Here is a 144,179-nt window from a genome sequence, read left to right as displayed (position 1 = left end):
TAGCATATTGCAGTTAAATAGAAACCATTAAATAAAACAAATTTAATTAATCTTTAATTTTTTTTTCCACAACACTCATAAGAGAATTCTATGACAGCAAGGGTTGAAAGGAGAATCACTTTTTTTACTTAGGCCCATTGTTAAGAACAGCACCTGGCATGTCCAAGGCATTCAAAAGTATTTGTTGAATGAAAAACAAAGTTCTATGATTCTATCTTTGCTGGTTATCAGGTCCTGGCACTTTCTTTTTGGTCAAATACTTAGGACAAATTCTAGTAATCTATATTAATAAAAGAGTAATATGCAAATTAGACCAGGAGACCTTCCAGACAAAGCCATGACGTCCTTCCAGACAAAGCCATGTGGTGGCAGGGCTGAGGCAGAGGCAGTTAGGGGAGATCAGCCCAGGATGGGAGGGCAGCTGGGGGTGATCAGGCCGGCAGTGGGGGGCAATTGGGGCAATTAGACTGACAGTGGGGGGCAGTTGGGGGTGAGCAGGCTAGCAGTGGGGGGCAGTTGGGGGCAATCAGGCCGGCAAGGGGGGGCAGTTGGAGTGAGAAGGCCAGCAGGCAGAGTGGTTAGGGGTGATTGGGCAGGCAGGCAGGTGAGTGGTTAGGAGCCAGTGGTCCCAGATTGGGAGTGGGATGTCCGATTGCTGGTTTAGGCCCGATCCCTAAACCGGCAGTCAGACATTCCCCAAAGGGTCCCAGATTGGAGAGGGTGCAGGGCAGGCTGAGGGACACCCCCTCTCCCCTGTGCACGAATTTCATGCACCAGGCCACTAGTTTAAATATAATAATGAACACATAATGCAATATACAGATGATGTATTAGGTAATTGTATATTTGAAAGCTATATAATTTTATTAACAAATGTAACCCTAATAAATTCAATTAAAAATAAAATAGAAAAGAAAAGCAAACAAACAAAAACTCATAGACACAGACAACAATATGATGGTTACCAGAGGAAAAGGGGGGGTGGGGTTGTAGTAAAGGGTAAAGGGTAAACATATAGTGATTTAAGGAAATTTGACTTTGGATGGTAAACACACAATGCAATATACAAATTATGTATCATAGTATTGTATATTTGAAACCTATGTAATTGTATTAACCAATGTCACCCCAATAAATTTAATAAAATAGTAATAACAGCAGCTAATACTTTCATAGTGCTTATTGTGTGTCAGACATGTAGAAAACTTATTTAATACAATATTGTGAGAGAGTTACTAATGTAAGTTCCTTGTACACATATATCTATCTTCTCAACCAATGCTGGCCTTTAGAGAGCCTTTGTGCAACTTAGAAAAGGCACCACAGGCTGAACCACTTTTTTAATCTATATTATCAAAGAGCATCCAGAACAGAGCCTTGCTCATAAATGTTGAATGAATGGATAGATGATGGATGAACAGATGGATAGAAGGATGGAAAAACCATACCATTTGAGTGGGTTTGAGTGATAATAATTCAATTTACTTCCTTTTATTGCCTGATTTGTTCTATAATGTCACTCAATGTACATACTTATTTCAAAGAGAAAAAATAAATCTATAAATAATAAGTGAGAACAAAACACATCAATCTAGATGAACATATTTTAATTAAGAAAGAAAATTAATATAATGCTCATACCTTATGTTTTTTTAATTTTCTAGATATATTCTTTATTTGATGGAATTTATAAACAGTTCCAAATGTTCATTAGATACTAAACCTTTTAATACTTCATTGTTGCCCTTGAATTTCGTAAAAGTTGAGCTAAATGATATTCATAATTAACTTTTTATTTTTAAACAATTATGAATTCACAGGAAGATAGGTAAAAAGAGTGCAGAGAAGTCCTATGTACCCTCACCCAGTATCTCCCAATGGTGACAGCTTACATAAGTATAACACAACATTAAACCTAGGAATTGACATTGGTACAGCACAGACTTTATTGAGATCTTACATGTTTCAAATATTCATATTTCACCAGTTTTACGCATGTGTATATGTGTAGTTCTATGCAATTTCATCACATGTGTAACCACCACCAAATCAAGATACAACTAAAGGATGCAGTCAAAGAATATCTTAAGATTGAAATATCCCTAAAATAAAATTGTTAAATCTCTTTCTTAATGTTGTCATTATATATTTATGGAATTATAACTATTAATAATCAAAGTAATTTGGATAATTAAATAAATGAATACTCTTACCATTTTTCTATTTAAAAATTTATCAGGGTTTGTAGGGAAAAAAATCATTTTAGTGGCTCTCATGGATTTCTCTATTTAGAAAGGAATGTGATGGAGAATACACTTACACAATGAATAATTATATCATTTTTATAATATTCTTATTTGTTATTTATAAAGATTTGCAGTTTTAAACTTTAGAATGTTTGTCTTTCTTTTTTTAAAAAATATATTTTATTGATTTTTTTACAGAGAGGAAGGGAGAGGGATAGAGAGTTAGAAACATCGATGAGAGAGAAACATCGATCAGCTGCCTCCTGCACACCTGCCACCGGGGATGTGCCCGCAACCAAGGTACATGCCCTTGACTGGAATCAAACCCAGGACCCTTCAGTCCGCAGGCTGACGCTCTATCCACTGAGCCAAACCTGTCAGGGCTAGAATGTTTGTCTTTCAATAACAGATGATGCAATGTAAGTATTCTGCCACCAGGTGGTGGTCCCTCTAAAATGTGCTTTGAAATTCAAATTAAAACAAAGAATGACTTTCCTCTTAACTCACTGGAATATAATATTTTATGCTCTTCATATTTAGATATTTCAAGAATCAGAGATTTAGTCTGGCATCAGTCCCCAATTTTCTTCTCAAGGTCATCTCCTACACTTACCCTGTATAGGAAACATTTGCTATATCAAATCAGATCTGTTTACTATTTCTCACATATGTTTTTTTCTCATTATGCTTCTGTATTATAGTCATCTTTTTTTTTTAACTAGTGTCAGTGTATAGTGCCTAGTACATAATGGGGACTAAATAAATGCTTATTATAAGCCTTTGCTCTTTCATTCCTTTTATCTAAAATGCTATACCACCTCCTCTACCCAGCCACAAAAATCCTTCACTGAAAGCTCAACTTCAATGTCACCTCTTCCATCACCATCCCAGGAGGAAGTGATCTCCCCCTTCCATACCCAGGTAGTGCTCTATTTTTACTGGTAGCACAAGTGTAGCTCCTATACAATACTTTAAGTTGTAGCTTTTGAAGATTAATTCTCTATCTTCATCTCCCACAGCCCTAACTAAGCACAGTATTTGGGTATTCAATAATTACTAGTTCTTTTAATGCATTGCAATATCACATTTTAGGAAAAAATTTAAAGAAATCCCATAACTACTACCTTTTTTATTGATTCTTAACTTTATCATTTATTCTGATTTCTAACTTGAAGTCCAATTTCCCACATTGAGTTTAAAAGTCATTGAAGTTTCAAGTCTTCAAACTTTGGTTGTGCTGGAATCAATATTTCTTAAGGTATCAATATTTCTTTGAGATACTCAGCCCTACTGTTGGGGCACATCTCTAGCCTCTTTCCAGGTTAATTGAAGGGTGAGTTTTCTTCTGTCCCACTTACTTACTTGAATCAATTAAAGAGAGTCTTCTTTTCCAATCCTAGCCCCCTCTTTGCCCATGAGTCTTGCTGCTTACTTTTAACATCTAACACTAGAACTTTAAAGAAAAATATTACTCTTTTTTCTTATTAAAAGGAAACATTACAAGCACTAGCTATGTTTTTTTTTATTAGAATTAGTAAATAGATGACCTTGAATTGTATGTCCAATAGATCTTCTTTCAGAAACACTCTAGTAATCACTTGAGTTCCCAACCTGTCCTAGTACAGAGCTCCCAGAGCTGTTTCCTGAAAGAGTTTATGTTCTTCCTAAAGAGAACATTTTAAAATAAGACTATTTTAAAATGAGGTTTGGGATGGAAATTTAAGACAGTTTCATGACAGTAACATTGATCTCTTTTGGCGGTTCTGATATTTATGTATTGGGTTTTCTCAAAGCTAGGTCACCTTTCTCTGCAACCATTTGGTCTGTTTTAAAAAGTGATTTCCTAAAGACTAAAGACTACCTTTTTCTATTTCGAGTCCAACTTTACATTCTCAGAACTTAAAATTCTTCAGACTCCCATGGCAGAGCTGCTTTAGGTCAAAGTACAGCCAAATATAAATGCTCAAATCTACCCTCACAAAGTCTCAGTCTTCAGAGGGTTAATGGTACCACTTCTGAAAGACTCCATAATTGTTCCACTTAACTGTTGTGATTACAGACCCCCCACATGTAGATCTCAAGCTTTGCTTTTATTAGTTCTGCAAATACTCAATTGGACAAATATTTATTCAACATCTATTATGTGCCACATACAGCACGAGGTTTTCAAAATGCAGAGTTAAATATGACATGATTCCTGTCCTTAAGAATTTTACCGTATTTTGGTGATTTCTTTACTCTGTCAGATATTCTACCCTTACTTGTGTTATTTTCAGATTTATAACTCCTAGCCTAACATCATCTAAATAATTGATTTCCCAGATATCCTGAATTTTAAAATGTCCCAAAGCTCACTGTAACTATATGACAAATGACAAAAAAAGTTTTCATAGTCTTAATCCATTAAGATGTGATACCTCCCCAATAGAAGGCATAATAATGCATAGCAAATATTAGATAATATAACTGTGCTCACTCTAAGGTTTACAGTTTTTCCAAAATAAAAAGGGCCATCCTAGCTGTTTGGTTCAGTGGATAGAGCACTGACCTGCAGACTGAAGGTTCCTGGGTTTGATTCCGGTCAAGGGCACATTCATGGGTTGCAGGCTTGATCCCCAGTAGGGGGTGTACAGGAGGCAGGCCATCAGTGATTCTCTCTCACCATTGATCTCCCTCTCCCTTCTTCTCTGAAAGTAATAAAAATATATTTTAAAATAAAAAAAGGGCCATCCAAATTGGGGTTTGGATCAAGGTGGTGGGGTAGGTAAATTCAATTTTTTGAAACTCCCACAATCAAATCAAAATTACAACTATGCCTGGCCAGTGTGGTTCAGTGGTTGAGCATGAACCAAGAAGTCACTGGTTTGATTCCTGGTGAGGGCACATGTTTGGGTTATGGCACAGTAGAGGGCATGCAGGAGGCAGCTGATCAATGATGTTTCTCTCTTATCAGTGTTTCCATCTCTTTATTCTTCTCCCTTTCCCTCTCTCTACAAATTAATAAAAACATACTTTTTAAAAAATTACAACTAAACTACATAACAAACAACATTCAGAACCACCTGAAATCTAGCTGAACAGAAGTCCTACTACTAAGGGTATAAAGAAGCCACAGTGAGAATGGTAGGAGGGGTGGAGAAGCAAAATAGGCTAGTCCCACACCCATGTGTGGCAGATAAAAATTAGGAGGGTTATCTTAGCTGCAGAGGTCCCCCCTGGGGAGTGAGGAGTCCCAACCCCAAACTGGGAACCCCAGCTCATGGTTCCAGTGCCAGCGACATTAAGTTACCATAACTTCTACCTGTAAAAACCAGTGGCAATTGGGACAGAATGAGACAGAGGGGTGCTGGAGTACAAGGCAGTTTCTCTTAAAGGTCTTGTACATGGACTTCCTTGTATTCATTCCCTCTGAGCTCCAGCATAGGGGCAGCAGCTTGAAAAGCACCAAGGACATAAGGAGAGGAACTGTATTGTCTGGCATCAGAGTGAGAGCTGGAAGAGTAGCTTTTTCCCACAGAGAAGTATTGACAGAGGCCATTGTTCCTTTGCTGGGGTTTCTTCCACAGAGCTATTCAGGCAGGCACTATACCTGAGTCTCCATCAGCCTGGCTAACACTGTTTGTTCCACCCTTTTGATTCCCTAAGGACCCCTTTGCCCAACTTGTGGGCCCACCTAATTCATTTCCAGTGACTTTTCCATACAAATGGCCTGTCCTGGCTCATGCTTCAGACTTACCTAAAATTTCTCAAACAAGCAGCATCTATCCTCAGTGTGCTCGTACCTCTCACTGGCACTAGTGGCAGCCAGTCTTGATTCATAGCTTGGCCTCGCCTGGGCACCACAAAGCCCAGCACAAGTAGCAGCCATCTGCAGATCACATTGTAGCTCATTCTTATGGCCCTCAGGAGGGGATAAGTTGGCATCTCACTTTGGCCTGTACCTCCCAGAAGATACAAGAGCCAGTACACCTTAGGGACAGCTTCAGACCACATCAATTACAACTAACCACCTCCATGATCAATACACTCAAGAGGTGGACTCAACGGGCACCAGAGCCCTGTTGAAGTAAGTCCTGCTCTGTAGAGAGTGCCTGGGAAGGCACAATGAGCATTTCTTTAATTATTGTCAGCTGAGTCCAGTGGTGTTGGCAGAGCCACGTCCTGGAGACGTGCCATGCCAGAGGCAGGTATGTTGTCAGCCTGACCCTTAGCTCAGGTGCCAGGGGATGGGTTTCATTATCTAAGTTCAGCCAGGCACAAGGAACGGACGTAATTATCTGTGTTTAGCCAGGAGTGACGATTACAAAGAGGCCACAAAGAATGAAAAATTACAGCTTGACCTTTAACCATGACTATAGCTTGATCTTTAACCATGATTTCACATAATTTCCTTTGTTTTAAACTCTAGTAAAACTTCCTGGAATTATACTGTATATAATAAATGTGCTGCACTGGCTCTGGGTCACCATCTCTCCATCAGAGGGCCAGATGTCCCACCTGGTCCCAGCTTTTCCCCTCTGTCTCTGTGTCTGTCTCTTTCTTTCATTTTCTCAATCCCCAGCCACCCCTACTCAGGACTCATGGACCACTCTCTAGCCACACTGGTCACAGTCTGAGAGAGAAATACTTAATACTGCTCCATGGTGGTCACTGCCAGTCTTTGTAGCTGATTGGCCTAGGGGTAAATCACCCCTGTTGATGTGCCAAAAACAATCAAGGCTCAACTAGATAAAGGGGGGTATACATAACCCACACAAGGGCAGGGGAAGGGCAGAACTAGAGTGTCCAGCTAGGATGATGGGGCGACTGTGCCACCTACTACATAATGAATGCCACTCTACCAAGCCAGGGAGACACAGCATCTCTACATAATAGATAGAAACCAGTACAGGGAGGCTAACAAAATGAGGAGTCAAAGAAACATACCCCACATGAAAGAACAGAACAAAACTCCAGAAAAAGAACTACACAAAATGGAGACAAGCAATCTACTAGATGCAGAGTTCAAAACTGTTGGTGTCCCTCATTAGAGCATCATAATTATTGGTGTCCCTCGTTCAGGCACCATAATGCTGGGGTTCTTTTCCCAGCCTTACAAAGGGTTCAGCATTCTGGAGAAAGGGGCTGAGCATAGATTCAAGAAGGAGTTCAAGGATGAAAGATAGTTTTGAAAGACATTGGGGGTCAGAGGAGCTTCAGCTGAAGGAGCTGCAAGATTCTTACCTTGACCAAGGACCCTGATTTTATTAGTACAATTTGTCCCAAGGCAAGGTGGAAATATACACTTCAAAGAGTAAGGTATCAAAGGGTACAGAAGCATTATCAGTTTGGGGAATAGCCTACAGCTATTCAGGTGTTTGGCCAACAGGAGGCAATAAAATGCCCTGAGCTGTCTGGCAGTTAACAATCCTATTCAGGTTTGGGGGAAGTTCCTTTTAGCCATTTCCAACAGGTAAACTACATATGTGGCTCACCCTTGTTGAGCCCCCCAAGTCCCATCAACCTTTTGGTAAAACTCTTGTAATTATCGCCGAAACCGGTTTGGCTCAGTGGCTAGAGCGTCGGCCTGAGGACTGGAGGGTCCCGGGTTCGATTCCGGTCAAGGGCATGTACCTTGGTTGCGGGCACATCCCCAGTGGGGAGTGTGCAGGAGGCAGCTGATCGATGTTTCTGGCTCTCTATCCCTCTTCCTTCCTCTCTGTAAAATATCAATAAAATATATTTTAAAAAAAAAAAAAAACTCTTGTAATTATTAATGCTGAAATTGGTTCTCGGCACAAAACACTGGTTATAAGAATGCTCAATAAACTTTGGGTAAGAGTAGATGAACTTAGTGAGAATTTCAACAAAAAGACAGGAAACATAAAAATAAAGATAGTAAACATAAAAAAGAACCAGTCAGAAATTAATAATACATTAATTGATATGAAGAATACATTACATGGAATCAACAATGGAATAGATGAAGCAGAGGATCAAATCAGAGATTTGGAAGATAAGGAAGCAGAAAACACCCAATTAGAACAGCAGAAACAGAAAAGAATCCATAAACATGAGGATAGTATAAGGAGCCTCTGAGACAACTTCAAGTGTACCAACATTTGCATCATGGGGGTGCCAGAAGGAGATTAGAGAGAACAAGGCATTAAAAATCTATGTGGGAAAAATAATGACAAAAAGCTTTCTTAACTTGGTGATGGAAATAGACATACAAATCCAGGAAGTGCAGAGAGTCCCAAACAAGATGAACCAAAAAAGGCCTACACCAAGACACATCATAATTTAAATGTAAAAGGTTAAAGAAAAAGAGAGACTCTTAAAGCATCAAGAGGAAAGCAGTTAGTCACCTACAAGGGAGCTCCCAGAAGACTGTCAGCTGATTTCTCAACAGAAACTTTGCAGACCAGAACATACAATAAATTCACAATAAATACTTATCTATCAACAATTGAATCTAAAACACAAAATAAATTAACAAGCAGAACAGAAGTAGACTCATAGAGCCAAAACCGGTTTGGCTCAGTGGAAGAGCGTCAGCCTGCGGACTGAAGGGTCCCAGGTTCGATTCCGGTCAAGGGCATGTAACTTGGTTGCGGGCACATCCCCAGTAGGAGGTGTGCAAGAGGCAGCTGATCGATGTTTCTCTCCTCTCTCATCGATGTTTCTGACTATCTATCACTCTTCCTTCCTCTCTGTAAAAAATCAATAAAGTATATTTAAAAAAAAAAAAAAAAAAAAGAAGTAGACTCATAGATACGGAGAACAGACAGAGGGCTGCCAGAGGGGAGGAGGGTTGGGAGATGCGTGAAAAAAGTGAAGGGATTAAGAAGTACAAACCGTTTGCTACAGAATAGTGGTGGGAATATAAAGTACAGCATAGGGAATACAATCAATAATCTACACTAATAAAAGAGAAAGATGCAAATTGACCGTACCTTCGCAACACCCACCAGCCAATCAGGAGTGAGTATGCAAATTAACCCAACAAAGATGGTGGGTTAATTTGCATACACAGGCGCCCAGCGGCCAGGGGCGGGATGCTTGCATCGTCACCATGGTGATGACGCAGGCGTTTCACACTGCCCCAGCTGCTCTGGGCTCTGGGCAGCGTGGGAAGGTGGAAAGGCGGCTCTGGGCCGGAGAAAAGGCTGTGCCGGCAGCCAGGGTAAGGAAGGCCCATTCTGCACAAATCTTCATCCATTGGGTGTCCAGTATTTTTATAACAATGTATGGTGTCAGATGAGTATTAGATTTATTGGAATGATCACTTAGTAAATCATATAATGTCTAATCATTGTAGTGTACACCTAAAACTAATATAATATTATATGTCAACTGTAATTGAAAAATAAAAAATGATTTAAATAAACATATTTTTTAAAAAGCATCCTAAATTCTTCATTCCCCAGATGACTAAATCTAAGCCACCCACCAAACATGTGCTTATATAATGGCTATTACAGAAAACTTTCATATCTACAGACCCCAAAATCAAGTTGACAGTTTCTTGCTTTGAACACCTAGATTCACCAGCCTCTCATTTTTTATACTTATAGTCTATAAATATAAAATTGTTAGTGCTTACAGGATAAAAACCTTGTTTTGTTGATTTCACACTTTCCAAGTGCTTGGGCAGTGTCTGGCTCAAACTCTGGGTTTGAGAAAGGTTTATTATTCTAATTAACTTCTCTGCCTGGCAGAAATAAGTTTCCATTAGTGTTTGGCCCAATCCTAGCATGAAGCTGAGGCGCTGGGAAAATATGACTCTGTGATACATAAAATTTCTTTTCCCAATATTCAGAGCATCAGATTCGCTGACAACATATGGGCCAAAGATAAGAGAGCACCCATCAGGGTTTTGGTGTTTTGGTTTTATAAAAACCTTGAGAAATTTTGTTTTGAAGCTGATATTTTCAAAAAAGTTCTTTGAATTTTTCAGAACATATCAATCACTGCTTTTCAAGGGAAATTTTTATAATTTTTTTCCAACTGAATGGAAATCTATGCTATTCAAACAACAAAGATTTTTTTCTTTTGAAGGTTATTCATATCCTGCTTCTAGGATTGTGAAGGGAATTGAATTACAAAAAAAATTTAACCAAGCAGCCATCAATTATACCTGCTAAAGACAACTTAAACTCTGAAGTTCAGATGATTTACCTTTTCTTCAAAACTTGAATCCCATGGTTTTCAGATGGGTTCTTATGTTAACCAAATAAGTTTGCTAGACCTAAAGCCAAGTTTATTTTATTTTTTAATTTATTTTTACTAGTTTTTCTTTTCTTTCTTTGATCTCATGTGGGTAACACACAAGGGTTTGAATGTGCATGTGTCCCTCAGCAATGGGGGAATCCACTTTTGGAATAAAGCTACACTCACCATTTTTCAGAAATCATTTTTTTTTTACCACAATTCTTATACATTAAGGAAATTTTTTTCATAGTTGCATGTGTTATTATCCACATTTTTATTATTTTTCATTTTTTGAAGATTTTTAAAATTGATTTTCAGAGAGAGAAGAGAGAGGGAAAGAAAGAAACATTGATGTGAGAGTGAAACGTCGATCACCTACTCCTGCATGACCCCTAAGGGGGATCAAGCCTGCAACCCTGGCATGTGCTCTGACCAGAAATTGAACTGACAACCTTTTGGTGCAAGGAAAATGTGCCCAACCAGCTGAGGCGCCCAGGCCCGGGCTGCTACTCACATTTTAAACACAAGAACACTGCAGCTCAGTGTCAAACAGCTCAGTAGAACATCTGGGACTCAAATCTAGAACTGGCAAACTGCAAGGCTTAATTGTAGTCTTCACTCCAGTGGCTCTCCACCTTAGGTCTGCATGACATTACCCAGGATAGTTTCTACAGGCACAGATTCTCAGGCGCCACTTCTGGGGACTGTGACTCAGTAGATCTTCCTTGGGCTCAGACATCTGAACTTTGAACAACAGTCCCAGATGGTTGTGAGGCAAATCATTCACATTCCAATGAATTGGATTATATTCCAACTAGAGGCCGGTGTGCAAAATTCGTGCATGGGTGGGGTCCCTAGGCCTGGCCAGTGATCAGGGCCTATCAGAGCCGTCTCACCTAGTCCCAATCGGGGCTGGGCTGGCCGGGGCCTGCCAGCCAGGGCCTGGGGGCCTGCCAGCTGCTGGATGGGGCCTGCCGGACAGGGGGAAGGACCGTGGGAGGTTTGCCAGCCATGGGGAGGGACTGGGAATGGTTGGTTGGCTGTGGGAGGTTGGCTGTGGGAGTACACTGACCACCAGGGGGCAGCTCCTGCATCGAGTGTCTGCCCCCTGGTGGTCAGTACGCATCATAGCAAGTGGACAACTGGCTGTTCCAGTTGTTCAGTCATAACGTTCACTTAGTTTTTTATATATAGAGATTAAGACTTGATACACCTGCTTCTTCTTAACTGCCTCTAGAGCTGAAGCAAGATCCTATATATCCACAGTCTCGGCTCCACCACCAATTACCACATGATGTAAACCAGAGTAAGCCACTTTTCCTGTTTGGATCCTGGTCTCATTAGCCTGTTAAATGGGAACATGCACATACACACATACACATGGTTGCCACTGTTAAATAAGTGGCAGATTTTTCACGGTCTCCAATCTGAACATCACCAAAAAACAAAGGATAACATCTCTATTTAAAACAATGCAAATGAGCCTGGCTGGCATGGCTCACTGGTCGACCTATGAAGCAGGAGGTCACAGTTTGATTCCCGGCCAGGGCAAATGCCCAGGTTGCAGGTGCCATCCCCAGTAGAGGGTGTGCAGGAGGCCGCTGGTCAATGATTCTCTCTCATCATTGATGTTTCTATCTCCCTCTCCCTCTCCCTTCCTCTCTGAAATCAATAAAATATTTTTTTAAAATGCAGATGGGTTAATATCCAAGTACCTGTGACACTCCCATCAACCTACCTGGCCATCTCCAGACCCCAAGGTGCCTCCTTCCTTAGGTATATGTACTTCATTCCCCTCTTTGGTGGGAGAAAGGTTTTAAAACAATTGGTATGACAAAAGACACTGACACCAAACAGTCACAACTTGATTTCATGGCACACCACATGGAATTTTTCTAAAATTAAAGAAACTTTAGCATTTTCTTGTTATTTAGGGCTACAAAGCCATAAGCCTCCCACCTTGCCTATGTCGACTTTGAAATAAGCAGACTGGCTGGAAAACAAGAGACAATTTGCATGTGAAAAATAAACAAACAGAAGTCTTGCTGCATACCATATAAAAAAAAGTGTTGATGTCCTTGTTTAGAAATGGGAAGCAGAGAAGTTTAGCAGGTTAAGTAATATAGCACCTTTTCCTTTCTGTCTCCTAATACATACAAGGTAGGCAAAAGTAGGTTTACAATTGCATTGTGACATTCTTTACAGTGAATAAAGCTATTATAATAATCATAACCTGCATGTCTTTTTTCCATATGAACAACTGTAAACCTACTTTTGCCCATCTCTGTTTTTTAAATGAACCTGACTTGGCCTCAATACATCATCATTAGTCTTCTCCCAGGACTCACTGATTCAAAGTTTTTCTTCACTCCAATACTTATCTCAGGCACACAGCATCAATTTTCTCAAATAATGGTCTCACCATCTCACATGCACTTTAGTCATTAAATCACTTTATATTCTATCACATCAAGTGTCTATTCCTCTGTCTGGTATGCATTGCCTTCCATAAACTTTTTTCCTCTGTCAAAATTTTCAATTATTTTTCAATTTACACTTCACGCCCTCACTTTCTCCCCCAACCCCTGCCATTTACTAACCTAAACACGTTCATACACATTCACACATTCTAGTAAGGTCAGTCTCTTTAGTACCTTTCAATTCTGATACACTCAACTCTGCCTCCTTGTTTTCACTGATATTCAAATCAATCAGAAAGCGTTTAGTCAGACTCTGTACTTAAGCGACTGTGCAAGCCTCAGTAAGGAAGGATTCCAATATGTTAAGATTTAACATTAAGACATTAGAGAAGTAACATAAGTCTCTCACATGAGTAGCAATATATTTATTCACACACAGAGAGACACAAATACATGCAGAAAAGACAGCTTATGTGGTCACTAAAATCTATTTTCTATTTCTCCTGAGCACTTCCTTTTTTTCACGTCCCAGGCTTCTTTTAGAATAGTGAGGCCATATGTCTGCATTCTGTCCAAGAGATTCAAACAGAAATGATATACGTCTCTTTTAGGCTTAACCCATAAAAGCTTACAATCATTTGCACTCTTCTCCCTCCTTAATCTTCCACCAACTACAAAAGAGCCAAGAGAACTCTGGAGCAATGCAATCTAATAGAAATATAATATGGTCATATGTAAAATTTAAACTTTTCTAGTAGGTACAAAATATTTATTTAATGTGAAATTAATTTTAATAATGTATTTTACTTAACCTAGTATATACAAAATATTGTCATTTCCCCATGTAATCAATTAGAAATTATTCAATATTTTACAGTCTTTTATCACACTAAGTTTTCAAAATCCATGTGTGTTTCACACTTGCAGTACATCTCAGTTTATCAGTACATCACATTTCAAATGCTCAACAGCCACATGCAGGCTAATGATGACAATGTTGGACAGCATAGCTGTAGGGGATGGTGGAATTTCAAGATGGAAGGATCTGGGGCTCTGAGCTACTTCATGAAAGGCACTTCCAAAATACTCTCTATGAATTGTTATATGAGCAACACTTAAGCTTCAATTTTGTAAAGCTACTGTGATTTAGAGGTTGCTTATTACAACAGTTAGCCTACCTTACCTAATACATTCCTGTAATATAAATACATATGCATGACAGTGCACTTACAGATCCTTTTACCATCAAATCAATGGTACACATAGGGAGCACTCCAGGAGTCTAGAGGAGACAAGATCTCAGAAGGCTGGAGAAGCCCTGGGTGACTTAACAAAAGAAAATGGAATTTGAAAAAAGAAAAGCTAAAATAAACAAAAACAAAAAAAGAGCAAGGAAGACATTCCAGGGATGAGTCAAAGAAAAAAAAAGTCTTATGCAAATAGAATTTAATTTCACAGCAAATTAATCAATCAAAGTAAAGAATTCCTTTAGGAATATAATGAATTTTGTGGTAGAAGACATAATTTGATACCTTTTTGAGACTTTGTTAAGACAGACTAGGTGGATTTTAACTTTAAATTTTCTAAATTATCTATCTATCTATATAAAAGGCTAATATGCAAAGTGTCCCCTTGGGAGTTCGACAGGAGACCGGGAGTTTAATCGCTCACTATGATGCGCACTGACCACCAGGGGGCCGCACAGAATGAAGGAAGGCCTCGGCCAGCAGCCAGGGAAGGAAGGCCCCAGCCAGCAGCCAGAAGGCCCCAATTGGCCCTGATTGCCGGCCAGGCCTATGGACCCTATCCGTGCATGAATTTTGTGCACCAGGGCTCTAGTATCTCATAATATCACTTTGTTATTCAAGAAATATATATTTTAGTCCTATGTAGAAAAGTCTAGTAAAACTGTATAAGTGAATTAAACCAGAATGACTTAAAACAGAGAAATCAGTTTGGAGACAATTACAGTAGTTCGGCAAAAGCAAATGAAGGTCTGGCCCTACCTGGATAGAGCGTCAGCCTGCAGACTGAAGGGTCCGGGGATCCAGAGCAGATGCCTAAGTTGCAGGCTCCATCCCCCATAGGGGATGTGCAATGATGCTCTCTCATCATTGATGTTTCTCTCTCTCTCCTCCCTTCATCTTTGAAATCAATAAAAATCTATTTTTTAAAAAAAGAAAATTAAGGTCTGAAATAGAGTTTGAGAAACAAAAGGGAGAAGGAAAAAATGAAAGCATTTAGGATGTACCTATTACTCACTAAGTTCATTCGAATTTAATCCTCCTTAACATGTTATGCGGATAACATCATCATTTTTACTAATGTAAAAGTAGGCTTTGAGAACTGAACTAACACATTCAAGTTTTCACACTGATGCAGGTTAGACCTAGAATTAAAACCTAATTCTGTTACTCTTTGCATTCTCAGGAAGAGAACCATTGTGTACTATAATTAGGCTTTTGGGGGCACTTAGAACAGTAGTAGAATGATCAGAAAGCATGACAGGAGAAGGAACAGTTAGAAGAATAAATAGGAAAACAAAGTATTGCTGGACTCAAAGGGAGAATGAAAGCAAAGAAATAAGACTTCAGCTAGTGAGAGCAAGAGAACTGAGAACAGCTTTCTTTGAATAGAGAACAAGTATGTGCTTATTTCTAGACCAAAGAAAATCAAGCAGAGGTCAGGACTAATGATTTTAGGGAGAAGAGGGGTAATCAAGGAAAACCTCTAATGTCTTGTTTAGTGTTTATTGCTCTTTTTCTCCTATAAACCCACAAAGGCTTTCTAATTTATGCCAGACTCAATATTCATGCAGGGGTCCTCAAACTATGGCCCGCGGGCCACATGCGGCCTGCTGAGGACATTTATCCGGCTTGCTGGGTGCCACTGCCTGTCCTGCTTAGCAGCCGACTCATCCCGGGCCCGCAGTGCGCATAGGAATTTGTTCATAGTTTTTTTTTTTAAACTATAGTCCGGCCCTCCAACGGTCTGAGGGACAGTGAACTGGCCCCCTGTTTAAAAAGTTTGAGGACCCCTGATCTATAGTATAGTGAAAAGAGCAGAGAGGGAATATATAACATATCTATATATATATAAAAAGCTAATATGCTAAGTGTCCCTCCTATGGTCTTATTGGTCACTATGATGCACACTGACCACCAGGGGGCAGATGCTCAATGCAGGCGCTGCCGAGCTGCAGTGACTTGGCAGCAGCAGTTCTCAGGTGACTCACCCTGAAACCAGAGAGGAGGGAGCCTGATTCCTCCTGGGGCCACACGATTCCACCTTTGGCCATGGGTCATGCTGTTGCTGGGGCACTGTTGGCCCTGAAACTGGTTTACTGCACACTTGTGTTTGCATTCCATACCCTGTATGACAGCAACTTTACAGAGTGCCCTCTTGCACTCCGGGACCCCTCAGGGGATGGCGGAGAGCCAGTTTCGGCCCAATCCTGCAGGCCAGGCCGAGGGACCCCACCTGCCAGAGAGACACCGCTCACTCCACAGATGCTGGGGAGGGACCATGGGAGGTTGGCTGCAGGGTGTGTCTGGCCCATCTTGCCCAGTCCCGCCTCGCTGGCCACCTTCTAATTAATTTCCTTTCAATGTGCACGAATGCACCGGGTCACTGGTATTTATATAAGACCAGAACTGCTGATAAGTGGCCAGGTGAACTTGATCAAGTTTCCAAACTGTGATAGTCTTTAGGGCTTATCACAAATATTCCATCTAGCTCTTTCTGGGCACAGTGTAGGATTTTACTTTCCTGCTTTCTCTGAAGTTAGGCATGGCCATGTGATTTATTTAAACCAATGAGATGTGAACAAACATGACAAAGAAGCATTAAGAGCCTGTGTGTGACCCACCACATCTCCTTCCTCTGCCAAAGAAATCCTAAAAACATGTGTTAGGATAGAGGTTCCACTAACTTTGGTTCTTGAGTGGCAATTTTGACAAGATCCTTCTTGCAATCTAGACTGAGCAACAAGCTTGAGCAAGAAATAAATCTTCACTATGGTAAGCTGCTGAGATCTGAGATTGTTTGTATTTCTGGCACAACAAAATCTTTTCTGAATGATGTAACAAACATTCTCATGTTCAGCTTCTATTTCATCATTAAGATGAGATGGTTGCAAAAGTTTGGTTTTTGTTTTATATTTTAAAGACAAGTAAGACCTTTAAAACAAAATATTGCTCATGAGATATAATACAGGGATGGGCAAACGTAGGTTAACAATAATAATAAATAACACAATAATTAATTAATAATACAAAAATAAACTCTGTTTCACATACTCACAACTGTACACCTAACTTTGCCCACCCCCGTATAGAGGGACATTGATTAAAGCAGGACAGAGAGAGGAGAATAATGGCGGCGGAATAGACAGACGTGTTCCGAGCCTTGTCCCGGAGCAGAAAGAAAGAACAGCTGAGGGTCGCGCAAGGAGTGTTTGTTGGCTGGTTGGGAGACAGCTGAATTCCAGAAGGAGGCGGGGGACTGCTGAACGGGGTTCCCCTGACCTGGCAGCACCCACTGCGGCTGGGTCCCCTCCCGGAGCTGCGGGCTTGGACGCGGAGTCTGCGCCATCTTGATCCGGAAAGTGGAGCTTATCTGAAGCCTGAGAATCCACAACTGCGGCACCCCAGGAACAGCTGCGAGCCCCAGAACAACGCTCCCCAACTGGCGCAAGCACACGGGTTCAGAGAAGCTCTACACTCTACCACGGAAAGGTCAGATTTCGCCTGGGATAAGGTGAGGTCTCTGGTCCCGGCGGGAGAGAGGAACGCGCGTTTTGCGGGAGCTGGAGGACCAGGGAAGTCTGTGCCTAGAAAAATCCGTGGCTGTAGGGGCTGGCATGATCTGTGACTGTGGAAAGGGGTCCTCAGAGCTGCTAAGAGAAGGGCACTCTAAAAAGCAACCCATTTTGATCTGAAGTGCAGGGACACCCTAAGAATTTCAGGCAGTCCAGACTTACGCGCAGCCCGTGCGCTCCCTGGGTGCCTGGGCTTACTCGCAGTCCCGGAGTTCGCACACTTGGGCTTTTTCCTCTTCAAATCCTTGCTTCTGATTACTAAGCCCAATACATAGGATCACCCAGTTGGGGACACCCTGGGAGACTGCAGGGGAAGGTTGTTTTTCTGGAACCTGGGGATCGGAGCGGGGAGTGACCATCAGAGAGTCAGCTCTGAGGCAGACCACTCCCACAGGCCCGAGTGCCACAGGGAAAGAAGGCTCTAACACTCCCTAGAGAGGCCATAGATAGACCCGGAAGTCAATCCAGAAACACTGCCACCCAGGGGCTGAATCACAAATTGACTCTTGTGTAATCAAAAGTAAAGGAATACGAGAAATTAAGACACACCGCCTGCTTAAAATCAGGACTGGCTTACAACACCGAAGAGCAGTGGATCGCAGGGAACTGCAATACTGTCTGGACTGAGAAACAGGCGTGCCAAACAGAAAAACAGAGGAAGTGAATGACCTTCACTACTCCACATTTTATTTTTACCTTTTATTTTTTTTATTTTTTTATTTTTTTTTAATTTTCATTTTTTGCATCTTTTAATCAAGAAACTTTTTTTTCTTTTTTCATCACTTGATTTTGCCTTTTTAATGATTACATTTTTATTTTCAATCCGTATTATTACTACTGCTATTTTATCTTTTTTTTTTTTTTTTTTTTTTAAAGTGTCATTTTATTTTCTCTTCATTTTATTTTGGGATTAGGGTTCTACATTCTATTTTTTATCTTTCCTTTAGCATCGTTTTACTCTATCTCAACTCTACCTTTAGGCCCTCACTCTCTTCCTAACCTCCCCCTTTTCAGTGTCCTGTTTGTCTTACCCTTTTACTGCTTTAGATTTTCCCTATTCTTTCTGTTTACCCCTTGTTAAAATTTCACCCTACTTACATATCTAATCTCCAATCCCCTGCTCCAAGTCCACATACACCTCTCCCTTCGCTGTCTGAGTTATCCATAAACTTGTCCTTATCTCTGTCCTTTTGTTATTGTTTGCTTGAATGTAGATTATATCCAATTTTTATGCTTTTTTTGTGAGATTGTTTTGCTTATTCTTCTTTTGTTTATTCTTTTGTTTGTTTTGTGCTTCAGCTTAACCTTGCCTCACTCCATATTAGTTGGTGTTGTAGTTTGTACTAATCCCCAGGCACTTGTTGCTGGCATTTGCTGGGATTAGTGATTGTTCTATTGGAGTTTTATCCCCAATATATATAGTCTGTTCCCCTTTCTCTCTTAGTCAATTTCTTGTCTCTTACTTTTTTTTTTTTCTCTTTACTTTCCCTTTTCCCAATTTCATTCTCACACTCCTTTTTTCTTTTTTTCTTTCTTTCTTTCTTTTTTCCTCTTCTTCTTTCTCTCCTATCACCTAATTTGCCTTTCTCTGGTGGTCACCTTTATTGGAGGTTATTAATATCGTGAATACATTCCTGTTCAGTGCCTTGTGAGTTGTACCTGGTAGTGCTGTATTTTGTGCCTTTAAATCAACCCAGGAGAGAGAGAACTACATAACCAGACACCCAGAGAAGAGAGACCATGGGGAGACAAAGAAGCAGCCCGCATATGAAAGAAAAGCAGGCATCACCAGAAAAGGAAGTAAACGAAATGGAGGCAAGCAACCTTCCAGAAAAAGAATTCAGAGAAATGGTCATAAGGTGGCTGAAAAGAATGGAAGACAAATTCGACAATATGAGCAAGAACCAAGAGGAAATGAAGAAGAACCAAGAAGAAATGAAAAATGACATCGCTGCTGTAAAGAACTCAATAGAAAGCATCAAGAGTAGACTAGAAGAAGCAGAGGACCGCATCAGTGAGCTAGAAGACAAGATGGAAAAAAATACCCAAGAAAAGCAACTTCTAGAAAAAAAAATTAAAAGGCAGGAGGAGAGTCTAAGGGAACTTTGGGACAACACGAAACAAAACAACATCCGCATAATAGGGGTCCCAGAAGGAAAGGAAGCTGAGCAAGGAATAGAAAACCTCTTTGAAGAAATAATGACAGAAAATTTCCCAGATATAGGGAAGAAAAAACCCACACAAATCCAAGAAGCTCACAGAGTCCCAAGCAAAATGAACCCCAAAAGACCGACGCCAAGGCACATTATAATTAAATTGGCAAACACCAACGACAAAGTAAGAATCTTAAAAGCAGCAAGAGAGAGACAGAAAGTTACATACAAAGGAACCCCCATCAGACTAGCAACTGATTTCTCAACAGAAACTCATCAGGCCAGAAGGGAATGGAATGAAATATACAAAGTCATGCAAAGGAAGGGGCTGAATCCAAGAATACTGTACCCAGCAAGGCTGTCAATCAAAATTGAAGGTGAAATCAGGAGCTTCACAGACAAAAAAGGACTAAGGGAATTTATTACCACCAAACCAGCAATGCAAGAAATGCTAAAGGGTCTACTGTAAAAAAAAAAAAAAAGAAAGAAAGAAAGAAAGAAAGAAACAGGAAGCGAAGAAGTAACACAGGGGTAAAGAATAGGAATGGCGACAAATAAGTACCTATCAATAATAACTTTAAATGTAAATGGATTAAATGCCCCAATCAAAAGACATAGGGTAACAGATTGGATAAGAAAACACGACCCATATATCTGCTGTCTACAAGAAACCCACCTCAGAAAAAAAGACGCACACAGACTGAGGGTGAAGGGATGGAAAAAGGTTTTCCAGGCAAATGGAACTGAAAAAAAAGCTGGGGTAGCAATACTTATTTCTGACAAATTAGATCTCAAACTGAAGGACATAACAAGAGATAAGGAAGGCCATTTCATAATACTAAAGGGAGCAATCCAACAAGAAGAAATAACTCTGGTAAACATATATGCACCCAATACAGGAGCACCCAAATACATAAAAAAACTCCTGGAGGATATCAAGGGAGACATTGACAGCAATACAATCATAGTAGGAGACTTTAATACCCCACTATCACCATTGGACAAATCCTCTAAACAAAACATCAGCAAAGAAACATCAATCCTAAATGACTCACTAGACCAGATGGAATTAATTGACATCTTCAGAACATTTCACCCCAAAGCCACAGAATATACATTCTTCTCAAGCGCACATGGGTCATTCTCAAAGATAGACCATATGTTGGGACATAGGCAAAGTCTCTTCAAATTCAAGAAGATAGAAATCATATCAAGCATCTTCTCAGACCACAGTGGCATAAAACTGGAAATCAACTACAATAAAAACAACCCAAAGAAATCAAACACATGGAGACTAAACAGCATGCTATTAAACCATGACTGGGTTACCAGAGAGATCAAGGAAGAAATAAAAAACATCATGACAACAAATGACAATGAAAACACTACAATCCAAAATCTATGGGACACAGCGAAAGCAGTCTTGAGAGGGAAGTTCATAGCTCTACAAGCCTACTGCAAAAAACAAGAAACAGGGGTAATAAATTACCTAACCCAACAACTCAAAGAGTTAGAAAAAGAGCAACAAGAAAAGCCCAGTGTAAGCAGAAGGAAGGAAATAATAAAGATCAGAGCACAGATAAACGACATAGAGACCAAAGAAACAATACAAAAGATCAACAAAACCAAGAGCTGGTTCTTTGAAAGGATAAACAAGATTGATGAACCTCTAGCCAGGCTCACCAAGAAGCAAAAGGAGAGGACCCAAATAAACAAGATCAGAAATGAAAGAGGTGAAATAACAACAGATCCCGCCGAAATACAAAGGATTGTTAAAAAATACTACGAACAACTCTATTCCAACAAACTGGACAACCTTGAGGAAATGGACATATTCCTAGAAAAATATAACCTTCCAAAACTCAATCAGGAAGAATCTAAACAGCTCAACATGCCAGTAACTATGGAAGAAATTGAAGCAGTCATCAAAGAGCTTCCGGCAAACAAAAGCCCGGGGCCAGATGGCTTCACAGGAGAGTTCTACCAAACATTCAAGGAAGAACTAAAACCTATCCTCCTCAGACTATTCCAAAAAATTCAAGAGGAAGGAACACTTCCAAGATCCTTCTATGAAGCCAGCATCACCCTAATACCAAAACCAGATAAAGACAACACAATGAAAGAGAATTACAGGCCAATATCCCTCATGAATGTAGATGCCAAAATCCTCAACAAAATTCTAGCAAATAGGATCCAGCAGTACATCAGAAAGATCATACACCATGACCAAGTAGGGTTTATCCCAGGAATGCAAGGATGGTTCAATATCCGCAAATCAATAAATGTGATACATCACATAAACAAATTGAGAGATAAAAATCACATAGTCATATCAATTGATGCAGAAAAAGCATTTGACAAAATCCAACACCCTTTCTTGATAAAAACTCTCAACAAGGTGGGAATAGAAGGATCATACCTCAACATCATAAAAGCTATATATGATAAACCCACAGCTAACATCATACTCAATGGGCAAAAACTAAAACCATTTCCCCTAAGAACAGGAACAAGACAGGGATGCCCACTCTCACCACTCCTGTTTGACATAGTACTGGAAGTATTAGCCACTGCAATTAGACAAGAAGAAGAAATAAAAGGCATCCAAATTGGAAAAGAAGAAGTAAAGCTGTCCTTATTTGCAGATGACATGATATTGTACATAAAAAACCCGAAAGACTCCATCAAAAAACTAACAGACTTAATAAATGAATTTGGCAATGTAGCAGGATACAAAATTAACACCAAGAAATCTATGGCATTTCTATACACCAACAATGAACTTACAGAAAGAGAGACTAAAAAAGCAATCCCATTTTCCATCGCACCAAAAAAATTAAGATACTTAGGAATAAACCTAACCAAGGAGGTAAAAGACCTATATGCGGAAAACTACAGGACACTGAAAAAAGAGATAGAGGAAGATGTAAACAGATGGAAGAACATACCATGTTCATGGATTGGTAGAATCAACATCATTAAAATGTCCATACTACCCAAAGCAATCTATAGATTCAATGCACTCCCCATTAAAATACCAACGGCGTATTTCACAGACCTAGAAAGAACTCTCCAAAAATTCATCTGGAATAAAAAAAGACCCCGAATAGCCACAGCAATCCTGAGAAAGAAGAATAAAGTAGGAGGGATCTCAATACCAGATTTCAAGCTGTATTACAAAGCCACTGTCATCAAAACAGCCTGGTACTGGCACAAGAACAGACATATAGATCAATGGAACAGAATAGAGAATCCAGATATCGACCCAAACCAATATGCGCACTTAATATTTGACAAAGGAGGCATGAGCATACAATGGAGTCAAGACAGTCTCTTTAATAAATGGTGTTGGGAAAATTGGACAGATACATGCAAAAAAATGAAACTAGATCACCAACTTACACCATACACAAAAATAAACTCAAAATGGGTACAGGACTTAAATATAAGACGGGAAACCATAAAAATACTAGAGGAATCCACAGGCAGCAAAATCTCAGACATTTGCCAAAAGAACTTTTTCAGTGATACTGCCCCTAGGGCAATGGAAGCCAAACAGAAAATAAACAAATGGGACTACATCAAAATAAAAAGCTTTTGCACAGCAAAAGAAACCATCAACAAAACAACAAGAAACCCCACTGTATGGGAGAACATATTTGCAAATGGTATCACTGATAAAGGTTTAATTTCCAACATCTACAGGCAGCTTATACAACTTAATAAAAGGAAGATAAATGATCCAATAAAAAAATGGGCAACGGACCTAAATAGAAGCTTTTCGAAAGAAGACAGAAGGAAGGCCAAGAGACACATGAAAACATGCTCAAAGTCACTAATTATCCGAGAGATGCAAATCAAAACAACAATGCGATACCATCTCACACCTGTCAGAATGGCTATCATCAACAAATCAACAAACGACAAGTGTTGGCGAGGATGCGGAGAAAAAGGAACCCTCGTGCACTGCTGGTGGGAATGCAGACTGGTGCAGCCACTGTGGAGAACAGTATGGAGTTTCCTCAAAAAACTGAAAATGGAACTCCCATTTGACCCAGTAATCCCACTCCTAGGAATATATCCTAAGAAACCAGAAACACCAATCAGAAAGGATATATGCACCCCTATGTTCATAGCAGCACAATTTACAATAGCTACGATTTGGAAACAGCCTAGGTGCCCATCAGCAGATGACTGGATCAGAAAACTATGGTACATCTACACAATGGAATACTATGCTGCCGTAAAAAAGAAGGAATTACTACCATTTGTAGGCACTTGGATGGAATTAGAGAACATTATGCTAAGTGAAATAAGCCAGTCAATGAAAGAAAAATACCACATGATCCCACTCATTTGGGGATAATGAAAAACATTATAAACTGATGAACAAAAAGATAGTCACAGAGGCAGTAAAGCATCAAACAGACTGTCAAATTACAGTGGTAAGGTTAGGGAGAGGTGGGGGAAATAAGAGATCAACTGAAGGACTTATATGCATGTATATAAGAGTAACCAACGGATGCAAAACATTGGGGGGTGAGGGCATGTATGGGAGTGGGGTGGGGGTGGGGGGCAATGGTAAGATATGTACACATATAATACCTTAATAAAAATTTGAAAAAAAAAAAAAAAATTAAAAGACAAAGAGCGTTCCTGTGATACTGAAAGGGCTGTTTTGAACAATTCTAAGAACTACTGACTTGTAAACTTAAAGCTAAAAGTGCCTGATTAAAAAGAAAAAAAAAAAAATAAAAAAAAAAAAAAAAAAGCAGGACAGAGTGCCCAAACATGAGAACTTCTAAGTTTTCACTTGGCATAGTTTCAAAATCACTGGAAGAAATAAGCTCAAAACTGCCCTTAAAATCTGACTAGGTTAAAGATAAATATCACATGATCTCACTCATTTGTGGAATATAATGAACAACATAAACTGATGAACAAAAACCGATCCAGAGACAGAGAAACATCAATCAGACCGTCAAACCTCAGAAGGAAGGTAGGGGAGGGTGGGGATAAGGAGGAGAGATCAACCAAAGAACTTGTATGCATGCATATAAGCCTAACCAATGGACACAGACACCAGGGGGGTGAGGGCATGAGTGGGGGGGGGGGGGCAATGGGGGGATAAGAACACATATGTAATACCTTAATCAATAAAGAAAAAAAATTAATAAAAATTAAATTAAAAAAAGAAAAGCATTATGCTAGGCACCATTCTGAGATTCAAAGGTGAATATGACACAATGTTCACCACCAAAAAAATTAAAATCTAATAAAGAGCATAAAAACCAGTGCACAAATGTCTATACTGCAAGGCAGAATAAGTTTCATTCATAGAATTTTCCAAACATGTTTTTACCATAGAAGAATTTTGAGATTATATTGATTTGACAGGAGCACATCCAAACAAATGCAGGTTTGAATTTTGGTGATAGCCAAAGGGCTCTCATAGACAAATTTATTACTACAAGAAAATACCAAAATGCAATTTGTTTGTTTTATAGCTTTATTTCACAACAAATAACACATTTTTTAAAAATTAAAACTTTTATCAAGACTAATATGTAGATTAAAATGATCAAACAAGATGCTCAACTCAGACCAATAATCATCAAATAGACATGTGTCAAGGCGCTGGTTGGTTGGGAATTATTGCCTGTGTATCTCTATGATGCACAAATATAATGTCAGGTTTTTATGTGTCAAGTAGTCACTCTAGAAACTTTTAATAATTACTTGGTGCAGTACAATTCTGAAGGGAAAATTCCTGCGTAAATTTTTTTTAATTTAATAAATGCATTATTTGTTTTTCTATCCTTTTAAAAATACATTTTAGAAAAATATATATATACTGTTCCTTGTATTTTGGAAACACTGCCCTATATATGTGGGATATAGGAGGGTACAAAAAAAGGTAAAGATAAAAGATTAAAGATGTTGCTTCATGGATAAGGTAGTATTTGAGCTGAGCATTAAAAGAAACGATCTTCAAAGGACAAAACTTCTAGAAGAACAACACAGCATTATCCAAAGCACAGAGACAGGCAGGGGCAGTAATGTTCTTTGGCCAGAACTTAAGACACATGAAATAGAGTAATGAGATTTAAAACCTATAAAGATACCTTTGCTTTAGAGTACAGAAGGCTATGAATGCAGAGATAGTTAGGACCTCATTCCGCAGACAATGGAGAACCATTAACTGTCGGTCTTGACTTGTCCATGTGCCACCCAGCCTTGGGCACCAAAGATCTTCAGCAGAGAGACCTGTGTTAAGTCTGTCTCAACCAAACAGCCAGAACGAATCAGACACATCAACAATAAAGCTTGAATTGTATCTCCCTGCCTTGGCAGAAATGCATGACTGTCCACCAGAAATGTGTGCTTCCCCTGCCAGGGTGTGGGATTGTCAGAGATGGTTGTTGAGGCAGAAACTATACTTCCCAGCCACCTTTATATCAGACTAGTGGCCCGGTGCACGAAATTTGTGCACATTAAAAGGAGATTAATTAGAGCAAATAATTTAATATTGCTATTTGCCTTTTCTCTATAATAGAAGTGTCAGAGATGAAAGAAAATTAGTAAAATGTATATGAAAACCTTCCTCCTGTCAGAGTCTGGGGCACACCACAGGACCCAGAGTCAAGTCCTCGCCCACCCACATGCGTCTCAAAATCGAGTGAGACCCAGACTCGGCCACGCCCTCCCCCCTCATTGGGATAGATCCAGACCTGCCTAGTCCCACCCTTGTCAAGCTGGGCAGGGCACATAGCCTCAGGTCCCCTGTCAAGCTCCATTGGCAGGGGGGTGCAGCCTCAGGTGCCCCCTAGGCGGGAGCCATGGCCTGAATTCCCCCGACCCAGCACTGGGGGTGCACCTTGAGGTACCCTGTCAAGCCCTGCCAAGCAGGGGGGCGCAGCCTCAGGTCCCCTGGCTTGGTGTTGGGGCGGGGGGCGTGGCCTGAAGTCCCCTGTCAAGCCCCACCTGGTGGAGGACGTGGCCTGAGGTCCCCCAGCCTGACACTGGGGCCGGGGGGAGCAGCCTGAGGTCCCCTAGCTCAGCACCAGGATGGGAGTGCACCTAGAGGTCCCCCGTCAAGCCCCGCTGGGTCGGGGGCATGGCATGAGGTACCCTGCCAAGCCCTGCCAGGTGCGGGGAGCAGCCTGAGGTCCCCTAGACCAGCACCAGGACGGGAAGCGCACCTTGAGGTCCCTTGTCAAGCCCTGCTGGGTGTGGAAGGTGGCCTGAGGTCCCCTGTCCAGCCCCACAGGGTCAGGGAAGGGCGTAGCCTCAGGTCCCTGCTGATTGCTTGTTAAGGCTCCTTATGGGAACTTGGCCTCAGCTGTGGGAGCAGCCATCTTTGTGACGGAGTGATGGTTAATTAGCATATTCCCTCTTTATTAGGTAGGATGTGGCCACAGGACAGATTTTCATCAAGAGAATGTGACCAAAAATGGAGCATATCACTTCAGCCAAGATTGTTAAGAAGCAGGCACACTCCCTCCACTGTCCACTGGTGAAGAGCAAAGCCCTCATAGTATCTAAGGCAGTGGTTTTCAACCTTTCTAATGCCTCGACCCTTTAACACAGTTCCTCATGTTGTGGTGACCCCCAACCATAAAATTATTTTCGTTGCTACTTCATAACTGTAATTTTGCTACTGTTATGAATCGTAATGTAAATATCTGTGCTTTCTGATGGTCTTAGGCTCTACAGAAGCGGTTCTCAGGTAGAGCCTAAGACCATCGGAAAACACACATATTTACATTACGATTCATAACAGTAGCAAAATTACAGTTATGAAGTAGAAAAGAAAATAATTTTATGGTTGGGGGTCACCACAACATGAGGAACTGTATTAAAGGGTCGCGGCATTAGAAAGTTTGAGAACTACTGATCTAAGGGAAAGCAGAGCCACCAGGTATAAGCATCTTGAGATCCCAAAAAATCATAAAGAGGCACACCCTCATCAACCAAGAATATTTATATTGCACGATACATGAGGGGAAAATACACTTCTACTATATTGAGCCACTAAAATTTGGGGACATTTATTATAGAAATTGGTTTTGCCATATTTAGTATGGACATGGGTTCAGGATGCAGGGGGCTGGCATACAAAAACATTAAACTGTTTTGCAGTAGATTAGTATTTGGGTGGTAGTTGACAAGGAGATTAATACCAGACGCTCAATGAGGAGGACTATGTTATGGGGTGGCAAAACATTTGGCAAAACTGTCATCTGATAATGTGGGAAACAGACCAAGTGCCTACTCAGCCTTTAGGATTGTATCAGTTACCTATTGTGTAACAAATTAACCTCACATTTAAGAACTTAAAACAACACATATCGATTATCTCAGTTTCTGTGGGTCAGGAATCTGAATGTGGCTTACCTGGGGCCTCTGGATAAGCTCTCCCACAAGGTTGCAATTAAGGAGTTAGCCAGGGCTGCAGTGATCTGGAGGTTCAAGTAGGACAGGCCCAGCCTCCAAACTCATTCAGGTTTCGATAGCAAAAAAGCACAGACTGGCTTATAAAAAACAAAATTTACTTCTCATAGTAAACTCCAGGATCATGAAACTCCAGGATCATGGAGTCAGCGTGGTCAGTCAGGGAGGGTTCTCTTCTGAGTCATGGACCTCTCTGTGGGCTAAGTTCCTCTGTGGTGTCTTATAAGAGCATTAATCTCATTTATGAGGGCTCCACCCTCATTACCTAATCACTTCCCCAAAGCCCCACCTACTAGTACCATCACCTTTGGGGGTTAGGATTTTAGCATGTGAATTTGAGGGAGACACAAACATTCAGACCATAGCAAAGCTCACTCAATGGTTGCTGACAGGATTCAATTCCCTGAGAGCTATTGCTCTCCTTGGCTCTCCTTCAGTTCCCTGCCAGGTGACCCTCTTCTTCAATTAAAGCACAAAAGAAGAGTCGGGGATGGGGAGAGTCAGAAAGACAGAAGTCAGAGTCTTTTATAACCTAATCCAGAAGCATCACCCCATTGCAATTTCCATATTCTATTTTCTAGTCATTGGATGTAGCCCACATTTAAGAGGAAGAAATTACACAAGGAACTTTGGGAGCTCTGCAAAATTTATTGTTTTTATTTTATTCTTTCTTGGTGACCTTTAAAGCATGGAGAAAAGTGTAGACCAGGCTACTTAAATAATTGATAAATTGACTCCTTTGCCCTACCAGCAAGCTTCTTAAGCACAAAATTTTCCAAGACAAAAGAATTAGCCAAGAAGAAGAAAACCCAGCTAAATGCAATTCCCTAAATAAAATACCCAACATAGAGTGAGATTAAGATAGGTCTTTCTCTTCTCCCCCTCAAAATACTCATCCTCTAATTGCTGAATTGAACTCCCAATGATACACCTCAATATCTCAAGACAGCAACAGTGGCTAGCTAATAGTAGTATGTCAACAGAGAGTGAGGGGTGCTTGTGGTGTGCCCTGAGTGCCAGTGATAATGCTGTCTATAGAAAATCTTAAAATGATGACAAAACTGACTAAAAGTTGGTCTGCTTTTATTTTATTAACATGTACCAACAATTCTAAACAATATCAGTAATATTCGTCCAGAGTGGGCTACTCCACACATCATCATTTTCCCTTGGATCCCCAACTAAATCATCAGAATGAAAACATAAAAAGAGGTTAATGTAAAGATGTATGGGATAATAAAGGATGCTTGCAGGAGAAGCTTGGCAATTGTTCCAGGTACTCTCCTACAGAGCCATTAACTGATCCCCAGTATATAGTAATTCAAATATTCACTGAGCTAGGGCTTCATACAGAAGCTTTCTCTAAAGGTTTCTCTACCCACACTCAATACTAGAATAAGAAAAGTATAATATCAAGCATTTATATATTAATGAATCAAATTAAAATTGTTCTTTCCTGTCATACATCACACCCTAAGGTGGAAGCAGGTATCACAGAATACTAGTAGCTTTTTCTGCTGCCCAGAGGATTATTTGGTACCTGGAAAATGAGACAAAAGTATCAAATCCAAGGTTTTTGAGGCTAAACGAATTGAAAAGCAACAAAATCATTGATCAGGAACCAAGAAAAGTGGAAAAGTGGTGATCTTTATACACATAGTTTGAGTTCTTCTGATTATTGGGGTTTTGTATACAGTAGGCAATTAGTGTTGAAAAGTATGTTTTATAGACTTTGTGGGCTAGTTATATAGGGATATGTGTGAGCTTTATTGTTATTGCTTTTTAATTTACCCCTCTGGAACCATGTGTGTAGACAGGTGTTAAGGTTAAAAATTCATATGGTATGTGATAGGATTTGGGTGAGGAAATGGAGCAGAAGGGATGGACATTTTAACAGCTTGTAATGATTCAGAAGTGAAAAGGGAAGAGAGAGATGTATTTTGCCTATTGAAATATACAATTGTGCATATTGAATAATCAAAAGGTCTAGTTCTAAAGTTAAAGAAGAAATAAGAAGCCAAAAATATTTTGTAAAGACTGAGACTGTGTAAAATGGGGATTATTTTTTAATCTAAGGTTTTTTTCTAACTAATTAGCTCAATGATAGATTAATTCCATTATTAATCAATAAATCAATGTAAAACACAGAGAGAAAGAAGGAAATAGACTCCTGTTGTAATTCTACTTCTTATGAGCCTGTCTGCATCTATTTATTTATTCAGCAAACATTTTCTGTTTTTAATATGTGCAAAAAAATTCTACTAGTGATTATGGAAGACATAAAGAGATATTTTAAAAAATAAATTATATTTTCATTTAAATTATAAATAGGAAATGATATAATAATGAAAACAGTTAAAATTTTTGCAATCTTACATAATAACTTTGAGTTGGTGTTTTACATGAGTTATTTATATTACTAAAATAATGACACAGAAAGGGAGGTATTTTTAATTCTCATTTGACAGAAAATTTGAGGCTCAGACATTTTCAAAGATCACTGAACTGGTACATAATGGGATCAAGATTTGAACCAAATCTTTCAGCACTTTGCTATATGAATAACAGCAAAGCACATGTAGGAAGCAGCAGCATCACAATATAAAATAATTAAAAGCTTAAAGGCAAAAGAGAAGTGCATTTTTAAAAACTTTTGTGTATGTATGTATGTATGTATTTAAATCTTTATTGTTGATAGTATTACAGATGTCCCCCCTTTTCCCTCCCATTGTCCCCCTCCACTTGGTTCCTGGACCGCCCAAGGCCTTTGCCACCCTATTTTTGTATCCATAGGTAATGCATATATACATATAAGTTCTATTTTATTCATCAGTTTCTTTTGTTCATTAGATTCCTTGTTCATTTATTTTGATTTTTAGATTGAATTGTTTATATATATGTATTATTGCCATGTTATTGCTCATATTTTTTATTTCTTCTTCCTCTGCCTCCTCCTTTCCTCCTCCTCCTTCTTCAAGTGCATTTTCAATCCTCTTCTCTCTGCTTTCTTTTATGTCTTTCATGTCACTGACAATTTTTATTTTTCTATTTATTCAATAATTGAACAAATATTGAATGAGCACCTACTGTATCTGGTGGTATCCTAGTTTGGAGACAGAGGTAAATATAGCAAAGTCCTTGCCCTGATGGAGCTTACATTCTAATGTGGGAGTCAGAGAGGTGATAATCAAACAAGTATCATGATAGGAGGTGAACCATGCCATGAAGAAAAATAGAACAGTGTAGTTATACAGAAGTGGTGCTATTAGAGACCATTCAGAGCAATCATTCAGAGGCCTCTTTAGGGAAATGACACTAAAGGTGCTGTAGTATGGTGAGTTATGCAAATAGAGGGAAACACTAGTTTTAAGGCCCTGAGTCAGAACACACCTGGAGAGTTCGAGGAATAGCAAGGGGCCAGTGTGGCTATTGCAGAATGGGTGATGGAAAGAGTGACTGAACATGAGGTCAAAGGAGGATCGAGTTATGTAGGGACCACATTATATAGATTCTTGTAAGTCATGGGATTCTTTTAATTTTATTTAGACTATGATGGGAAGTTATTACAGAGTTTTGAGCATTAAAATAATATCATACAATGTCCAGTTTGTAAAAATCACCCTGGTTGCTATGTGGAGAACAGACTTTAGAGGAGGCAAACTAGAGGCAAAAAGACCAGTTAGAAGACTGTTTCAATTCTGTAGGGAAAGGATGACCTTTTCAATACATGACTCTGGGACATAAGTATCTCCATGAGAAAACATGAGTCTCAATCTCTAATTCATATCCAAAGGAAACTTCGTTTGAGAAGGCTCATAAACCTAAATGTAAAGCTAAAAATAAAACCTGCTAGAATATAAGACAATATATTCATAACCTTCAGATAGTCAAAGATTTATTAAAAGGAACAAAAATAACCCCCACTAACCATAAAAGAAAAAAGAGTAATAAATTCGACTTCATTAAAATTAAGAACATCTGTTTTTTAGAAATAAATAAAATAAATAAGAGAGTAAAAAGTACGTGTATGGGCAGAGGTGGGCAAAAGTAGGTTTATAGCTCTGAGTATGGGAAACACAAAATTAATAAAGCTATTGTAATAAGTATAACCTGCATATCTTTTTCCATATGAACAACTATAAACCTACTTTTGCTCACCTCTGTATAATCCAGAAAATATAAAGAACCCCTACATATTGATAAGCAAAGAAAAATAATACAATCATAGAAATGACCTCCCATCGTATTTGTTATATTCTATTGGTTGCAAACAAACCACAGTGACCACCAGTACTTAAAAGTATTACCCAAGGGCATGAATACCAGAAGGCACAGATCACTGGGGAACATCTTAGAGTCTTTTAATTGCATATTCCACCCCCATTTTACGCCAAAAAAAAAGCACTCTATACAAACTGTCATCATATTTCTTTTTTTAACTTAACTGTATATTCTATCACTCATGCAATAAAAGGATATGAAAATCTTGCCCATCCCCTTTTACAGCTTCAGATAACTCTTCTGTATGAATGTACTATTTTTTTCATCAGTCTCCTATCAATGGACATTTGGGTTTTTTTTCCAGTCTTTTGCTATTGCAAATAGTATGACAATGAATAGCCTTGCACATACATAATTTATTTCCTTTTGTTTTGTTTCATTTTGCTGTGTATCTATAGGATACATTTTTAGAAGTAATTTCTTGGGGTAATGCGTATGTAATTTTGTATTTTGTAGGTCTGTTAGAAATACTTTATAGCTCTTTATAATAGCTTTTACCTATGTCTTGTTAAGTTTGTGCCTAGATATATTATTTTTGCCATTATAAAGGGAATCTATTTTCCACTATTTCTTCCAACTGGGTATTATTTGAATATATGTAGGCTATTGATTTCTCAATTATATTTAAATTTTTGTTTTATTAAATTTCTTTATCATTTGTAGGAGTGCTTCCATTATTTTGCTTTTCCAGATAACCATATTTATATGCAAAAACAGAGTTTTATTCCTCCCTGTCACATTTTTATCTTTCTATTTCTTTGATTTATATTCTATTGAATAGTAGATAGAGGACATCCTTGTTTTTCTCCTGACTTCAGCAGAGAAGAAAAGTGTTTTCCCATTAAGTAAGATGTTGACTCTTTTGGACTTAGTCATGAGTGTATGTAGATGAATATAGAATCAGGTTAAGGAAGTAACTACCAATTTAAAATAATTGTGTAGCCCTGGCTGGTGTGGCTCAGTTGGTTGGAATTTTGTGCTGTGCACCAAAAGGTGGTGGGATTGATTCCCAGGGAGGGCATATACCCAAGTTGTGCATTCGATCCCTGTGCAGGAGGCAACTGATCAATGTTTCTCTCTTACATCAATTGTTGTTTCTCTCTCTCTCTCTCTCTCTCTCTCTCTCTCTCTCTCTCTCTTTCTCTCTCTCTCTCTCTCTCTTCCTCTCTCTCTCTCTCCCTTCTCTCTGAAGTAAGTTTTTTAAAAAATTAAATTGATTGTATATTTTTAACATTATTAAGTGTTGAATTTTGAAAAATGCTTTTTTGCTTGTCAAATTGTTTTTTTCTCCTTAGCTCTATTGATATGTTGAATTATATGAATGGTATTCCTTTTGAAATGCCCTTGCATTCCTGAAATAAATTCCACTTGGTCATGATGCATTTTTAAGTGGTCTTGGAATCTGCTTGCTAATATCTGTTTTATAAATTTGGCATTGATGAGCTATAGTTTTCTTTTTGGTACAATTTTGTCAGGTTTTTATATCAATTTGTGTTTGCTTCATTAAAAGAATTAGGATGGTTTTCTTCTTTTACTATGCTCAGAAAAAGTATAGTTAGCTTTGGAATAATCTTATCCTTACATATTTTGTAGAATTTTGTATCTTGCAGCTCATACTCATACCTAGACTGGAAACTTAGAAGTGTGGTAGAAAAATATAAAGTTAGATTGTGTTGCTTCTTCAATACTGTATGTTGTCAAAAGGGAAACTCTTTAGACTGATATATTCATTGACAAGAGAGAAAGTAAGAGAAAGAGTCTTTGTTACAAGTCTTTTTTACTCTGAGCAAGAAATTCAAGAATGCTAAGAGTCATATTAATCATGCATTTTTCAGAATTTGCAAAAGCCTAATAAGGCAGTTTCAAGCCAAATAAAGTGCTAGAAAAAGTAGGTGTGGGAGGGGAGGCCTTGGGGAAAATTAAGCTGTGATATGGGAAGAGCCAGAGAAATGGGTGAGCATGATCTGACAGGTCTCTCCTAAACCCCTTCTGTAACTTACTGCACCTGACAAAAGCAATAATTACCTACAGTGTAAACGCCACCCACAAAGAAAAAGCCTAGGGACAGGCGCTACAACCTTGTTCTTTCCTGATGATCTAAGGAACAGGCAAAGACTAAAGCCAATGGTAGAAGGGTTAGGAAAATGGGCAGTTCTGAATCCAGTTTCTAAGGGAACAGAAGGTACAGAAGAAAGCAAGGGTGACATTTTGATGGCAGTGGATATTCAAGAAGCAGGACTAGATAAGAATATCAAGAGTGATAGATAGCTGACGGTGGAAGAGGAATTCAATAATGTAGCAATTGATTAAACTTTTAAAGGATTTGCATTGCCAAAGGGTGGGGGGAGGGGGATGCCAGGTTTGGCAAACAAAGGCTTATCATTTTTCATTGTCTGGGCCTAGGAGTTTGTTGCCCCCCAGCAAACCATACCTACAGAGGGTGAGAGGCTAAAATGGTTCAGTTTCTAAAACAGAAATTCCTCTCTATCTACTTCAGTTGTGGTCATGGAAAACCATGAACAAGGCAGAATCAAGAAACCATCTCCCCTGCCAAAGCAGATAGTCCTCATTCTTCCTGCCCAGCACAGTGTTAGGGACAGTGAAATATAATCAATTTATTGTCAAATCATGTGGAGCCACACCTGGACACAACCTCAAGGAAAATATATCATCAATTGGGACTAGATACAGTAGCTAGAAGTGATAAGATGTGTCTCCCACTGGGGAGCAGTAAGTGCATGGTTAGTTGCAACCAGATGGTTCTTAAAATCATACATGGAGAAGAGCACACATGTGTCCCAGCACGAAGGCTTGAGAAACCAATAAATCAAATATAGTAGTAGACTGTTGCTTTATCTGTCTAGCAGCTCTTAATTCCTAGGGGGAAAAAATGTTTCCAGTGGAGAATCTATTCTGTATTGTTTAGATAGGACCAACCTGACCTCATACAGTAATCTCCAAAATCAACAAAATCCCTGGCTTCTTGAAGCTCTCATTTGAGTCATTAGAGAAAGGCAGTAAATCTGAAAACTGATATACATATATAAAATATGTCTGAGAATGATAAATGCTAAAAAGAAAAAGAAATAAGTATAAGGGAGATAGAAGTGTATTATTTAATGAGCTTTCATGCACAATACATTAAGTAATTTTGAAGAATAGAGAACACAGACAGAAAATCACAATATGTTTCCTTCCTCATTATCAAAAATGTTAAAGTTTTCCTCTACATCTAAAACCTATCTATTCAAGGCTGAAAATAGTTTGAAGTTGATGTGATATATGCACCAAAAGATGCCCTTTATTTCATTTATGAGATGTTGAAGAGATCTGCAAATATTCCAAAACCCACTTTTCTTTGTGTGGATCTGTCAAAGCAGAAGCAGTGACTTTTAAGAATCTTAAATCCATCTCTGCAGACTATTTCTACTTTTTCAGAAATACATCATCCGTGCGTAATCATTTGGCTTCAAACCATGTGCAGAGGAAACAATAGAAGGAAAGCTTTGCCACGTAATCATTTTTAAAGAATATACTTTAAACCATAGTCACAGAAATTCATGAAGCTTTAAGAAGAAGAAAAAAGATTGTATGTCATCAACTTAGCCATACCAAATAAGAAAACTCATGCATTAAACATTGCAAAAGAAGTAATACAGCTTTAGTTCAATCTATAATTTGTGAGCTATCACAGGGATTCTGGGTTGGCATCACTCAGAAATGTTCACCGAATGTCATTGTAAAGGTTTGAGAGGACTCTCCAAGGACCAATTAAAGGAAAGGAGAACTAGGCAAGATTGTTCACCAGTAGGAAAAATCAAGAATAACGGTGCAAGATGGATATGGAATTTTTAAATTTTTGTATTTTGTCTGTAAATAGGGAAACACAGGCCAAAAATAAGTAATAATAATTAACATCTCTTCCAGCTATTTGTTTATGAACATTTCGAAGGGATTTTTATGCACTCCATTCAGGCCCTCTAATTCTCAGCAGTCTCCACTCCAAACTAAGTCATTGACTACTCCTTTACCATATGTATGTGTGTATATCCAACTTGTATCATTTTATTAACAAGCAGTATATGACAAAAAACAGAAATCAAAGAGTCTTATTTAAGTATACGAACAGAAAATCTTCTTTAAGAATATTCTTGCCCTAACAGGTTTGGCTCAGTGGATAGAGCATCGGCCTGTGTACTGAGGGTCCCTGGTTCGATCCCGGTCAAGGGCACATGCCTGGGTTGTGGGCTCGATCCCCAGTAGGGGGCATGCAGGAAGCAATCGATCCATGATTCTCTCTCATCATTGATGTTTCTCTCTCTCTTTCCCTCTCCCTTCTTCTCTGAAATCAATAAAAATATATTTTAAATAAAGAATATTCTTTATCCACCTAAACTTATTACCAACCATCAATTTTCATGTTATAGCTTATGAATGAATAATTAATACATGCATATTAGCTTCTAAAACTTTCAGGGTATATAGTAGACACTCAATGTTAATTTAATTGTTAAAAATGCTGATTTAATTATTTGTTAACTAATTGGACTAGTTGGACTATGTGTTTCTATTATGTTCTTTATGGGGGAAAAGTCTTTCTTCTTTTCAACTATGCATTGTTTACCCAAATCTAGTTGACATTTTCAGAGATTTATGGAGGAAGTTACTGAGTTCATTACATATGACACTTTCTTTCCCTTATGAGTTTCTCTAAGTCTGGAGTATGAGTGGAGGGGACTACAAAAGGAAAAAGGGCAGAATAGAGGGACAAATGGGTTTCTCACTCAGCCCATGGATTTTAATTTTCTCAAAGGTGAGGACCTTCTGTATTTTTCTATGTGCTACACAATGCCTGACAATAAATAATAAATCCCCACTAATTATGTGTTATATTAATAGCAGGTAGAAATTTAGAGATAATTTAAAACTTCTGTGTGACTCTATCGTGAAGAGTTCCCTACTTTCCTCTTGCTTTTGTCTCTTTTTCACTTCTGAGTTGCTTTCGACCTTTCCTAGTTTAACCTCTGAAATAAACCAGAGCAATTTCTGCTCTCAAACTATAGAAGGCTGGAAACTTGCAAAGTAGAGAAGTCCACTACAGGGCCAGTTAAAATATTAACAAATAAGAATTACCACAGAGCCTTGGGTTGGGGAAGTCCTGATCTGAAGGTAGAGTAGAAAGAGCCTTGAGTTTAGAGTGCTAGTAACCAGGCATGTCATTTTAAGCAAATTGCCTTCCCTCTCTGAGACCCAGCTTCGTCATTAGTCAAATTAAGGGGATGAATCATGTGTCTCATTACAGCTGTAATTTCCTGTAATCCTAACAATTTCCATAAAGCATACACTTTGCAATCATTACAAATACCACAGTTACATTGCACACAGACATGCCAAATATCAAAGTAAATAAGCATTTTCTGAAGTTATTGTTTTTACTTTGCTATGACCTATTGACTGAGTTTCATTCAGTGTAAAGTAAGTCATGAACACACTTTGTACAACTACTATAGAAATCGTCACAATGCTTTTTTTAAATTATCAGTTTACATGTCCTTCAAATTCAGCAGACGATGAACTCCTGTGGGCCAGATGCTATTTCCTAGTCATTTTTATGTCCCCAGTGCACAACATTTAGCATGGAAAAAATTAAACATTTTAAATAATTAACCTGAGCAGTTCATCCAAGCTCGAAAAAAGCATGTGGAAGAAAAGCATGCTGACTGATCTCACTTTCAATGCATGACCACAAATCTCAAGAGGGCCCTTGGTGCTGTCTGGAAATCATACTGCATTTCCCTGAGTTCATTCAGGTAACATTGGTAAATGTCCATTTTAGACTTTATTTTCTCCCCTCAATCCTCCAATAGTTTCTATTTCATGCCTGCTTCAAAAGGTAACAGCCACAAGCTCCCATATGCATTCCTATCAGCATCTGCACCCACAAGATATGTCTTCCTACTATTATTAAGGACAAACTGTTTATGCTCCTGGGCAAGTCAACCTTTCCACTTGTACAATAGATGTCATTCTCTCACGCCAACACAAGAACAATTGCTCCTTCAGTAACAATTCCTTTAGTCATTCCTTGCTCTCTAAATCATCATGTTCTCCCTCTCTACCGGCATTTTTCATCTTTTGTCCCAGAGGAGCTCATAGTCTGCTGAATTTGAAGGATATGTAAACTGATAATTTTTAAAAAGTATTGTGACAATTTCTATAGTAGTTGTACAAAGTGTGTTCATGACTTACTTTACACTGAATGAAACTCGGTCAATTGGTGTACAAACATGTTATTATGTCTCTCATCTTAAAAAGAAAACTCTCTCTTGACCCCACTACTTGATTTCATATTTTGAATCTACTTCAATCAGACCTTCCCCTTCTACTGAATTTGCTTGTCAAAGTCACCAATGACCTACAGCTGCTAAATTACAGTTGCCAATTCTCAGTCCTTATCCTATGTGATCTGTCAGCAGCAAAGGACTGGGTTGATCACTCCTTCCTCCTTAAAACACTTTTATTTTATTTTTAATATATTTTATTGATTTTTTACAGAGAGGAAGGAGAGGGATAGAGAGTTAGAAACATCGATGAGAGAGGAACATCAATCAGCTGCCTCCTCCACACCCACTACTGGGGATGTGCCAGTAACCAAGTTTCATGCCCTTGACAGGAATCGAACCTGGGACCCTTCAGTCTGCAGGCCGACGCTCTATCCACTGAGCAAAACCGACCAGGGCAAACACTTTTCTTATTTCTCTCTCAAGATACACACTCTGCTGGCTGTCTTCCTACCTCAGTGTATTCCTTCTCAAACTCCTTTGCTGATTTCTCCTCATCTTCCCTAACTCTAAACAGTGGTGGGCTCCATGCCAGGCTTTGGACTTCTGTTTTTTCTATCTCTGTATTTATCTGAACCAGGCCCATATGTTTTAAACTCAGCAAAATGCTGATAATTCCAAAATTTATACCTTGAAGGCTAACCTATTTCCTAATATCCAAAGCTGTACATCCAATTGCCCCTTTAACATCTCTACTTTGAAGTCTGATAGGCTTCTCAATCTCAGTACATCTCCAGATCTGTCATAAACTTCTTCCTCCATCTGTTCTTCTCTTAAGCTTTTGCATCATGAATAATTATAACTCAAAAATTCTAGTTGCTCAAGCCAAAACTTTGGAATCATTCTTGATTTCTCTCTCACACACCCCTATCTGTAATCAAATCTTATCAGAAACATCTTTAAAATATATCCAGAACCTAACCACTTTTAACCACCTTCACCTTTACCATTCTGGCCAAAATCACCATCATCTCTCACCCGAATTACTGCCATAGCTAATTTCTTTTGCCTGGGCTTGTTTTGAGAAAATCCTCAGCACAGCAACCAGAATGATCCTATTATGTCAAATTAGTTTTGAGCTCTGCAATTTTTTCTTGTCTCACTCAAAGTAAAAGCACAAGAAAAAAAAAAAAAAAAGTCTCATCAATATGATCAGGTCCCTTATAACTTCTCTGACCTACATTCCCCCTTGCTATGTCCCCTGCAGCCTCAATGGCCCCTTAGCTGTTCCTTGAGCACTTTAGATCCGTTCCTAGTCAGGCCTTTGCACCTGCTGCTTTCTCTGCCTACAACACTCCTCCCCCAGGTGGCTTGCTCCCTTCTTGCTTCCTCCAGGTTTTTACTCAAATGTCAACTCAATGATATCTTTCCTGTCCTCCCTATCTAAAATTTCAATCCCTCTCCACCAACATCCAGCAGTCTCTAATTCCCCTTTCTGCTCTATTCTGGAATGCAGTAAGATCTTGTTAAATATATATTTGATAAATGAATTGGAAGAAAGAGAGTAACAATAACAACCAGGTTTAACTAGAGATAATTTTTTAGAAATGAAACTTATTTTCAAATGTCTCAAACAGATTCATAAGACATTGCCTAAGAGAGCCCTCTAAAGTCTTCCTATAATTGATAGATAAGAGTTACTTATAATTACCCTATAAACTTTTTGGAAACAATTGGATGCTATTAACATACTTAAAAATAGTTTGGAAAAAAATTGCTTCTTGAAGATGAGAACTATTAATAGGTGAAAATTTTGTAGAAATAATGATTGTTAAAAAAAAAAAAAAAGGAAAAAGCCCAGCCGGCATGGCTCAGTGGTTGAGTGTCAACCTATGAATGAGGAAGTTACAGTTCGATTCCTGGTCAGGGCACATGTGTGGGTTGCCAACTCAATCCCCCGTGTGGGGTGTGCAGGAGGCAGCCAATCAATGATTCTCTCATCATTGATGTTTCTATCTATCTCTCTCTCTCCCTTCCTCTCTGAAATCAATACAAATATATTTTTTAAAGAAATAATGCTTGTTCATCTTTGCTACAGACTTAAACTAGAATTCTTTTCTCTAAGACAGACAAAAGAGGAAGCTGTTTAAATATAATTTGAATTTGCTCTTGACCAACTAAAGAAAAGAAAATTAGATAACTCACCAAAACATATAGCACCTGCCTAGTACATGAACAGATGGTAAATGGAAGTTCCCTTCTTCTAGATCATGTGTTACTATTTTGTAAAGTACCTTTACAATTTACTATCCAAACCATTTGTCATATCATAAAATAATTTCCTAAACAATTTAAAATGCTTGTGCTAATTATATAACTTTCCGCAAGAAAGGATTTGGTCACTAAGTAAAATAAAACTTAAGACTTTCTCTTTCACTTGTTTTACTGTTCTTTATGGAAGAATTGCTACTTTGACATTGCCTTCATGGATTATCTTATTTAATTACTATTGCAGATTTTTAGCATTTTAAATCTTGAAGGGTCTGAAAAATAAAAGTCATGAGCACAAGAATAGTTGAATTTAGATTTTCCACATCCTGGATATTAAAAAGTGACATAGTTGTGATTTGGTTAGCAGCGTCTTATCATGTAAATAAACATTAAGTGAAAAGTAACTCAATCATTATTTTCTTGCGGGAATGAGATGTTTGGCCACCTGATGATTTCTTAGCCTGGAGGGAAGCTTCTGAACACAAGCTGCTAGGATGACAGTGGAGAACTGAAGTTCAGCAAAGTCTGGAGAGATTTAGGAAAACAAAGAAAGAAGATTAAAAAAAAAAAGAACTATGAAATTAGTTTGGAATCCAAAGGGCCAAACTCTCCTGGTTTCAAATGAGCTCTTGAACTGCAGTGGCGCTGCTCAAAATGGGGGCATTTACATCTATATCCTATATACAATATATAATGAATATAAATATAAATATATACCTAGAATACATATTTATATATGTTATATATATGACTCAAAAATGTATTTTTAGGGGTAAAAGACAACGACAATTACTAAATGATGTTCTGATAACTCTAAGCATATTGACCTATCAATGATAAGATTGCTTTTTATTTTTTATTTTTAAGAATAGTTTATTGATTTTTAGAGAGAGAAGAAGGGAGAAGAGAGAAACATCAATGAGAGTGCAACATCATTTGGCTGCCTCTTACATGCCTCCCACTGGGGATTGAGTCAGCAACCCTGGCATGTGCCCTGACCAGGAATTGAACCAGCAACCTTTCTCCACTCTTTCTCAGAGCACTCTCCAAATGTCTCAGCTCTCACCAGTCGCTAATAATACCATTTCCTTGATTTTCCCCTTCAGCTCTAGCAATGGTCTCCTACTGTCACTTTTTCTATGGCCTCCTATAACTGTTGTTCTCTGGGTAACTTAACATCCTCTTTCTTTTAACCCTAGCTACATCATTAAAGTATCATCCTTTATTTCAACTAAGCTGAAGTCTCTTTCCTGCCATAACCCTGACTAATATGGTAGTCCGAAGACAGAGGCTGCACCTTACTCCCAGTGACTAACAAAGTGTATAGCACACAAGTTCTCAGAATATGTTGATGGGTCTGAACTCATTGTCACAGGAAAGCTCCCAAAGGTTCCACCTTTGAACTATAAATGTCTGGTTTTCAATGAGCTCCCAAAAATCTGTTTCACTGTAGCTCCTAGGATCATTCCCATTGTGTCTGGAACTATTGTGGTGCCAAAAAGCAAGCAGACTGGCAGATCTGTGTATCTTAGACCAGTGGTCAGCAAACTGCAGCTCGCTGCTCCGTTGACTAATGAGTTTGCCGAGGACTGCTAGACTCTCGATTCCAATAATTACAGGTTGTTGCTTGTTCCTTGTGCTTAAGCCCTAATGAGTTTGCCGACCATTGCCTTAGGGAAAAACAGTTAAAAAACATTTTAATAATGTACTAATGTATTTAACCTGAAGTCAAAACTTCTGGGTAAGGGTAATGCCTTACGCAGTGGTCGGCAAACTCATTAGTCAACAGAGCGGCAATCCGTGGCTCGCGAGCCATACGCAGTTTGCCGACCACTGCCCTAGACTAATCAGTTAATTTCTCGCCCACCCCTCCGCTGGTAATAAAGCTGACCTTAGAAGACTGAACTGATGAACCAAAGAAATATTAAAAACACAATGGTTTCCATGAGTGAGTAGTTTACCTCTATTACACATAATAGTCCAAATAAAAAGTGGCTCGCCCTGGCCGGTTTGGCTCAGTGGATAGAGCGTCAGCCTTCGAACTGAAAGGTCCCAGGTTCAATTCCGGTCAGGGGCACATGCCTGGGTTGTGGGCTCGATCCCCAGTTGGGGACTTGCAGGAGGCAGCTGATCAAAGATTCTCTCTCATCATGGATGTTTCTATCTCTCCCTCTTCCTTCCTCTCTGAAATCAATAAAAATATGTTTTAAAAAATAAAAAAATAAATAAATAAAAAGTGGCTCACACCATCAATAGAGCAGGTCTATTTAGTGTGGTCATTCAACACATGTTCTTGCCATCTTGTTCTTGCCATTCACACATCGATGAATATTTAGGTTGTTTCCATATATTGGCTATTGTGAATAATGCTCAATAAACAAAGAACTATGGCTATTTCTTTGAGATAGTGATTTTATTATAGCCATATTCTTTTGCTCACCTTCACCTGAACCAAGGATGACAATAGAGACTTTAAATTCTCCAGTGGAGGGCATCCAAAGAAAGAGACACAAATGCACAAAAATAGGAAGAAACAGGAAAAAAATGACCTCCTTGAACTATTTTTAAATTTTGCATGGAGAATATGACAAAATTCTAGCAATCACTTATCGCTTCTTCCAAACTTTAGTGTTTTTTGGAACATCATAGGAATTTTTGGGCTAAACAAGAAATTAATAAGCTCAAAAGCGAGTGTCGTAGTCTATAGGGTAGAACTTTTTTCAGTTTGGGAAGTCATGCAGTATCACTTTCACAACATTCTATTAGTTAAAAAGAATCAATAGTCAGCCTAGATTCAAGAATAAGCAACACACACACACACACACACACACACACACACACACACACACACTTCTTGATGTAAAGCATTTAAAAGATTTAATGGACGAGTTTTAAGACCTTCACATGATGTATTGTTATATTCCTGAACTCAGGTACTAAGTTTCTATGTATGTATACTGAGTCTGGGAACACACCACATATTTTGAAATATATGACTACAAATTAAACATTATTTTTTAAAAGCTATTATATAGCACATAAATATTTTTAAAATTATTATTCATCCTTTACCCTAAATTATATTTTCAGAGTTTGTAAATATGTATCAAATGTAACAGACAGAATATATTAGCAAAAAAAACATTTGTCATAGCAAGATCTTTCTCAAAATAATTGTTAAAAGTACAAATTAGATGTAAATGTTATGTATTTTTGTAGATGACAGATGATATTAAATAGTCTTGTAGATAATTTTCCCAGAAAACTTCTCTACCTAGAATTACCAGTGCATCTGAAATGATGTGTTTGTTAAAAAACAGAATCCTTAAACCTAAAAGCTTATATAATCAATTCTATGGTTCACATATTTTATTTTATTTTTAAATATTTTTTACTGATTACAGAAAGAGGAAGGGAGAGGGAAAGACAGAAACATCAATGCTCAGAATCACTGATTGGCTGCCTCCTGTGCATCCCCTAGTGGCAATCAAGCCACAACCCAGGCATGTGCCCTGACCAGGAATTGAACCTTGGCACCATGTTACCTCTTGGTTCATGGGTTGATACTCAACCACTGAGCCACACTGGCTGGGCTCTATGGTTCACATATTTTCATTGTCAATATTTTAATTAAGAGTTATTCCCCTCAACTTTTCCAGATCCAGTCTAATTTCTAAGTCTATGCTACTCTGTTTGCTAGTTTACTTCAAAAGAAACTCAACTTACTGTTCAGTGACAAGAATATTATCCTTATTTAGGGAAGTCTTTAAATTGCACAGCTAGTCTGAAAATGATCAGGTTTGATATGATATGACCTAAACTTCTGCCCTAATGTAATCCTCTTATCCAGTTATCATCCAAGCAGTCCCGTGGGAAGTTCAGGTTTATGCTTTGAATGTATCATTTCCTCTGTAGAGCAAAGAAAGCATGAGTTTCCTGAAAAGAAAAAATCTCCATATGAAGAATAAAATGATAGCCATGTTCTAATATAAAAGTGTGGAATTTTTTTTTCTGTAAAGAATTATAGGTTGAAAATGTGAATAAATTTTATAATTCTGGGACTATGATTTTTTAATGCTACATATCAATGCATAAGCTATGACTGTGTTATATTAGAACTAGAGGCCCGGTGCACGAAATTCATGCACGGGGGAGGGAGGTGTCCCTCAGCCCTGCCTGCACCCTCTCCAATCTGGGACCCCTCAAGGGATGTCTGACTGCCCATTTAAGCCCAATCCCACTGGAATCAGGCTTAAATGGGCAGTCGGACATCCCTCTCACAATCCAGGACTGCTGGCTCCCAACTGCTCGCCTGCCTGCCTTCCTGATTGCCCCTAACCGCTCCTGCCTGCCAGCCTGATCACCCCCTAACCACTCCCCTGCCAGCTTGATTGATGCCCAACTGCTCCCCTGCCAGCCTGTTTGCCCCTAACTGCCCTCCCCTGCAGGCCTGGTCCCCCCCAAATGCTCTGCCCTGCAGGCCTGGGTCCCCCCCCCCCCAACTGCCATTCCCTGCAGGCCTGGTCACCCCTAACTGCCCTCCCCTGCAGGCCTGGTCCCCCCCAACTGCCCTCCCTTGCTGGCCATCTTGTGGTGGCCATCTTGTGTCCACATGGGGGCAGGATCTTTGAACACATGGGGGCAGCCATCTTGTGTGTTGGAGTGATGGTCAATCTGCATATTACTCTTTTATTATATAAGATAGAGGCCTTGTGCATGGGTGGGGACCAGCTGGTTTGCCCTGAAGGGTGTCCCGGATCAGGGTGGAGGTTCCCTTGGGGCATGGGGCGGCCGGAGCGAGGGGCCTGTGGTGGTTTGCAGGCCAGCCATGCCCCCTGGTGACCCAAGCGGAGGCCCTGGTATCTGGGGTTTATTTATCTTCTACAATTGAAACTTTGTAGCCTGGAGTGGAGCCAAGCCTTCTGCTCGCTCTGTGGCAGCAGCCATTTCTATTGGGATTTATGTATCTTCTATAATTGAAACTTTGTAGCCTTAAGTGGAGGCCTGGGCCGGCCAGGGTGTGCGGAAAGCTTGGCTTCCTCCATCACCAGGGGCAACCCTAGCCTCCTGCTCTTTCCAGCTCCGTGGCTGCTGCCACTTCTGTTTGGGTTTATGTATCTTCTATCATTGAAACTTTGTAGCCTTGAGTGGAGGCCTAGGCCGGCAAGGGCAGGTGGAAAGCTTGGCTTCCTCCATCGCCGCGGAAACCCAAGCCTCCCCACTGCTCTCTGTGGCCTTAGCTATCTTGGTTGGGGTTTATTTGCATATTCGCTCCTGATAGGCTGGTGGGCTTAGCTTGTGGGCGTGGCTTGAGGGTGTAGCAGAGTGATGGTTAATTTGCATAGTACTCTTTTATTAGATAGGATACTGCTTCCTCAACTAGTTCCCCAAATACTGAAATTATGTTTTGATCACTTTCTAATGCCTTCTTCACTATCTAATAAAATAATGGATGTAAATATAATAGGTGCAACTGAAGAATCTCAGAGGGCAGGGAGGAGAGGGTGGGAAAAGATTAAACAAAGAATTTAAATACATAACCCATGGACACAGACAATAGGATGGTGAGGCCTGATGTGGGGAGGGATCCAGGTGGAGGGGGGCAATAGGGAGAAAAAGGAGGGGGATATCTGTAATACTATCAACAATAAAGATTATGTATATATATAATGGGTGCTTACTAATTATTTAATTGCTTACTTTAAATTTAAATAAGTTATTGAGAATTAATATGTTAAACCTTCATCTAGAGAAGTGTAAAAACTAGCATTGAGTAGCAGAATACTTTTAATTTTGTATAATTAGTCTCTTCAAATTAAAACAAAACTCTGATGACAAATAAATTGTCATCATCCTGATTGACTACTAAGAAAGCAATGATACTAAAAAAGCTTCTGCACAGCACAAGAAATCATCATCAAAATGAAAAGGGAGCCCACTACATGGGAGAACATATTTGCCAATGACACATCTGATAAGGTGTTAATCTCCAAAATATATAAAGAACTAATACAACTCAACAAAAGGAAGACAGACACTCCTCAGAAGGAAATAAGGAAGATTCTGCAATTAAATCCTTTGAAGAATATGTTCACTGTTCCCATATAGACAGCTTTTGAATGCAGTATGTAGGACAGCATATCCAACTGAAGTGCAAAAACCCTTTTTAAAAAACACATTTTATTACCTTAAGATCAAATAATAAATAATAGTAATAAATGCAGCTTGAGAAGGAAAAGCCACACTTCCATTTATTCTTTTTTGTGTTTTACCTTAAAAGAAGCTTTGATATTTTTACACATCAGTCAGTATCCCGCTCATTTCTGTGCTGGTGTGTTAACCTTCTCCCTCTGGACACTTGGGACATTAATATTATCCTCTGTAACAATCAGCAAAAGAAATAAAGCATTTATGCAAACACTGCAAATTAGATTAAACTGCAGTTCCAATGGAACCCTGTGACATACAGTTTCTTTCGAATTAAAGCCAAATGTACAAGCATTTAATGACTAATCCTTTTAGGTATTTTAATGCCCACATGAAGATTTATTGAGGAGAAAGGGGAAGCATATGCGGTTTTCCGTTAGAGCCTGCCTGCGGGCGGAGGATTGAGCAGATTGGCTTTTTTTTTTTTTTTTTTTTTTTAATTAATATTTCAGTTCTTTGTGTTTTGGCGGGCAGGTTGCATGTGGCCCTGGTACTGAACGGACAGCTCCTTTCTCTTAGGCTGTGCGCTGGAGGCATACAGTCTATGAGGCAGTGCAGACCGTGGGCAGGGAGGAAAGTAAGAGATCAAGTGCTGAGTCCCCCTCTTTCTTATACCCCACACAATCATAGCCTTGCTTCCTCCAGAAATTAACCTCCTGCTCTGTATCGGTAATTTTAGTTATACTAGATACTTTCTCAGTTCAGCCACAAAGGGGGAGGAGAAAGCTTGTCAGACCCTCTTCCCTCCCCTGGGCTTACTACAAACAACTTTTCTGATGCTAGGAGGAGACCTTTGAAGATAAAGGCAAGTTCACTTGCATTTTAGGAATCCCTCCTGCAGTGGTAAGATTCTAACTAATGAAATCTCTAGGATCACATTTGTTCTTAACGTTACTAAACCTTGTTGAATAAAGTAATATATGTGTGTACATACATAGATGTGTGTGTGTATAGAGATAGAAATATATGTAGATATATAGAGCCTGATCAACCAACTTAAAATTATCAATGATCTTGAAAAGTTTATTTTCTATTTAATCCAAGTACATAACGCTTTGAAATAAAGTTTGAACTTTGTTTTAAAGTTCATCTTGGTAGAAAAAGATGTCAGTAACTATGAGTTATTGGTAATTACACATGGAATTCATTTGAAAATGTCATAGAAATATAAATTGGAAAATGTAAGGATCTTTTTGACAGTATATTCAACATAAGTGCTAATGTCCTCTGAATCTAGGTCCCCTAATAAAGTATATTAGGCATATTGCAAAAGTCATACATTTATGTTAAGCTAAGACCTAGAACATGCATTTGTATTTACATTTCCTCCTTATGGTAAATATCATTATTGTTCTTCATTTTCAGTTCTCCCCTTCCTCTGGACATATGGAAAGATTACACTCTCACCCTGCCCTATAGTTAAGCAGAGACATGTAACTAGATCTGGCTAATGTGTTTCTGGAACAAAGGATTTATTTCTTGTGCAAGACCCTCCAACCTCCCCCCCCCCCGCCCGCCCGCCCCACCGACCAAACTCCATCTTGTGCTAAAGCAGAGATAAAGATCTCATTAAATCCCTAAGCTTCCAAGGGATAAGGGCTCTGGGGAGGTGTCCAAACCAACTTGGTTGTGTGCTTGATAGCACAACAAACTTTTGTTGTGGTAAGCCACAGAGATTTTTAAATTGATTGTTGTCACAGTGCAATATGTCTTAATCTGACTAATAAATTCCTTTATAAGAAAAAAAAGAGTAAGCTGCTCATGATCAGAATTGTCATAGGACATTATATGCTGTTCAACAGAAATAAAAATGAAGCCACATAAGTAATTTTAAATTTTCTAGTATCAACATTTTTGAAAGAAACAGATGATTGTACATTTAATAATATATTCATTAATACATCTAAAATGTTATAAACATGATCAATAAAAATTATGAGATACTAGAGGCCCGGTGCACAAATTCATGCATGTGTGGGGTCCCTTGGCCTGGCCTGTGATTGGGGTCAATCAGGGCCATGGGAGGTTGGCCAGCCAGCTGGCCAGAGGGATGGGGGAGGGGCTGCGGGAGGTTGGCTGTCGGAGCTCCTGCATTGAGCGTCTGCCCCCGGTGGTCAGTGCGTGTCATAGCGACTGGTCAATGGGTCGTTCCAGTCATTCTGGTCATTCGGTTGTAACAGTCGGTTAGGCTTTTATATATATAGATTTTGCATTATTTTTTTCATACTAAGTATTTGAAAATCAGGGGTGTATTTTATAATTATAACACATCTCCATTTGAAGCAGCTTCACTTCAAATTGCCAGCCTTCTAGCCAAAGACCATCAAATGCACACCTATAGCTGAAAAAAGAAATTGGATTCATAACTTGTAGCAATGATCGACATCCATCATGGAAAGTCATGGAACATTTCAATAAACAGTGTGACAAAGGACTTATTATAGGATTTGGACTTCGGTTGGGTGATTTCATGGATGGTACAAAAATCAGAGGTTCACACTGGACTGAGTGCCCTCAGAGAAACTTTATCTCAATAAACTTTTTCTAGAGTGGGAATACTAAAGTTAAAGCTGTAATCACTAAAGAAGCAGCATGTAGGAAGGAAATGTCTTTTTGGTATTTGGGGGCTTGGACAAGTAAATGTTTTCTCTGTGTTCAGACCTGATTACAACATAATCTTATTTTCATCTTGATCCATTATGGTCACAGAGTGGCACTGTGGATGTTTTGAGAGGTGGTTGGTATTCAACAGAACATCAAGATCTGACTGTTAGGCCAGCCTGCAGCAACATCATGGTCTAGCTGATAATACAAGTCCAAATCCTGGATGTCATGGGCCCTTTTGTTTTTGCTTTGGTGTTTTGTTTTGTTTCAAAGTGCTTATATTAGTCTGCTAGGGCTACAGTAACAAAATACCACAGGCTGGATGGGTTAACTAACAGCAATTTGTTTTCTTATAGTTGTTGAGGCCTGAAGTTGAGGTGTCGGCAGGTTTGGTTTCTCCAAAGCCCTCTCTTTTTGGCCTGCAGATGGCCACCTTCTTGCTATGTCCTCATATGGCCTTTCCTCTGTGGATACACATTGTTTGTGCTTCTTCCTCTTCTTATAGGGACGTAAATTGTATTGGATTATGGTCCCACCCTTATGACCTCATCTAACCTAATTCCCTCCTTAAAGGCCCCATATCCAAATACAGTTACATTGGGGGTCAGGGCTTCAATATATAAATTTTGAGGAGACACAATTTAGTTCACAACAGTACTCAATACCCACATGTTGCTAAGTATTTCTGCATAAAACAGCACAGGTATAGACAATCTGAAATTGATTGTGTCTATTTGCTAGAGACTCATATTGAGAGGAGACATTTCTCAGTAGAATAAAAAAGATTTTGTTAAGTTTCACTGCTCAGAAAGGAGCTCTGGATTTTCTTTGGTCTCTCTTTTCATTATCTTATTTCCCTGTAATACAATGTACTGATTTCATGGTAAAGAGTTCTTTAATTAGGTATTAAGATGGCCCAATTTTCTGCATTGGGATGGAGTTGCATAAGCAGTTAAGTAAGTGAAACATCTCCCTGCCCTTTAGCAGTTTTTAATGTCCAGTCAATGAATCACTTCCTAAAAATACATTTTATGGTGTCAGAAGGAACCCTAACTTTGTCATTCCAAAGCATCTAACTGGCACTCTTCCCAACCTAGTAAGAGTCATAACACAGCCTCTGTCTCATGCCAGATATTCTAACTTAGAGAGGAATAGGATGAACTTTCTATACTTATTTCTTAATAGGCCAGTGGTCTTATTTAACTGTGGAAGTATGTTTTCCATGTTTTCTGGAAAAACACAAATTTTTGAATGTTCTTTGGTTTGCTGATTTTGAAAAGGGGGAAAAACATTAGATTGAACAATTTGAAATCCCAGACCTGTTTAAAGCTTGGGTTATTTTGGCTACCATCTTCTATATGACCATGGTAAACAAGCACATTGTCAAGGTATACCATTTCTACATCTCAAGGATTTTGAATTTTGCTGTCAACTGTATCTGAAACACACTTTGTCCATGAATAGTACCTTTAAATGATGACTCTCTAACATTCTGCATTACTATTCCTCCTCCACGGCGGGAGTCCAGATAATTAATGGAAGAGCCTCCTCCTCTAAGTCCAAATTGAATGTACCAGGGAAGAACACCTACATGTGCTTAGTTTTGTCACCATCTAAATTTCAGCAATTCTATTAGAACACACTCCTAAAAGACTAATGCTGTTTCAACGTATTTAACTAGCAAAAGAAACCTGTTCTCTTTACCTGCTGGCACATGAATACTTGAGAATTAGATAGTGTTCACTCATACAAAGAACCTTACACTGTATTATTTAGCAGAATGTCTGCATTCATTACAGATATGTCTAATACTAGTATATGGCCCATATTTAATACATCACAGTCTATATGTGTTTTCAACATCCTGTACTAGAGAGAAGTCTCAATGCTAGAATTAGTCTCTAATTCCTCCTAAAAGGAGGGCTTGAGAGGTGTCATTTTTACATCTAAAAGATAGCAAAGCATAAACCCATACTGCTGCACTTCACAAAACTTAAAATGGATATTTCATGACATGACTTACTCCCAACCATATTGGCAGGATACCCATAAGGGGGAGAGACTCCAAGAGTCAATAGAGTGGGGTGTCTTCTTTTTCATGGTCATTTCTTCAGTAAAGATACTTTGTGTGAAGACAGAGAAGCAAGTGAGTTGTTAAGAGCAGGAGAGGAAAGTGATGGAGAGAGGATTACAAAAAGGGCAGGAGTGGTGAAATGTTGTTTCTGGGGCTGAAACCTCCATCTTTTCCAGAGATCGTTGGGAGATAGAGAGGAGTCGGGGGGGGGGGGGGGTGGAGGTCTATAGTTTCCCTTAAGGGTTTCATGACAATAGAATAAGATGTCCCCTTCTGCATCTAGACTTTTAGAACACAGTCTTCTGACATGTAAATCAGTAGAAATGTCTACAATGAAGACAGATAAACCAGAATTTAGTGTTGGAAAGGGTAGGTCATGGAAGAGAAGCAATACTCTTCATCACTATTAGGGCTACAAACCCATTGAGAAGGCTTGGCCTGTGGGAGGATGGTAATTTACAAAAATAACTCATACCCGAGTCATTTAAAAACACATTATAATTGCAAGTTGTTTCATATATATTTACCCCTGTTTAATCCAACCTGGTTGTGAGAGAGAACAGAGTGGTTAAGTGACTTGTCTGAAGTCACAAAGCCAATCAATGGCAGAATATGTGCATTCTTCACCATCAAAGATAAATCAAAAAAGGGAGATTCATCCTAGCAGTTATCTGATGCCCATATGGTGCCTATATCCAGAACTCATTTAGAAAGAGGGCTGCCAAAAATAGCAGAAAAAAAAATTAATGGAATGTCCAGTTGGGTAAGATGTGTAATTAAGCAGAACTGTTACAAATTTCTGGACAATATCCCTGGGCATTCCAGACGGCAGAGAAATTGAAAGAAACAAAGGAATAAGGTAAATATGGATGGACCAGGAGTTTTAAAACAAAACTATTCAAGGGTAAGTAAAAGACAGACATGCGGTCTAAACAGCATGCACAGAGCAAGGAGATTCGGCAAGATTACATAATGAAGTCAAGAAAGTGTAAAGGCAAACACTAGCACAGCCAAGTTGAAGAATAAAAGGGGGATTGCACCAGAGATTAAGATAAATAAAATTATAAGGCATTGTTCCAGCACATAAGGAAGAAAAAGGTCAATGGAAAAATAAACAGAACCTTTGAGAGGCTGCTGGGGTAATTGACATTAGAGGCAGACACAGCTCTTTTACCTTAACAACAACAACAAAAAATACAAAAAAAACAAAACAAAACAAAAAACCACAAAGTAACTGGAGGACTTGGTTGCCACAATGCTCCACAAGGCTGCTATCAGGGAGCAGTGCAGGGGCTTGGGGTTGGCAACAAGGAAGATTCACAGGGTGATTAGAAGGTAAGGGAGGAGACCAGAACTTGAAGTACTGCAGATGGACAAGCATCTCCCCCATCCCTCCCCCACTCCCCACCCCCATGTCACTGAGAAGATGTCCAGGATATTGAGGCATAAGTGAGATAAATCTTTGGAGAGTAAACGAGAGGAAGCTAAAACAGAACAGACTCTCAGGAAGTTATGTGGGGGTGGGGAGGAGGGAATAACAGTGGGGGACAGAAGGAGGGAAAGAAGGAGGGAGGGAGGGGGGAAGAGAGAGAGAAGAAATGAAATTCAAAATTTAAAAGACCAAAATGTTAATTAAGCCAGGAGGAAATAGTAATTAGCCATTTAAGAAATGGAATTTGAGCCCCCCTGGGTGTGGCTCAATGGTTGAGTTTGATTCCCTGTCAGGTCACATGCCCCAGTTGTGGGTTGTGGGCTCCATTCTCACCAGGGGGCATGCAAGAGACAGCCGATCAGTGATTCTGACTCATCGTTGATGTTTCTATCTCTTCTTTCCTCTCTGAAATTAATTATATATATATTAAGAAAGAAATTGAATTTGAGTTCTGGGAGGAAGACTGAGCTGTCCATTTCCTGGGTCCTGAATGAGAGGCTTTGGAATGAATAGATGCAGGCATCTGAGTTCTAGCTCCAGCCTTGTCACTTGCTTAGTCCTGCGACGTTACACCTTACCCTTCAGTAAAGGGTAGAATCTCATGGCCTCTGAAGTCTCGCCCAGCCCTATTTACGTTGGTGCCATCTGTCCAAGGGCCAGGAAAATGAATCCTAGGGAGGCAAGGATGCCCTAATAAGGCCTTTCTTCGGTAGCCTCCTTAACAACACGCTTCTTTCCAAATACTTCCCTCGGGTCTACAATCTCTTAAACCTCACAACAGCCAAAGGAGCTGTTAGTATTATTTTTCCCATTTTACAAGTGAAATTCAGTAGAATCGTGATTGAAGCGCAGGACCTATGGTTCTAGATTCAGCGTTTCTATTGCCTAACAATTAACAACCTCAGTTTCTATGGGGTCCCGGAGGCCAGCACTGGATATACAAAGTGACAGCCGCCCAAGCCAGAATAAAAAAAAAAAAAATTAATGGAATGTCTGATGGCCCCTTTGGTCCCCCTGTGGCCTGGCGCGGAGTGCGTGCTGCAGCCTCCAATGATCCCTTCGGAAATTGCTGGCGGCTGAAGCATGGACTGCAGGGGTCGGGGGATAGAGTCAGAGACCAACCAGCCAGGGGAGTGGGGACAAGCTCGGAAGGCCCCCCTCCCTTCCCCGCTCCCCGCGCAGTGTCAGTCACCAGAAAAGAGAGGGATAAGATCAGGGAAGCCGCGGGAGTCGGAAAAGTTCCGCTCAAGGCAAATCCCTTACTGCAAAAGAAATCTATTGGGCCTCCATGTGTGTATTTTCTGTTAGGCTTCTGGAGAGGAATGGAGACGTGGGATAAAAGGAGGACAAGTTACTAGTATATGTAGCAGCAGAGGCCAGGAGCTGTCATAGGAAAAAAACCTTTTTGAATTTGAAGCCCAAATCAGCTATTTCAAAGCCCTGCGTGACCTTGGCAATCACTCATATTTCTTTACAACTCACTTTCACAAGCATTTCTGTGACCCCGTTTGCACTAATACCTACCTCTTGTCAATATTAATACGTACTACACCTACCATATAATGCATACCTCCTAGGGTTGTTGGAAGGGTGAATTGCTTGTAAAGAGGCCGGAACAGGGCCTGACGCGTGTAAGTGCTCCATACATGTTAGCTGTTGCTGGCTTTGCTGTTACCAGTATTTTGGCCCCATAATTACAAAGTCCTCCTTACTTGAGTCATAGGGAGGAGTGTTGTCCGGAGCAAATGAGCCAATACTTGAAAAAGTGCCTAGCAACCCAAGGCTCCATATACGATCGCAATACCCACAAGTGAACTTTCAAAAGCCTCTATTTGCTTCAAGGTCAAACAACTGAAGTACGGCAGAAAGGACAGAGCGAGGCCCTTCTGGAGAGCACGCGTTTCTTAGCTAAAGGAGGCAAGTATCCCTTGGGAGAGCAAGACCTTAGCCAAAGGGACGGCTTCCTGCCACAGAAAGCACAGCCAGCCAAGAGAACACCGGGGCGCCCCGCCTTCCTGGTCTCCGGGGTGAGCCCCCTTCGAAGCCGGAGGCTGGCGAGGCTGCAGTGCTGGCGCCCCGGGCGGCGGGGAGAGAGTGGGCGAGTGCGCGCTCTGCCAGCGTCCAACTCCACAGCTGTTGCAGACGGGCGAGGAGTCTGTCCTCTCAGATGAGGGCCTCAGCTCCAAGTTCTACTGTTATCAAAGAGAAATCTCAAGACAAGAGAGTTCTTCCATTTAATTTTCGACTAATATGTTCGCAAGACTTCTTAATTGCTTGCAAATGCATTTTCTCTGTACGATTATGGAATCCGTGTTGCCTGTCGGGCCCGCAAGGCTAAGACAGAATACAGATCCTGTATTAGGCTTTCGACAAACAGCCCAGAAGGCGAGGTAGAGTCATGTAAGAGGTTAAAAAAAAAAAAAAAAAAGATTGGGGGGTGGAAGGTGGAGAAAGGAATTTTAAAAAATCAATGGCAACACTTAAACTGAAATGACTGGAGTGTCTGTCAGAAATGTTAATTTCCTCTAAATATCCCAAAGCTCTTTTAAAAAGTGGTCTTCCAGCCCTAAGTGGTTTGGCTCAGTAGATAGAGCCGCGGACTGAAGGGTCCCAGGTTTGATTCCAGTCAAGGGCATATCCCCAATAGGGGGTGTGCAAGAGGCAGCTGATCAATGTTTCTAACTCTCTATCCCTCTCCCTTCCTCTCTGTAAAAAATCAATAAAATATATATTTTTTAAAAAGTGGTCTTCCATTTTTCCTTTTGTAATTTAGTAACGTTTTACCCCAAGTGGCCCTTCTGTTGCTGAAGGTGGAATGGGAGTTGGGGGTGGATTACCCAGAAGAAGGCAGATAGAAAAATGACCCAAATCATAACTGGAAAGGAGAGGGGATGGGCCTTCAGAAAGACAGAGTAGCATCAGCTAGGGCTAATAGGAGTAAGAAAGGCAAGCGATTCATTTGGGGTGGGAAGGGGATCTGACCCGAGTACTTGCGCATGAACACCTAGGCTGCCATGCCTTTTCTCTTCAACTGTTATGCTCCTTTAGCTGGGTCAAGTTTTAGATTCCTGACTCCAGCCCAGAATTTTCCTGGTATTTGAAGAGCTCTTCTCTCTCCACCTTGTCTAATGAGTAAAAAAATTGAATGAAGCCCTAGCCAGTTTTGCTCAGTGGATAGAGCATTGGCCTGTGGACTGAAGGGTCCCCAGTTGGATTCTGGTCAGGGGCACATGCCCAGGTTTTGGGCTCGATCCCCAGTAGGGGGCATGCGGGAGGCAGCGGATCAACTCTCATCACTGATGTTTTTATCTCTCCCTCTTCCCTTCCTGTCTGAAATCAATAAAAAAATATTTTTAAAAAATGAATGAACCAGGGATTGGGATACTGTGTAGTGGACCCAACTTATTTGTCTTTCCACTGCCTGAAGGATCGCCCCCACTCACCCACCCACAGCAGCAAGAACAGGAAGAGGTTAGGAGAAGCACACCAGAGTAGGTCCTTGGATAAGAAGACCTTTCCAGGTCATTAAAATCCTGAGTGACATGGGACTCTGGCCCCTTGGGAGAGGGCCCTGAGAGCTCCCTGTGTGGTTAACTCTTGGAGACTCCAGGCTGAGCTTGTCTTAGAAACCCATCCAGGGTGGAGGCCTCAGAGGCCAGGAGAGTCACAGAGTGGTGTAAGGGTGCCTATGGGCAATAGAACCAGGACACCACTAAGAGAGGAAACAACATCCATTGTCTTTCTTTGAATTCTCTAAAGGTATCTCTGCTCTCTCTGTGTCCCAAATAAGCCGTGGGAAGACAGAGGTTTGGGAGCATTAGGATAGGTACTGATGTTCAGATCTATACCTCCTGTTTTGCTTTGTGTGAAGAACATCTTTGGAATACAGTGGATCTCCAGTGCTCCACTGTTCTCCCATACAAAAGCCAGGGTCTTTGCAGTCATGAAAATTGTCTCCTATTGTGCAAACTCAGGTCTGGTTAGGGAACTGCATGCCCCACTGGAGCAGAGCACACTACAATTCACTCTTAGACAATATACACACGTGCTCTCTTGAGCCATAAGCTTAATGGATTCAACCTCATCTCTAGCTTCCTCTAAAGAGGAAGATAGAAAGGAAGCAAGGGAGGAGTAGGGGAGAGAAGAGAGCAAGGAAAGAAGGAAGGTCAGAGGGGAGGAAGGAAGACACTCTGGTTGATCAATGTATGTGAATATGTCTTAATGAAATATGTTTGTTTGAAAATGCCCAAATAAGTACAATCCTTAACTACTCCACGTTACTTAGTATTAGGCAATTTTGTGGGAAATATCTATTCAGGCTATATAAAAACAAATAAATCCATTTGGAGAAGAAAATGATATTCCAAGTAGGAATAAGGAGGAGGGGGAGAAATATATGTTTACTAAAACTAGGGACCAGCACTTGTTTGCTGGTAATTGTCCATCAGCCTCAAACATGCAATGGGTAACAGACCCTTTCAGTGCAGACATTTAAGACTGGATAAAAACTTTAAGATTGGATATCAGCCTAGAAGCTCAAGAAGGGACCAGAGCTTCCCACATCAGCATCTGAACTGTAGGAAACAATTCAGAAACTCTCTTCTCTAGCTCTGGATCATAACCAAAACAATAATGATAGATACAAAGATGTCTCTGCAGATTCCTAAGCCAAGCTCGGTAGAACAATCCCTCCTGGAGTGTGGAGCCTGGAACCAAAAAGAGAAACAGGCGCTCTGGGTGTTAAGGAAGACCCTCTCCAGGGTGCGGGGCGGGCAGGGTCACTCCCTTTTATGAGCTATCTCGAGTGGGCGGGAGCCTTTCTGGCCTGGGGCTTAGGCTGGGAAGCTCACTACGGGTTTCCCCGAGGGAGGGAGCCCCAGGCGATTGTCACCAGTCTCCAACTCGCCTAGGCCAGTTAATTCAATTACTCACCACCCACCCCCACCCCCGCTGGAGAATGTGTGGCCAATCGCTCTCCGAAAGGGGCAAAGCAGAGAAAGAGAAATTAGCCTTTGGGCCAAGCAAGATGGCACTTATTAATTGCTCTGGACTATTAATTGGGTGGGAAGGGGAGACGGTGGGGGGGACTGTCTGTCAGAAACAAATCCCGCACACACACAGACACCAAGCACACCACACACCTGCCTCCATGAGTTTCTTTAGAGAAGGGGCGCGCTGTGCAACCCTAGAGCAGATGGAAGGGAGTGCTGACCAGTATGTGCATATGGCGCGGATGCTTCCCCCAACTTTTCTTTCAGGGACAAACAGATTTTGTTGTTGTTGTTGTTGGGATAAGGCGAGAGGGAGCAGTTGGCCAAATGGAGTTTCCTTACAGTTCAGCCTCTGGTGTAGGAAGCCGGGACACCAGGGTGGGAGCAGAAGAGCTTTCCAAAAGGAGACGTGGTGCCCTGGCAAAGTAGATCCCTACATTTAAAAAGACGCACTTTACCCTCCCTGCTTCACCTCCTCTAAATACAAGTTTTTCTCATTATGTATTATCTTTAGTTTCCAATTCCTGGGTGGAGGGGGGTAAGAAGCACAGTTAAAGGCAGCCCTGGACGCCTCTTATCTTGGTACCTAGAAGTGACTCGGGAAAACAGGGTTGGACTAGGGAGTGGAATGGAGAGATACGATTGCCAGTTCTTTGGCGATGTCCTGAAGTATTCAGAGGAGAAAACCAGAGGTCATTCGGTGGCTGTACTCAGCGCCAGGCCTGAGCTCATTACCGAGAGTATCAGAAGCTCAGGGACTGCGTGTGCCTGTCCTCCTGGACTGGGAGAAATACCGGGCCAAATGCGCCGGGACTGCAGACAGAGCAGGCGGTCACGACGTCCTGAGCCTCCGGGTTCTTCCCAGGGGAGAGGATTTGGGGTCTGCCTCCTGGACCTTAGCCGAGGAAAAAAGGTCCCTTTGCCTTCAATGAAGATGTATCTGACAGCAGGGGAGTTGGGGGAGGGGTCATCATTTTCCATTTGAGTTGGACTAAGTGGGAAACCAACATCATCCACCAAAAAAAGCGTGTCTGGCAATTCCCAAGATAACATTCGGGCCCCACACATTCTTCTGCGGGAGGTTTGTTTCTTCAAGGGGCGGGGGGTTCTGGGTAAAGTCATTGGGGAAGGAGGGGAACCCCAGCTCCCACAGAGGATGATTTCGTCTGTGGGTAGAATACAGAGGCCTCACCCAATCCTGGCAAACAAAAGATTTCGCTGCAAGCATTTTGGGATTCAGCCCCTCTGTGCCAACTGCACTCATCCTACCCCTCCCACTTAAAGATCAAGTTAGGCATTCTTCCTTTTCATCTTCATCGGACTCTCTGGCTCCTGACTTCATTAGACCAAAATATGGAATTTCAAGAAGTTGGGGGTGGGGGCGCGTGCGCACCTTGGAAAAAGAGAGCAAGTGTTGGCTGCTGACCCTTGTGCAGGGCTGAAGCATCACGGATCTCCATTTCAGACAGTGCATTTCAATTCTTGTCGTGTGCCTTTGTCCATTTATATAAAGCAGAGAGTGCTGAGTGACAGCCCCACTTAGCCTGCATGAGCAGATCCTAATAAACCCTCCCAAACCCCCGACCTAAAAAAAAAAAAAAAAAAAAGAAAGAAAGAAAGAAAACCACATGCCTGTTTGCCTGCGGCTTATGATTAAGACACCTTCTCAGCTTAAACACTTAAAAGCTAACCAAATGAAATGGCAATTAAGACTAAATTACCCCTTCTATCTCTGAGATGACTCTGCGGGGCCAGCCAGTTCTTATGAGGCAGATGAGTCTGGAGAGAGGACCTTTCACAGCCTCAGTATTGCCGGCATGTAGCCACCCATACCCCCTCCAGGTGCTAGACAACTTGGAGCAAGAAGCCACATTTTGAATGAAGTAAAGCTCAAATGCTCCTTGAAAGTCGAGAAACCCATGAAAGAGCTAGAGGCGGTTGTGTGCTCCCTTCTTTCTGACCCCTCTTTGTAAAATATAACTTTCAAACATGTAAGGGTTATTTTGGGGTAATGGTGTTCAAATACCTGGTGCCCCTGCTACATGGCCCAGCCCCACTCCTCATCCAGCACTGTTTCCGAAGGGGAAGGGACACACAAAAGAGGGGGAAAGTGGGTAGAATTGGGGTTTGAAAGACAACATTTTACCTAAATGTGGAATCTTGTCACAAGTCTTTATTCTCTTGTATTTTTCCTAAATACGTTGCCAATTACAATGTTTCTTTATGATGGGAATGTGGGATTGTCCATCATGGTTATTTATTTTAAAAGCTGCAGAAAGTGTAAGCCACCACCGGGTGTTGCCTTCCAAAAGAGGGGAAAGAACCCAAATTCTATATAAATATGGGAAGAGCAGTATTGTTTCCACTTGTGTAAAAGCAGAAACCCCAATCTGGATGAAATTGATTTGGGTGCTTGTTGCAAAAACCAGCTTTTTCAGCATCCAGGGAGTGGAACCAATAGGAATGAACACTTACTCGTGTAAAAGGAAGCTTTAATTAATATATGTTTCTATCTCTAATATACACATATGGAGGAGCTAGATCTTTATCTTCACAATAAAATGTGTGCAAATTCTCTCTGCAGAGATGAGTCCCCACCTCAGTCGGTATAGAAAAGCATGATAAAGGTTGGAAAAAATGGATAAAAATGTTGAAAGAACCTCCAGTTCCTTATTAGGCGAAGATACAATATTTATTCCTTGTCTCCTGGGATAAATCTCTTCTGCCTATTGTCCTCCCAGTTCTCAGTGCTGATGCTTAATTTTCAAAACTTCTATATTACCAAGGGACCTACGACATCAGCCAAAGAAATACTCAGCAAGTACAAAATCTGTTCCAGGGAGCTGCTTTTGTGCAGAGGGAAAAATTTGTTCCTACAGGTTTTTAAGTGGGTACGAGGCAAGGAGCTATCTGATCCGGGCAAAGCCATTACAATTTAGATCTCTATCTATAGAACATTTTTTTTCCTTTAAAAAAATTGGAAAATACAAGAAGTTTGGATTTTTTTTCCCGATTCTTTTTTTGGAGGGGGAAATTGCATCGTAAGCTTTCGGAGAAACCCAACATGTCAACTACCTTTCCGGGACTAGTCCACGATGCCGAGGTATTATTACTTTTTTTTTTTTTTTTTGAGCGCGCGCGTATGTGTGTGTGTGGCGGCAGTGGCGGCGCGGCGGTGGCAGCTTCCCCCTGTCTCTAATCTATGTTGGACCGTTACGTTTAATTATAATCTGGCTTTCGGGAGAAGTTAAGGAAGGAAAGGGGAGAAAGTTCGTTATGACATCTGTCGCCAGGAAGGGCAACTGTGCCACGCTAAGAAATAGTTGCCATAATGAGGGGGAAAACATAATCCTAATAATAAAGAAAGGGAGGAGGTGGTGAGGAAGAAAGAGATATGGAAAAATGATACTCAGGAAGGCAAAGTAAAAAGATTGATGGGGGGAGACGGTAGGTGGACAAGGGGGGGGGGGGACAGCGCTCCCCTTTTGGAATGGGCTTATTCTAAGAAAGTGAAGCAGAAAGGGGCTTCTGATGCCTTGCCCCAACTGGTTAAGGAAATGTGCAAGTGGAACGATGTGCACAGACTAGATTTTTTAAAATACATGGACCATGATTTTGAACATCTCTGGCCAAACATTCTGGCCTGGACCGCGGCAGGATCTTGGGGTTGGGATCCGGCTGGAGGGGAGAGGCGCTCTGAGCCGGTGGACTCTGGTTCTGCTCCCCTGGCCCCCAAGCCAGTGGCAAACCTGGCTCCCAAACCCAGCTCCCTGCGCGAGTGGGGCAGGGGCTGTGTGTGTGTGTGTGTGTGTGTGTGTGTGTGTGTGTGTGTGTGGTGTCACCGCACCTATATAGGGTGGGGGATTTTTTTCCCCCTCTCTTGACTGTGAGGACGGGGCCGCCCACCCCCAGTCCGCCAGCTCGAGAAGGCTTCCTGGCAAAGGCGCTGAACCCGGGCTGCTGCGGCTTGGGCCGAGCCGTGCGCGCTCGCTCTCCTTGGAGAGCCCGAGCACACTCCTGGCTCCGGGAGCGCGGCGCCTCGGTTGCACAATGACAAACCTCAAGTTTTTCTGCTCTCCCTTTTCCCCCTCTTCCTTCCAGATACGTCACGACGGATCAAACAGCTACCGTTTGATGCAGCTTGGCTGTCTGGAGTCCGTAGCCAATTCCACTGTCGCCTATTCCTCCTCCTCTCCTTTAACTTACTCCACCACCGGCACCGAGTTCGCGTCCCCCTACTTCTCCACTAACCACCAGTACACCCCGCTCCACCACCAGTCCTTCCATTACGAATTTCAGCACAGCCACCCGGCCGTCACCCCAGACGCCTATTCTCTGAACTCGCTCCACCATTCGCAACAGTACTACCAACAGATCCACCACGGGGAGCCCACCGACTTTATTAACCTGCACAATGCGCGGGCGCTCAAGTCGTCCTGCCTGGACGAGCAGAGGCGGGAGCTGGGCTGCCTCGATGCCTACCGCCGCCACGACCTGTCCCTCATGAGTCATGGCTCTCAGTATGGAATGCACCCAGATCAAAGACTCCTGCCAGGGCCCAGCCTCGGGCTGGCCGCCGCGGGAGCGGACGACTTGCAGGTAAATAAGCATGCAGTGAATTTGTCTGGCCCTCCCCTCTTCGCCCTCCCCCTCCCGCTCTGTCGATTGTCTGACTGTAAGCCGGCTCTCCAACTCTAACTCTCTCTCTCTCTCTCTCTCTCTCTCTCTCTCTCTCTCTCTCTCTCACACACACACACACACACACACACACACACACACACACAGCAGTTATGGAAAGTTATCAAAACAATTAGAGGAGGCGTGTGCCATTCGTTTCCTCTCTTTGGATCAAGGCATTTCACCTGCACGCTCCGGAGTCCGGCTAGCCGCGGCCCCCACTTTCCGTAGGTCTGCAGGGAAGTCTTTTGTGAATCTATATTTCTGCCCCTGAGGGGATCAGGCAGGGGAGATCTAGGAGGCTGTGGTTGAGACTTCCGGACTTAGAGTAAGACCCGATAAGTTGATGACCAATCCTAAGCTCAGTCTGGCGCTTTTCTGGGTCTCAGGTGTTTGTTCCGTACTGAGCTGTGGGGAGCTTACTATGAATTGGGGGAGCTGGTTTGTTCTGGAGACATTGTTGGGACCCTGAGCTCTAGCAGAAGTTTCACCAAAGATACTAGATTGATGTGGAGAGCAAAGAATCACAAATGAAAAACTCAAAAATGTACCCCAATGAAAGAATCTGCACAAGGCAGTTCGCCAGGGTGTGGGGTTGAGCCTAATTTCTTTGCCTGAGGCCCACCCAATCCTGCCAACCTGTTCATTTGCAACTTTATTTTTCTTCTCCAACCCATTAACTTATGTAAGATGCAACTCCTTAAGAAGAAGAGAATGAGGAAATAAAGAGAGAGAAAGGGAGAAAAGACATAGGGAGAAAGAAAGGAGAAAAGGAAGGCAGAGATGAAAAACAAAAAGGAGAAAGAGAGGGAGGGAGGAAGGGAGGAAGGAAGGAAATCAGATACTGTGGAGGCCATCACTCAACTAGATATCTCCTACTTTCTTAATGCATTTTTTGCATATTCTTTCCAACAACAGAATTCATAATTATATAAACATATTGTCACAGCCTCATTTCAAACAAATAAGCCCACAGATGTCCAAAAAGAACCCAGAAAACATGAATTTGTAACTTCTTTTGCCTGAAAGTGCAGCTAGTTCTATCTGTGAGTCCCTACTTTTTCAGTCTACACAAAGCTGGCCACCTTTTCCACAGTCGCTACAATGCAAGGCAAGATACTTGAAGAGCCCAAGTTGGAGACATCAGGGAACCCTTGTTGCGCACAAAAAATCTTTCCCCCTCATTTACCTCCAAGCAAGGGATCATTTTAAAATTAAAGTGAAAGCCCTTACAATCCCAACAAAGAGCCATAGCCACAAGATCGGCACACAAGAAAAAAGATTTGGCTTCATAAACCTTGACTTTCTACATTTGTATTCACAAAATAATTTTATATGCTCAGGGCATTTTTACATTTTTCACAAGGATCCCCTTATGTCTCAAGGGGGAAAGAAGTCTGCCATTCAATGCTTTGCTCAACTAAAACCTATTTACTCTTTTTAATAGCCACGTCTGCTGCTGATTTTTTTGTATCTGTACAAATTTTTTTTCTGTGCTAGGCACAAAGCCGGGCATTTTTCAAAAGAGAGGATTAGAACATTTGCAAGCACCAGACAAAGAGAGAGTCCCGTGCAAAAGAACACCGTAGTTTATCCAATTTTCGACTTAGTGCCATTCAACTGGTCATTTATGCAATGTCATCTGACCAAACAACGTTTTACTTATGAGGGGGGAAAGTTTGTTAAGTGAAGAGACCAAGATTCGTTTCTTCTAAGAAAATAAACATCTTAGCGGCACGCCAGAGAATGGGAGAGAAAGGCTTCACTCCCATGGAGAGCTTTGTGGCCTTTTCCCTTCCTCACTTCAGATATTTTGAACCTTTTTTCCCCAGCCTATATGCTTTTTAAAAATCATTTTTAATCTTTTTTTTTCCATTTATTACTCATACTGAGGGAATATTCATACTGAGAGAAACACTCCAAGATACTAGAAGAAATTGAGGAGTACGGTATATGATCTATTTATATATCTATGTCTATAGATATACATATATATAATTCTTATATATGAGTACATATGAAGCAAGTTGTAAATCTGGCAAGCTATTTTTTCCACTCCTCCTGGACTTAGCAGAATGAAAAAGAAAGAAAAAAGTCATAGCTACTTTTAAAACGAGAACTAGGGAGGGGATGTGTGGGAGAAACCCGTCTCTCTCCTTTTATTTCTTTCTTTTTAAAACATTCATCAGCATATGCCTCATTTCAAATGCAACAAATGTAAATATACTTTTCCCTGCACAGAATTTTAAGTGAAAGTCCAATGGTTTGGAGGGCGGTCTAAGTCTGCCTAACAGATGCAAACAGTCTTGTGGCTTCAGTTCCATCTTTGAGTCCCCTAAAAAGATTTGCTATGGCCAACAAAGGAAACTGTCACACCTTTTCCCATCACCGCTTTAATTTATGCCCAGTTTCCAAGTTTTTTTTTCTTCATATTGATTTGATAATCACTTTAAGGCAGAACAGTTCAAATAAGAAAGAGCTCGTGAACTGGTTGAAAAGGGGGCTCTTACAGGCCTGCCTCAATATGGTGAAAATGGGGAAGCAAAGGGAGCCAGGGCTGTAAAGGTTGTTTTGTAAAGTGGGTTTTTATTATGCACCGACTCTCTCCGCATTTACTTAACTCTTCACGGGCTGTTGGGTAGGTTAACACCCTTCAAGGCCTCTTTCATGTCCAATACCTCGTTTGTTTGTAAAGGAAAATGAGCCTTTAACACATTTGGACTCAGGGAGGGGGGGGAAGACACACAGAGAGAAATTTTTATTTTTCTTAATCAAAAATCAGCAAACCCTTACCTCCTTCCCAGTTCAAATGACCCCCAAATCTATTAGGCTCCTGAAGATCTACAGTGAGTGAACCTGAAGGTGTTTCCTCTATAAGACCCCATTTTGGGTAGCATTATAAGATGCTCCTCCAACTGGGGTAAAGCAGAACCTTCATTAGATAACTTAAATCTCCCACTTGAAATGACTCCTCTGAGCTCCCAAGAAACCCACAGTGCCAAACTTGACAAATTTGGTGTAATTTGCTTCATGCAGAAACTGCCATGGAGACTGTATATGTGCTATGTGCCTTGATGGGGACTCAAAGGGTTTCTCATTCTCTTATGCCAAGATGAAAGGCACTCAGGCCCTTTGAAGTGTAATATTTCATGGTGCTATAAAATGCATACCTTAAGATTTATACAACTTTTAGATTGTGGTTTTCTGGCAAATTCCCCCCCCCCCCCGCCCCCTTATTATGCTCTAGCTCAGTGGTTGCGTTAAATGTCTACTATGAGGTTATGTGGATATGAGGTTCAGGGACAGGACAGATTGAAAGAGTTAACTCATAGGGTCATACTTATTATTACCTATTTGAGTGATTTTATGTATTTTCCTTTTATTAAGGGCTCCGTGGAGGCCCAGTGTGGGCTTGTTCTCAATGGCCAAGGTGGAGTGATAAGAAGAGGTAAGGACATGTTAAAACATTCTTTTCTTATCTGTTATGTTGTTTTGAAGATCTGGTGGTGCTTTTAAACATCAGATACCTTGTCTGGTGACTGAGAAAACAATTTCTCTTAGTCAATTACTCTTGTCCCACACAGACATACCCATATTAAAAAGCCTCCCTTCTTCCACTGAGGCCTGAACTTAGCCTGTGCCCCAAAGACCTCTGATAGAAGAGATTGACTGTTTCTCACAGAACAGTGACAGAATCAAAGTTCAAGACAAAAAAAAAAAAAAAAAAAATCCTTCTCACACCTCCTTCCCCCATCACCACATCCTGGAGCAGAATTTCTGGTCTTTTTTAGTCCTAAATGTGCCAGCCACAGCCTGGGTATTTGAGGTGATGGTGTTAGCTTGAGGCTTTGAAGGATTCTGTGAAAGGCTGGATTCGTTGAGGCTGCAAGGAAGGCTAATGAAACACCAACATTGTAGCTGCCCTTATTTTTCTAAGTGTCCTGAACATTTCTTTCTTTAAAGGAGGGTGGGAGGAGGAGGTGGTGTTAACTGCACCGGATAAAGCTTTCTTGTTCCCATCTGTTGAAGAAAACATCTGAATCCAGAGTTACCCATGGAATTGGAAGGGGGGACAAGAGTAGAAAGCTGTTGATTTCGGCTCAGACACTGAAGGGGGCTGCATTTCAGATGTTCCATTTTGACAAAAGGTTTTGAACTATGACATTTTAAGGGCCTCGAGGCAGTGCAGATTTTGCTGGCTTCCCACTTAACTGTATCCAGTGCCTCTGAAGCTTATTTTCCTAGCAAGCTGAGTAACCCTAGGAGCATACAAGGCAAGGGGGACCAGCTGTTATTCCAACTTCATACGAATTAATAAGATGTGGCCTATTCACCAGGACTAATTCCAGCTCCAGGGCTGCACTTGTCTTTAGTAGCTGAACCACTAAACACTGAGTCACTTCTGATGGCACCAAATAAATGTCCTTCAGTCACTCTACCTCTCTTTCAAAGCTCATTTAAAGATTCCAGAGAGAGAGAGAGAGAGAGAGAGAGAGAGAGAGAGAAATGTATTGACAGTAGTAGGTTCTTTCATGTTTAAACTGCAGGTTTTGCAACCCAGTGTCCAGTGTGAAACTCCATTTAAACTGGGAGACAAAGAGTGCTTTCCTTTGGGAATTTGACTATTGTCATAGTGGAAGCTTGAAACATCCGTTAAATGTAAAATAGCTCTATAATTATGTTGTTTCACCTGATGGGTATTTGAGAACTTTTGTTTTTTAATTACTAGTGATGATCCATAAATATATTTTTAAATGAGCAATATTAAACCTGTCAGCCAGGCCAATACTCTCATATTGACATGCCATGAAATAGGCCCAAGATTAGTGAAAATTGAGAAAAAATATACATCCTGTTGGGAAGAAGGGTTAAAAAATGCAGAGTGAAAGAGGGGCCAGGTGAAAGGAGCTTGTTCCAGTCTGTTAGGGCGGTCGCACCAAAGGTGAGGCCAAGCACTCCGGACGCACGAAGATGTCGGTGGTGCTGAAGGACAGCGCCACTAATTAGCGCCCAGAGCCGGCTCCTCCCAGAGCCCAGCTCGCGCTTCTGCGGATTTTGAGTTCAGCTTGATCACCCTCTCAATTGATTGGAAATTGCGTGAGGTCGTACAATACCTGACAGAGGGTGGGAGTTATTCGAGGTCGAAGGTGGGAGCTGGATAGGAGATGGCTGTGTAATCAGTTGAATTTTCGGAAAGAGCCATAGGGGACACCTCTACGCCAGCCTCCCCCAAAAGACCAACGCTCTTGGGTATCTACAAGGTCAGTCGGAGCTGCGGTCCTGTCCTATCAGAGCCACAGAAATGGTCTTCCTTGGGTGATGTTTTTGTATTCTTCTAGGATCCGATGCCAACTCACTTCACCTAACATATCAGCTCCGAATCTATTTTAAGTCAAATATTGATCTTTTTAGAGCAGCCTGGCTCCAAAGAAAAAGGGGAGGTAACTTGGGGGTTTTGTTTGTATTGTTTGACTAACTCCCTCTGTCTTCCCCTGCCCTACAAAAAGGAGTTCAGAATTTAACTGCTGAGTTTATTCATTTTCTATGTGTCTTAAGATAAGCCAATTAACTTGGGATAGCCCTGGAGACCAGGGTGTGCTGTCTGTTTACTCTGAACAGATCAATGTGCATGACAATTTACAAACGGATGGCAAGGGTATCAAGGAAGTCTTGCATTAAAAGGTGGTGTAGATCCTTCCAGAGCACGCCCAGCACTTCATCTCAGGACCCCCAGTTTTTGAAGAAAAGCTAAGGAAGCCTCTTGTCTCTATTGTCACAGTAGTGCACAGGATTCCTAATATCAACAGCTCTAGTCACCTTTGTTCTTCATGAACGCAAGCTCTCTGCCATGTCGCCTTATTGTGTAATAGCTTATATGGGAATATCTGTTTCTCTTCTAATCCATGCCTTACAGGTAAAGCTCCACATGAAACATAATTTCTTGAAAAGCACAACTTTTCACCATTTTCCTTCTCCTGCTAAGCTCTCGGATAAACTTACATTTCTAATGATTTCTAGAATTTACTGTGGGAGAAAAAAATTGGATTTTACTTCCAAAGACCCCTGAAGGCAGATCCCTAAATGCCCTACATGAATTCTCCAGGGAGAGGTTATCCTGGTTTGCAGTGGTGCGTGTGTGTTGGTGGGGGGAGGGAGTTCCAGTTAAAATTTGGCCACGTCTATAGGTAAAGATCCAAATACCATTTTCCTGACTCACTTTGGTAAGTGGCAGTTACGTTGTGTTTGCCTATAATGAAGGCCCCATCGCCAAAGAAAGTGCGAAAGAGGGGGCAGCAGCAAGGTAATTACCACCTAGATAAAATATTTGCCACCGCCTCGGAGGTGCAGCTCCCCGCGCGCTCACTCTCGGTTAATGGTGTGCGCGATTTTGCCCGCAGCTCCGCCACTCGAACCATCAGAACCAATAATCTTTACTTTACCCAGTCCTCGGGTATCGATAGCTTCTCTCGCCTCCGGGCGTCGGCTTTGATATGTTAATATTTCTGAGTAGCAAATTCTGCAGAGATCATATTAATGTTGTACGTACAGAGTGGAGCTTTGCCTTCGTTGAATATTCAGATACTGGATTTCAAAAGGCATCTCTTGAAGAAACGAGGCTTCTATTTACAGGAGTCGTCTGTGTTTTTAATCATTTAAAAAAAGAAAGGAAAACCCACTCTTTTCCCCAGGAATCTTCTGAGACTCCCTTATGGCCCCCTCCCCTTTGGCAGGCGCTGGCCCCTTTCATTTCTCGCCCTGAGAATTTAATAATAAGAGAACAGTGTTGATGACAATGAGGACGACGATGATGATGATGATGAAGCTAATAATGAGGGGACGCAGATTGGAATCGCAGGGGTAGGGGCTCAGTTGGGCTGGGCGCTGTGGCCTTCAGAACAGGATGGAGGTGAAATGAGAAAACCCAGTTTTTCCATATTTGGGTGACATTTTGGCCCTGGTCTTTTTTGTGAAATCGGGATGGCAAACTCAAAAAAGGAAAAGAAAAAAAAAAAAGGAAGAAAGAAAAAAAAATGAAAAAGTGAAGGGGGAAGCGCCCTTGTTTCGCTTTGTGATCACTCTGCCTTGCTGCCCCAGGCTAATTTCAGAAGCTTAAATACCGCCATAGCCTCTGGGCCACGCGGAGAGGGAGCGGCCGGCCGTGGGCAGGCTGGAGCGCTTTCCGGATTGCCTGTGGCTACACAAAATACAAACTACTTTGAATCAAAACATTTTTGGGGAATTAATATGATCTGAACTCTGCACGTTTTAAGAGCGCCGGAGTTTGTCAGATCGCTTAGAGGTGACTGGCACGCCAGGCGGAGGCATTTAGGCTGCGGCACAAACATTGTCAGAACCGATTTAATTTTTTAAAAAATGCTTCGGTGAAACGGAGCTTAGCATCAATCGCCCAGTCTGCCAATAGCAGGGCGGATGGATCTGACCGCTTTCCCCTTCCGCAGCCCCCACGGCTGCCCGCGGGCTGCTTGGCCAGGAGGACCCGCTTTCCCCCGATTTCTCCAGGCCCCCAAACTCTGAATCAGCCTTTGGGTCTTTCAGGATTTCCTGGAAGGAGTAAGGTTGGAGGAGGGTGGGGACACTTGTGCCTCTTCTTTTGTCAGAGCTTATGGACTCTCTCTTTACCTCAAATCTCAAAACTCATTTCTATGGCTTATTTATTGTGACAATAAGGCCAGGAATATACCTGGAGCCTCTCCTGCCACGTTAGTCCCCAGATACAGATTCTGAATTCAATCACCTTTCTATGAAGTCTAAAATCCATATACCAAAAGACCTGGACGCATGGTTTGTTGGAAACCTATTTTGCGGGAATGGGGGAGCTGCTTTTCCATAGCCTAATGCCTTCTCCCCAATTTCCTTATTGTTTTGAAAATCACCAAAAGCCAAAGCACTCTATCTTTGGGAAATGGAGATTACCCCACACACACACACACACACACATGATTACACACCCACCGCCACATTAAACTAGTAGGTCTCCCCTTGCAGACCTCCCTTTCTTTTGTTCTGTCTGGAACCTGCACCGGGAGGAGAGCTTTTCAAACCTGGTAATCCAGTAATACCTGGCATATCCTCCCCCAAACAGCGCACTTTGCTGCTCAAATATCATCTGAGGCCTATTTGATTACAATTAAGCCCCTATCCCTTTGTTATTTGATTACAATTAGTATCTGCTTCCAAGGACTGTGTGTGTGTGTGTGTGTGTGTGTGTGTGTGGCGGGGGTTACCTGGGGGGGTTGCGATTGAGAAGGGCAAGAGGCTAGAGGGGAAGGCCCCGGGAATGATCCTACCCCACCCAGTTTAAACGTGTACCTCGAAGAAATGTACCAGCAGAACAAACTGGGACAGGAAACTCTCGTAATCGCTTACACATTTTTAATGTGTCAGAAAAAATAACAAAAAAAAAAAAAAAAAAAAAAAAACCACGAGAGATCACTGGAGATGAAGAAGGGGAGGAAAAAAATCCCTGCCGTTTGTATTTCTTTCATTTGAATTGTAAACATCTGTTTGGCTGTAAGGCGAACAGAACATTTATTTTGCTCTCAAGATTTGGTTTAATTATGTCAACACCGAACGGCAGCGAGCAGGCGGCGCGGCGGCTTTGGAGAGGCTGCGCGCACCGGCCGCGCCCGGAAGCCCGGCAGGAAGTATTGATCGCACCTGGAGAACGCGCGGGGCCTCTGGCCATCACCCGCTCTGTTCTTGAGGCGGGTGGGGGGCACTCAGAGGGCACCCGTGGCTTAGAGGCAGCTTTGGGGGCTCCAGGGGAGCCGCGGTTCCTTGGAGACGACTGTGGCTGTTTCCTCTGCCCTAATTGCCTGGGATGAGAAGAGTAAAAGCGCGTTGGCGCGTGGCTTTCTAATCCCGAAGCAGCGCAAAAGGTGGGTGGGGATCTTGTCATGCTCCACAGCTCGCACCCAGTGACGTGGTAGTTGCTCAGCATCATGGTGGGATTGGGTGGCTTTTGCTCAGGGCGCTGAGCATGCGTGTATCCATTTCCCATTGCACCTCCCCACAATCTGGGAAAGTAAGTAGAGCAGCTGTGAGCATCCCCATTTTTCAGATGGCCAGACTGAGTTCCAGAGTTACTCGCCTAAAATCGAACGGATCGCTAGTAAGCCAGGTTGCTACTTGCAGCCCAGTCCTTTTTCCACTCCCCCACACCATGCCTGCAGACACAGGGTCAGACTTTTCCAGCCAGGCCACAGAGGGCGCAGCCCCAGCTCCCTGCTTCTTCTACAGGCCTGGGATCTAACAAGGGCTGCTGGCTGAAGGATCTGCATCTATTCTTTTGTGCATGACTTTGTCATACACACACTAAGCCCTTGGCTGACTTTTTCCTATAGCGGTGGCAAAGTTAATCCCTTTTACTATGATAACCAAGTCCTAGACAAGTGACCTTGCGTAGATAGTCCCTGATTTCTTAGTCTGTTACTATAGCTACACATCTAAGTTTACAGCAGCACTGGAAATAGGACACCTTATTTCCAGGTTTCAATTTAAAAAATAATGACCTTCGTGGAAGGATTGCTTCTGTGCACTATGAACGGAAAAGAGATGTACTCTAAGAGTTCTGCGGGAGGACTCTGGCTGTGGCACCAGAGATGCCCCTTACCGGAGTGCTGGATCTAGAATGAATATTACATAATTTCAATAAGAGCTGACAGGCAACACAGGCACATGAGGAATTTCAACTAGTAACAATGGAGATGGATGCTGTAAATGGCTGGGCATGGTTGACTCTTGCATGACTTTCCTTCTTTGAAATCTCACCATTGCCATTAGTTGTCTGGATCCCCTTAAAGAATCCCCACCTCCTTGGAACCTTCATTCCAAATGCAGAACTCTGGTTATGTTGACCTATTGCTTTTTAATTCCGCCCTACAAAATAAACTGGGAAGAATAATATGAGATTCCCCATGCTGCTGTAAACTTTACAAGTTGCCAAATCTTTAGCCAGGACAAGAGAGTTCCCCAAGGCTGCAGCAATGCCAAGTATCAAAGCAACAGAAATTCCCTTTAAAGATGCTATGACATAAAAAATAAAAGACTCTAGAGTTGATGGCTAATCTGAATACAAAATAAATCCTCCAGGCAATTTGTGTGTGCATCAAGCATACTGTTAATATGCAGCCTGTATGACTTACCTAATAAATGCTTATCTGAGCATAAGCCAGAAATCCAACCTGGATGCAGGAGAGAAAGACCGAGGGCCCAGAGAGCTAGCACTTAGCTAGGTAGCCGACCAATGGCTTCCCTGGGAGCAGCTGGTTTTCAGCACATGGGGTTTTCCTTTCCCCAAGAGTGCCGCTTCCAATTGGAGAACGCCTAATTTGGCTCCTTTTACAAAATTATAATATTTTGAATCTCTCTAAATAAGGTTTTAAACCCACTGTGCATTAGTAAAGATAGAAAAGGTCTGAAAGTGTGGCCTTTCCCTTAGCAACCAGGAAAATAGCATATGCACAGGCCCTTTTCTCTCACTCATAATAAATTTAAGATGCATTGGGTGAGCGGTCTTGTGCCCTCAATTGTATACTGGCCAGTGTACAAGAGAGGGGACTTTATGTAAAAATATGCATTTGCTTATGATTCATAGTGGCTGTGGGTGGAGGCCCATTTTCAGTAGAGGGCTGTGCAAATTTTGATTATAGACATCATTATGGCTTTTAAAAAACATATTTTTGCTTCAGATGACCTCACAGTGACCTAAATTCTAAAGTTCTCAGGTTCTCAATTCTCATGATATGTCACTAATACCCAGATTCACTGATACCTAGCTTACTTTTCTGTTCATCTCAATGTTTGAGAAGTCACTGTTTATTTTTAAAATGCATTTTGCATCTGTAGGTGTAAAGTGAGAGCATAACCAAAAGTATAGTAGTGTTTTTGAGCCCAGAAATCTAGGAAAACTATTATTATTATCATTATAGTAGTCCCCTCTTATCCTCGATTTTACTTTTCACAGTATCAGTTACCTGAGGTCTACTGCAGTCTGAAAATATTAAATAGAAAATTCCAGAAGTAAACAATTCATACATTTTAAATTGCACGTTGTTCTGAGTAGTGTGATGAAATCGTGTGCCATCCATTTAGTCTTGCCCTGGACATGAATCACCCCTTGGTCCAGTATATCTATATTACATAGTCTGTCTGCCCGTTAGTCACTTGGTAGCCATCTAGGTTATCAGATCGACAACTAATCACAGTGCTTGTGTTTACGTAACCCTTATTTTACTTAATAATGACTCCAAAGTGCAAGAGTAGTGACCCTGGCAATTTGGATATGCCAAAGAGAAGCAGCAAAGTGTGTGTATATATAGGAAAGAATATAGTATGTATAGGGTTCAGTACTATCTGTGGTTTCAGACTTCTACTCAGGGTCTTGGAACATATCCCCATGTGCATAAGGGGGGGGGGATGCTACTGTTCTATTATTTTAAAATTGTTTCTGAGAACGACAGGTGGAGAAGCACAGGTAAATCTGTGTTTCCAGCTCCTGCGGAAGGCATTTGCATGGTTTCCCATGGTATTGGCCACAAGTTTAATAATAAAATTTTTCAGTTTGACAATTAAGATGATGGCCCCTCAGGTTTTAACTGAGGGCAGGTATCCAGACACTAGCACAGGCAATTTAGCCTGGTTTACAGGACCCACCTTCCAGCCTGGAGAGGGCTGGCTCCTCTGATGTTCTCACTATCCCCTCTTCTGTCTTTGAGGGACATGCAGGGTGATCACCAGCCACAGAATGCTCAGGGAGAAAGACATTAGTCCCAGCACTTTCGGGGGAAATGCAGATGACTGTAAGACGGCCAGTAGGAACTCCAGAAAGTACAGGGGTAGAAACACTTTAAGAGTAGGGCAAGGTTAGCCTGTTCTCTCCACCCAGGTCCAGGACCCTTTTGCCTTTTTAAACATCCTCCCAGGTTCCTTAGTAACTGTGCCCAGAATCTGAATACCAGAGACTCCACTGACATACATTCCTTCTGAGCTGCTTAGTAGGAGGGCAGGAGTATGTGGGAGGCCAGTGGTGAGTCCTTGACCAGTGCTTCTCTAACTTTAATGCACACACAAACCATCTGGGCGTCTTTTAAAATGCAGATTCTGACCCAGAAGGTCTGGGGTTGGGCCTGAGATTCTGCATTTCTAGCGAGCTCCTAGGAGATGCCAGTTGAGGACCACCCATTGAGTAAAAAAATTGTGGATAACACTCTCCTGAGCATTTTTCTTCCTCTACCTACATTCCACCCCCCCCCCTTCTTTTTCATCATAGGACTTCAGCCTTTTCTGGAGATGAGTTTAAGATAGCCCATAACCGAAGAAATCAAATGTATGCTCACAAAAGCAAACTTTGAATTTGACTTTGCCAATGAAGATCTTCCCTCAGCTTGCTTAGTGAATTGGGGGGTGGGAGGCTGAGAGCAGCCTTGGATCCTGGGGCTTTGTAGCCACCTTGTTAGCAGTGTGGACATTGGCTCAGGAATTATGCAGTAAGGGAGGATGGAGCAGCAGGAAACTCTCCCCAACAAGGGTCATCGTGGGTCCTCAGCTCTACTTCAGCTGCCTGAGGTTAGGAAATGTGCTCTTGTTCGTGGAGGAGAGCAGAGCTCCAGGGGCTTTCTGGAGATTATTGGCCACTAACATTTACTGTGTTACTGTTACTGTATGCTAGGTCATGTGCTGTGTTTGACTGTGTGTGCTGATCCTGAGGGTTGACCTATGGTAGAGGGATTTGACCTATTATCCACCCACATGTGTTGGAAGTTTCTGGAAGTGGGCAAATGAAGTTTAGTGGTGTCTGTAGTTGGTAGATGTATGTGGGAAAGGAGATGGCAGCTCTCAAGCATTTTGTAAAAGAGCTTTCAAAAATTTTGTCTATATATTAAATCATGGATAAAAAAATCCATCTATCTGCATACACATACATATACACAGCGGTATGGATAAATAATACCTACCTTTTGCATGGTTAATTGGTGGAGTTTGGGGGTTTTAATTAATTGAAGTGTTTCTTGGCATGGATGGTATCAAAATTAATACTGATGGGTCAGCCTACACTCCACAGTATGCTACTTTTTACTTAAGTTAAGATAATCTCTCATAAATACCTCCAGCAGATATTTGAAAGACAAAATGTTGAGTGTCATTTGAAAGGACATCTTCAGAGCAGCTCTTGGAGATGATTCAGCTGATGTACGTGTAAGGAAGGTGTGCCATGCATCCCTGAATCCTGAGGAGAGCCTTGGTGTTAACTGTCTTTCATGCAGTTATCATCCCTCACAGTCATTAATATACAATATGCTTTTTCCTCCAAAGGTGGTACCTGTGTGGTCAACCCCACAGACTTGTTTTGCTCTGTCCCTGGCCGTCTGTCCCTTCTCAGTTCTACTTCCAAATACAAGGTGACCATTGCAGAGGTGAAGAGGCGCCTCTCACCACCTGAATGCCTCAATGCTTCACTCCTGGGAGGCATTTTGAGAAGGTATGTTGAAGTTGTTTTCCAGAACTGTGGGTCTCCGATACCACACTCCCCAACCCTCAGCGCTTACATCTTCTGTCCCATGTTGAATTCCCCAAGTGGTCAAGAGTTCTCATATTTTCCCTCAGAATGTGAATTGTCAAAACCTAGTTTTTGCTTGTTTTTGGACAGAGCAAAGTCCAAGAATGGGGGCCGCTGCCTGAGAGAGAAGCTGGATAGGCTTGGCCTGAACTTACCGGCAGGAAGACGGAAAGCAGCCAATGTTACCCTCCTCACTTCCTTAGTTGAAGGTATGGCTTTTCAGCTCTGCAAAGTAACGATGGAAGGTTAGCAATTCTTTGAAGCTCAGGATTATTACATTATGCTGTCTAATTTTTGTCTATGCCAGTGATTTTCAACCTTTTTCATCTCATGGCACACAGAAATTAATTACTGAAATTCTGCAGCACACCAAAAAAATATATATTTTTGCTGATCTGATAAAAATAGGCATAATTTTGGTTCATTCACACCGGACGACTATTATTGTGTTGGCTATTGTCATTTTATTAATTTGACAATCTAAGGGAAAAGAGGTCAGTGCCTTTGACTGAATAATCAGGTATTGCGTGTTTTAAAAATTCTTGTGGCACACCGGTTGAAAATTGCTGGTCTACACTGTTAAGCAGGATAGTTAACAGTTACAAGTGAAGTTCCCAATTCATCTTAATAATTACTAAATTATAGTTAATATAAAGATCAGATAATTCATAACATTATTTAATTTACTGATCTCAGCAATAATAGAGAAGAATACAACAATAGAAGATTTAGGTACTTTAACAAGTATGCCCTAAATATCAGCATCAAAAATTGGCTATACTATTGTCATTTTTATTATTGTTTGTTTTGGAGTTCAGATCAATTTGACGTAAATCATTGTAACTCAGTGCAACATGATCTACAGGATAAATAATAATTCTTTATAAAGAGTTCATGGGAGTCTAGGCATGATACTGAGCCTGAGAATACATCATTTGAATCCTAGCAGACATCTATCTCCTTAAGTACTGTGCAGTTCCATGGTTTATGGGTAGAGAAACTGAGTTACAGGAAAGTTAAGGTTAACCAGTGGGATGGAGACAGAGGTGGAAATACGTTCCCAGAAGTTATTTTTTTCCATTTTTCTTTTGTTTCTTCTATGAGGACTAAACTTTGCATATTCTCATTCAATCTTCTTCTAAGAAGAGGTATTATTGAAGATTCGTTTTAACTTTGTGGGGGAGCTTTTGAATGTTAAAGAAGAATTCTGTAGCCCAGATGCTATTGTTTTAAATATGAATGAAGGGGCTTTTTTCCAAGAGTCACTTAAGTACTCCTGTGACACTTTTCTTGCATTGGTTGCTCACTTGTCTAGAAGGCACTGTAGGAGGTGAAAAGTAAGTGGCACACAAAAACAAGCATCTTGTATTTTTCCAGATTACCAATACATACCACTTATTGTACAACTTTGTGAAGTAGCGTGTTCTTGACATTTGTCTTGGCAAAATTGCTTTGGTGACTTTGCTGTTAACCGTTATATTTGCATTGTTCTCTAATTGTAATAATAACAACTACAACAAAAATGTTATTGGCCACTAACATTCACTTATTACTGTTACTATAGTCTCTAGCTGTGCTGTGTTTGCTTAAGTGAGTTGATACTGAAAGATGACATATGGTACAAGGAGGTGACCAGTCATCCACTCATATGGGTTGGGGGCCTGGGGAGAAGGGCAAAGTAGAAAAAAATGACTAATACGTTGATTCTAAAAGGAGACGTTTCTGCTCAATTTAAGTGACACCATTATTAAAATTATAGCTATTTAACACAACAATTGTTCATGATGTAATAGGAATCACATGGATAGTGGGACTTGATTGGTTCTTACACCCAACTCTGCAGTAGAATTGGCTGAGAAGTTTATTTAAAATGCTTGGATCCCACCCCTTAATCAATTGAAATTCTCTGAGGTTATGGCCCAGGCATCTATATTTTTTAAAAACACCCCCAGTGATTCTGATTTATAATGAGGTTTAAGGGTCATTGCTCTGTTTCCCAGGATCCTTTCCACCAAGTAGGATGGACTGACTATGAATTCTCATGAAATTTGTAAATGATGTGAAAAGTAAAGGCCTTAGGGAAGACTTTTCTCCATGGTGTCTGTGAATATACTGGGCAGTACAAACTGAAGAGCCATAAAAGGGTATATTCACAATTCTTCTTATTGATTTTTATAGTAGCCAAAAGCACTGGAGTATCCTGTGTGCGAGTCCTCAGTCGATGATAACAGAGAGGATGCAGGTTAAATATGTGAGATCCTAGGATGATCTCGAGGTCTTGCCATCTACTCTTTCAGCTGCCTCTCCTATCACAAAAGTGCCTAACTTGTGTTCTACCCATTTGGTCTCTGCTTACAGAGGAGTCACATCAACCTTTGCTGATGAAACTTAAGATTTTATTCTTCCCAGATACAACTCAATTTAATTAGGTACATTTGAAGTCCCCAAAATATTAATGGTGTAGAGAAATATATCTTTTTTGTTGTTGTTGAATTCCAGGCACTTGGATGGAACCGAGGAAAAGAGAGTTAGGGGCAAAGGGACCTTTTCCCTTCCTCAACTACCCACATATTACATTATGATCCTCAAATGCACACTACACACACACACACACACACACACACACACACACACACACACGTTTTAAGTTTCATCACTAAGTGCTATATTTTATTTTTTTAATTTTTGTGAGCTTATTTGAGCCAAACTGTTGACAATTGCAGGGAAGCAGAATTTTTTTGCATCTTTTTTTTTCTTTATTGATTAAGGTATTACATATGTGTCCTTATCGCCCCATAGCCCCCCACCCCACCCCACCCCCACTCATGCCATCACCTCCCCCCCTGGTGTCTGTGTCCATTGGTTAGTCTTATATGCATGCATACAAGTCCTTTGGTTGATCTCCCCCCTTACTCCCACTCTCCCCTACCTTCCCTCTGAGGTTTAAGTGCTATATTTTCTGATATTTTTATTCTATTCCATTTATTGGCTTTCTTGTTAAATGCTGATTGTAATCCCACTAAATTTATTTAAAGACTGTTGAATCTTGGGTCACGACCCACAGTTTAAAAAAACAAAATTTAGAACATGAAGAGAGCTTTACATTTGAAGAACAAGGACATTCCACCTAAATTAAAATAGGGTTAATTGGGCTAGTGGTGACAACTGATGGTTTTTTTCCAGCCAGCAAGATGCCATGTGCTGCCAATAGACACAGACAACAGGGGGGTGAGGACATGAGTGGGGGGGATGAGGGGGTAATGGGGGAATAAGGACACATATGTAACACCTTAATCAATAAGGAGATTAAAAAAAAAAGATGCCATGTGCTGCGTTAGGCTCAAAGTCCTTGGAATCCTTTGGGTGATGCCAGCTGCATACAGAATAATGGTGACCCAACTCCCATTTATCAATCTCTTGGGATATTGAAACAGTTGGTGCTTATCTTCAGTACTTTTGTGACTTCTGTGCTAACATGGGTCTGATTCTATTATCTCAGGTTTGTTTTGCTTGTGCAGTGTTACGTGGTAAATTAAAACCTCGCCATGTTTACCAGCTGGTGTGAATATAAAGCTTTGAATTAATCATGTCTCTGGGTAATATTTTTCTTCTTCGAGCAAACATTTTTGTAAAAGCCAGCAACAGTTTAGATTTTTTTTTGCCCCCAAAATTTAAAAATCGAGATTTCTATTCATCAAAAATGGTCCATCAGGAGGAGAAACCAAGATGGCAGCATAGGTAAACACCTAAACTGCTGCCTTGCACAACAATTTCAAAACTACAACTAAAAGACAAAACGGACATCATCCAGAACCACAGGAAAGCTGGCTGAGCGGAAATTCTACAACTAGAAGGAAAGAGAAAAGCATATTGAGACTCAGAGGAGCTGCAAAAGGCTGAGGTAGGGAGACACAAGCGCGGAGAGGACTGTCAGCTGAGTGCATGGCTAGCTTTCTCAAGTGGGAGGGAGACGGAAGTCCCCAACTGCGGTGAACTCCAGTTCCGGGCGAGACTCTGGGAACCCACACTCATTCGGGGGGAATATGGAGTGTTAGGAAAAGAGAAAGCACACTGAGACTCAGGGGAGCGGCAGAAGGCAGAAGTCCGGAGGCATGCGTGTGCGGAGAGGACTGACTGCTGAGTGCACGGCTAGCTTTCTCAAGCGGGAGGGAGACGGAAGCTCCTGACTGCGCTGAACTCCAGTTCTGGGCGAGACTCTGGGAACCCAGACTCATTCTGGGAGAAACTGGACTGTCTGGCAGCAGGCGAAACTCGAGGGTGGCTTTCTCTCAGAGGTGCTTGCAGTGATTACCAAGGAACACTGAGACCCGGGGGCCTCTTAGGGCAGGGCTGATGGGAAGCCAAAGCTGTCTGCTCCACCCTGAGTCTCTGCCCCATGCAAGCTGAGCACAGAGGCTTTTGCAATTTTGCAAGTCTTGTCTCATAAGGGTGTCTCCAGCACAGAAGTTCTCCCAGCATAGACACAGCTGATCCTCACAGCCAATTGGCCTGGAGGTCAATTCCTCCCAGTGATACCAACAACAATCAAGACTTAACTACAACAAGGCTGTGCACACAGTCCACAAAGGGATACACCAAGAGTGTCCACCTCAGGTAACTGGGGAGGCTGAGCCACTGGGCCCTATAGTACACCTAGCACACAAAGCTACTCTACCAACTCAGGGAAGCAATGAAAATGTGGAGACAAAGAAACAGATCACAAATGAAAGAAATGAAGGAAAGCAAACGACTGGATATAGAGTTCAAAACCACGGTTATAAGGTTTTTCAAGAATTTCCTAGAAAAGGCCAATAAATTTAGCGAGACCCTAGAGGATATGAAAAAGGACCAACTAGAAATTAAACATACACTGACTGAAATAAAAAATATTATACAGAGACCTAACAGCAGACTAGAGGACCGCAAGAATCAAGTCAAAGATTTGAAATACAAAGAAGCAAAAAACACTCAACCAGAAAAGCAAAAAGAAAAAAGAATCCAAAAATTTGAAGATAGTGTAAGGAGCCTCTGGGACAACCTCAAGCGTACCAACATCCGAATTATGGGGGTGCCAGAAGAAGAAAAAGAGCAAGATACTGAAAACCTATTGGAAGAAATAATGACCAAAAACTTCCCCCACCTGGTGAAAGAAATAGACTTACAAGTCCAGGAAGCACACAGAACTCCAAACAAAAGGAACCCAAAGAGGACCACACCGAGACACATCATAATTAAAATGCCAAGAGCAAAAGACAAAGAGAGAATATTAAAAGCAGCAAGAGAAAAACAGTTAATTACCTACAAGGGAGCACCCATACGATTGTCAGCTGATTTCTCAACAGAAACTATGCAGGCCAGACGGGAGTGGCAAGAAATACTCAAAGTGATGAATAGCAAGAACCTACAACCAAGATTACTTTACCCAGCAAAGCTATCATTCAGAATTGAAGGTCAGATAAAGAGCTTCACAGATAAGAAAAAGCTAAAGGAGTTCATCACCGCCAAACCAGTATTATATGAAATGCTGAAAGGTATTCTTAAAGAAGAGGAAGAAGAAGAAAAAGGTAAAGATAAAAATTATGAACAACAAATACATATCTATCAACAAGTGAATCTAAAAATCAAATGAATAAAAAAATCTGATGAACAAAATAAACTGGTGAATATAATAGAATCAGGGTCATAGAAAGGGAGTGGACTGATAATTCTCAGGGGGAAAGGGGGGTGCGGGAAGAGACTGGACAAAAATCCTACAATTGTGGATGAGGACAGTGGGGGAGAGGTAAGGGCAGAGGGTGGGGTGGGAACCGGGTGGAGGGGAGCTATGGGGGGAAAAAAAGAGGAACAATTGTAATAATCTGAACAATAAAGATTTATTAAATTAAAAAAAAAAGGTCCATCAGCTTTCTTATAAATCTACTAAAGGCCTGGTGCACAGATTCGTGCACTGGTGGGGTCCCTCCGCCTGGTCTGCGTCCTCTCGCAATCTGGGATCCCTCGGGGAATGTTGGAGAGCCGGTTTCGGCCTGATCCCTGCAGGTCATCACTTGAACCCTCTGACACTACTTAGTCGTCCGAATTTAGGATGACATTACATCTTGGTTTGTTCCTCTTTTCTGATTATCAACAGTGTCTCTTGTAGTTTCAATAGGGTGTCCATTTAGTCATTCATTCAGTCAGTTATAAGATTACCCTACAATCCCTTTTTTTCTAGTCCAAACAAACCAACTAAGGGTAAGAGAAAGGAATGCTATCACTTGGTGCTATTTCCCTGTTTTCTTTAATACTGAGCCTATGCAATTGCATTGCCAGGAAACAATGGAAAAGAACAACCAACTTGACAATGAATTCTTTCCCATAGAAGAGGTAATAGCAAGTGGAGGTACATCACATTTGCTTGATATGTGATTAGCTCATGGCTTTTTACTTTAAGAAGAGGTATTGTTCAGTGCTTGAGGCTTCTAGGATTCAAACACTAACATTCTTTTGCCAAGAATTTTGATGGGCATGCTTACCATCAGTTGCTCCTCTCATGGGATTGAGAACAAAGCTGATAGTCTCATTGCCTTTATATAGGTACCACAATGGGTGTTTAATGGACTGTGGAGCTTAAGGCTAGTTTCCAGGGACTCATGGCAATTATAGGTATGAATGGACTATCAGCCCCAAATAACTCCTCCACTACCCATTCCAGACATCACATTCCCACATTGTCCTTCCTTTGGGATAAAGATTTTCAGCTTCCTTCTAAAACTATACATGATATAAAAAGGATAATAAATTGACTCTTTGTCATAATAACTCTAATTGGTGCTTGTTTAGTCAGACAATCCCCTGGAACACCTCAATAATGAGGGTCACTGGTGTTCCCATTGGCACACAAACGCTCAAGCATTGGGCTGTGCATTTCACAGCTGTCAATGGAATTGGGCTCAATAAAGTAATGCTAGTAAAGCCTGTGTTACACATTCATTTCAAGGTCTCAGAAAATGGCTTTTTTTTTTCCAGGCCAATGGGTATTGTTTCATCTGTAAATTTCTTTTTCTTGTTTTTAATATATTTTTATTGATTTCAGAGAGGAAAGGAGAGGGAGGGAGAGATAGAAACATCAATGATAAGAGAGAATCATTGATCGGCTGCCTCCTGCATGGCCCCCACTGAGGATCGAGCTCGTAACCTGGGCATGTGCCCTGACCATGAATCAAACCGTGACCTCCTGGTTCATAGGTCGATGCTCAACCACCTACCCATGCCAGCTGAGCTGTAAATTTCTTATTCTAAGTTATAGAATAGTCCCTATCTGAGAGACTCTGCTTTGATAAATGGTATTAGTAAGAACTAGTATTTATCAGAATTTTCAATAATTGATCACAATGAAACAGAGATTGTATCATACAATATTATGAACAAATAGACACCTTCTTAGATTATCTTAAATCATTTACTTACTTTCTAATATTACCCGCATCTATGATTTCATTCATTTTTAGGGGGAAGAGGTTGAGGCAGAGGAAATAGGCTACTACACATATGACTTTGTGTTTGACTATGTGCTCAGAGTGTCCTTACATTCCTGCTTCTACTCATGGTGACTGTGGCAGAAAAGGCAAATGTGTTGAAGCCCATTTGGCTCAGGCCTGCCCTTGCCCCCTTTGGTCCAGCTTATTACACATTGTTGTAAACTGTAATGCTCACTGAAGGCATGTCTCTGCATTATTTTCCTTGTGATTTCATTTTCTTTTTTCTATTACTGTCTTTCAAACTTTATGCCTCAACTAATATGCTTTTCAAGCACTCCATTCTGCTTTTCTCCCAATATTCACATTTATCAACATGTCTATGTGTTCTAATAAAAATGCAATTATTATTATTGCTGTCTAACTCCTACTGAGCAGCAGTGGATGTATTGGAATTGCTCATGTTTTAATTTACAACAGATGTTTGAGTTTAGAATTAAATGTAAGAACAGGGCCAGAGAGTAAGTTTGCTTTGAATTCATATAATTTCAAATAGATAATTTATACAAATGGTAAAAAATACAAAAGTTGCAAAAGAATATATAGTGAGTTATCTCCTTTTTTCTTTGTTCCTCAATCATTCAGTTCCCCTCCTGGAAAAAAACAAATGTCTTCGGTTTCTCTATTCCTTTCCAATGACATATGTGTGTAAGCATGGGTTTTTTCTATACACACTTTCTGCTTGTTGAGTTTTTTTCTCATCTTATCTTTTTAAAAAAATATATTTTATTGATTTTTTTACAGAGAAAGGGAGAGGGATAGAGAGTTAGAAACATTGATGAGAGAGAAACATCGATCAGCTGCCTCCTGCACACCCCCGACTGGGATGTGCCTGCAACCAAGGTACATGCCCTTGACCAGAATCGAACCTGGGACCCTTCAGTCTGCAGGCCGACATTCTATCCACTGAGCCAAACCAGTTAGGGCTCTCATCTTATTTAAGTGTTCTTTTTTTTTTTTTTCAGTGATTACAAATTGTCCATTCTTTTTTTTTTTAATATATTTTTTATTAATTTCAAGGAGGAAGGAAGAGGGAGAGAGAGATAGAAACATCAATGATGAGGGAGAACCATTGGCTACCTCCTGCACGCTCCCCACTAGGGATTGAGCCTGCAACCTGGGCATGTGCCCTTGACCAGAATCGAACCTGGGACCCTTGAGTCTGCAGGTTGATGCTCTATCCACTGAGCCAAACCGGTTAGGCCAACAAGTTGTCCATTCTTTAAAACACTCATGGTATTCCATTGTTTGAGTGCATTGTAATTTATTTAACAAGTGCCCTACTGAATTTCATATAGGTGTTTTTAATCTTCAGCTATTACAAATAGTGCTGTACAATGAGTAACTTCACATTTACATGTAAATAATTCTGCAGATACGCAAGCACATCTATTCAATAAATTCTTAGGGATGTGTTACAGGGCTAAAAGATATTTACATTTGTAATTTCAGAAGCTTATAGATGGTTGTTCTCCATAGTGGTTTTAAATTTAGAATCCCATCAGCAATGGGGGTAAGAAGTATTGATATGATAGTACTTCCCTCTATTATAATCCAAGCAGGGTACTGTCAATTTTTTAATCTTTGCTAATTTGATTGATTATAAAAAAAGGCTACCTATATTATGAAGGAAGATGAGTTGAGTATATTCTTAGGAAAATTTTATGTGCTTTTCTATATGTTCATTTACTTTATCCTTATGGAGTGCTTTTGTATATTTTCCTCATTGATGCATAAATACTCATTATATATCAGAAAAATTGGCTGTATGCCTCTGATATGAGTTGTAAAGTCTCTCCTCCTGGCTTTGGTTTATCTGTTTGCTGTTTGTCTGTTTGGTTTGTTTGTTTGATTTGTTTATGTCTATGTACTGCAGAACTTTTTGATGTTAATATAATCATATTTCTCATCTATTTCATTCCATGGCTTTTAGTTTTTATTATCATGCTTTAAAAGGCCTTTTTTAAATCCCATGTTATCTTCTAATTACTTTGTGGTTCTTTTTTTACTTTTCATACTAGTGAGGAAAAAAATGCATTTTCAACACCCAGTGTTGCGACAACTGGGTGGCCATATGGGGGAAAAGAAAATAAAATTGGATCTATACCATACATCCAACAACAAAACAAAGTCTAGATAGATCAAAGATTTAGTATGTCTCAACACTGGGTGTTGATAATCTGTTTTTCCTCACTAGTATGAAAAGCAAACTTTATCTTACACAAAATTTTCCTACACAAATATACTTTTTCAATAGACTGATGGCTTTATTTCCCTAATATTGCTATCTCCACTTCTACCATCACGTGTTCTTTTTTGTTTCTAGAGTTTATACTATATATTAGCCAAATAATAAGGCAGAACTTCCCATGCAAAAGCCCAGATATAGGCATGGACAGTTTAATATTAGCTCTGTAATGACTGCCTTCCCATGGAATAAGCCACGGATTCCTTGTATTTGGGGGAGACTATAGCCAATTCCTACATAATACTTGCCCTTAGGGCAGTGGTTCTCAATACTGGCTTGCGATTATTGCAGGAGCTTTTAAAAAATGCAGATGCCCCGACTCCAGAGATTAACTTATATGGGGTAGAACCCTGACTTAAGAAAAAAAGACACACAGCCCAGCCAGAGTGGCTCAGTGGCTCAATGGTTGAATATTGACCTATGAACAAGGAGGTCATGGTTCAATTCCTGCTCAGGGCATATGTCTGGGTTGCGGGCTCAATCCCCAGTGTGGGGCATGTGGAAGACTGCCAATCAATGATTCTCTCTTATCATTGATATTTCTATCTCTCTCTCCCTCTCCCTGCCTCAATAAAAATATATTTTTAAAAAGGACACATAAACCATAAACTCTCAGGTTTATGAAGTAGCAAAGATTGAAAAACACTGCCTTCAACTATAATCTATTAAGTGGCTCTACTAATAAAACAATGTACTCTATTTGTATGGGTTTGCTATATATTTTGCTCTTTGTAGCAATTCTATTTTGCTCTACCTTTTCACTATATGCTTTGGAAAGGGTGCCTCACAAGATTATTATTTCAATTAACCAAAAAATATTTCAAAGCTTTTCCATTGAACAAATGTTTACTGACTACTTATTATGAATTAGATGCTGTGCCAAGTGTGGAATGGTGAACAAAATTATCTCTTTGAAAAATTAAGTGTTGGCATTTAAACAAAATCATCATTAAGCAAGGGAAACTACTACATAATAAGGCACCTGTCTATATTTTATACTGTATGATATATAGTGTTGTAGAGTACATTGCTTTCAGAATACTTTGGGGAAACCTATAACATATATATTAACTTTGTCTTGCAGCTCTAGGGTTCACTGTAGCTGGATATCATAAGATAATTTATTTTTTTGTTTTAATCCTCACCTGAGGATATTTTCTCCATTGATTTTTAGAGAGAGTGGAAGGGCAGGTGGAGGGGGAGAAAGAGAGAGAGAAACATTGACATGAGAAAGACACAGCAATTTGTTGCCTCCCACACATACCTGAGCTGGGGCTGGGGATTGAACCTGCAACTGAAGTATGTTCCCTTGACCAGGAATCAAACCTGTGACCCTTTGGTCCAAGGTCAATGCCCTGACCACTTAGCTAACCGGACAGGGCTTAAGATAATTTATTTAATGTAATATCCAGGTTTAAACATATTCTCAGATTTGCTTTTTAATAGGTACTTTCTTGAATAATCCCAAAGGTAGACTTAATTGTGCTCTTGCCCAGTACATGTAAATAAAACTAAAATCATAAATATGTGACTGGGATTGAACACATATGAATTTTTCCTTTTAGTTAATAACATTGGGTAGTGCAATACTAAGTTAAACCCAAATTGTTTTTAAGGTAATATTTATAGTGATCGTTGGTAAGAATTATCTAGTGAATAACAATGTAGAAATGTCCTTTAGTACAAATTAATTTCAGATATTGATATTTAGTTGCCTAAAGTACACTTTCCCCTAAAATACAATAATTTTAAAAGAAGGAATAAGCCTGAATGACCATATAAAACATTGAAAATCAGGTGTATTTCCTTTTTGTTAAAAATGCGTTTAGACCTACTTCTGGTAAAATACTGTGGGAACCAAGAATCTCAACAAAATGAGCAATCAGCTTTCCTTAGAAAACATTTTCCCATTAACTTTCTATTTCCAGGAGGCATCAATTATTTCCATTTAATTCTTTTCTTTCGTTTTTCACTTTTTGTTTGTGAGTGGGAAATATGAGTGCCCTGAAACCAGGGAGCAAACCCTCTTCTTATGTTCTTCCCTATTCTGTAATTTTACTTGTGCCGGCTTTTTGAGAGAGTTACTCAATACATGCCATCAAGTGGTGCTGTTTTTATTGAAACGTTGAATATTCCTTCGTGGTTTCCACTTTTTTAGAAGTGGTGGTGTAACCACATAGAGCCTAAAGCCTTGCACTTAGAATACTCCTGTCTAAGCATTAACACCAGTCCCCAAAACATCCTCCTGAAATGTATCCTCCTTCTAAAATGTTCTTGGAATGACATGAAATATAATGGGTGTCCTTGCTAAAGTTAGTATAGTGTTCAGTTGTGTAAGTAAAGAGGGAGTGGGAGACTGGTTGTCAAGTGGCACAGTGCACTAAAATAAAGGAATAGCTTAAATCTGTTCTGGAAAAAAAATAGAAGAAGAAAGAGGACATTCCTCCTTGTCTCACACAGAAATAAGGTGGGGGCAACTGTACTTGTGAATGCGTATGGGGGTAAACAGGAAAATGTTTTGGGCCCTTTATGGACCACACTTTTCACCATAAGTTACTGTACTTGCTTGTTGTCTATGTGGGTGTTTTTTATTTTGTTTTCTTTTTAATTTATTTCAGAGAGAGAAAGGGAAAGGGAGAGAGTGATAGAAACATCAATGATGAGAGAGAATCATCTGTCAGCTGCCTCCTGCATGCCCCCTACTGGGGATTGAGCCCACAACCCGGGCAAGTGACCTGACTGTGACCTCCTGGTTCTTAGGTCGAGGCTCATCCACTGAGCCACGCCAGCTGGGCCCATGTGGGCGTTTTGATCCACCACAGAGACAGAGATGCTTGTAGATCTTTATTTTCACAAACCAGTCAAATAACCTAGCAATTTATTCATACGCTTTTGTGATCCTGACATTTCTATTTTTTTAAAACCTGTTGACTCTAATATATCTGCTGTACAGCATTTAACTATAGATTTGTCATACTTACTGAGTATCATGTGTATTTTAATTCACAGATCCACTTCCTCATTCATTCTTGGGTCCTCAACACACAAAGCTTTGGTGGCATGATGTACACATTTTAACTACATAGCAGAGTGTCTTCACTTGCCACCTCTTTTGATGTAGCATCACTGTACATCCAGTAACAATGTTACATCACAAGCAGGAGGAATCAGTAAACAGAACTAAGGAAGGAAGGATCTGGCTGTCAGGGTAAATGTAAATAGCAGCTGTTCCAGTCAAACTGTTTTTAAAGCAACCACACGGTGAGAGCTTTGCTTAAAATGGGCAAAAGTGACTATACTATATGCCATTATAACATCCTTTTAAGAAAATATCTTTGTGCTATTTTTTTTGGCCAAATATGAACACATTTCCTCCCCTAATTGATTAGGGTGATAAACTGCTGTATTAAGCACTTTAAAAATATGGCTTATACATTGCAGTGTTATTCAAAACTGCGGCCCTTCAATAACTAGCACTACCCAGACTAATCAGTATAGAGGCCCTTCCCATTTAGTTATGAAACCTTTCTATTTAAAATGGAGGAAAGAGAATGATGTTTTCTAGCACATGAATATAAAAATCTTAACTAAGATTTATATGTTGCAGCTGCGTTGAAACAGAATACAGAGGGTAGGGCGGGGGATCATGATGGCATAGTTCACCAAACATTGTCTGATCTAACATGTTTACCTCATGGTAATATTTATACTATGTATTGAACTAGACTCTTCCAAGACCTACAACAGGACTTCTCACATTGCAGAAATAATAAATTTTTTAAAGTTGTTAAACACTCATTGAATGGATAAAAAGAATGAATGACAACATTAGTGTCTATTGGTAACATAAATAAAAATTAAACACACTTGCATACATATGAATCTAATTTTAATGCTTGTTTACTATTTGTACACATTGAAACTTCATATCAGGATATTAACTAATCTGCATATAAATGTACTTTTCTGTCAAATAAACAGGAAAGAACCCCCACCACTTTCTCTTTACTCAATAGGTATAAATCATAGAAATAAACCAACATTCAATAGTTTTTAGCCTTGTTCCTCATTAATATACATCAGGGAAAACTTTTGACATAAAAGCTTTTAGGAAAAGACTATAAACAAATATTGAACCGATTTAATTACATAATGCTGAAGTCTTTAGGGAGATGTATACTGAGGTTTATAATTTACTCTGGAATGTATCAAAAATAATATGGATTGATGAATGAGTAGAGGTAAAGAAAGGTGAGTAGATATTGATAAAGCAAGTAAAATATTAAGGGTGGACATATGGCAATTCACTGTCAAAGTCTTTCAACTTTGCAATATGTTTGAAATTTTTTTATAATTAAAATGTTTGAAAAAATTCTTATGAATTTATTTACTGTTTTCCCCTGTAGCATTTTTAGTTGTAATAAAGGCAAGGTGTCCAAAAATAATTTAAAATAAAATTACTCTTAGGATTATATTTTCTCAGTTCTATATTATCCTAAAATGTTTTCCTGTTTTCTATTACTGGTAATTTTCTTTGTACTTAATTATAAATGAGTTTCCCAACCTGAAAAATTATTATTTCTCATTTCCAGAGAAAATGAATATATTTACTGAGCAAAATATATGAAAGTTTCATTAATATTAACTAGCCTATTTTGTATATTTACTTTGTATAACTATACACTATTCCTACTCTATAATAATATTAACCATTTTTACTTCTTTCTGGTATTAAATTATCCACTACTGTGTAATTCTATGAGTATAAAGCAGAATTAAATCCATTACATCTTAGACGGTTACTTTGGCTAATCACCATACAACATCATATGATTTGGACATCAAGCCTGACTTTAAAATTATTCATGGCAACATTTGATTGACCTGGTGGCTGTTAGATCACCTTCACCTCCTTTGAACTTACGTGAAACATTTTATCTCTAACACTTATTTGATACTTGTAAGACAATAGCTTGTATTATATATAATGTCAACTATGTCAACAAACATGTACAGATTATAGATATTACTTATAGGTGCAATATAAATTATAAAGTGCTAATAAGGTGTTTTTGTGTTGTTATTGTTGTGACTAGTATTTGGTATGATTGTCACCTTCCTCTAAACAGGGATGATCTTTGATATCCTTTTTATACCCTATTACTCTTACCTAGCACTGTACCTTGAACAAAGTAGGTAGTGAAAGCTTGCTTTTTAAATGTTTTTAATGGTTGAGTAAGAGTTGGCTTGATTGAGCTTTAAAAATACTGTTGTTTTCCAGACCAAAGTCCATCAGCAAATCTTTACCAATAAACCATTTTTGCCCCGTTTCTTAAAAATGTACTTGGGTTTAAGATTTTATGAAAGAACCAAAGTTATTTATGATTTTATTATACTGATGAAGCCTCAAATATTTTGTAATGTACTTAAGAAGCATCGTACATAGTGTTGTAAGGTACTGAAGCTAACCATAAAGCCTGATAATGCTACTACTATAATGATGCAGTATACTCTCGTTAGTAACATACTGATATAAAACCAATAGAATTCATTTATCTCACTTTCCAAAGTGTTCCAGCTTCTTTGAAAAATCATTTAGACCCTTTGCCAATATTTTGATAGGTCCCCTGGAAAAGATAGCTGAATATTTCTGATATACTGAGAATGGGCTGTAGGTTGAGCAGCAAGATGACATACCCACGAAGCTTGTTCCCAAGGGCATTAACTAATGCCCCTGAATCTCAGATGTCAGTCTGGCCGAATGGCCAGAACCTCAAGGGGAGTCAATACTCCTAGACTGCGGTTCTGGGTTTTCCCCTTGATTTTCCCTACCTGGTAAGTAGCTTTTGTTCTTCAGTTTCTTCTCATCATACCCATCCTACCTCATCCCCCCAAAGGTCCTTGCCCTTGGATTGTTTAGAATGAACAGGAAAAATGATCCGTCTGACCACAGCCAGGAATGAGGCTTGAGGAAAATATAAGGCATTTCTCTTCCTGAGTTTGGTCAATCCTGAGAAACTGACTTTTATTGTCTGCCAACAGGGGAGGCTTTACACTTGGCTCGGGATTTTGGCTACACTTGTGAGACAGAGTTTCCAGCCAAAGCTGTAGGAGAGCATCTTGCCAGACAACATATGGAACAGAAAGAACAGACAGCAAGAAAAAAGATGATCCTAGCGACCAAGTAAGCCTATGGGGAAGCCTCTATGTCGCTTTATCCTCGGTGTTTCCATTTTCTATGAAAGGGGGAGGCACTCAGAAAGAGAAAACACCTTCATATTTTCTTGTGGTTTCATTGTGCATATTCTATACCTGTTCTCCTTCCGCAGGAATGGTTTTATAACTGTTCACCACTACCACCACAGCTGCCATTAACATTCCAAACACAAGTCCATTTTCTTGGGAGCTTCCGTCACTCTGTTAAAGTGTCTGCGAGTCAATGTATTCAAACTGATGCTGAGGTTTTGTTTTCACAGGAATAAATGTTAAAAGAACTCGAGAGAAGAGAAGTACTTGCCTAATTTGTCAAAGTTATTCTGAGACATCTGCTGTAGAGTAGTAGATTCAACTAGGGAGTTGTATTTTCTTTCCACCTGGGATCTAAATCATGTATATTATTTTAGGTGACATTTTGACCTTTGACTTCATAAAATATTGTGAAAACATGTACTTTTCTTTGATTCTTCTGCCCATAGCTGAACATTTGCAGACCATTAAATATCAAGCAAAAATTTAATTCTCTAGTTTCAATGACCTTATTTTACATGAAGTATACAGGCCATTAGTGTCTAGAAATTAGAACAGAGCCTTTATAATTTTTTCCTTTTTTGGTTATTTATATCCATCTGTCTTCTTATTAGATAATGTGAAACGAGAATTAAGAATCTGAGACAGCCAAAACCGGTTTGGCTCAGTGGATAGAGCGTCGGCCTGCGGACTCAAAGGTCCCAGATTCGATTCCGGTCAAGGGCATGTAACTTGGTTGCAGGCACATCCCCAGTAGGGGGTGTGCAGGAGGCAGCTGATCGATGTTTCTCTCTCATCGATGTTTCTGACTATCTATCTCTCTTCCTTCCTCTCTGTAAAAAATCAATAAAATATATTTAAAAAAAAAAGAATCTGAGACAATCCGGTTGATATGGCTCTGTGGTTGAGCGTCGACCTATGAACCAGGAGGTCTTGGTTTGATTCCCAGTCAGGGCACCTGACATGCAGGAGGCAGGCAGCTGATCAATGATTCTTTCTCATCATTCATGTTTCTATCTCTCTCTCCCTCTCCCTTCCTCTCTGAAATCAATAAAAATATATTTAAAAAAAGAAGAATCAGAGAGAATGCAGTTATAGCAAACATATACAGTACTAGTAGTCATCAAATTAAGTAGATAAAGGATGTGTAGGAATAACACTTTTTCTGCAACTTACCAATAGGTCCAACATGTGTTCTGAGTGGTTTCTACTTCACTGATAGTAAAGCATTGGCTGTTTTTTTTTTTTTATATATATTTTATTGATATTTTACAGAGAGGAAGGGAGAGGGATAGAGAGCTAGAAACATCGATGAGAGAGAAACATCGATCAGCCGCCTCCTGCACAGCTCCCACTGGGGATGTGCCCACAACCAAGGTACATGCCCTTGACCGGAATCAAACCCGGGACCCTTCAGTCCACAGGCCGACGCTCTATCCACTGAGCCAAACCGGTTTTGGCACATTGGCTGTTTTTAATTAAAATACTCAGAGTTGAAATTAAGCAGCCTACATAGACATTCTCACAAATCCCTTAATTCCCAAGAGTGTGACAATTGTGTCAAAAATATGTACAAAATTCAAAATTCTTTGTATGAGAGATCCAATTGTTGACCCGCATTGGCTTAGATATTTATTTTTTATCTCTATGAATAACAGATTCACTTGTATTTTACTATATTACCAAATATATAATTGTATGAAGGCCCATTGATTAAGTGTCATTAGCCTCCTGATTCCTCTTTATTTCTAGTGCTTAGTTGATTAACCAAAATACTTTGGTGTAATTAGATAGTTACTTATGAGGAGAGATAGAAACAATTAGAAAATTTTTGAAATCTAAAAAGTAATGGACAAAACATGTATTTGATTTATGGAAACACATTTAAACATCTTCCTTAAATTTAGAACTAAATATGAGTAACATTTGATCTACATAAAGGTAAAGCAAAATAGTTAACAAGTTTTAATTGAGCATTTCCATACCATTAATCATCAACAGGGGAAATATAGAACTTTCAATTCAGTCATCAGCTAAAAATTGTGTCCTTAAGGACAATGATGTAAGTGACAAAGTTAGAATTTATGATTCACCGAAGATCATCTTTTGTTACATAATTCATAATGTGACATTTTGTTTGAAGAAATAAGAATATTTCTTATTGTAGCTTCATAAATAAAATTTTAAATAAGAATGAAACTAGGCATAAAAATAATAACTTTGTGTCATAATGAGATGATGATGATAATTGCCTATAGGATATCTACAAAATTATCATCTTTTTTTTTAAGTCTAGAAGCTGTCCTACATCAGTGAATTAAGCAGCAGATTCAAATATCTAATACTGAGAATTCTGAAACTCCTCCTGATATAGCTTAATGTGTGGTGTCATTGAATTGCTTAGCAAAAGTTAAATTTTTCCACATTTTGCCATTTCCTCATTTCTTTATCAACTTAAAAGTTAATCATAATTTGTTGTATTGTTAATATAGTTAGAAAGTTGATTTGCTACCTTATAAGTTAGTTTACTCAATTATCCAAATAATTCCCTTATCATAACACAAGAACTAAAGCAATGTTTCAACCTTCATTTTAACTTTTAATATATTTAAATCTAATAGAAGAAATTAAAAAACATATCTTTAAACAACTCCAATATGTTTTTATAATAATGGATCATATTGATGGCCTGCCAGATAGCAATTCATTTTGCTAATCTGAAAAATGATAGCATCAGTCTGTATTTAAAACTTTAGTTAGAAATTTCCTTAAAACAAAGATAATATAGCCAACTATTAAGTAACACAAAGCACAACAGATAATGATGCCCACAGATATCATCATTTGATGCCATTAAACACTTACCTTGAGTTGCTATTTATTAAAAATAGTTTACATACCTGAAAGTCAGCCAACTGAGTCTAATTCAGAACAGAAAAAGTGAGAAGTTCAGATGAAATATTCTCAATGGAAGTACAAACACGCTGTTGCGAAAACATGCATTTAGATGTTGTAGTTCAGAGACTCAGCCAAATACCCGCAGGGGCCTTGGAGGATCCTGTTTTCTTTAGGGCAAATAAAGACTTAACTCTGTTCATTTGTTTTTCCTCTCCCCATGATCCTCTTTACTTTCCCCGGTGTTCAAAAGGAACAAGTCAAATTCTGTGAAATGAAGCAATATTTGAATACTGGCTATAAACATGAAGCTCATTGTTCATTAAAAAAAAACTTTGTAAGAATTAAATACATTTTAGGCACCTAATAATAAATAAGACTCCACTGATTTTAACTCAGTGATAAAGTATGTGTGCTTCAAGATATTTTGTCATTTTTCGCCCTAGCCTGTTTGGCTCAGTGGATAGAGCATAGGCCTGCGGACCAAAAGGTCCTGGGTTCAGTTCCATTCAAGGGCATGTACCTTGGTTGTAGGCTCCTTCCTGGCCCAAACCCTGGTTGAGACTCGTGCAAGAGACAACCAATCAATGTGTTTCTCTCACATTGATGTTACTCTCTGTCTTTCCCTCTCTCTTCCACTTTCACTAAAAATCAATGGAAAAATATTCTTGGGTGAGCATTAACAACAACAACAAAAATATATTTTGTCATTTTCTAGTAGTTATTTGTTAATGACACAAATGTTTTGGACAGGAATTAGTGGCTGGGACCATGGAATAACCATCACTTGGAATACATTGGCTCTTTCATACTTGTCTTTGGCTACATGGATAATTATCGTCAGGGCTACATGATTACATTTTATGACTGCCTACTGTTAATCCAGACAAGTAAATCTATTCACAATCATATTATCCCTTGAATGTGGAGTGGCTTCACTTTAGAAGATATATTCTTTTCAGCAACTTCTGGGGAGTCCTTTCCTTCACTCTTTAGCTACTGTGTTGATCTAGTGTTTTGTTGCCATTGTTTTAAAAAATGTTTCGCTTCTATAGAATATATTGTTTGGAGTACGTATCACAAAGCCTTTACTTTTATACACTATACATGGTAATGTGGCAATTAAAACTGAAACCAATGATCAGAAATCATAATCATTTAAAGTAAGCAAAACAGCAAGCAAATGCCCTTACATGGAGCATGACAATCATTTTTGTAAGGCTAGTGGATGACATTGTACATAAGTAACCACATCAGATATTAAACTATGAATTTAGTCTATAAGAGTCTGAAATATAATGAAATATTGGGAAAGGGGGGATTTTCCAAAGTTTACTTGAATCATGGCTCTGGAATAAGCCTATAACTTGATTGAAACTTCTTTACAGATATGCTATCACCTCATCATATTTTAATTTAAAAAGTAATGATTGTTCATAATCCTTTCACATAGGTTTTCCCTTGTCCTGAGGTTAACCTATGAATATTCACCATAACATGAACCTCGGTTTTATCAATGCCCCTGGACTGTTGCTCACTGGAAAAGTTTATGATCATACCATGTTGAAAGCAACACTGCCACTGTGAACCTCATCTGCATGTTGCGGATGGAACTTCGCAGGTTGCTTTATGAAATTGTATCTAGTCCTCTAGTAAAAGAGAAAACAAACCTTTAATAAAATACCATGGGATGAAGTTAAAGTCCCCGTTTCAAGAGTTCAACTTCAACTTTGAACCTTTTATTTCAGACAAATTTGTAAAGAATTCCAAGACCTCTTGAGCCAAGATAGATCACCCCTGGGATCTTCCAGACCCACTCCAATTCTAGACCTGGACATCCAGAGGCACTTAACACATTTCAGGTAAGACTGGGTTTCTAATTTGCTCAGACTCTCCTTTTAAATTGTTCAAACTGTCTTTACTAATTGTTCAAACTGTCTGTACTAGACATTTTGTGTTCCTATCACAATTCCATTTAGAGATATGACATATATGCATATGGTGATTGACTGAAGTTTTTTAAATTCCAAGCATCTAAGATAAAATTGTAAAAATAACTAATGCATGAAGCATTTTAGATAAGAAGATTTAATATCTTTGGTGATTATTGTACCAAGAACTTATGGCTTTAAAAGTAGCCACTATTATTTTAAATAATCACACTTTGGATTAGGAGCCTGAAGTCCATTAAACAGTCCTTTCCCTTAACTAGGTAAATTGTTGAATGAACAGATGATATGACAAATTAATGGGATATTATAGACTGATTTTCCAGGAGTATAATTTCTACACAACTAGAAATGCAAATGGTTCTTAAGTTAGCCCACACCAAGCTATTTAAAGGGCCTAGAATGTATTATTAAAAGCATATTTTGAATTTCATATTTGAGAGGCTTTGGAGAAGAATAGAATATTTTTCCTGGTTAACTTATGCCCTGGATGCAATGTGGAAAGAATATATAACTATTTAGGTGTCTTCCAATTTAAAATTTTAGGATTCTGTGCCTACATGAGAATTCTTATCCATATAAAAATATTTATTCTATTTTAATTAGTATCATTTAGCTTAAATACAATGCTAAGGAAAGAGTAATATACATTAAATTTTTAATACCTCTCAATGATTATAATGCTGTTGAGGAGAATACCCCATTATAATAAAAAATGGGTACTTAAATAAGTTAGAATTTTATCTGCAGCATCAGAAACATTTAAATAGAATATTTTTTCATAACATCACAAGGCTCCTCAAGATATAATAGACACATCTCTGAAGACTAAATTTAGGATTTATCTTCCAAAAATGCAGAAAATATAGGTTATAGTTCACAGGACTTTTCTCCTATGACTCAGCTGGATTAGTGAAGGTGAGTGTTCTAAAACTGGAAGGAAATACAATGCCTAGACATGTAGAACAAAATACTTTGGAGTCAATAGAACCATCTTCAAATTTAGACCTTTACACATTGGAGCTGGGTTGTTTGTGGTAACTTTTACACTCTTTCCAAGCCTCTCTTTCTCTAGCTATAAGTGAAATAAGAACCCCTCCATTGTATCGTGGTAGTGAACTAAAATGAGAATATAAAGTAAGCATTCCTATAAATGATGTATTATTTACTCTACCACTGACCCAAGTTTAAAAGGTACAGATTGCTCCACTCTTGTATTTGTACAGATATTTTCCATATTTTTATTTGTGTACATACTAAAAACATCTATAATTTTTACAGAATTTCAAAACTTAATATTTTCCATACTAATTCAATTATAGATTTAAGGATGTTTAAGGTACAAATTTACTCTAAGGAGGAACTTATTGTTCAAATACAGAGAACTGGATCTCTATGTCATGTCTACTAGGTTATTTCCAACTATAGATGCTGCAGCCTTCATCAGACAGTGAGCTCAAAATAAAATAGAGCATCAGTGTGTAAATCTAATATCAGCTACAGTGTGAAATAAATAGCCAAGTCATTTGGTTTGCTCAGTATAGGCACAAACTGCTAATGTGTTGATACTTTAGTCATTTGACAACTTAATGCCGCAGAACTCTTTTTTTTTTTTTTTAACCGCAGAACTCTTTAGAGAAAACTTTTGCTTCTAACTTAAGCTAAATGTTACCCAAATGGGTTTTAAATACTCTTATTTACACCCCCATGCAGAATATGGTAACAAGCTAATCTGGTATCTCCCAGAGAAGAGCAAAAGATATAGTAAATTGCTTCCCCAATTCTCAGTTTAAAAAAAAAAGGGAAAGAGAGATTAAATTTGAGGTGTAAAACTCAAGATCATCTGTGGCTGCAGATTCTCAATCACAGCCATTTGAAACGCATAACCATACCTTAAAACATTTAACACTAAATAATGTATCTACTTATAAAAGTATGATCTATAAAATTTTGGTGTTACTTATATGTTGAGTATTTTGTTATCAGAAAGTTATGAATTCCACTTATTATACTCTTAATGTTTGCTGGATATTTAATTTATTTTTCTTTAATTATACTCCAGATTAATTATGTAGATGAAATCTTTTGATTTTATAATGGGAAACAGTATGATGTTAGAAGTCTCTTAACCAAAATTCATTTTATAGCAAATTACCTAAATTATATCTTTTTAAAATTGTGGTGAAAAACACATGACATAAAATTTACCATCTTAACCATTTCTAAGTGAGCAGTTAAGTAGTGTTAAATATATTCACATTGTTCTGCAACCAATCTTCAGGAGTTTTTCATTTTATAAATGAAACCATGACTATTAAATACCAATTCCCCATTTCCTGCTTCCCCCAGCCCCTGGCAATAACCATTTTACTTTCTGTCCCTATGAATTTGGCTACTTTAGATGCCTCATACAAATAGAATCATGCAGTATTTGTTTTTCTGTCACTGGCTTATTTCACCTAGCATAACGTCCTCAAGGTTTGTCTATGTTGTAACATGTGTTAAATTTTCTTCCAAGACTGAATAACATTCCATTGTATGTATATGTGACATTTCACTTCTAATTTGAAATAAATGTTACCTAAATGAGCTTTAAATATTCTTATTTACACCCCCATGCGTCCATCAATGGGCACTTGGGTTGCTTCCACCTCTTGGCTATTGTGAATACTGCTGCTGTGAACATGGTTGTGCAAATGTTTCTACAAGATTCTGCTTTCAATTCTTTTGTATGTATACTCAGAAATAGAGTCACTATGTCATATTATAACTGTCTTTGAGAAACTGCCTTACTGTTTTCCATAGTGGCTGCACTGTTTTATATTCCCACCAACAGTGCCCAGGATTTTGTTTCATTTCTCCACATCCTGGCCATCACTTGCTCTTTACTTTTTTATTTTATTTTTGGTAGTATTTATCCTAATAAGTGGGAGGGGATATTTTATTATGGTTTTGATTTGCATTTCCCTTATGATTAGTGATATTAATCATTTTTTCATATGCTTGTTGGCCATTCTGTGTCTTCTTTGGAGAAATGTCTATTCATGTCCTTTGCCTGCTTTTTAATCTGCCATTTTGTCTTTTGGTTGTTGATTTTACAAATTCTTTATATATTCTGAACATTAACCCCATATTAGACATATGATTTGTAAATATTTCCTATTGGGTAGGTTGCCTTTTTATTCTGTTGATTGTGTCCTTTTTATATAGATGTACAGATGTTTTTGATGTAGTTAATTTTGCCTATTTTTACTTTTATTGCCTGTTCTTTCTGTGTCACATCCAGGAAATCATTGCTAAATCCAATGTCACAAAGCTTTTGGCCTACTATGTTTTCTTGGAAGAGTGTTATAGTTTTAGGTCTTGTGTTTAGGTCTTTGCTCTATTTTGAGTTAATTTTTGCATATGGTATAAGATAAGTGTCTGACTTCATTCTTTTCCATGTCTTAATTTACACTAGGTCTCACTTAACTGCCTCCATAGGTTCTGCAACTTTAAGCAAAATGATGGATAATGAAACCATTTTTACTTAGGCTAATTGATACAAACAAGAGTTAAGTTCCTATGGCATCTCATCAACATTATATTGAAACTATGTTATTGCAGGACTTGCTGTATATCCTTTTAAACAAAAAACTTAAACATAGTTTAAGCATCTCCAGTTAAAACCCAGATTGAATTCTCCTAATGTAGACTGGATTTAAGTGGGTGTTTTTGTTTTTACTGTACATTTATTAAAAGTAGCCTGGATAGATGATCTTAATAGGACTGTAAAAATCTGCGTGTTGCCTGACCTTGAAAGAGACTCCACATGTTAACAAGTGCAGCCCTTAAACTTGGCTTCACAGCGGACTCTCTCTTGGAGCTTTTTAAAATTCTTAAGAACTCGAGTACCCCTTTAAAGATCTGATTCAACAAATCTAGGATTGCACTCAGGCATCTGTTATTTGCAGATCTGAAGTTGATTCTGATAGGTAGCATTAAGAACCATGGTCCTAGGATATTTCTAGACTATTAGAAAAACAATTCTTATTCATGTTTTAAGTGACGCTGAGAGTTATGTAAAGTTCTGTCCTGTACACTAACATATTAGAGAGATTCTACATCTATTATTCTGCTAATAATCTGGGTAGCAATGTTAGCATAGAGTATGTTTCTTTCATAACTTCCTACTGACAGTGGTAACTTTAACTTTGATAGAAGCATAAACTCAAGAGAAAAATTAGTTAGACAGGAAGCAGAGCACATCTAACTTTGAAAACAGTCCATTAGCAGAGTCTTATTTTCCAGTTTTTGCTGAGTGCTGGCTGGGAAAAATGAAGAGAGCATGATTGAATGGGCATAGAGAATAATTAATAACATCACCTTGTGCTACTATTTTATTTAGTCAAAATCTCCTTCCCAGTGAAGACCACTTGAATTACACCTGATAGGGTGCTTGATTTGGTTCCTTAAGAACTATGGCTTACTTTCAGCAGGTTGAATATTTCCCGGTAAAGCAAGGATGTGATCAGAGCCCTGTAAAGCACGGGTAACTACCTCCCATTTTCTGTGGTAATTGACATATCAGGGTGCTCTGGAACCCCGTGCGTGCAAGGACCCTCCTCGCTTTTCACGACTGTTTCCATCAAAATAACAGGAGGCAGATTTATTCATTATTTATAATTTACTGAGTATGAAAAAAAATGTGTCTTGCTGTAGAGAACACAGCAGACACCACAGCTCCTACTGGAAGTGGGAAGAAAATGAAATGAAATCTGTAGGAGACCCTGTAGACAATTCCCAGGAATGGCAATTGCTATGAGATCAGGTGACATCGGGTTCCACGGACAGAACAGGTTCTGCTAAGATAGACACCCAGAGCCCTAATTTTTCAAAATGTTAGGGATTCTCCTCTGAGATCTCAGGAAATGTTAACAACTTTTCCCCTTTTTTTGCCTCTTACGTTCTCATAATCGCATTGAATCTGAAATCAAGCATCTGGCAACATTAATAGGGAAGGAAGTTAAACTATCTTTAACACTCAGTTTAGAAAGAACAGTCTATCAGAAAAAGAGGAAATTTTCTTTCTCAGCACTCAGTTGGCAGCCTGAAATGTTATTGTTTCTAATATTTTACCGTTCTGATGGCAGGCAGTACAAGATAACTAACTAAAGGACTGTCCCATTGTTTAGGGACTTTTACTGTGGAAGACAATTATAGTCAAAGACTTATATGAGAGGGATTTTATAATAGAGAATTAAGCTGCGTTCAGGCTATCATTTTTCCATCCACAGTACTTAGCACATAGTATGTGCCCAGCAAATATACGTTAATAAGTGAAGATAATGATGCTAGCTATGTTAGGTCTCAAATGAATCCTCCATTGATTCATTCCCAAGGGCCATGGGCTGAAGAAGTGGAATGATCAACGTGCTTAATTCTCCTTTTTGAGTCAGAAAGTGTGCTGACATCACACCTTAGAATTAGATGCTCCTACTACTCCCATAATGCTTTGAAAATAAGAAATGTACAGCATTCCCAGATACCTGTGTGCCTGCTGGTGATTAAATGTTTCCATTGATTCTCACTGTTGAAAGCTCCCTTATATTCCCCACTCTTCTTCAATATTTGGATCTTCTGTTCAGCATCCCTGTCAAGTTGTCACCTGTTCCAGGTGTGAAAACCTGCAATGATAGACGGCTCTTTGCTCGAGTAGGCATCCTCCTATCTCTGACAGCTCTATTAGAATTGCCTTTTTTCCCCAATGAGGCCACATCTGTCTCCCTAAAGTCCCCCTCCTCGGGGGTCTTACAGAGTCAGTTCTATCCTGTTACCCTCCCAGTCTCTAAAGACAGCTCTCATGCCTCTCCGAGTTTTTTGTTCCTGGGCTATTCATCCCCATTTTCGTTAGTGTTCCACATATGTCATGCATCCCAGTCAACTCAACTAGCATCTTCTGAGTGCTATGTGCTTCGCAACATGCTGAAGAGAGGATGTTTCTCTTTACTTAAGCGTGAGCATGTTTGGTCTTCTCCAAGGAGCATACGATGTGAATAGTCCCCCTCCCTTGGGATTGGAAAGTGGCAGGGAAGGTAATCTGCAGTGGGTGAATTTCTTAATCTTGCACAAGTATTTTTAGTACCAGAAGAGAAATGAAGAAATTTAAATTAAGTCTCTAATCCCAAAAGAAAGCATCATGAAATAAATTACACCCAACTAAGTTTAGCATTTAAGAAATAAAAATAGTAAGCTTCCTTTAGGATGTTCTGCCTAGTCCAAGGGGACATCTAAGCCCATTTTTTAAAGAATATTGGAAATAGCCCTGGCTGGTTTGGCTCAGTGGATACAGTGTCGGCCTGCGGACTGAAGGATCCCAGGTTCAATTCCGGTCAAGGGCATGTACCTTGGTTGCGGGCACATCCCCAGTAGAGGGTGTGTAGGAGGCAGCTGATTGATGTTTCTCTCTCATCTATGTTTCTAACTCTCTATCCCTCTCCCTTCCTCTCTGTAAAAAAATCAATAAAATATATATTTTAAAAAAAGAATATTGGAAATAGTGAGCCTGAATTGTGAAGGAAAAAAATCCTGTTTCCCAAACTTAAGCTCCTTTACATAAGGTTGAAATTACACTTTAAAATGTAAACTCCGCAAGTGAGTGCCCTTCCCGGGTGCAAAGAAAAATATACTTATTCACTAGTTAAGTAGGCAAGGATAATCTGTATTTACACAAAAGAAAAGAGACTCCCTTGAGGTAAACCTTGCACTAACAGCAATGTCAACTAGGCTAAAACAGTTTTAACTTCATCAGCAGACAAATGGAATCACGATGCACTTCTCATATGAATCAACATGAAATCACTTACATTAACTTAATACTAAATGGGAAATTAAAGAATTCAATCAGTTGCCAATATTTATTGTACTTCACAAGTTGTGTGGCATTTGTTTTAAATGCTACAAGAGATACATATGTAAAAGTGGGTCATTTGATGGCATTTTCATGGATTTTTAGGTTCAGCAGGTAGGAGGTTAGTAATTAAAATAACAGAAACCAGAGGCAATTGTTTCTAATAATAAGTGGCAAAAATGGCCCACAATAGTTACATGTGAATAACTGATTTGTGGGAATGCATACACTGGGGAAGAAATTCGGTGAATTTTTATTTAAATAATTTTGGTTTTTTTGAGCTATGGACTGGGGAACAGACACAGGGAGACAGCACGGGATCATGAGAAACACTCAGAGGGATGTCAGGGGGCCTAGCTCAGTCTTGTCTTGGTTACCAGCTGGGAGTGTGGATTGAAGGCAGGCACTTCACCAGTCCAGCCTCTGGGTGTTTCTTTGTAAATCGATGCAGTTAAGCTGGATGATCTCTAAGCTCCTTAGACCAATGTTGTTTTACTCCATTGCTGGTTTACTGCTCTATTTTAAATCATTATTTATGCTCTATTTTCATATGATCTCATTTCTTCTTTTTATGCTTTAGCCACGCGTTTATTTTTAAGTCAACAATTGAATAGGGTTTAGCTAAAAAAGCATAACAGTCCTAAGATTAGTGTCTTCATTCCTTTATACTATAGAAAATATCAATGGTCTAATAGGGAGAAATATAAGGAAATGGTTATGGTTCACTTATCCACAAAAGCTCTATTCCCATATGTAAAAAAAAAAAAAAAAAAGGATAAAAAGTCTTTACCTTCAAAAAGTTGACTTGTCTGTGATTGACTTTGGTCTCTCCTAATGGGTATGCAATGATTGTCCCCTTAGCCTTCTTTTCTATTGAGCTGGACTGAAATAAAATGTAATCCCAAGGATCCATCCATTCCCCCTTTGGGACCTCAGAATAAGTGGCTGAGAAGAGCAGGAGGAATGTGGCCTTAGGGGGCGGGGTGTGAGGAGGCAGCATATCTCCCAATCTGGCAGAGATTCAGGGCAGTCATAAACACATTTCTCCAAAGTGAGTTTCATAGAGCATTAGTCCCATGAGATGCGCCTTGAAATTGTCTCATGATCAAGTGTTTCTCGGATCAAGAAACTCTGACTGACTATTATACCTCTCTTGAAGTGTGCCAGTGCACATTAGCATGTCAAAGGCTCCCAGAACCTTTTGAATAGAACCATTTATGAATGAAAGGAAAACTTAGTCCCCTGTTTTCAAAACTTGATCACAGAAACTGTGTGTGTGTGTGTGTGTATTTTCTCAAAATACTTATTGACATTCCATAGAACTCAGGTTCTGCCAAAGTTCTTGGGGGGAATGCTGAAGAAATTCATCATCTTCATTTTCCCAGAAAGGATAGCAGTCATGGTAGTTAGGTGTTATTTCTTGGCCCTAAGAATACACATCCAACTCCCTAGCTGCATTTAAACTGTTTTAAAATACTGATGTTTTGGACTCCTCTCAAACCAATAAAATCAGGATCTTTGGGGTGGGACCCACACATTAGTATTTTTTTTTAAAAAAAAGCTCCCTGGGTGACTCTCATATATGTTTAGATTTGAGAACCACACCAGCTGAAGGAGCCACAGACCATTGTGAGCGCTGTGAAGGCCTTGCTAATGAGTACATTTCAACAATGTCTAGCCACCAAAGCAAAATGTACCATAAATATGCACCTTGATTAAACTCAATTTTAAATCACTTGGGGCCATGGGATAATATAATCTATGTAGAAAATAAGTACAATCAGACAGTTTCCATTTCCTCTATTTCTTCAACCTGTTAGGATAGATGCCATCAAATTCTGGATGCGGTCTCTCTCCCTGGCCTTTATTCAGGGTTGTGCTGCTTCAGAGAGATGAAGGGCCTTACCCTCATAGCTCTGAACAGAAGGAAGGTTTTCCCGAGAAGGCCCGCAATCCTTTGCTGATGTTTTCCAGGGTCTGTTTCCCAGCCCCCTGCCCTCACAGCTGTTCTCATGAGCGCAAGAAGGCACTTTTCTGGCCGCCACCAAAAACTAGAGTGGGGAGTACAGACTGAGCCTGGGGCTGTATTTGCCACTCAGCCTGCAGTAGCTGAATAATCCAGGAAGGAAGGAAAAGGAGATTTGTCTTCCCTTTAAATCTTGCTACCCGCATGCTTCCCAGAGGCCAAAAAATAGAACTGAAGTTGATGACAGTGGCATCCGCATGCAATTCAGAAAAGCAAAAATACACGTTAGCAAACATCCATTGGAATAATGCAACATAACAAAATAGTAGGAATTCAACCTTTACACATACCAAAAGAAATGGAGGAAGAGAAGTCAGCTTGTCAAACATTGTCCAGGTAGAAAATTGAAATTTGACAAAATGAAATGAGAAAATGGCAGTTGGCTATTTTCTCTTGGCTTTCAGTCTGCTAGTTTGTAGCATAATAGTATCTATTACTTCCAGCTTTTGGTATATCAAAAGAAAGCTAGAAAAATCCATCCATGGTTGGCAGACACAACTGAGTGACCCAGTCTTCAGTGGCAAATACTAATGAGGCTTTTGTTTTCGTTTCAGTACATATTAAATCAGTGTTTGCTTAGTTAGTAGGTGGAAAGAATGTGCTGGAATCCAGGCCCATCTCTTGCCATCAGAGAAAGAATCCAGGGGAAGATTCCACAAAAGTTTGCTTCAGGCTACGTTTTAGAAAATTGCTTTAGTGGTTTAATTTAAATTAGTTTAGACGGATCAATTAAAGTAATGATAAACACTTCTGAAGGACAATTCGAGCAATATGGAAACAGTTTTGTCTGGGATACAACAAAGCTAGTGAAATGTAAACCATATTTACTCAGATTAAGGAAAGTAAAACAGCTCTTGTCCCTCTGGTAGATTGTCCATTCACAATCTTACATTAACTTGCATTTCAAATTAACACTGAAGTTTTGGAGATTTTAAAGATAAACACATAAGGCCGTGGCCTCAAGAAAAAAAAAAAAATGCCCTTAATCAAGGATCACAACGTGTGAAGAGAAGTTTTTGAAATTTCTATTCTATGGAAGTTTCTTGATAGTCATCATCATTAATGTCAAGTATAGTTATGTGTCACCTTAATTATGGTGGTAATTTCTTTTGCTTGTTTGTTTCTTTGTTAATCCTCACCTGAGGATATTTTTTCCATTGATTTCTAGAGAGAGTGAAAGGGATGGAGGGAAGAAGAGAGAGAGGGAGAGTCAGAGCAAAGGAGAGGAAGAAGGAGAGAAAAGGAGAGGGAGAGGGAGAGGGAGAGAGAAACATTGATGTGTCTCTGAGAAATGCATCCTTAGGCTATTTCCTTTCTGTGCAAATATTATAGAGTACTAGAGGCCTAGTGCACAAAATTCGCGCATGGGGGGGGGGTCCCCTCAGCCTAACCTGCACCCTCTCCAATCCAGAACCCCTTGGGGATGTCCAATGCTGATTTAGGCCCGATCCCAGGCCTAAACTGGCAGTTGGACATCCCTCTCACAATACTGGACCACTGGCTCCTAATCACTCACCTGATTGCCTGCCTGGTCGCCCCTAACTGCGCACACCCTCCCTCCCACCTGCCAGCCTAATTGTCCCTAACTGCCCCCCCTGCTGGCCTGGTCGCCTCTAACTGCCCCCCACTGCCAGCCCAGTCACACCCAACTGTCCCCCCTGCCGGCATGATCACCCCTCATGGTACCCCTGCCAGCCTGGTCACCCCATGCAGCCTGCTGTTCAGTCGTTTAGTTGCCCCTCACTAACCCCCCTGCCGGCCTGGTTGCCCCACGCAGCCTGCTTGTTCAGTTGTTTGGTCATCCCTCACTAAACCCCCTGCCGTCCTGGTCACCCCATGCAGCCTGCTTGTTCAGTCGTTTGGTCATCCCTCACTAACCCTCCTGACAGCCTGGTCATAGGCAGCCATCTTGTGAGGGCGTGAGGGTTAATTTGCATAGTACTCTTTATTATATAGGACTAGTGACCTGGTGCATAAAATTCATGCATGGATGGGGGTGGGGGTTCCCTCAGCTTAGCCTGCACCCTCTCCAGTCGGGGACCCCTTGGGGATGTCTGACTGCCAGTTTAGGCCCGACCCCTAAACCAGCAGTCGGACATCCCTCTTGTAATCTGGGACTGCTGGCTCCTAACCACTCACCTGCCTGCCTGCCTGACCACCCCTAACTGCCTCTGCCTGCCTGCCTGATTGCCCCTAACCCCTCTGCCTGCCTGCCTGATCGCCCCTAACTGCCCTCCCCTGCTGGCCTGATCTTGCCCCCAACTGCCTCTGCCTTCCTGATCATCCCCAATTGCCCTCCCCTGCCTGCCTGATTGCCCCTAACTGCCCTCCCCTGCTGGCCTGATCTCACCCCCAACTGCCCTCCCCTGCTGGCCTGATCTTGCCCCTAAATGCTCCCCACTGCCAGCTTGATCACCCCTAACTGCCTCTGCCTGCCTGATTGCCCCTAACTGCCCTCTCCTACCAGCCTGATCTCACCCCCAACTGCCCTCCCCTGCCGGCCTGATCTCGCCTCCCAACTGTCCTCCACTGCCGGCCAATTTGGTTCTGATTGGTCAGTTTCTATGCCAGTCAGCATCAAAAGCTCTGCCTCCTAGGCAGCCATTGGCTCCTCACAGTTCACCCAGATTTGGTTCTGATTGGTCAGCTTCTATGCCAGTCAGCATCTCCAGGCCTATCTCCAGGCCTGATCAGAGAGGTGGGGCTGATCAGCAGCCCCTGTGGAAGCCCAGAGAGAAACAGAAGCATGGCTGCTGGTGAAGCCTGGAGAGAAAGAGAGAGGCAAGGGCTGATCAACGTCTGCCACGGAAGCTGCAAATTGAAATCCTGCCTCTCTCTTTGGGCCTCTTTCCAGGCCTGATCCTCAGCCCCCTCGGTAGTAAGTGCTGGGCCGCCATGGCAACCCAGCACTGACTGCAGGACTGACTTCTGGTGTTCGGTCGAGCCTTCGGTCGGTCGTTACGGACCCTGGGTTTTTATATATTAGGATACTTACACAGCCTAGATGGTATATGCCATTGGTATGTGGCACATTACTGTAGTTTTTATGTATAAACACTGTTTGAGTTACAGATGGGTTGTCACTAACATCTGATTAGCAAAACTGCAGAAGGTAAAGGAAAAATGATTGTAATTTATTTCCTTTCAATTAGAAATCTCTTTTCTTTCATCCTCCATTATCTTTTTTATTTCTGACTCACAATTTCTTCATTTAAAAAAATATTTTTTTCATTGACTTCAGAGAAGAAGGGAGAGGGGATAGAAATATCAATGATGAGAATCATTGATCAACTGCTTCCTGCACACCTGCTACTAGGGATTGAGCCAGCAACCTGGAATGTGCCCTGAATGGGAATCAAACCATGACCTATTGGTTCATAGGTAGACTTGTTCATGGCTCAACCACTGAGCCACACCAGTCAAGCTCAACTTCTTTGTTTGTAATGCCAGAGAATAAAGTTTGAACTGTTGCAATAGATTTTCCTTTAAAAAGTTAAAATATGCATCAGAACTTATTCAGGTAAGTCATTGGTCAAGAAGAGGTTAGGAAATCACCTTATAAGAAGGCAAAAGCTGTAAGTCCACAGGTGTGCACTTGTGTGTGCGTGCGCACATACACACACACAATTTCTCCAGAAAAGGTTGCTGTACCTAGTGGTGTCCCTTCAATTGCTGAAATGTGAATATGCCCTAACACTTAGGGGAAAAGTCAAAAAGTAGAGTTTCACCACTGGATCTGTTATCAGTGGGGAGTCCTCCATGCCCCCACCTGTTACTGGTGGCAGTGAGCTTCTTGAGGTGCTGCTGGAATAATAATGTCTGGAGGCCCACACAGGGGGATAAGGCATTGTGGAAAGTTTTATTTCTGTGGAATTAAATCCCTGAGTTTCCAAGGTCCCATCTACCTCCATTCCACCAAGGAAAAAGTCCCATTTTGTCTCCAGCAGAGCTAGGTTTGAAACCACTCCCCTGAGTCTCTGTTCCGTATTTGCACAGTTTAGTCCAGGATCTGGCTAGCTTAGCTTGTGTTCCCAACTCCACTGAATGTGGGTCCACACGGCTATGGGCCATGTGGCTTCTAGGGCCACATGTCTATTGTGGAGGGCAAGTGCAAGGAAGTAGGAGGGAAGCAAAAGGAATAAGAGAGAGAGAATTCCTTCGTCTTGGGATTATGTATTGCCAGATTTTCACAGGCTTGCAGTGGCTCCACCCCTCTGGCCAATTATCTTTTTTTCCAGGTTAGACTGTCATACAAGTACCTTCTCTATGTCCCGCAGACTTTATTGTGCATGCATCTATCTTCCCCTTTGTTGCACCTTTTCCCCCAGTGACCTGTAAAGTTGCAGCTTTCTGGTGAAGCTGCCCAGATGACCATGCTTATAGTGTCTGGCCTCCCGTTTGCCTTCTTCCTATTATTAATATTAACAGCTAGCTAATTACAGTGGTAACAGATCCAGCAAACAGTTACTCCCTTCCTGCACTCAGCCAATTTAAAGAGATGGTTTATGTTGCAGAAAGATGCTCTAGAGAATGTTAATTGGGAGGTCTAGCAAAATAGGAGTTTTTGAAACCATGAATAAAATTAAGAAGATGACTGTTAAATATAAGTTACATTTTCTCTAACATCAGGTGCTATAAACTGTCAGTCTAGATTTTCTCAGCAGGTGATTATATTGCTCACAGTCAGTTGTCAGAACCTTCCTGCTCCTCAGTGTGAAATTAGTAATAGGAAAATGAAATCAATGGGCTGGAATCTAGTTAGAGACAGAAAGAATAGTTCAAGATAAATATAGCTACTAAGCCTGACAAGCTATGATTCAAACCTCAAATTTTGACCCTTGCTTTTTTTAGTTTAGACTTACTGATTTGGTAAGACATTTTCCTAACAATTGCTCTTGAGTCAGATCTCTCAGTGTACTGCAAGTGGATATGTTTTCCTTAATCTCCCCTAAATTTCACATCATTGATTTTGGCCACCAACTAAGCTTTTTACCACATTAAGGTATTTCTGCACGTTGGTTTTTGCTATCCAACGCAGGAATTTTCCTCTCTATTTTAATTCCAGCCATTAAGTTACAAATCCATGATGCCTTTAACCATTGTCAATTGACATGTTGAGCAGCGTGGAATTAATGAGAGAGCCTTGTGGAGCTCCACCAGAGATGTCCTTCAAGGTTGACAACTGCCCTTAAGTCCACACTTTGGGTTTCATTGTCCAACCAGCTGTGACTCTTCCTCACTCTGCTGTCATCTAGCTCACTTCCCCCCAACCCCCCCCCCCACCTCCTACTTATCACGTGGTATTTTGGGAGAATTTGGCAGATATATTGCTAAAATCCTACAGTAAATTGCGTTGCTACTTCTCTGTAAGACTTTTATAGAGGGAAATAGTAGTTACTTTATTGGGTTCAGAAACCCAGACAGCACTTCAGTGATCACCTCTATGTTTTTAAGTGTTAACATTTCAGATTTGTAATAATCCATTAAATGAACAAAGTGTGATAAATCCCTTCACTGGAACACTTACAGCAATAAAAAGAAGCTATTGATAAACACAACAAAGCGGATGAATCTCAAAATTATTATGTTAAGTGAAAAGAGGCAGTCACAAGCAGTCTATAGACTTTATGATTCAGTTTAGATTGTATTTGAAGGAAAAAGCAAAAACTCTGGGGATAGAAATTGGAGCACTGATTCTCAGTAGCTGGGGGTGAGGAGAGTGAATGCATTAAAAAGGAAAACAACCACACTTTTGGATAATGGTGGTGATTATATGACCCTATGAGTTTGTCAAAATTCAATAAACTATATACCTAAAAAGACTAACTGTTACCCTATGTAAATTCAAACTCAATAAATCTGATTTTAAAAATGTCTAATTATAACAAATTTGTTAAGGGATTAATTAAATGTAATTTAAAAAACTAGAGTTTCTCAAATCTGTCCCTTTTCCCCCGCTTTGATTAAAAAGGCATGTTTCTTTGTTCCATCTCACTGCATCCTTTCTCATCTCCCATAATTTTTCAAAGATTACCTAACAAGCTAGTGTCTCAGAAACACATTCCTGTGTTTTCTTTATCCTGAAATAGGAGTGTTCTATATTTAAAAATTCTCAACTCTATTTGACAGTTTGAAAAGAGCAGGGCATCTTAATTACCATTTAGTCTTTTATATGCAAACATAGCACTATCTCCCACAAGCCTCAGGCCTATCCCTTCATTATTTCTCTTGCTCATTCTTGAACTTCAAGGTCTACCAGCATCAGAGACTACTAAATGGAACCAAGGAAATTTTAGCCTTTGTTAACTCAAGGATTCCATACATTGAAGTCCCCACTCATTCTCTCCTAGGCTGCTGCCCCCTGGAGGTGACTATTACCCAAATGCTAGCTGCAGAGTATAGGCTAATGACAGTAGTGCCCCACCTCAGCCTTGTTTGTTTTATTATTTTTGCTTTTGGTTGTGGGTTTTTTTTCACTTTGTTTTAGCACTCTATATTTTTTAATATTAGACTATAATTATGATAACAAATTTATAGTAAGAGCCCAAACCACACATTTTTAGAGATACATAGCATCCTTTTTGCCACTTACATTAAACTTTTGTAGACTTCGATGATCACTTTTGCTCTAAGTGATCATCATTCTTCCTCACTTTGATGACTGAGATCTTACTCTCATGGGTCTATTTTCTTCCCATTGTCTTCTCTCTGCTCTATTTCACATTTTTGGATGGAATGTTACTCCTTTCTCCTCAGGAGTCTATTAAAGTCTTCTCATCACTTTGGCAGGAACACCTCTTTTTCAATATCTTAATCAAGGGAATCAGGAAACTAATTTCCTTTTTTCAGTAACATCCAAAGATTTTGAAGGGTGAGTAGACTTTGATTGGCTAAAAAGAAGAAAGAGGGCAAACAAAGGTACACAACAGAATGACCATCATAGGTTTGGGGATGGAGAGGACATATGCCTGAGATAAGCCTTTTTAAAATAAAGTAATAGAACACACTATTACAAAGGATAAGGGAAGGAGACCTAGGAAATGCAAATGTGTTAAGAAATCCATATAACATTTGTATCCTCTGCCATTCTTCAGCAAAAATTTTTTAAATGTGACATGAAGATGATACATTGCTAGTTGTCTCTTTCACTTGTCTCATGAGGATCAACTTTTAGATGAATTTGAATTTAGAACTTCTAGATTTTGACTACCTACTTCAAACCATCATGGCTACTATTTAACCAGGTAATATTTGCTATCTAACTTAGGAAATGTTCTCTGATGTTAATCTTATGAAAATACATGCAAATTCCAAGTATAACCTAATATTAAGTCTGTGGTTAAAAACTAATAATTTCGAAAGAAAAAAAGCAATTTCCAGTATCAAGGATTTTTAAGATTTGACTGTAGTGTATTACATTACAGATGACCTTAGTTTATTTTCTGTCTAGGACTGAAAGTCAGCATTACCAGTTCTGTTTTTCTTCTATTTTTCTGTATGTTCTACATTATTTCTTTTCTCCTTTTTGTATGTCACTAAGAGTGAGATATACACTTGTTTTTCTGGAGTGGTTGGGGCCAAGAGACTTTCATGATATTCCCAGAAGTTTTTGTTGTTGTTGTTTTTAATCATCCTGTGATTTTACATTTTTTTCTGTGCTATTCTAAAACAGTGTTAGATTAATTATTTAGATTCATAAACCTCACTGAAAGCTGTTAGAATAGAGGTTATGCTTTGCATTTAGTATCACCTAGGGAGGGGGTGGGCAGGTGCATGCTTTTTCAATGTGAAGGTATTGTTAAATTAAGGAAACCAACAAAATTTACATGATGTTTTTCATGTGGAAAGATAATAGTTCAATTAATTACTTTTCTTATGTTGAATATTCCACAATCAATTTTTGACTTCTCTGTTGAGCTCAGTGTTCTTTCAACTTCCATAACCTTCTGTTCATGCCCTGCATTTTAGGAAGAGCACCATAAGCATTAATAATAATGAATTGAAGCTTAGAGTTGGTAAGAACCATGCAGATGTTCTAGTTAGACCATTGTCATCTTACAAGGCTAAGTAACTTCCCCCAAATCACAAACTGCCTAAGGTCAGAACCAATGTGAAGACTTGGGACACCTGCTTCTCAGTGCAGGGCAGAGATGACAATGCAACCTGCTAATGAGCAGGTACATATTTCAGAAGCAGGAAAGGCCATCAGCCAAGAAGGATACCAGCTTAAGAATCTTTCATTATGGTGACAACTCTTCTGGACATGGAGAATTAAAGCATTTATATATACCTATCCATTTTGTACTTGATTTTTAAAAACCCTGTCTTATACAGGAAATTGAGCTCAAAGAATTAACATCTTCTGGGCCTACAAGTCTGCTCACAGAACCAAGTTAGAGAAACTAAGCTAAAACTGCCAACATAATGTGATTTGGCAAAGAAAAGGACTAAAACACACCCTTAACCGAGAAGAACATAAGTAGAGGCAATACAGAATATTAGATTTCTCAGGCAAATTATTACTTCTCTGGCATTAATTTATTCATCTATAAAACAGAGATAATAATACCTACTTAGTGTTGATGCCAGGATTATGTGAGATGATACAGGATAAAGTACTCAGAATAGGGCCTGCCGTATGGTCAGAACTCAAATATTGGCTAGTAACTTCAGTGTTTAACCTAGTAAAATTAATTCTGCATATTCAGTTATAGATGAAGAAGGTAGTCACAACCAAAGAGGACATGGCAATATAGAGCAAAATGACACTCATCTAATGATGGAAGGATCCCTGAAACAGGAATAAAGCATGAGAAAAGAGGTAGTTTGTTCCAGGGCCAAGCATCTAGATATTGATGGATGGCTTCCCTCAGTTCTTTGTATGGGTGCAGCCATGCTTAATTCCTCCACTGCTCCCATCAATTCCACTTGTTGTCCAGACTCCCTGATAGTTCCTAAAGCATATGGATTCTTCTCATTGTAGAAATGGAGAGGAAGTCAGTTTTCCTACTCAGTAGTGCAAGACACTGCAGCAAAGATATGCATATGCTTGAATTATGATGATGTCTTATATTACAAATTTGGTGCACATAGTTGTCCAAGCACTGACCATTCTGGTTTCTTATTAATTGGAGACTGAGGTTGTTTTCCTTTATTGAGTGTGTTAATTATGTCCTAGACATAAGGCAAGCTTTGCAAAATATTCAGATGAAGGATGCTAGCAACCTGTGCAGTATAATGAGGGACATACAGAAAATCTTACCCTCACCATTAAAACTCCAAAGCCACTATTCTGTGTCCTTTAAATGGATTAATATAAACACAATTCCATGTGATATTATTGTCACCACTGAGGTGATATGGGTGGGCTGCATTAGACCCTAAGTCTCTCATTTTCATTGTTTTATATTTTTGTTCCTAAAGATTACATACCCTAAGAGAGGCAACTAGCTAACATGTTATGAAGGATAGTTACAAACTTCTAAAGTTATAACAGTTAAAAACTTCTAAAGTTTTAACAACCTAGGGCTTGTAAGAAGTTGATAGTTTGGTTTTTTTAATATACAATATATACCATGTTGTATACATAGTATAACCTGCATAATATATGTCAAGCATATTTTTCAATATTATTTCAAGTATGAATAATGGAGAGCAACCTGGCAGTGTTACTTCAGAGACAGTGGACCAAGTGGACAATCTGGATGGCTTCTATTCACAAGAAGAGTGAATCTGCACTTACTTGTTCAACTAGAAATACCTGTCATGGTTGTAAGGGCTACCTATACTGAGGTTGCAATGGCACCCTACATTTGCTTATTAGCTATGATTATTATTTAATTAGTTAGCTGCTAAAACCCAAATACAGAGTGGTTATACATAAGATGGAATTTTATTTTTCTCTCACTAAAGAGATTAGAGGGGAGGAGGTCCCTTCTATGCTGTTCCATCTCCATCACCAAGGTGACTATCCTCATCTGCATATCTGCATAACTATTTCGAGAGGACACAAAGGGCACTCAGTTTCCTTTTAAGTAGGTGGGAGTCTCATACAGCCCCTCATATTTTATTGTGGGAGGGTTAGTCCCTTGTTCAAATCTAGCTGCAAGGGAAGCTTGGAAATATAGTCTGGATGGCCACCTACCCAGATAAAACTCTATTACTATGAAGAAGAAAAGAATGAAGTCAGAGAAACAGCCATCAAGCATACTCCACCAATTTTGATTTCTTCTTATATGATCTACTAGAGGCCCGGTGCACGAAATTTGTGCACGGGGCGGGGGGTGGGGGGAGGAGGGAGGAGTGTCCCTCAGCCCAGCCTGCACCCTCTCCAATCTGGGACCCCTCAAGGGATGTCTGACTGCCCGTTTCGGCCCCATCCTGGTAGGATCAGGCCTAAACGGGCAGTTGGACATCCCTGTCACAATCCAGGACTGCTGGCTCCCAACTGCTCACCTGCCTGCCTTCCTGATTGTCCCCAACTGCCCTCCCCTGCAGGCCTGGGTCCCCCCCAACTGCCCTTCCCTGCAAGCCCGGTTACCTCCAACTTCCCTCCTCTGCCAGCCTGGTCCCTCCCAACTGCCCTCCCCTGCTGGCCTGATCGCCCACAACTGCCCTCCCTTGTAGGCCTGGTCCCTCCCAGCTGCCCTCCCCTGCTGGCCATCTTGTGGCAGCCATCTTGTGTCCACATGGGGGCAGCCATCTTTGACCACATGGGGGCAGCCATCTTATGTGTTGGAGTCACAGTCAATTTGCATATTACTCTTTTATTAGATAGGATGCCCAATCAAGCATGGATATCATTCTTTAAAATGAGATGATTCCCACACATAGAAAGTTGTATTTTCTGACTTTCTTGATGAGATAGTCAGAGTCAAGTCATGTGTTAAATACTCAGACTTGCTAATAATTCATGCATGTCAACTCTATTAATGACAAACCTTCTTCCAAATACATTCCAAATTTCTTATGGTCAAAAGGAATACAATGACTTGTGTTCTATCTTCCACAATCCTTGGCACCACTTAGGAATATAAAAAATGTCTGTTGAATTGAATGTTTTGGATCAAATGGGGGATTTATTGTCCTATTTCATACTGTATCTTGCTCATCTCTTTCTCCTATCACTTCTTGTTTCCAGTTTGATCACTCATGGCTTTGGGACTCCAGCAATATGTGCAGCCCTAAGCACTTTCCAAACAGTCCTCAGTGAAATGCTGAACTACTTGGAAAAACACACTACCCACAAAAACGGCGGAGCGGCGGATTCTGGCCAAGGACATGCCAACTCGGAGAAACCCCCGCTGCGGAAAACCTCAGAGGCTGCTGTGAAAGAGGGCAAAACAGAAAAGACAGACTAGCTACATCAAACAACCTACTTCCAGAGTCTTGCTGCTGATATTTTTTCTAATATATAATATATCATGGAGGGTGATTACACTTCAGTGGATCAAATGTGGACTCTCCCCTGAACCTCCATAAAAAACAAAAATGGAAATGAAAAATGAAACAAAAAAGGACAAAACCACAAAAAAAGTGAAAAAAAGGAAAACAGCAGTGTAACCATGTGATGAAATTGTCACTTTTAAAATTTCATGTTATGATAAACTCCTTTCGTGCACGTAATTTATTGTTCTGAATGATAGACATCACAGTGTTAAGCACTCCTGGACTTTGGAGAGGCAGCACATGCTTTTCACATCTGACTGATGCACTTTCTTACCCTGCTCTGTAGGGAGGGATCAGAAAGCGTGACCAAACTGGACTCCACCAGTGCTGACAGCTCCAGTCTTGACATAACTCCCTGTAACAAGAGTGCCTCTTTCCAATAAGTAGACCAATCTGGCAATTAATCCATCAATAAATACTTTGGGAACTGAAAAGGGCAGTCACGAATCTTTGTCCTGTGAATTGACAGAAATTCTAAAATTTTGGTCACCCCCAGCCCACTTAACTACCAGTGCCTTGGTGGTATTTAAAAATTCCAGAAAACGCTGTCCCCCCTAGTGTGACTATTCCCTCCTCACCCTAGGTCCTTCTTTATTTTGCCCAATAGCTAAGAAGAGAGTCAACATAATATTGAAGAAATAAGAAATGTGAACTCCTCTATCCATTCTCCTCACACGCCCAACCTAACCGTTCAAGGAAACAGACTGCACTTAATGGGTCAGGGCAGGATGGATACAGTAGCTTTGCCATTCTTGGGCTCCGGATGGAAAGCAGCAGAATTGTGATGCCTAGAAAAGCTTTGGAATAGGATCAGCGATCTCTCCAGGAAGCCCTGCCCCTCAAAGACAGTAGAGGACCCCAGGGGGCCCCTGGAGGTCCATTGAAGTACTGGTGGCCAATGATTGTATGATTAGAATGAGGGCCCTCCTTTTCCTACCTTTGTGCTTCTTCTACCTGCTTGATAGCTGTGTCCTAACCCTTTAGAAGCACAGAAGCATTCAGGTCTGTGTTCAATAAAAACAAAAACAGAATGATCAGAGGTGACTTTTGCTTTTAAGATGCTTTCTTTTCTTATAGCTTGTTCCTACAGTTCATTGTCCTTTAGTTAAGACACTGAAGACAGGAGGTTCCAGGCTGCAAAGGCCAGAAACTAACTGAATGAAAGTTAGGACCATTTAAACCTGAAAGTGTCAAGAAACCTGACTGGTACCACATTGTCTAACCTTTCTACTGTTAACATTTTCCAACTTCTAAGCAAATAAATATATAGGTCATCATCTATGAAAAAAAAATAGTTTAATAATGTGTGGACACACCTGACACCAAGTGTAGCATGAAGATATTATCCTCTTGTTAACATATTTAAATTACTTTCACTAAGTGTCTGCCATAATATAACCCATGGGAAGTATTTTTAATTGGAAGGAAATTAATTGCTCAAGATTTTTTATGTAGAGATCAAAAAATATTTTTACCTAATAATAATTCTTAAAATTATTTGACCTTTATCTTCAGTCATGTACAGAAAAGGGGAACCATAACCAATAAAAATCTAAATTATTCAGACTAAATTCAATTAACAGGAGACACTACTAAGGAATTCTATAATAAAGGGGTTTTATAGTTATGTAGAAAAGCTTAAAATAAAAAAATGAACTGTGGGTTCATGTTTATCTAGATCCATTTTTAAAATTTTACCATTATTCAAGGCTTTAAAATTTTTTAAATAAAATAGAATAAAGCTAAGATTCTGCTGCGGTTCCAAATTTCATCACAAAATAAATTATTCCATTTTACATGAAATTTTCCATATTGTAATATATACACAAAAATGATGAATATTTCAGTTTCATAAGTAGTAGGAGGCTATATACAGGTAATGTGGACCACTAATATTTCCTTAATAAAATTTCCACATTAATTTTCTTTTATTCCTTTTATTATTAGCAATACATATGTATTTAATATGGCATTTTGATATGCTTATCTGCTAGGTACTTAATGTAGTTATATACCATGTAAAATGTTCACCAATAATCAGATGAAAAGTTAGATCTGGATTATAGTACCAGCTTATTTCTCCACCCATAGTTGTTACTAGCTGGGGTTCTTAACATCTCAATGGGGTGTTTTTTTTTAACCTTGGAAACAAAAGTATAACTATAAATAATTACAGTGCATATTATTTACCAGGATTTTGGGTGTCTTCAGAGCCTTAAATGGACAGCACCCATCATTTAACTTAACCAGCCATTGGGACATAAATGAATTGGTGGACTGGTCATATTTAGAGTCATTATTTATTATCATATCCTAATAGACATTGTTAACATACCAATTTTTGCCTTGTATATAATAGGTACTTAACACTTTTTAAATAAATGAATAAATGAATGTGTGTGTGTTCTTTGTCCAAAATGGGCCAAAGGACATTTTACTTTTGATTCTTTTTAATACTCAGTGCTTCAATCTGGCTTGCTTCTTCCATGGTAATTTATAGATAATTCTTTTTTTATTTGAATAAGGAAATATTTCCATTATCTCATATTAGTGGCAAGTAGATATAGTTAATATAGAACAATGAAGAAAATTAGATACATATCAGAATTTCAGCAAAAGTGAAGTTATAATCATTATTGGTATCATAGTTTATAGTAATGGTAAGTAGTTCATAGAAATCTACCTTATTTTTAGTGTTATAATAGGTAATAAAACAATTAAAAAGCTTTTCAGATTAACTAATACTTGCCCAGAAAACTGTGCAAACCTCTCATAATTTCACAAAATTAATGTATAATTTTCATATTTAAACTTGTGAAAAATTAGGTCAAATTCCTATGAAAAGAAATTTTTGTGTTAAAGCTGTTTCAATAATGAATTTCAGGGCCACCTCTAAGGCTGTTTTATCAGCATTACCTTTTGACTTAAGGTTGGTGGTTCTAGAAAAATCATTCAAAACTCTGTGTCACTCTACTCTTCTCTAGAAAGACCAGAGCACTGGAAAGATGCCTCATCTATTCTCCTGCTCACTTTTTTTGAGATGGTATGAAAATAGAAATAATTCTTTTCTGGCTTTAAGTTCTTTTATTTCTTCCCCCCACCCCACCCCCCCCCTTTTTTTGAGGGTATGTTCTCTTCAATGTCCAGGACATAACATGACCCTGTAGCACTTATGAGCATCCTGACCCTAGTGTGACAGTGATAAGAATTTGACCTTTTGTTACCTGGTGCTTTTAAGGTAAATGTGTCAATAAATTATTCTTGTTAATAATGAGTAAAACAATATAATTTCATTTCCCTGTATTTTTTTTCCTTTTCTGCTTCTTTGGAGGCATTTTAGACCAGTACAATTTTTAACATGTGTCAGAATGCTCTACACAATGAGCATGCCATCTCCTCACAAAAGCCAAGTCAACATAGGACGGGTGCCATGGTCTAGTCACTAAGAACATAGACTCTGAAACCAAATTACCTGGGTTCAAATCATGGCTCTTTCACTTCCTACTGTGTGACTGTGGGCAAGTTGTTGAACCTCTCTGTGCTTCCATTTCTCCTTCTGTAAAATGAAAGTAATAATAGGTACCTGCTCACAAAATTACTATCAGAATCAAAAAGTTAATGTATCTAAACTGCTAAGAGCAGAACTAGTGCCATGTGTTAGTTATTATCTTTAATACTTGGACAAAATACACTTTTTATCTAGATATCAATTTCTCCTCAGTTTATTGAATCCTTTCTGTATGACAGGCTCTGTCCTAGAGACTGAAGATACAGAGTGGAATAGAACATTTTTCTTGCAAGTTTCTCACAGTCTCCCAGGAAGATCCCAGACATTAGCATCTGGTAAGTGCCGCAATAAAAATGTGCACAAGCTGCCCCAACACAAACCAGACCAGGTCCAGGGAATTGGGGGGAGGGCATGAAGGGTAGAGGGGAGGATAGAAAATCAAGGAAGTGGGTTGTGATCAGGGAATGGGAAGGTGAACATCAGGAAAAAAGGGATTTTATAGTTCCGGGTGAATAAAAACATTTGGAGCAGGATGCTATTTTGAAAACAAACAGATCTACCTTGTATTTCTGGTCATTCCTACCTTCCTTCCTCATGTTTTGGGCAGCTAACATTTCATCCTGCCTGCCTCAGAGCAGAAATGGGGCCCAGTGGAATGCAGACAACAAGAGTTGAACTTTTGCACAAGTTTTCAGTTTCAAAATCCCAGGCCTTAAGGAGGATTTGAGATTTACAAGTTTTTCTGTCAGGACCTTTTTCTTTCACACACACACACACACACACACACACACACACACACACACACACACTAACCATAGTTTCCAGAGTGGGAAAAGAAGGAGAAAATAAAAGATTAATTAAAGAAAGCTTAGCTATTATATCATCTCTCTGAGAAGGGGCCATGGTCCTGGGAGTTTGAGTCTGGTCAAGGGCAAAGCAGCAATTCCTGCAACCCAGAGGAATGCAGCAGCAAAAGCTTTTTTCAGGCCCACCCAGGAGCAGCCCAGGTAGCTGACAAACATGCAGAGTGCTCACAGGTTGGACACAAGTACATAGAGGAGAAACCTGAGACATGCCAATCAAACACCAGATGGGAATTCGGGTGTATCAGGCTCCAGTCAGAAGAACAGAAGCCTCTCTAGGGATTTCCAAGAGAAAGGATTTAATAAAAAGAACTGGTTAAACAGGTGTTAGAAACTGAAAGATGAGACACTGAATCACCCAAATACTCGTAATTTGAAAAAGTAGTGACCATCCCTAGAAATGGAAAAACAAAAGGAAGGAGGTGAGGTTACTGCATCTGGAAGCTGGGAGGAGAGCATCCTTCTTCCGCTGTTGTTGTTCAAACTTTTGAGACTGGTGCTAGTGGTACCTCTGAGAGGGTAGAGCATGGCTAATGCTAGGAATGTAAAAGGAGCTAGAGGCTGGAAGCATGACCTTCCTCTTTTGCTTGAGGAATACTCACAAGAACTGGAAATATGTGCAGCATCCTTTGCCTTTCCTTCTTCCTTGGAATTCCCACCAGTGTCTTCTATTGTCAGAACCCAATTAGAAGCCAGGGGACGAAGGGTTATGAGAAAGGTAGTTTGCAGACTTCCAGCCCCAGCATCTCTGCAAATGCCAGCATCAGTAGATGAAGATTCAGGCCACATGTCCTCTCCCCTCTCCCAATTTGGTGCTAAATAAATCCTTCCCCACCCAACTCTGGGACATAGATGCAACTCAAGAAGACCCTAAATGGACTGAGATAAAATATCTGCCACATCCTATATAATAAAACCCTAATATGCAAATTGACTGAACGGCAGAACGACTGTCTCTATGATGCTCACTGACCACCAGGGTGCAGACGCTTAATGCAGGAGCTGCCCCTGGTGGTCAGTGTGCTCCCACAGGGGGAGTGCTGCTGAACCAAAAGCCGGGCTCATGGCTGGTGAGCGCAGCAGTGAGGGGAGCCTCTCCTGCCTCCGCGGAAGCGCTAAGGACCTCTCAGGAGATGTCCAACTGCCAGCTTAGGCCCGCTCACCAAGGACATCCCTTGAGGGGACATCCCCTGAGGGGTCCCAGACTGCGTGCGAGAGGGTGCAGGCCAGGCTGAGGGACTCCGCCCCCCTCCCAGTGCACAAAATTTCATGCACTGGGCCTCTAGTTTAAAATAAGGTTCAAATATAGAAATAATGTCAGGTTATAAAAAATACAGTTGCCCTTAACATAAAGTCAAACTCTTCTAGAAGATTTTCAATATCCTTCTGACCTGGCCTTTGTTCTCTCCTCCAGCCTCCCCTAGCATTATCTTGAATCCCTGCTTCCCCCATCACATTATGTGCCCCCCAACTACCTACACACTCTGATAATCTTCTTTGAATTCCTGAAACTCTCCATGATCTAAGACTTAGCCTATATAGTTCTTTTAGCTAGGAACGTTATGTTCTATCTAACCTTCTTCACCAAGCCAGCTCCTACTCATCTTAAAAGTCACTGATGAGCAACTGTATGAGTTTTCTATTGCTGCATCACATATTATCACAAACTTTGTGGCTTAAATAAACATCCATTTATTAGTGCATATTTCTATAGGCCACAAGTCCAGCCAAGCTCAACTGGGTCTCTGCTTAGACTCTCATGAGTCTGAGCTCAAGATAAGAACCAGGCTGAGTGCTTATCGGAACCCTAGGGAAGAATCCCCTTCCAAGCTCATTCAGACCTTGGCACGGTTAATTTCCTTGTGATTGAAAAGGTCCCCATTTCCTTGCTGGCAGATAGCCAGGGGTCACTCAGAGCTCTCGGGTCATTATCACATGGCCCCCTTCATGTTCAAAGTCAGCAACAGTGGTGAAGCCAGCAAGCATCTCTCTGACTTTTCCTCTGCTACCAAGTGGAGAAAAAGCTCTGCTTTCAAAGGGTTCTTATGATTAGATTGTGTCCACCAAGATGATCTCCCTTTTGATTAACTAACTCAAAGTCAACAGATTAGTAGTAGTAATTTCATCTGCAAAGTTTATTTGTTACCTAAGGTAACATCATTATAAATGTGATACCACATTATATTCAGAGTCCCAGGGATTAAGGTCAGAAATCTTGGGAGTTCATCTTCAGAATTCTACCTACCACAGAGGCCTTCTCCAATTCTCTAAACTGGGGTGCTTTTTTCTCCTTTATGCTCCCCTACCATCATTTATTCCAGTTGTGTCGCTTGTTAAAGACTTTTGAATAATCATTTGCTTAATACAGATGACCCCCAGTTTTCACAACAGTAAAATGAAGATAATTATGGCATTTACATCAATAAGGTGTTATAAGGATTAAATGAATTTTTCCATGTAAAACAATAATAACATGGCCTGAGACATACTTGGGGCTCAAATGATGTTAGCTGCTAATATTATTGTAATATTGAAATTGCTAGTATTAAAAATTATTAGGTTTTAAAGAGGGAATCCATGTATCTTGCCTATCATTGCATTCCCAACAGCTAGCCCAGTGCCTACCTGGCATATCCTATCTGGCAGGAATGGGCAAATGAATATGGAATTCAAGGGCTAACCAAAAGTCTATAGAGTAATATTCTCTGAAAGAAATGGAGACAGTCATAAATTACTAGAAGCCCAAGAAGTGTTTTTAGATTCACAATGCCAAGTGAAAAGTGATAGGCACAAAATATCTCATGCATTAACACAGAAAGTCATTATCACACAGTCTCCAATGCATAAATCTTATAAGCACATTGTTAAAACAAGATTTTAAATAAAGGAGTAATGGAAAATAAAACTGACAACTTATTGTCTCATCTATAGCAACATGTTCTTTGTACAAATTATTATATCCTCAAACAGCATTGAAATGGGTATAAATGCTTATTGTTCCAAATTATCCTAATTATCTATTTGAAGCCTATTTACTAACACAGTCGAGATGTTTTTTCTTTTTTTTTTCTGAGGGCGGTTGAGGGGATGTGGAAAGCTGTATTTCCTTTCTGGCTTCATAAATGTTTTCTCTAATTAGTTAACTTCCATTTTATAGTAGATAAGTTTTTGTTTTCATAATGAATGACAGAATTCCATGGGAAATTATAGCCTTTTATCCTAGAGGTTATAAAGCTATTATAATGACTTTGAGACAGAAGGCTGTTATAATGGTTTCATTGAAAGGGTTTTGGAGAAGATTGCCTATGACTTCCTTAGATCATGGAGCAAAAAGCAATACTATGTGCAGAGAAAACATTTAAGTTTTTCCCTATTGCCTGGCTTCACTTACCCTATAAGAAAGCATGTATTTTAATTGTTGTATGAACATATAGCTCCTAGAACATGTAACAGTAACTTTGGAAATTCCAGATTTCTTTGCAAATTGGTCAAGCTAAAATTTTTTACCGTCAGCAACAAATAGTATTTAATCAAAAGAGACTTTCTTGAACTCAGACATTTAAAAAATAAAATCCTCTCACAGACTTTATCTGAATGAACACTAATTAAATCAGTTCACTCATTCTTTCATTCACTTTTCAAAAAATACAGGGTGTTCCCCCCGAAATGTATATACACTTTAACAGCTGGTAACTCGCTTAATTTTCACTCCTTTTTAGGTTTAACTGATTTGAAATAATGGGTGAAGAAGGAGTAAGATTTGAACAAAGAAAATTTATCCACTAGACTTTTTTTATGGGGATACATAAAAAATAAAGTTTATGGTAGAAAACCTGCAACAGTTGATGAATTGAGGGTGCAAAAATACTGAACAAAATGATTCTTGATTTTTGCAATTCCATTGCTTCTCGTTATCAGCAGTGCCTGGACCAGAACAGTAGTCAGTTTGAAAACAGGCATTAACAACAAAAAAAAAGTATTCATTTCTGTAGATTCTTTTAAATTTTGAAAATGAATTATATGTTAATAAATATTGACTTTATATAATGTAACTCAAAGTATATACATATATATTTTGGGACACCCTATATTTATTTAGAATTTAGTATATGCCAGTCACAAGGCCAAACATATAATAGAAGATGCTGAATAAGTTCAGCACTAGAACTTTAAATTTTATTTAATCCTTTGTTTTCATTGGTCTTGTTTCTTTAAAATTCAAATTAATTTCAAATCTTAGATGTGGGAGCTCATGCTCATTTTCAGTGGCCATAAATAGCAATTCTCATTATGTTATTTTTTTTTAAGTGCTTCATCACAGACTAGAAATACTTTATTTTATGCATTTATTTATTTATGCTCCTAGAGTCTTCAAAAATAAGATTTAATGCAGCTTTTTTTTAAAAAATATATTTTATTGATTTTTTACAGAGAGGAAGGGACAGGGATAGAGAGTTAGAAACATCGATGAGAGAGAGACATCGATCAGCTGCCTCCTGCACACCCCCTACTGGGGATGTGCCTGCAACCAAGGTACATGCTCTTGACCGGAATCGAACCTGGGACCCCTCAGTCCGCAGGCCGACGCTCTATCCACTGAGCCAAACCAGCTAATGCAGCTTTCTTATACAAATAATAAAATACTATAAATTAGAAATAGCTGAAAAATAAAAAGAAGTTAATGGTAAAGTTATAAAATAGAACTGGAAATAGGACTAATAAAAAATAGGGTTGTGAGCATTTGCTATATACAGGTGGGTAACAAATTTAACTCTGAGCTTTCTAATAACCACTGCAAAAGGATCATGTATTCAATTTTGTGTTTGTGCCTAAGTCTAAGCTAAAACAATTGTTCAGCAGAAATAGAACTATTCCTGACACTTAGATTAGAAAAAAAAAAAAGAAAAATTTCAAAAGAATTCTTGCAAAAAGAACTATGAACATTCTTTCAGCAGATTAGAATTTCTCAGTCTCTGCACCTTTGACATATTGTCTGGGTAACCCTTTGCTCTGGAGGGGATGTCCTGTGTATTGTAGGGTATGGAACAGTAACTCCTGGACTCTCTCCACTAGATAATGGTAGCACCCTCCCTCAGCTGTGACAACCAAAAATGTCTTCAGACATTGCCAAATGTCTCCTGCAAGCTAAAATCTCACACCACCCCAACCGTGCCCTGCCCATTAAGAACACTGTAGTAGATCCATCAAGGAGAAACACTGTTGCTTAAATAAATGCCATTATAGCAAAACACAGTTCAGTGAAAACAAGGCTCTTTTGGGTCAGAACAAGAGCCTGGTTATTCAGTCTGCTACTGTCTTAACAATTCTGGGTTATATTTAGAGAAACAAACTGATATCTATCAGTCAGGACTTTTCTAAGAAGACTGTGCCTCTTAGCTAAACTACTTTTTAAAGATTGTCCTTCTAAGGAGCGGCCAGGGAGAGGTCAATGGGGGGAAAGGGAGATATATGTAATACTTTAAACAATAAAGAATTTAAATTAAAAAAAAAATTGTCCTTCTAGGTAAATACGTTCCCAGTTGCATATTTTGATTGAAGTGAATGCCCCAGTTTTCCCACCTTCCTGTACCCACACCCTTTGATAGTGCCCTCCTACACCAACTCTGAGTTTAGCCATGTGGCTTTCTTTAGCCAATGGAAAAGTAACAAACTTGATGCAAGCAGAGGCTTAAAGAAAGTTCCCTTTCTCTCTCTCTCTCTCTCTCTCTCTCTCTCTCTCTCTCTCTCTCTCTCTCCCTCGCTCTCCTTTCTTTCCCCCCTCCCTCCCCCTTCCTGCCTCTGCCAAGAGGACAGATCCAGGCTAGCCTGTGGGAGGAGAAGGGACTTCATGAAAAAGAGATGAGTTATCAGCCAATAGGCCAGTGATTGTCTGTGCATGCCAACCACTCACGATAGATGCATGAGCAAGACTAAACCAGCACAACAGAGCTGAACCCAGATCAGTGGAACAGCCCAGGCAATCTTATACTTACAAAAAATAACAAATGGTTGCTGTTCACATCCACTAAGTTTTGGGTCGTCTGTTACCTAGCAATATGTAACTGATACAGATGCCAATTAACCACTGGTATACTGAAACAGGTTGACATCCTCTTTGAAAAACTGAGGGGCCAATGTAGGATCTCTCACCTTTGCTCTGGGTGAGCTGACTGTGTCTGCAGAAAATGCTCCCAAGAGTCATCAAAAACATTGGACCAGTGATCGAAGGAGGGAAACTGTCTCACAGCATAATATGACAAATGTATTAGTAAGTTTTTGGAGAATAATTTCTGATGATAAAATATTTTTATTTGAGCAAACAAAATTTTCAGCCACAATTGAAAAGACCAATGTTGTCTTCCTTCACAGGACAAATGTACATGGATTCGTTCATCTGGCCTTAGCGTTGTGCTGGATATAGAGTGTTAAGCCAGTCTTGTACATGGCCTCAGACAGGAGAGCAGCACTGGGGCCATGTACAAGGCTGGTTTAAAGCAAAGACTGGGATCAAGTTTCTTGGTGGTGGTCTTGACTTGGTCACTTTCCAATGTGGTCCCTTAGTTGTGCAAATATGTACTTTCAAATTGGGTATAACCTTAGGCAAATTGCTCTCCATGTCTTGTTTTTTATATCTGTAAAATGAGGATGGTTATGCTAAAAGCACTACCTTCCAGGTTTGTTGTAAGGTTTACCTGAATGAGTTCATGTAAATTGCTTACCAGATCACCTAGCACGGAGCAAGTCATTTTGGAGACAGTTTTGGAAAGAGTCAGGATCCGAGAGGATGCTGGAGTTAGGCTGCTTCAGTTGGAATTTGGGCTCAACTGCTTTCCTAGCTGTGTGCCCTGGAAAAGGTCTATAACTTCTCTAAAACTTGTGGAAAGTAGAATAAATTAAACAGGGAATTAAAGAAGATAAAACCATGTAAAGTACTTAGCATATGCCTGACTCACAGTAAATACCTATTCATTTATCTATAATTTTATTTAAATTAATTAACAAATACACAAATTATAAGTGCTATTATGAAGACAAAATGACAGAGATTTAATTTAGAGCAGGCAAGGTAGAGCAAACCTCTCTAATAAAAGGAAGAATAACCTGAAAGATGAGTAGTATTTAACCAATCCTAGGAGAAAGGGAAGAGCATTCCTGGTGAAGGAATAGCATGTGCTCAGCTCCTGAGGAAGAAGAGAGCTTGGAGTTTGTAGGAATTGTCAAAGGTCAGTGAGGTTGGCATACAATGAGTCAGGAGCAGATGAGCCAAGGATGATGGTAGAGATGAAGCTGCAGAAATATTTCAGATCATGTAGTCCTACTGAAAATCCTATATTTTATTATAAATGCAATAGGGAGCCAGTGAGGGTTTTAATTCAGAGAGTGATGAAATATTAGGGATTTTCGGTCCTTAATACCTCTTAGACTTCTTGTTCCACTCTTTTTTTTTCTTCTTTTTCCTTCAGGCTCTGTTCTAGTTGAGGAACAAGAGGGTGATTTGGGAAGCTTGGAAATAAATGTTTTAAAATCTTATTAGAAAGTTGCTCAACTTCACTAGCTATAAGGGAAATGCAAAATATCTTATTAGGAACCAGGTGTGTGCCAAGGTGACCAGGTAGACAAAGAGTGTTGGCAAGATCCTGAGGGGAGGCTCGTCTAGACCTTACTTTGCTCCCAGCACCCACCCTGACCTTCAGCCACAGAGGTGAGCATGATAAACTCTGTCTTCAAACACAAGGGTTGCTGAAGTCCTCAGTGAAGATACCCAAGCAAAGATCACCATGGAGCCCTCTTTCAGTGCCCAAGGTTTCTAATTGCCTGGAAAGAGGATTGTTGATAGTGGATCTCACAACCAATTGATTCTCACGCATTACCTGTGTCATGTTTCATCTTCAGTGTGGATTCTTTTGAAAGTGAACTTGACATTTTGGATGTATGCCAAGCATTTGGGAAAACAATAGTCATGTGCTGTTTTTTTTATTGAGATATAATTGACATGTAACATTCTATTAGTTTCAAGTATGCAACATAATGATTAGATATTTGTATATGTTGAGAAATAATCACAATAAGTCTAGCTCAGTGTTTTGAACTGAACTGTGAACTGAACTTCATTTTCTATACAGGCAAGATCACCAGTTTTTTTGCAATGTGGTGAAAAGAACAGTATGTTAAAAGAACAGTACATAATAAAAGCCTAATATGCTAAGTGTCCGGTTGTCTGTTCAACCAATCAAAGAGTGATATGCTAAGGCCACTCAACAGCTCACTGTGATGTGCACTGACCACCAGGGGGCAGATTCTCAGACTGGTAGGTTAGCTTGCTGCTTGGGTCTGGCCTATCAGGACTGAGTGAGATGGGCCGGACATGCCCTGGAGCCCTCCTGCGGTCCCTCCCCAGCTGGCTAACCTCCCGCATCCCTCCCTGGCCCAGATTGTGCACCAGTGGGGTCTCTTGGCATTCACTGTTCCCTATCCCAATCTGGGACCCCTTGGGGGATATCGGAGAGCCAGTTTCAGCCCGATCCTGCAGGCCAAGCCAAGGGACCCCACTGGTGCATGAATTCATGCACCGGGCCCCTAGTGTGTTAAATAAAAACTAACCTGGGCTTAATCATGGGGAAACTCCACTCAAAAGGGTCATTGCAAGAAGGGGAGGGATCCTATTGCAATAGGGAGAACAATCCACATGTAAAACCTGCAGGGTCTCAAAGGTCAAGCAGAAAAGGACTTTTCAATATGGAGGGGTAAACAAAGCTAGAAAGAATCTGGGGTGGGAGAGTGGGTGGAGAAACAGGACAGTTAACCCAGGAATGGCTTGCCCTTTTGGTCAGCCATTCTCAGATGGTCTGTTGAGAAAGGGTTGTACACTGGCTCCTGAGGAGAGTGAGTTCAAGTTCAGGGGTGACAGGGAAGGAGAACAGCTTAAGTGCAGTTTGGCCAAGTCAACTATTTGGTTCAGATTAGTCAGTAAGTACAAACAAGTCAACTAATCATTTATGAGACAAGTAATGGTGTTTTGGAGGGTGTGCATCTGTCATTGTCATAGGTCAGAAAGAGAGCATCTGGGTCTTATATAAGTCCTATGGAGAAGGTGTTTCTTTGCAGTTAGCCAGTCACAGAAGAGTGAAAGAATTTCTTAACTGTTGCTATTTTTCAAGAACACAGGGCTCAAGTAAAGTTTTCACATGAATGAGGTCGTTACTACAATTGGTGCACAAAATAAACAGGAAAACTCTGGGACTGCCCTATGGAACTCCATCCCATGATATGTTAGTTTTTAGAACTATGAACATTCCGATGATATCAAGAAACATAAATGCTGATGACATCTGTATAAAAATGCCAACCCTATTATCTTTTAGAAGGAAATGGAAAAAGTTACTTCCATTTAAATCCTTGAGGTAAGAGTGATATAATTACCAGGTAATTTTTTTTTTTTTCAAAAAAAAGAGAACACAAGGGATTTTAAGGAAAATCAGTATGTGAAGTTGAATGTTGTTTTGGATTGATCAATAGTTTAAACCAAGTAAATCTTTCAAGTGTGATTTATTTTCTAAAAAATCCTATGCCTACCTAAGTATTGCCATTGGTCTTATTTCCACTGCTATTTTGAAAATCCTTTTATCCATGCAACCCCAAAATTGAACGTTTTTGAATGTTTGACAAGCATTTCTCATTTTAAAAATTCATGGTAATTATTACATAAGGAACTAAATATATTTTCTGTGAAAATATTTTAATATTAAATTTCAAATTAACTAGAGTTCAAAGTAATAAGTAATAATTAAAATATTATTTATGTGATTGAAAATCCCTTAAAGGCACTGGCAAGTAGTCACCAAAAAGGATCCTCAATTTTGGCCAAAAAATTCTGTGACAATTTCTTAAGAGCTACAACCTTGATAGTTTTACAAATTAAATTATTTTTTAATCCTTACCTAAGTATATGTTTTATTGATTTTAGTAAGAGAGGAAGGGAGAAAGAGAGAAAGATCCATCAGTTGCTTCCCTTACTCAAACCCACAACTTGAGTATGTGCCCTGACCAGGAATTGAATCCACAACCTTTTGGTGTATGGGATGATGCTCTAATCGGTTGAGCCACCTGGCTAGGGCTACAAATTAATTTTTGAGAAGAAATTGATTTCTGACTATATTTTATCAAACCTAGTTCTTACCTTTTTATATATACTCACATACTGTATTTTTCCATGATAAGATGCCCCATATGTAAGATGCCCCCCAATTTTCCAACCCAAAATTAAGAAATCAATATTTTAAACATTTTGCTGGTTTCACTCTTAAGTCCTTCTTATTTTTTGGCATCTTAAGGAGTTGTTCTTCCTGTTTTCTCCACTGTCTGATCATACACTCAGTGGGAGGAGGTCCATCCAAATTGTCTCTCTGCCACTCTATTTCCATGCTCTTTTGCATAGTTGATTACATTCATTTGAATTTTGCAGAGTAAGACAATTGCTTAACGGTATTTATCTTTTTATTTTTTTACATCTTTATGGGATCAGAACACTCTGGTCCCTGTTGCATCTGCACACTCCCCATCTCCACCTCCAATTACAGCATCAGCTGATGTCAGTAACAATAAGGTTCGTAATTGGAGGAAGCCTTTTTGACAAGGTATGGGCAGTTATGCACCCGGTTGGCTCCCTCCTCGGCTGACTTCCTTGTATAAGATGTCCCTCACTTTTCAGTCTAATGATTTTAGAAAATAATAGCATCTTATACATGGAAAAATAGGGTAAGTTTTCATATGCTTATCCTATATAATAAAAGGCTAATATGCAAATTGTCCCCTCAACCAGGAGTTCGACCAGGAGTTCAAATAGGAGTTCAACCAGGGGGCGGGGCCGGCTGACCAACTGCCTGCGGCCCCTCCCCCTGGCTGGCCCCACCCCTGATCAGTCCCCCCACCCCAACCAGGGGAGGATTGGCCCACCAGCTACCCGTGGCTGCTCCCCCAGGCTGACCTGGCCTGATCGGCCCCAATTGGGGCAGGCCGGCCAGACGTTACCCATGCATGAATTTGTGCACCAGGCCTCTAGTGTTTATATAAGTTCAACATAAACAAAAATGGCAGCCCTGACGTGTCCTAAAAGGTATAACAAACTTCAAGCAGTCATAAAAGGTAGTACATAATATCCTCAAGCCTCCCAGCCACTGTGAGTACATATTTGTAGACAGAACCAAACTTACAGATCAAATGCACTGAGGCCAACTATTTACAAAAGTTCACCTTGCAGACCCACTAAGCATATATCCAGATATATTGTTTCTAATAAAAGAAGTTTCCGTCTCATTTTGCCATGTAATGATTTTATGGCCCATGCTTTGAGTAAAACAAAGATCAACCTGTCAGGAGATGTTTTTTGCACTGACTACTTTGGTCTGAATGATCTCCTCAAGGATGTTTATGTGGTAAACCACCATGGAAGGTAGAGATGATCTCTCCCTCTGCAGCAGGGAACAGTCACGCTTTTGTTTACTGTCCTTTATTAAAGATTTGGTTCCATAAGCTCAGGTTTCCTCTCTTCTAACACAGCCTGCTGTATGTATAGGTATCATCTGGCTCTCTTCACATTGTCCTGTGGGAACTGGGCAGATGTTTAAACTCTGGCTATTGCTATTACCACAAGTAATAAACTCCTTTGTCCCGACCTAAGAGTCTTGTGTCTTCCAACAGCTTCAGCAGGATAACTTGTTAGCTTGCAAGTAAGGTAAAATCTCAGACCCTTCACAGTTCTTGACAAAACCACCCCCTAAGGAATTCTCTTCTGATTTATGCCTTTAAATGAACCTCCAATAGTGGGGAAATTTAATCTGTTTTTCACAGACATATTCCCATTACTCAAAACAGTGCCTGGCATAAAGTGTTCACTTAAATATCCTATATAATAAAAACCTAATATGCAAATTGTCCCCTTTGGCAGTCGTTCAACTGGAAGTTTGACCACTTGCTATGACGTGCACTGCCCACTAGGGGGTGGCGTGGAACATGCCGGGCGTTGGCAATGTGGCGCTGGCAGTGGGCAGCAGTGGAGGTGCTGCCGGCTCCTATGGGCCCTGACAAGAGTGGACCGTGGCGGGGTGGTGGAGCAGGTGAATGGGTGGCGCCAGGTCAAGGAGGGTGTGAGCAGGGGCCTGATCGCCTAGCCAATCACCCTGCAGATGGCGACCAGTGGCAGTGGTGTGGGGTGGGGCCACCGCTGGGCTCCTAGTCACTGAGGGAGCTGGGAGTGGGGCCTGCCCCCGACCAATCACCCCACAGGTGGGATGGTGGAGCAGGTGAGGAGATGGTGCCAGGCCAAGGTGGGGTGCCAGGAGGGCTGTGGGGCTGCGAGGCCAGGGGCATGAGCTGGGGCCTGATCTCTGCAGGCCACCCCAAAGGACCCCACCTGTGCACAAATTTGTGCACCAGGCCTCTAGTTGATAAATAAATGAATGAAATTAAAAGCATTCTTTGGACAACACATGTTTAATACAAAGTCCTTACCAAAAAGAAAAAAAAAAAATTCTGTCATCCCAAATGTAAAAGTTTACATAGTAGAAAAATGTCACTCTGTACCAAAGCATATTCAGAAAATGTTTCTTAAAACTTTAAACAATTCCATTTAAATGAATATTAGTTTCCCACTACTTTTGTGACAAAGTCCAAATACCTTAACAAGGCGTAGGGCCCCTTTAATTTTATTTATTTATTTATTTATTTATTTATTTATGCCCCATTAGCCTCTCTCCAGCCCCACCACGTTCACTCAGAGCTCCTGGGAAGATTCTGAACTATTTCAACAACCTGAGAGGGCAAGTCATATTATCTAGATCTGGCACATACTGGAATGCTCTCCACCCACCACCTTCCCCTTTACCTCTCACACCTATGAAGCCATTTGTTTACTGTCCTTTATTACATATCACACCTTTTGGTAAGCATTCTGTAATGTCCCTCACAATGACAAAAACTGTCATCTAAACCCAGGTTAGATTCAATCAGAGCACACTCTTCTCCCATTCACTCCATATGTATTACTCTGCTTACTTCTTCCCTGGTATTTATCACTCTCAGAAATTATTTTATTCATTTGTTTAGTGATTTATTTCCTGTCTTCATGGAAGTAGGGTACATGACACAGAATAGGTCATCAATAAGTACTACTCAAATAAATAAACAAAGGCTAAATGGAGGGACATTATAATTCTTTATTACATTTCTCCTTTCATTTATGAGCTCTACCAGACTATAAAGTCCACAAGAGAAGAGACCTCATCTATTTCATTCGTACAATGTCTGGGGCAGCAGAAAAAGTTGTTGATAAAGATTGCTAAGCCCTAGCTGGCTTGGCTCAGTGGATAGAGCGTCGGCCTGCAGACTGAAGGGTCGCAGGTTCGATCCTGGTCAAGGGCATATGCCTGGGTTGCGGGCTCAATCCCCAGTAGGGGGCGTGCAGGAGGCAGCCAATAGATGCTCTGCTCTCACATTGATGTTACTCTCTCTCTCCCTCTCCCTTCCTAGCTCTCTTAAAAAATCAATAAAACAATCTTAAAAAACAAACAAAAAAAACATGTATGTGTATTTGCTCAGCAAACTCTTCCTATTGCTTCTGTTGTGACCCATTTTTACTCCCCTACCTGTTGTTTCCCCAAATTCCAGTTTCCACTTCATCATGCCTACTAAGCAGCTGAGAATTTCCAACACCAGACACCTGGAGGAGTTGTGATCTGGAGGAACATTTAGATTTTAGCACTCCCTTTACTTTCTATCTTCTTAATTGAAAATTGGCACAGACAGTGATAACCACAATGGAAGGAGGGACAGGGCAGTGTGGATGTTTGTGGCTAACAGAGATGTGTTCATGGGAGTGACAGGGGATGAAAAAATGATCAAACAGCTAGTAAGATCAAAGGGCGAGGATTGGGAGAACTTTCTGCATATCCTAACATGTTGATAGATGTGCCAGGAACAAACAAGTTTTGCAAAAAAAAAAACACACACACACAAAAAAAACCTGTCTGTGGAGGTGGGACTCTGGAAAAGGATCTCTGCTCTAAAAGTGTTTTAAAGTTACATTAGAATGTTTCTTGAATGACTAATAAATAAACTAATAGTTATAGAGCACAGATATCTGACTACTAAATAATTTTAGTAGCCATAAGGCACAGACTTACCTTTCTAAATAAATAACCATAGGGGCAGATTTATTGGCCCTTTAACCCACTTAATGAGGAAATAGAATATGGATAGAATATTATTTAAATATAAAAGATAATTAACAAAGATACTTAAAAAATACAAGATTATATGGGGATGAATGCTTTTGAGTCACACACCAGTTGCCACTTTGCTGAAGAAGAACAAAGTTACAATGAGAAATAATTTTTTATTCTGATTCATAACAGGGATCAATGTAACCCCCACTTTTTTTTTCCACCAAAAACTCTCATATTAGGCTTTCTTCTGAATACAGTACTTCCTTTCAAATTATCAACAGTGACTCCGAAGGCCTTGGTAAACTAGAGAGTGTATTCTACTGCCCTCTGCTGGATGATGGAGAGTGTTATCACCCATCAACTAGATTGCTAGAGCAAGAGGATGAAATGGCTGCTCTCTCCATAATTCATTCAAATAGTTACATATCACCTGACAGCCAAAGTACCATCTATTATAAATGACAGATATATGATAATTGTTATGACAATGGTTGATAGATATGATATATAGATGATAGATAATAGAATATTATTCAGAGACAAGACTGCAATTTTTATTAGATTATTCACAGAAGTTAAACTTCAACAAAATTGAAAAATAAAACTAGTATACTCCTTTAAAAATCATAAGCATTTGACAAGTAGGGAATGTGGAAGGAGTTGATTTTAACCAATGTGCAGATAATTGACAAACTGAAGCTGCTCAGTAGAGGGAAAAGATCTATGTTAAAATAGGAAATTGATGTTAAATAAATAAAGAATAAATGGATGGGTAAAGGACACCTTATCACAACAGTATAATTCCTTTTTAAAATATATTTTTATTTATTTAAGAGAAGGAGAGAGAGATAGAAACATCAATGATGAAAGAATCATTGATCATCTGCCTCCTGCACACCTCACACTGGGGATCGAGCCTGAAACCGGGCAACTGGGAAATGAACCATGACCTCCTGGTTCATAGGTCGAAGCTCAACCACTGAGGCACTCTGGCAGGGCAGCTGTATAATTCTGTATTATGTTTCTCTACTCACTATCAGCCCTATTGGACTATGAAGTCCATAAGAGCATTTAATAATAACATTCAGTAACTAATTGCATTGCTCTGTACCTTAGTTCATCCACCTTTAAAGTAAAAGTTCATTCCAACATTCCAAGCTTACCGAGGGTGACAAACAGGTGTGTGTGTGTGTGTGTGTGTGTGTGTGTGTGTAGGAATTTTCTTAAAACACAAGTTATATTTAATTTCATAATTTTATTTGAACCTTAGGTTTAATTCAAAGTTTGCAGAAGATGTATGTGAAATATAATGGCTTAAAATTTAATGGCTCCTAGTTTGAGAACATGTTGTAACCTCCCTTTCCAGGTACTGTTGACGTTTTCTTTCATGTCTGAATGAGGCATCTTGACTCACTGGGGTTGTGTTTGGGCTTGAACACTGGCTCAACAATGTTATTCCAATTGTTGAGCAAGGAACTAGCATGGGTTTCAGATTCAAACAAACTTGGGTTTGAATTTCTGCTCTAAAAAAAACACAAGTAATGACTGTTGGAGCAAACACTTGCATAATAGTACCATGTAGAAGAGCCCACAAGGGAGGTGCCACTCATAATCCTCACTTAACAATAAGGAAACTACAGCACAAAGAGTGTTCAGTAACTTTCACACATGTAACTCACAGGGTTAGAAAGTGGTGCAGTCAGGATTCAAGCCCATGGCTCAAGGGCCTGGAATCCTTGCTCTTAAGTCCTAATATTATGCCACCTCTTTTCTCTGAATCTTATTTTCTTCATTTGTAAAATGATAGTAAAAAAACTCAGCTTGCTGGATTCAGGGGAAGACTTAGAAAAATACATATAAAGTATGAAGCACCAATCCTGGTTTCCAGGAGGAACTGAATACCATTGTTGCTAGTATTTTGTCCCTTTACGACTTGGTGCTTATAGACTACCTGACATTTATCCAGTTTTTAATGGCGATGATTCACTAAGTAAGACTATTACCAGGTCTTCCTGCAGAATGCAGCACTGGAAAAGAACTGCAGACCATCTTTCCCGGAGCCTTCATTTTAGAGGAAAGAATAAGGATGCCTAGAGAACATAAAAGGTTTGTCCCAAGAAGCACCGAAAACTGGACCCTGGAACTCCTCATTGTCAGGTTGGTGTGTCATTTCTATCACTCTGTGTTTTCTCCCGATATAGATTGCTGTCTGAATAGCCTCACCTCTGAAAGTTCTGTGAGAATGTCTAGATCGCCTTTTTTTGGGTCAGGTCTTAAAGCTAATCAAATCACATGTGTCAGTTGAAAAAGCACAACAGAACAATAATGACAGTACATCTCCCCTATTAGGTTTTATACCTCATGGCATCTCATAGATAAATGTTTCCCCTTTCCTTCCTTGATTCAAACATCCTTTCTTTCTCCTTTATCAAAATAACTCAACCCTGAATTTCCAGTATGATCACATTTATTCAAAGGAAGTTTCATTTCACATACATATTCTCTCTCTCTCTCTCTCTCTCTCTCTCTCTCTCTCTCTCTCTCAGAAGTGCTTTCTCTCTCTCTCAGAAGTGTTTTTTAAAAATATATTTTATTGCTTTTTTTTTTACAGAGAGGAAGGGAGAGGGATAGAGAGTTAGAAACATCAATGAGAGAGAAACATTGATCAGCTGCCTCCTGCACACCCCCTACTGGGGATGTGCCCACAACCAAGGTACATACCCTTGACCGGAATCGAACCTGTGACCCTTCAGTCCGCAGGCGAACACTCTATCCACTGAGCCAAACAAGTTAGGGCTCTCTAAGAAGTTTTATATGACCACCTGAACCTAAATTTTCTGAAGCCTTTTTTTAAAGGAAAATTCTTAGGCCTTACTCCTAATTTGGTGAATCAATATTTTAAGAGTGGAGCCTGAGAATTTGTACTAACTGTACACTCCCCTCTAAAGCACCTAAAAGTCTGAAAATTACCACCTTAGAGCAGATAACTTAAGTCAAACATAGAGAGCAGTACAGTACACCTCTGAAGCCTGCATTCCCAGGACTGAGAAATCTGGCTTCCCTGACTTTCTTCTCTGCTCCTACCTCTTCTCCACCTCCTCCCACCATAGTGTTTCTCTCTCTCTTCTATTTGCCTTTCCCCTTCTTGGCAAAAATAGGATCTATGTAGGTTAGATGTCTATGAATTTCAGAGCAGTATTTATGGATGTGTATAAGTGTGTGCTAGGATTGTTGCTTTTAATCACATTTCTTAATTTATGGCAACATATTTAGACTCAAAATCATAATTTCTTTCTAAAACTGGCCAAATCTCCATGGAAATCACTAGGCAGTTCCGGGTGAGTTAATCACCCAGAATAAGGTCATCTCAGGACTTTGTAGGGTCAGCGAGTTTCAAGGACTCCTCTCTGGCCAGTGTGTTGAGAAAATGAATCAGAGGAGAAGAAGCACAGAAAAGCACAGATGTCTTCCTCAAGTAGCTCAAGCACTGCCAGAGAGTCCATGCTAAAAGAAAGATGGGGGCTGGGACCTGGAAATGCTAATTGAGAAGGGTGGTGGAGACCCATGAGGTGTGGCCAGCTGGGAGACAATGCAGTGCGCATGGAGCACTGGGAAGGGAGAGGAAAACACCCTTCTTTCACATGCACTATGGCTCCCCCACTTTCCTTTCTCCTTACCTATCCATGACCAGGTTGGTTAGACATAGCACTTCCCCCACCTAACTGACATTTTGTACACAATCAGGGTGGCTATAAAGGTGACATTCTTCTACCTCCAGCATCCACAGCTTAAACATGATTTACTTAAATGATGGATGCAATCCCATAATTTACCGAGATCTGGACCAGCCCACTCTATTTGAATTAATTAGTTACTATAAGCACCTACAAGTCCAAGATGCACAGAATAGGTGAAAATCAATTTATTCTCATGAGTCATTATTTAGAAGTAATGTACAACCCAGCGACCACGGGAGAGATATCATAGAGTTGCTGTTTCTGACTCCTGAGCATCATTAGGCAACACAGGTGTCCTCCCACAGTCTCCAGGTTTCAGGAGAGATGTCTTTTGTTTCCCTGCAGCATGTCTTCAGCCCCGATTACTCCATTAACCATTCCATAATCTCTTCTCCTGTATAGAGTGTTTACACTCCCTGGTTTGCCTGGACCATTGATGTGGTTTCTCCAAAAGATCGCAATGTTATTCTTCAGATCTTTCTTCATGTGCCTGCTGCTCTAACCTGTATAAGTAAATAACAAATGGAAAGGTGTCATTACTACACCTTACTTGCGAGCCACAAAATTATATGGTTTGCTCATAAACCCTCTGGTAAAAGAGGCTTTTATGATTCTAAGTTGAAAATTTTGAGGGGATTTCCTTGTAACTTCAGGTAAGATTCCATGGTACTAATTAGAACATTTCAGCTGCATGTGATATCTCTATTTTTAAAAAACACATTTTTACTCCTGTAAACATTTCCACCTAGGAATCCCACCATCTGTCAGTAATGAGGAATGATTAGTACAGGTGTAATATTTTTTTTAAAATATATTTTTATTGATTTTTTACAGAGAGGAAGGAAGAGGGACAGAGAGTTAGAAACATCGATGAGAGAGAAACATCGATCAGCTGCCTCCTGCACACCTCCTACTGGGGATGTGCCTGCAACCAAGGTACATGCCCTTGACCGGAATCGAACCTGGGACCTTTCAGTCCGCAGGCCGACGCTCTATCCACTGAGCCAAACCGGTTAGGGCAGTACAGGTGTAATATTTGTAGAAGGTTGATAGGTAAAAAAAATCTGGTCCTCACTGCCCCATTATCAGTTTGCCATACTTCAAGCAAACCTGTCATGTGTATGCACAAATTTATATAGTAATAAAGTCCCAATCTATAGAGAATTCTTCACTTCTCAAAATACATTATCAATTTTCTTTTTTTATAAATGATCTCTTTAAGTATTTTTAAAATATAGGCTTTATTTCACAAACAAAAAAAATAGCAATTTTAATAACCTCTTTATTGAAGGCTCATTTTATTAGCTAATTAAGAACATGAAAGAAATAGATGCTTTCTGTATATCTATTTTATGCATATTTTTCTTTGTCATAAATATGCCTTATATATTTTTTTCTTCCTACAGTCAAATAGACTTAACTTCTCAGTTATATTTCTATGCTCCTTTTTGAAAAAGAACCAAATTATTGTCTAGTTTCAAAAATCCCCATTCAGTTAATCAATAAATGTTTATTGAAGACCTACTATGTTCCAGACATTCTTCCAGACACTGGGGATATACCAGCAAAATTTTTTTTTAAGCCTGATGATTCTACCCCCATGGGTACATTCTACCCTCATGGCTTACATTCTAACTTGTGTTATGTAATGGAAGAAAAAGATCTAGGAAATAAGAGATTTGGGTTCTAATACTTATTTTCCAATTTCAACATTTCACTTTTCCTAGCCTTACAGCTGTTCTTCCTATTAGATTATTGTTTTTAAAATATCTTTTTAAAAGTATGCTTTTTTATTGATTTCAGAAAGAGGAAGGGATTGAGAGAGAGAGAGAGAGAGAGAGAGAGAGAGAGAGAGAATGAATCATCAATGATGAAAGAGAATGAAAGAGAATCATCAATCGGCTGCCTCCTGTACACCCCCGAATGGGGATCAAGCCCAAAACCTGGGCATGTGCTGTGACCAGAAATTGAACCACAATCTCCTGGCTCATGGGTCGATGTTCAACCACTGAGCCACACCCACCTGGCTTAACATATCTTTTAAGCACCTCATTTAACTGTTTTGAAATTTAATAAAACAGCATGGATACAAGAAGTTATGTAGACAAAAGAATGGAAGAGGCACCTATGGGACATACTGAGGGATATGCCAAGTTGTCTAGCCTCAAAAAAGTGTCCATCTTGCCCAAGGAGATGCTATGTCAAGAAAGATATAACGATGACTAATTACTAAACTGTGTGCTGATGACTCTAACTGCAATTGGAGGAATCAGTAAGACTCAACTAATGGGAGGATGATTCTAGGAGAAGTTGGAACTTGGATTAGGTCCAAGGTAATATTACAATTAGAAAGTTAGAAAAGTCTAGATAGAGATGGACATTGGAATGATGAGACTGATGCACAATGGTGAGAATTGCTTGATGAGATTGAGAAAAATAATCAACTGAATAAAAGGAATGGAAAACATTTTGGAGGTCTTAAAGTCCAGAAGAGGGTTTGATGCAATAGAGAGTCAGTCAAATACTCATAAAGGAGAGATACTATCTTAGGTAGGACTGTGCTGGATGCTGATTCTACTGTAATTTTCTCTTAAGAATAAGCATGTCCTCACATTTTCAGCCTCTCCCAATGATCAGAATCCTTTACTTTCCAGACCTCGTAAAAATTCAGAAATCTTGGAAGAAGGGAAGAAACATATGTACCCCTGTATCCCAGAAGAAAACTATCATCGATATACCTCTGGTCCTCCACCTATACCTCTTTGGGAAGATCCAAACGCTGAAGCAAAAGTTTTGACTCCACCTTCCTCTATCAAACTAAAGAAGAGTTCTGTAGCCTTCAGTATACTCGTAAGGTGTGGCAAAGTTGAAAGACTGGTGAAAATCTAATTAATATAGGTTTGATTCCTTAATATAGTGAATGCCTGGAGAAATTGCTGTTGAGAATCTCAAAGTAATTTGGTGAATCAGATAGGAAAAGTCAACAGAAAATTCAAAGTATAAATGGCTTAAGTAAAACGAAAGTTTACTTCTCTCTTATATTAAAAAAAAATCCAGAAGTAGGCAGCCTTGCTGTAGTGACTCCAGTTGCCAATGGTTCAGGCTCTTTCTATCCTTTAGCTCCACCATACAAATCCTGGCTTCCCTCTTTAAGATTCAAATCGTGGTCCATGGTGACTGCCATGATACCCACAATGCAGGCAAGAGGAAGAGGGAAGAGACTTGGGAAAGTCTAAAGGTGCCTTTCCCAGTTGCATATGCTCTCTTTGAGCACCCTTCCTGAAGTCTCCCACTACACTGCCCTGAGGGCTCCCTGGCCATACGACTCTATGACCAGCAAAGGCTGGGAAATACAGCCTTTTAGCAAGGTCTATAAAACTGAGCCCACTAAGGCTACAAAGTAACTGCGTTTCAAAGTCTGAATATAAAGTCTTTACAAATGAAAACAGAACAAAGTGAAAAATATTGAGAGTGATAGTTGAGGTAGGTAAAGACCAAGATTGTCTAAGTATGTTGCTTGGGATTAGACAGGAAATCAAAAGAAGGACCAGCTGCCAACACTGAGCCTAGTATTCTGCCTTAGAGATTGCTGAAATGTGTTAATTTACACTCACTCAGATTCTCCAAATATTAACGTTCCACCTCTTGCCTCATATACATCCGAAATACTTCAATGTGTGTTTCCTAAATGCCAAGACATTCTCTTATATAGCCACACATGATTTTCAAAATCAAGAACTTAGTATTGAGAGAATACTCCTTATAATCCATCATTTTATATAGGTTTTGGCAATCATACCAATGACATCTTTTATAGCAAAAGAAAATACCAGTCATGAATTGCATTCAGTTGGCATATCTCTTTAATCTCCTTTAACATAGAACAGTTTCTCGGTCTTTCTTTTATGATACGAGCAATTATTTTGTATCTATTACCCAAATTGCATTTCTC

At 39.9% G+C, this 144,179-nt stretch overlaps 1 protein-coding gene across 2 annotated transcripts; it reads left to right on the top strand.

Annotated features, from left to right (window-relative positions):
• Nucleotides 1–61,297: 61,297 nt before the first annotated feature.
• On the top strand, nucleotides 61,298–121,375 carry TFAP2D (transcription factor AP-2 delta; the record flags this gene model as incomplete). Of its 2 annotated transcripts, XM_080667078.1 has the most annotated exons (8): nucleotides 61,298–61,529; nucleotides 62,528–63,025; nucleotides 66,491–66,551; nucleotides 76,439–76,604; nucleotides 76,773–76,891; nucleotides 92,490–92,631; nucleotides 97,337–97,450; nucleotides 117,593–121,375. In XM_080667078.1, the coding sequence occupies 8 exons, from the start codon at nucleotides 61,491–61,493 to the stop codon at nucleotides 117,810–117,812; spliced, it is 1,359 nt and encodes a 452-aa protein (XP_080523204.1). In that variant the 3' UTR covers nucleotides 117,813–121,375. The 2 variants fall into 2 exon arrangements, with proteins under 2 accessions (XP_080523204.1, XP_080523203.1); XM_080667077.1 differs by lacking the exon at nucleotides 61,298–61,529 and having other exon boundaries at nucleotides 62,477–63,025.
• Between the last annotated feature and the right edge of the window lie 22,804 nt (nucleotides 121,376–144,179).

Source organism: Plecotus auritus (genome assembly GCF_963455305.1).
Source record: "Plecotus auritus genome assembly, chromosome: 4".
Lineage (NCBI taxonomy): Eukaryota > Metazoa > Chordata > Mammalia > Chiroptera > Vespertilionidae > Plecotus > Plecotus auritus.
The sequence above is the reverse complement of the archived record's forward strand: the minus strand, read 5'-3'. Positions and strand labels throughout refer to the sequence as shown.